This window comes from Oryza sativa, chromosome 10, assembly GCF_034140825.1.
Source record: "Oryza sativa Japonica Group chromosome 10, ASM3414082v1".
In the NCBI taxonomy this organism is placed as follows: Eukaryota; Viridiplantae; Streptophyta; class Magnoliopsida; order Poales; family Poaceae; genus Oryza; species Oryza sativa.
In genome coordinates, this window is record NC_089044.1 from 10109018 (window position 1) to 10253196 (window position 144179).

The window sequence follows — 144179 nt, forward strand, 5'->3', positions numbered from 1 at the left end:
TGTATGCAGGTAATTTGAGGAGAAAACACATTCGTCATGCGACAAAATGCACCTCTGCACATTTAGGACATGTTTACATAAATTGGAGACCCCATAAGTCAATAAAAACCATTTAGAATTTGGCCAAAACATAGTGCAGGTTATTGGGGGCCCATTAAGCAACCTATCGGCCAAAGGACAGGCCGGGCGGACACTTTTTGGGTTCGGCCAAACCAACCAGTTTGGCCGAACCCATTCTGCGGCCGTTCACTGTTTGCTTCCACGTGAACTCAAGCTAGGGATGGTACAACTAGAGTTCATGGTCTCCCTGAAAATGACATGCATGCCTATTTTTCTTTGCTCATTACCTGTTGCTTGTGGTGATATATCCAATAGGGACCCCATGCTATCTAGGTAATTGATGAATAAGATATAGTCTGATGATAGAAATCCAGCTCTACATGTTGCACACTTGGGAATTTTATATAAAAAAAATATAACGATGCTAAACTCCTCATTGATATTTTTTATTCCCACTAGAGCCATAGGTTGATCATCCATGATTAGCTTGCTACATACGCTGCTTGTCATTACATTGAGCGTTGTCAAATTTTGTGACCCTAGTGAAATACTTTTCATACTTTCATGGTCAAGATCACACAAATTCCACATACACCCACCAATGCTTGACTTCTACACTAGAAGTTAGCATCTTTCATTTGTCATCGATTTCATCCATCTTCCACAAAATAAATACTCCATATCATTTATGCCTCTTCCTCCAAAGTTCTTTAAAAAAAAGATAAGAGGCATGGCTATGAAAAAAGAAAAAAGAAGTGCTCATACAAGTATGGAGCAAGATGATGAGAAAAAAAAAAGAAAGAAAAAGAAAAAAAAAGATAGCCATGTACTCTCCTAAATTTCAAAAGAGAAAATAAATGGAGGAGGAGGTATACAAAAGGAGTTACTTTTATTTTCCGTTTTCCACCCACAAATTCACCATACACATACACGTGCACATTCTTGATCCATAAAGTATATCTTGTATTTCCGTGGATCCATTATTTTACTTTGCAATATATGTGATGCAAGTAATGCTCTACTCTTTTCCATACCCTGAGCTTCACATAAGCCTTACTAGATGGTAGGAAAAGAAAAGGCACAATCATATGCCTTTGTGAGGAATCATACACCTTGAGTGATCGATAGAATCAATGGAGGAGCAAAGCAAAGCTATAATTTTGTGTTACATGAAAAACCCCAAGTTGTTCTTCACGAAAAGTTAGGGTGACTTGAGTCAAGATTGTTCCATTTCTTAATTGCTTAGGATTGCATGGTAGACACTACAAAGATCCACAAGTACAGGTATAGCTTTGAATAATTTGTTTGCATGATTATTAGTAAGGAAGTCATAACTCTATTGTAGAGTCCATAGCCTTCACTCGGGACGAGCAAAGGTTAAGTGTGGGGGTATTGTAGACGGTCCTTAAATCATAATATCTGACCGTCAATGCTTGCATATAGTGAAATAAAACATGGTATCCAACTTAGTGGTAGGTATTATTACTAATCATTTCCACTAGTGTTGGTGAAATATGTGTATGCAGGTAATTTGAGGGAAAACACATCCGTCATGCGACAAAATGCACCTCTCTACATTCAGGACATGTTTACATGAATTGGAGGCCCCATAAGTCAATAAAAACCATTTAGAATTGGGCCAAAACATAGTGCAGGTTATTGGGGGCCCATTAAGCAACCTATCGGCCAAAAGAGAGGCCGGGAGGACACTTTTTGGGTTCGGCCGAACCCGTTCTGCGGCCGTTCACCGTCTACTTCCACGTGGATGGCTTAGATTCCTCCCCTATGGTGGTTGCAGGGTGTTTTGGTCATTTCCCATGCCCCTAACCATCATTTGGAGCCTATATAAGGAGGTCTTCATCTCATTCCAACACACACAACTTAGAACGGAATTATAAGAGGCTCTATTGTATCTTTTGTACATTCGAATAAAGTAGAGAGTGAGGGGAAGCTCTGGAGGAGTGCCCGGAAGTTTGGCGCTCATCCGACTTCTCCCTCGACGAGTGTAGCTTCCTAAGAGGAATTCTGGAGGAGTACCGGAGCTGTCGGTACACTCTGCTCCGGGTTCGGAGAACTTCTTCTATAAAGTAAGCATTCGTGTTCTTTTCTTATGTTATTTAATTATTTAGTCTGAGTAAGATATATTTCCATCTTTGCGGGTTCATTGTTTAGTATTCATGCTAAGTGCTCTAGTACTAGGACTCTGGATAAAGAAGGAAGTTCCTGTACGAGTATTAGAGTAGTAATTAGTAACTTAGACGTGGTGTCTAGGTTAGAGATTACCTTTGTTTGTTGTGTATCCCACGTATTTGTCAGAGGTAGGCGACAGGTGGTGACAGCCCTAAATTCTGTCCCAGTAATCCTCCACGTTCGGATACATCATAGAGCTATAATCGGAACCACGCTTGCAGACCAGCAGGGGTTTGTGCCCGAAGCAATAGATAGGAAATTACCTTTGCTTAGCTTAGATAATTAAGAAATATAGAAAGTCCTCTCTAGCCTAGCCTACCTATCATCAGTTGTTGGCCTTGGATAGTCTTAGCCTTAGGTAGATTACATACGTTCCCTGCGTTCGATATCCTTTTGGGGTCACCCGAAGGTGAAGTGCTACAGCGGTATTCTGTGCGCTTGCGGATTTATCTGTGGTCGTAAGGAATACCAACAATAAGGAGCGTGATATAAGTGTTGAAGTTACTGTACACTGCTCCTTGATCGTCTTTTTATTTCCTGCAAAAGGTTAGTGGACAACAAATACTCGAAGCACTGTGAAGATTTGAAATGATTTTATTGTAGCCTCAAGATTAATTGTTCACATCCATGCTAAAAAGAAATCGGATTCAAAACATAAGAAGCGTGGATCCCACAAATTTGCCATCGTTTTATTTTATTTTTCGAGAGACAATCCTTTTATTCTGAAACATATTTTTTTCAATTTTTTTTTATTATTCACCAAATTTTCGTTTAAGCACAACTCATACAGGGCGGAGGTAAATTTTCATGAACATGCTAAAGGAGTAATTAGTAATATACGCACCGTGCACCTTGATAGGTGATATGTGTCTCCTTTGTATGTTAGCAATTGATTTGTTTCCGACCCTGATCTACCTCCATTGTGAATTGAACTTGAGGACTCACTCGTCAATTTGAAAACTTTCTTGCAGGGGTTAGTCCACAGAAGATATATATCCAATGTCTATGAACATATTAACTCTGAAATTCATTAGTCAAACTAAACTCCATGTCTAATTTGATTAAAGCAGACTATTTTAACCTAAGCACCATGCTTAATTTAAAAAGCCTATAGATGTCTTGCACGAACATCTAAAACAGAGCATATGCAAATAGACACAAGAAACATAACCATGTATGATCAAGTCTCATTCAAATGAAGATAAGTATGAGTAAAAGGAATGGTGAACCTTATTTTATCTTTCACATACCTGAGTGTACTTACCTCCAGCATGATGTATATTTTGAAATCTCTAGGCAGTGGCATGGTCACATATGATTGGCGATTTCTCCTCCATCTCCATGCAGATTGTACCGGAGGAAGGTATTTTGACCATGCCAACTCAGGCAAGCAATTTGGTCATGCACACACCTCGGGTGCAAGAACCTTGTGTCTTGAAGGCGTGATCCGTTGGCACAATACTGTAGAGACGTAGGATACATCTCTTTTTGGCAAATGTGCAAGTGCCAACTGAAATGGAGCAGCAAACACCTATAAAAGAAGAGGGCATCTCCTCTTGCTTGTATGCGCGTAGGTGCTGCGGGAGCGAAAGGTTGTGCACAGCTAGGAGTGGATATAGGCTGAGCCAAGGCGGCACATGAGCTTGAGAGAGGGACTAGGTGTAGCCAGGCAGCATGATTGCTACTAGTGAGGTGTATAGCCGACACGCACATAATGCGGTCTTTGATCCAAATGTAGCTCGCCAGCTCTCTTGCTCTTTTCTTCTCCTCCCATTTTTTCTTCTTTTCTTCGGTCTCTCTTTTCTCCTCTTCTTTTTTTTATTATTTATTTTCTTCCTTTTTTTCTAGCAAGCTAGGACTAACACCATCTTCAAACCAAGATGGCCTTGGTTGATGGAACTCGTCATGAAAAGCTCATCGACCTTTCCCCCCCTCCCCCCCACTTGGACTTTTGTGTCGCAAGACAACAAAAACCAAGTGTGTGATGTCAGATTCTCCTATAGAGTGTGTTCCAATACCAAGGATCACCAAAGTGTACAGTTGATGTAGCTACCGTGTTCTTAGGCATCGCATGACCCTCGTTCTTAATTTCAACCTAAAATGGTTAGCAACCAAGAATACCTGAAAGTGCATACTATCCTAAAAACTGGTTCTTGCTTTTATTGGAAAGAAAGCTTACCATGATAATCCGGGGTATCTCCCGGCAGTGCTTTGTTTATGGTCACAAGCTTGACCATGGGGACATTGCTCTGCAAGATTAGTGTCAAACAAATATGAGATTTGCAGTATTTATGATAAATATAAGCATCCACAACCACACTTCTGAACATGTTAGAAATGAGGACCGAGAGGTGGTTGTGGTCCTCACAGAGGGACGCGGCACTAATCGAACAGGACTCTGGGGATTCTTTAAGCGAGGATGAATCCTGGGGAATTTTGAAAGAGAAGCTTTCATGCTCATATGTGGAATGTTTTCTCTCGTCCTCCAGAGTCGATGTCGTAAGCTTGTCCGTGGCCTGAAGGTTCTCCTTCTCAAGAGATGCATCATGCAAGAACTGGGTTGTTTCTTGATGATAAATAAGAACAACGTTCTGAAGGCCAGAGGGACAAGGCTTAGGTTTCATCGAGGGTGATGAGGATCGTTCAGTTTCATGAAGATGGGCAATAGGTTCTGAAAAAATGAACGAAGATACAAACATCACCTCCTCGAACGGCTCATGCTTGGGATGAGCCTTGATTTTGCTGGAATAATTCAGGGTGTTTCCATAATCTTTATAAAGATCATCCCTGAATTGTAATGGAATTTCCGGAGGATGAATTTCTTCTTCTTCCGGCTGCAGCAACTGGAATGAGGATTCGGCAGTTGAGTCGGGTTCCGACTCCATGTGCAGAGGTTCCTCATGGATAATCTCGACCTCCGGGATGGCTTCGCTTTGGCCGAAAGAATCGTTCTCTAAGATCAAATCTAAGAGTTCTCTTCCTTCGGCAGTTGTCTTGTGTGCGAACGATTCTCCAGCAGAAATATCGAGATTTGCGGCAGACTCCTTGTCTAACGCGTACCGAAAATGTTGTAACAACACATGGTCGGGTAATGAGAAGTCTGGGCCAGACTGAGTTAACAGTGAGAACTTGGCCCAAGCTGCACCGAGAGATTCCTTCTCATTCTGTCGGAAAGAGATCAGGATGTCTAATCGAAGATTAATTAGACAGGTTAATGGAAAGAAAGCAAGGTAGAATTTGCACTTAAGCTCCTCCCATTCACCGTGGAATTTCTTGACAGACAGAGTGTACCATTGCTTCGCTTTATCTCTAAGAGAAAAAGGAAACAATTTCCACTTAACAGTTTCATGTGTCATGCCTACGATGGATAGGCCTGAACACACTAGCTCAAAGTCCCGATGATGGATGTATGGGTTTTCACTGATACTACCAGAGAAGGTTTGCTCTCGAATCATGGCTATAAAGCTAGGACCGATTTCGTAGCCATCGGAAAGGATTGGTTTTGAAGAACAGGATGGCTCACAAAGATCAGCCCGAGGAGCATAAAGGTTTTGAATTGTGGGTTGCTCCATCAAGGAAAGGAATAAAAGAAGAAGAAATAAAAATAAAGATACGAGGATGACATAGACTCGGATAAATTAGCAACCGTTCCCCGGCAACGGCGCCAGAAATGCTTGTTGGTATTTCTTACGACCACAGATAAATCCGCAAGCGCCCGGAATACCGCTATAGCACTTCACCTTCGGGTAACCCCTAAAGGATATCGAACTCAGGGAATGTGTGTAATCTACCTAAGGCTAAGGCTATCCAAGGACAACAAATGATGATAGGTAGGCTAGGCTAGAGAGGACTTTCTATGTGTTTTAATTATGCACGGTAAGCAAAGGTAAATTCCTATCTGTTGCTTCGGGCACCGACCCCTGCTGGTCTGCCAGCGTGGTTCCGGCTATAGCTCTATGATATATCCGAACGTGGAGGATTACTGGGACGGAATTCAGGGCTGTCACCACCTGCCGCCTACCTCTGACAAATCCGTGGGATACACAACAAACAAAGGTAATCTCTAACCTAGACACCACGTCTAAGTTATTAATTACTACTCTATTACTTGCGCGGGAACTTCCTTCTCTATCCGGAGTCCTAGTACTAGAGCACTTAGTATGAATACTAAACAATGAACTCGCAAAGATGGAAATATAACTTACTCAGACTAAATAATTAAATAACAAAAGAAAGGAACACGAATGCTTACTTAATAGAAGAAGTACTCCGAACCTGGAGGAGAGTGTACCGACAGCTACACTCGTCGAGGTAGAAGTCGGATAAGCGCCAAACTTCAGGGCACTCCTCCAGAGCTTCCCCTCACTCTCTACCTTATTCTAGTGTACAATAGATACAATAGAGCCTCTTGTAATTCAGCTCAAAGTTGTGTGTCCTAGAATGAGAGTGAGCTCCTCCTTTTATAGGCAGGTATGACGGTTACAGCCTATGCGAAATGTCCAAAATGCCCTGGAACTGCCATTGGGACGTGATCAGGAGCGTACACGTGGAAGATAGCGATGAACGGCCACAGAACAGGTTCGGTCGAACTGGTTGGTTCGGCCGAACCCAAAAAGTGTCCTCCCGGCCTCTCCTTCTGCTGGGAGGTTGCTTAGTGGGCCCCCGATAACCTGGGCTATGTTTTGACCCAATTCTAAATGATTTTTATTGACTTATTGGGCCTCTAATCCGTGTAAACGCATCCTGAATACGCGAAGGTGCATTTTGTCACATGACGGATGTGTTTTCTTCTCAAAATACCTGCATACACATATTTCACCAACACTAGTGGAAATGATTAGTAATAATCCCTACCACTAAGTTGGATACCATGTTTTAATTCACTATATGTAGGTATTGACGGTCAAATATTATGATTTAAGGACCGACAATAATCATCATGGTTCATAATCGATTAATTCAATAACATCCACTTCTTCATCTAAAGTTTCCTTTGGCTCAAGGAAAATCTTTAGGCGTTGACCATTTACCTTAAATATGTTACCTGATTCGTCGTGGAGTGTGGTTGTGTCACGCCCAGAAATTCCTGAGTAGAATTCCAAGCAGAATGTGCATTAAAATCCCCGTCCAGGACCGGCCGGGGTACACAAACGACAATGTTGACATTCAGATCCACGTCTTACAAACATCATAAAAGTCTTACATAAATGCAGCAGAAAAACGAAAGATAACTGGAGCTAAGCCTTGACTTGAACTGCAGCGGGAACACCACTCCACAGGCATCCTCGACGGCACGGACGAAGCCTACTCCTCGGAGAAACCACCATCTGACACATACTCGTACTCTGGGGTTGGGGAAAATAGAGCAAGACTGAGTACTACCCACTTTACTCAGCAAGTCATACCGGAATAGGGGTATGATGCAGGGATTTATCAAAGGAGAGCTAGAGTGGTTCATTTGCATAAAGCGAGCATTTATAAACAGAAGTTTAAAGAAGAAAACAGTCGTGATAATTAATCAATATTATTCATCCAGTGTCCAATGCTATACCACGTTGCGACAGGCCCAACCATCCACCTATACTATCCAATTTCATTAGACTAAACTAGGGTGAGACTAATCACGGTGAATCTGGTTGACCGCCCATAACCGCGGGCACGGCTATTCGAATAGTTTTACTCTGATCAGAGGTGTACAACTGTACCCACAAGACACAGCCCCACGACACGTTTCCGTGCGCCGACATGCCACCACGACATACCGGAAAGAGGCCGTGACAGGACCCTTCGCATAACCCCCTCTAACCAAGCACACCACACCTCAGGTTTCACCCCCACTCCTCGCAAGGCAGCGGGTAGTCCCCTCTCGTGCCTAGGTGAATCCGGAAGCGACAGAGGCCGTCGCAGGACCCGCCCCACTTCATCACGCCCACCCTTGCCTGGATGCATCGGCTAGAGGAAAGCTACACTACAAGCCCAGCCGTTGCCCACGCTGGCTTGTGGTAAGTACGATAAGTTCTTCCAGGGCATCCCGCGAACCGGTCCTTAACTGCCATGGGTGCGACCAGCAAAACCATGCACCCACAGCCCACCATGTGATTCATTTTAATTAACCAACTCCAAAGCGGTGGCACTAATCCAACAATACCATTAGAACCAACAGTCTAAACATTAATAGGATTTTCCCCATTGTGTACTAGTTGAACTAAGCATGGCTAAGCAATCCCTAGTCCAATCTGTAGTCATGTTATAACCCAAGCTAACAAAGGAACATGGTACAACAATAGCATGGCTATGACAATAGGTAAACATCCCATAGTAACATTATAAAACGATGCAGTATTTGAAGAAAAACAATAGAGCATTTGAAATATAGGATCAACATGTTCAAGTGACAAGCATGACATGCCTTGCTCTGTTGCTGGAGGAACCTCGGCGACTATTTCGAAGTACACCGGAGCGTCGGAAGAACCGGAATCTAAGCGACATACAAAGCAAACAATACAAACAGGCTATACGACTACTGAAACAGAGAACAAAACCATTTTTAATGGATTCTACACATTTTTCTTGATTTACTAAGACTTGAATGGGCTTAAACGGAGCACGGATGAATTAGTTATGAATTTTAGAAGATTCACTGTATTTATTACTATAACAAAAGTCCTTAAATCATTTATTGCGAAATAAATCCCAGGGCAGACGTCATCAAGGGGGGACGGCGCCGACAGGCGGGGCCCGCATGTCAGTGGCGCACAGGGGCCGGTCTACCGTGGACCGGGACCACGCGGGTGGTTCACCGCCGGTCCACGGGATCAACGGCCCGGATCGGCCCGGGGCCGATCGGACGGTGCGGCGGCGGCCTGGCTCGGCTCGGCTCGGCACAAAGCCGGCCGGCCGGCCATGGCAAGGTCGGCGGCGCGCGCGCGTGTTGCCGGCAACGGCAACCAGCGGCGGGAGGCGGCGGCGCAAAAGCGGCGGCGCACGACCGGGGCGGCGGCTCGACCCGGCGCGGCTAGGAGGGAGAGGGAGGGGAATAGAGGAGGAGGTATGCCTCACCGAGAGTGGCCGGCGCGGAGGAGAACGACGGCGAACGGTGACGGCGAGCCACTGGAGGACAACGGCGGCGGGCGGACGAGCTCCGGGAGGCCCTAAGAGAGGAAAAGAGAGAGATTAGGGGGAGGGAGATGGACCCCGGCGATCGGAAACCATGGCTGAAGGCGGCGGACATGGCGGCTCTCACCGTCGCACGGCGGGAATGATGCTCCGGCGGCGAACCTCGACGGAGGAGGGGTGGACGGGGTGGATCTCGGCCACTCGAACCCAACGGCGGCGACGGAGCGGTGCGGCGGCGAGCCTAGCGGTGGCTAGAGGCGGCCGGAGTGGCGGGAAAGGCAGCGGCGGGTGGATGCACGGTGCGGGAGCGATGGAGAGCTCGGGAGAGTTCGGCGAAATGGGGAAAAAGAGAGAGGGGGTGGCGGCGGAGCTTAAATAGGGAGAGAGGGGACCGGACGTGGCCGGGAGAGGCGGGAATCACCGGCCGACGTGGGTGAGTGGGAGAGGAGAGAGAGGCGGGATTCGAAAATCGAATCCCGGCCGTCTCGGGAGCGCGGGTGAGCGGGAGAGAGGGGGAAGTGGGCGCGGGAGACGCGGCGCACGACCGGGGCGGCCGACGTGGCCCGGAGGGGGCGGGACGTGGGCGCGGCGGCGGTTTCGGTGGTGGTGGCGACGTGGGGACGGGCGACCGGAGGAAGGGGATGACCCCGATAGGTGGGGCCCAACTGTCGGCGTCCCGGGGAGAGAGGGGAGGCGGGCGGCCGGCCCGCGCGGCTTAGCTGGGCCTCGGCCTTCGGCCGGCCCAGCGAGAGGAGGGGGAGAAAAAGGAGGAATGGGCCGGCGGCCCATTCAAAGGAAAAAAAGAAAAGAAAAGAAAGAAAAAGGAAAAAGAAGGAAAAAGGATTTTTCCTGGGATTAAAATTGCATGTGCTCAATTTTAATTGGTTAAAATTATATCGAGAGCTCTGAAAATTCCACTAAAAATCTTGTTAGCGTATTTCGGCATGTAAAACTCAAGAAAAATTCCACATGCCAATTCCGATTATTATTTGCATTAATTTATTAAGGTTTACTCTTGCTTGACACAGGTATTTTCTTGAGACCATTTAAAACTCCAATTTAGGCTTGGGAAAGAACTTCGGGGTGTGACAGGTTGCCCCGTGCGAAGAGGTGTCGATGACGTCGAACGGTCCTTCCCATTTGCTGCGCAGTTTTCCGTGGCCGAAGGGCTTAACTCTGGAGTTGAACAACTGTAATTTGTCTCCTGGTTTGAATTTCTTGATCTTTATTCTTTTGTCATGCCAGCGCTTCGTCCTTTCTTTATATATCTTTGCGTTGTGGTAAGCCTTTTCTCTCCACTCCTCAAGTTCAGCAATCTGCATTTTTCTCCATTCTCATGCTTCCTCAAAATCCATGTTCCAATTCCTGACGTCCTAGTATGCTCTGTGCTCAAGTTCTACGGGTAGTCGACATGGCTTCCCGTAGACTATCTGATATGGGGACATTCCAATGGGTGTCTTGTATGCTGTACGGTATGCCCTCAGTGCGTCCGGCAATCTATCCTTCCATCCTGTTCCCATTTTATTGACCGTCTTTTGCAGAATATTCTTGATTTATTTGTTTGATGTTTCTTCTTGTCCACTGGTCTGTGGATGGTAAGGAGTAGCCACATTGTGTTTGGCTCCCATTTCTCGTAGGAGGTCTCGGAAGGTTTTATCAATGAAATGAGAACCTCCGTCACTTATGACCATTCTGGGGGTACCAAATCTTGGGAAGATGATTTCTGTGAACATCTTCTTGGCATGCCTTGCATCCGCAGCGCTGCACGACATAGCCTCTACCCACTTGGAGACATAGTCGACTGCCACCAGAATGTACTCGCAGTTGCGAGACTTAGGGAAAGGTCCCATGAAGTCTATACCCTAAACATCGAATATCTCGACTTACAAATTGTATGTGAGGGGCATTGCATGGCGAGCAGTGATTCCTCCTTGCCTTTGGCAGCTTGTGCATCTTCTGACGAATTCTTTTAAGTCTTTGTACATCGTTGGTCCAGAAGAAGCCACTTTGCCAAATCTTGGCCTGGGTGCGGAATGCACCGTAATGGCCACCATAGGGTGAGGCATGGCATCGTTCTATGATCTTAAGTCCTTCTTCAGTTGGCACACATCTTCGTAGTAAGCCATCGGAGCAGACCCGATACAGGTATGGCTCATCCCATATGTGACGGCGGCTTTCATACTTCAGTTTTCATTGATTTCCCCTGGTGGTACGTACTTGGATACCATGTAGTTTACTATGTTGGCATACCACAGGTTGGAATCGCGAACCGTCATCAGCATGTCATCTCTTAAGAAATCATTGATCGGCTGTTCCTACATGTTAGTGATTTGCAGCTTGGACAAATGATCTGCTACGGAATTTTCTACTCCCTTTTCATCTTTAATTTCTAAGTCAAATTCTTGGAGCAGCAAAATCCATCTTAAGAGACGAGGTTTAGCATCTTTCTTAGTGAGCAGGTACTTCAAAGTAGCATGATCAGCATAAATTATCACCTTGGCTCCTCCTAAACTTGTCGATAGCAAAAACAACCACGAGCAGCCCTTTTTCAGTAGTTGCGTAATTCAACTGGGCTCCGGTTAGAGTTTTGCTAGCATAACAGCTTGCATGATGCTTTTTATCTTTGGTTTGGCCTAAGACCGCACCAACAGCAAAGTCACTTGCATCACACATGATCTCGAAGGGCAGAGTCCAATCAGGAAGTTGAATGATTGGAGCAGAGACGAGTGCCTTTTTGAGAATTTCAAAAGATTTTAGGCACGCATCATCAAACTCAAAGGGCGCATCCTTGGCTAACAATTGGTCAGAGGTCTGGCAATTGCAGAAAAGTTCTTAATGAACCTTCTATAAAAGCCGGCATGTCCCAAGAAGCTACGGATTCCTTTGATGTTCACGGGAGGAGGAAGTTGATCTATCACATCGATTTTAGCACGATCAACTTCGATTCCTCGTTTGGACACTCGATGCCCAAGAACTATCCCTTCACGGACCATGAAATGGCACTTTTCCCAGTTAAGCACCAGGTCCTTTTCTTGGCATCATTGTAAGACTTTGTTTAGATTCTGCAGACAATGACCGAAATTCTTTCCATAAACTGAGAAGTCATCCATGATATCTTCGATCATGTCTGTCACGCCCGGAAATTCACTAGTAATTTCCGAACTTATTTGTGCATAAAATCCTCGTCCAGGAATCAGCCGAGGTACACAAACTGACAATTTAATATACAGATTCATCAAATTAACTAAAACGATAAATACTTACTTATGAGGCACTTAGTCCTCATCATGAAGAAAACTGCAGCGGAAAATAAAATCTAGCGAAGCTCCGGCTCCACTCCCACAGGCAGCTCAACTGGGGTATAAGCCAAACGTCTTCTCCTTCTGGATCCTTTTTCTTCAACTGAGGTTGATTGATTATTGCAAGGTGAGCATATGACATACTCAGCAAGCCACACAGCAAATATGCAAGTGCACAAGGATACCAAAGGATGGCATAATATTGGCTCATTTGTAAAAGCAGCATTTAGCAAAACATTTAAGAGAAGTAAAACATTGGAGTAATTAATCAGAAATTTTAATCAACACTGAACAGCACACCCGTGCTGCCCAGGCCCAACCATTCTGAACAACCATACCCGGCTGAACAGATCTAATCTCCAAACCAGGAGCTAAGCTAATTATTACCAGGTATAACATCTATAATTATTATGAGAGGTGTGAGACTAATCACGAAAAACATTGCTCAACTCGCCCATAACCGCGGGCACGGCTATTCGAATAGTTTTACTCTGGCCAGAGGTGTACCACTGTACCCACAAGACACAGCCTCAACATCATGTCTACCATGCGTCGCGATACTGGAAAGTACCCGAATAGAGGCTGTGACAATACCCTTTGCATAACACAACTCACCACAGTGCACCATTCCTGGATCATAATCACCCCCTTATAAAACAAGGCATGGACTCCCCAGCGACCCCCGTGGGCTTATCTCCGCCACTTCTCAGTCTGGTGCTCCGCAATGAATCATGTTATACAAAAGGTAAAGCCGTTGCCCACGCTGGCTTGTGGTTGGCACGGTTAATGTTTCACAATAGTAGCTCGCGAACCAGTCCTTAATTGTCATGAGCACGACTCTCAAAACCATGTGCTCACAACCCACCATTATCAAGTTTTAGTTGGCAAGTAATTAATTAACCAATCACGATTAACCATCGTGAACTATCATTAAACCATCATTAAATAATAATGAATCATAAGTTATCCCAATAGTGTGCTAATGTTTCTAAGCATGGCTAAGCAATCACATCTAATATCTAGCTGAACCAATATATAAAGCTCAACTAGTCAAATTATAATAACCCAAGGTATCAAGGAATAAAGTAATCAAGATCAAAAGGGCCATAACAAAGAATAGGTTAATTCCACCCAATGACATTCGAAAATAAATGCACAGTTGAAATAAATAGAGAATTTAAATATAGGATCAACATGCTCAAAGGATTGTGTTTAGGATCTGTGTGACTTGCCTTGCAATAATCGGTCTTCAATTAATCTTCTTGAATACTTCCGGCGCACTCGCGAACCTTCGCAACGACGGAAACGACAAGCTAACACGCAAAACGAAGAAAAAGACTAATAAAAACAAAATAAACAATACATAAAAAGTAAACAAACATGTAGATCATAATTTTAGATGAATTATGAGACTTGAACGGCCTCATTCTGACTTCAAATGAATTTTACAAGATTAAATCTATTTAAAGCCCATTTAAAAAGAATTAAATAAATTTAATTCAATTTATGGACAATTTTAATATGTAGATCTTTATTTTACACAACTTTTGCAACTTGAACCACATTAAACTAAGTTCAAATGAATTAGTTATGAATTTTTAAAGATTAAATCGGATTAAAACACTTATATGGATTTTAATTGAATTATGACGCAATAATGAATTATTTTTGAAAAGGAAAAGAAGGATTATTGCGTCAGCGGCTAGGGTTTGCGGTGGACCGGGTGCACGGCAACGGTTCACGGGAACGAATGGCCGAGATCAACCCTATCCAAAACGGACGGCTGAGATCAAACGGTCCACGACCGGCTCACGGCGGACGACTCCGATGACGTCAGCGATGACGTCACCTCCGGCAGCGGCGGCTCGGCGGCTCGGACGGCTCGGACGGCGCACGCTCGCCGGCGAACGGCGGCTCTACGGCACAAACGGAAAGCACCGGGATGAAGCGGACGACACGGCGAACTCATCGGTGACCAAAACGGCGGCGGAAGAACAACGGACGACGACGGCGACGAGGAGGAAGCGGCGGCAACCTTCGGGTCGACGGCGACGGCGATGCTCCGGCGGTCTTCGGCGGTGGCGAAGCGGCGGACGAGGACGGCGACGACTTGGCGAGCACAACGGCGGTCTTCCCGAGCGACGGCGACGGCTAGAGCGACGGCGGCTCACGGCTGGAGCGACGGCGGCGCAAGGGTGCACGACGCTAGGGCTCTTCCGGCGACGAGAGGCGAAGGCGAGGGTGGCGGCGGGTAGAGGAGAGCTCGGGGGTCCTTTTAAAGGGGCTAGGAGGCGGCGGCGAAGGCCCACGGCTGCCGGCGACGAGAAGGAAAGGTTGGGGAAAAACGAATCCGAATCAAACTCGAATCCACCGGTTTCCAAAGAAAATTGACCGGAGTTTCTATAAGAGAAAAGGAAGAGGAGATCGAGAAGATTATTTCCCCTCAAAAGATTTCACCGGAGAAGGAAAGGATCGGCCGAATTTGGAAGGAGACGGCGGCGGCTTGCGCTAGGGTTTCGGGCGGCGGCGGCGGCGCGAGGAGGACGACGACCCAGACAAGTGGGACCCACCTGTCAGCGGCTGAGAGAGAGAGGAGAGCGGCGGCTCGGCGGACTGGGCCGACTTGGGCCGACTGGCCGGGGAGGAAGAAAAGGAAAGAGAGAGGTTTTGGGCCGGCTTTCGGCCCAAAGCCAAAAGAAGACTTTTAAAAACCTTTTTCAATTTAAATTATTCATGAAATGCAATTCCATTTATTAAAAATACTTCCTTAGCTCAAATAAATCCCAGAAAAATCTAGGAATTATAGAATTAAGCAAAGTATTTAACAAAATTTTATCTAGCCCAATTTTATGTTGAGATTTAGCAAATTAAAATTAGATCTTCTCTTCTAGGCTTTTAAAATCATTTCTAATAATTCCTTTTAAACAACAATTTATAATTTAAGGATTTTTAAACAAGAAAAGCTCTTAACAATTATAATTAGATCATTAATGATCAAATAATTACTGAACTGTTCTTTGTATCATTTAGGAATTGAGCTCTGAAAAATCCGAGAAAATTTCAGAGAGTTGAATTAACCATGGAGAATTTAATAAAAATTAAATCCATCCATGCTTTATATTTAGGAAATTTTATTTCCCACATTTAACTTCACTTGTAAATTAAAGAACACTTAATATAAATTATATTATTAATTTATTAAATAATTTATAAATCCTGAAACAAAAATCAGGATGTGACAAACTACCCCCCTTACAAAGAATCTCGTCCCGAGAATCGGAACGGCTAGAAAGAAAAAGGGAATAGGTAAACTGCAGTCTATCTTATTCCATAACTCCGATAATTATTCTAAGGCTTTAAAGAAAACTACTGCTTCTTTGAAACTGGTGGCTGAGTTGTAACACTTGAAGACGCAACTCTTGAAGACGCAACTGGCACTGCATTGGCTCCTGTGACGACAATATTGTTGACCTGACCTTGCGGCTGCTGATGCTTCGGCTTCGGACACTCTCTTGCAAAGTGGCCTGGCTTGTAACAGTTGAAACATACCTGCTGCTCCCTTCCACTACTGTTATTCTCTTGAGACTGATCCTGCTGAATTGGCACCGGCTGATTAGCTTGCTCGATATTAACTTCATTGCTTTCATTAGTCTCTGTTTTGATCTCACCACCGATATTCAACTGTTGCGACTGTCCTTGACCAGCAGAAAAAGGTTCACCAATTTGGAGTGGCTTGATACGCTGTCTCTGACTACTACCTTGTGCCTCCTGGAAAACAGTCATTTTCCTTTTACGGTTATCCATCCTGTTCTTCTTGTCTTCAAGTCGAATTGCTTTGTCAACCAACTGCTGAAAATCAGCATAGTCATGAGAGATCAACGTAACTGACAGTTCATCCTTTAAGCCTTCCAAGAACTTCTCCTGCCTTTCCTCGTCAGTACGCACATCTTCTGGAGCATAACGTGCCAGACGATTGAACTCATGAAGATACTCTGCCACGGTTTGATCCTTTTGCTTCAATGCCCTGAACTCACGCTTCTTCAAAGAGACAACTCCTGTAGGTATGTGTGTCTTCTTGAATGCTTCCGTGAAGTCCGCCCAAGTGATTGGTTGTCCTTCTGCTCTGTTCATTCGGAAATGATCCCACCATTCTGATGCAGGTCCTTGCAACTGATGTGAAGCGAAAACAACTTTCTCCTGATCCGTGCACTGGAGCAGTTCCAACTTCTTCCCAATAGCGTGCAACCAATCACCTGCTTCCACTGGGTTGGTAGTGCTAGAAAAGGTAGGTGGCCTCACACGAAGAAAATCAGCTAACTTGTTCTGCGGCGGTGGAGCATTGTTGTTCCCTTGGTTAAGCTGGTTCTGCATCTGCTGTATCATCATGTTCATTAACTGAGTCTGTTGAGCCAGAACTTGAGCAAGAGTTGGGTTATCTTCATTGTTATTGTTTCCACTTCCACTGGCGCGAGTGTTCACCATCTATTGCAGATTAGAGAAGATAGGAGGATAAGGGTTACACTAAAGACAAGACCTTAACCAGGTTAACACTGATCTGATGTGTGTAGACCATTATATTGTTTAAGTTGATTAAGCAAGCAACCTAGTATAATTACACACTCATCATTGAACCACTCCAATGACGGGAATGCAACCATACCTACACACAAAGCAAACAACAAACGTTCTACCCTACTAACTATTCTTCAAAGACACTTTGGCGGCATAGGTTCTAAGGTAGGATGCCAACTTCATTCCATCTTGACATCTGGGCACTTCAGATCGACCATCACCTTCTTATTCATCGATCCACTTGACTTAACCTCCATAAGTTGCCCACATCAACATCTTCTAGTTTCAACAACTAGTTTCAGAACTACTCAAGTTGAAAGAGAGAGGGGAGTAGACAATGAAACAATTTGCAAAGAATTCTAGATAAGGAAGAAAGGAGAAATTTTCACAAATCATGTTTTCGGAAAATTAGTCCTTAAGGTTTGACCATTTGGCTTATCCTACAGTCGAGATGGCTCTGATACCAACTTGTCACGCCCGGAAATTCACTAGTAATTTCCGAACTTATTTGTGCATAAAATCCTCGTCCAGGAATCAGCCGAGGTACACAAACTGACAATTTAATATACAGATTCATCAAATTAACTAAAACGATAAATACTTACTTATGAGGCACTTAGTCCTCATCATGAAGAAAACTGCAGCGGAAAATAAAATCTAGCGAAGCTCCGGCTCCACTCCCACAGGCAGCTCAACTGGGGTATAAGCCAAACGTCTTCTCCTTCTGGATCCTTTTTCTTCAACTGAGGTTGATTGATTATTGCAAGGTGAGCATATGACATACTCAGCAAGCCACACAGCAAATATGCAAGTGCACAAGGATACCAAAGGATGGCATAATATTGGCTCATTTGTAAAAGCAGCATTTAGCAAAACATTTAAGAGAAGTAAAACATTGGAGTAATTAATCAGAAATTTTAATCAACACTGAACAGCACACCCGTGCTGCCCAGGCCCAACCATTCTGAACAACCATACCCGGCTGAACAGATCTAATCTCCAAACCAGGAGCTAAGCTAATTATTACCAGGTATAACATCTATAATTATTATGAGAGGTGTGAGACTAATCACGAAAAACATTGCTCAACTCGCCCATAACCGCGGGCACGGCTATTCGAATAGTTTTACTCTGGCCAGAGGTGTACCACTGTACCCACAAGACACAGCCTCAACATCATGTCTACCATGCGTCGCGATACTGGAAAGTACCCGAATAGAGGCTGTGACAATACCCTTTGCATAACACAACTCACCACAGTGCACCATTCCTGGATCATAATCACCCCCTTATAAAACAAGGCATGGACTCCCCAGCGACCCCCGTGGGCTTATCTCCGCCACTTCTCAGTCTGGTGCTCCGCAATGAATCATGTTATACAAAAGGTAAAGCCGTTGCCCACGCTGGCTTGTGGTTGGCACGGTTAATGTTTCACAATAGTAGCTCGCGAACCGGTCCTTAATTGTCATGAGCACGACTCTCAAAACCATGTGCTCACAACCCACCATTATCAAGTTTTAGTTGGCAAGTAATTAATTAACCAATCACGATTAACCATCGTGAACTATCATTAAACCATCATTAAATAATAATGAATCATAAGTTATCCCAATAGTGTGCTAATGTTTCTAAGCATGGCTAAGCAATCACATCTAATATCTAGCTGAACCAATATATAAAGCTCAACTAGTCAAATTATAATAACCCAAGGTATCAAGGAATAAAGTAATCAAGATCAAAAGGGCCATAACAAAGAATAGGTTAATTCCACCCAATGACATTCGAAAATAAATGCACAGTTGAAATAAATAGAGAATTTAAATATAGGATCAACATGCTCAAAGGATTGTGTTTAGGATCTGTGTGACTTGCCTTGCAATAATCGGTATTCAATTAATCTTCTTGAATACTTCCGGCGCACTCGCGAACCTTCGCAACGACGGAAACGACAAGCTAACACACAAAACGAAGAAAAAGACTAATAAAAACCAAATAAACAATACATAAAAAGTAAACAAACATGTAGATCATAATTTTAGATGAATTATGAGTCTTGAACGGCCTCATTCTGACTTCAAATGAATTTTACAAGATTAAATCTATTTAAAGCCCATTTAAAAAGAATTAAATAAATTTAATTCAATTTATGGACAATTTTAATATGTAGATCTTTATTTTACACAACTTTTGCAACTTGAACCACATTAAACTGAGTTCAAATGAATTAGTTATGAATTTTTAAAGATTAAATCGGATTAAAACACTTATATGGATTTTAATTGAATTATGACGCAATAATGAATTATTTTTGAAAAGGAAAAGAAGGATTATTGCGTCAGCGGCTAGGGTTTGCGGTGGACCGGGTGCACGGCAACGGTTCACGGGAACAAACGGCCGAGATCAACCCTATCCAAAACGGACGGCTGAGATCAAACGGTCCACGACCGGCTCACGGCGGACGACTCCGATGACGTCAGCGATGACGTCACCTCCGGCAGCGGCGGCTCGGCGGCTCGGACGGCTCGGACGGCGCACGCTCGCTGGCGAACGGCGGCTCTACGGCACAAACGGAAAGCACCGGGATGAAGCGGACGACAAGGCGAACTCACCGGTGACCAAAACGGCGGCGGAAGAACAACGGACGACGACGGCGACGAGGAGGAAGCGGCGGCAACCTTCGGGTCGACGGCGACGGCGATGCTCCGGCGGTCTTCGGCGGTGGCGAAGCGGCGGACGAGGACGGCGACGACTTGGCGAGCACAACGGCGGTCTTCTCGAGCGACGGCGACGGCTAGAGCGACGGCGGCTCACGGCTGGAGCGACGGCGGCGCAAGGGTGCACGACGCTAGGGCTCTTCCGGCGACGAGAGGCGAAGGCGAGGGTGGCGGCGGGTAGAGGAGAGCTGTAACATCCCGGCCTAGGGCTTAATAGGATTAATAGAATACTCATATCAACAAGTTGCAACTTCTTTTCCGGAAGTCAATCTCCAAAGAACTCCAGGAGACATGTGTTGGTCTGTGAGGGCAGTCTATGACCTATGAAAGCTATCAGATGTAAGCGGGCCCGGCCTGGGGGAAGGCGGGACGTTACAAAATGGTATCAGAGCCGACTCTCGCGGTTTCACGGGCGCGTGTGTCGCAGTTGCGCAGGCATGGTGCGCATGTCTGGTGTAGACCGGGAGTGGTTACACAGCATGGCACATGCGCTGGCACTGGACACATGGACGTGGCCAAGAGAGGACGTTCCTGGCCTAGGGTAGATCGACGGGGGCGTCGATCTCTCTTAAGGGGGTGAGGGTGTAACATCCCGGCCTAGGGCTTAATAGGATTAATAGAATACTCATATCAACAAGTTGCAACTTCTTTTCCGGAAGTCAATCTCCAAAGAACTCCAGGGTTAAGCGTGCTTGGCCTGGAGCAATTTGGGATGGGTTACGGACATGTGAACGTAGTCTTACTCTGGTCCTCCGGATGGATGGGAATTTGATGATATCCGGAATATCCATCAAGGAAACAGAAGAAGGAATGATTTGCCAGCCGTTCCAACATTTCATCAATGAAGGGTAGCGGGAAATGATCCTTTTTTTAAGCCTCGTTGAGTTTCTTGTAATCGATACACATCCTTCATCCGGTTACGGTTCGTTGCGGAATTAGTTCATTTTGAGCATTTGCAACGACTGTCATTCCTCCCTTCTTTGCACAACCTAGACTGGGCTAACCCACTCACTGTATGGTACGGGATAGATAATCCTGGCATGCAGGAGTTTCAAGACCTCTTTCTTTACAACTTCTCGCATTGCATTATTGAGCCGTCGTTGAGGTTCCCTAGAGGGAGTACTCTCGGGGTCAATAGGAATACGATGAGTGCAAAGCGCGTGATTGATCCCCCTAAGGTCCTGAAATGAGTAGCCAAGAACAGAACGATGCTTTTCTAACACGGTGAGAAGACGTTGAGTCTCGTCTTCAGAGAGCTTGTCACTGATTATGACAGGAGCCTCTCTGTCATTGTGTAGGAAGGCATATCGTAGGCCTGGAGGTAGAGGTTTAAGCTCAAGCGGAGGTCGAGATGGTGGTTCCATGATTGGCAGGTCGAGAGTCTCGCCGGGATCCGCTTCCTCTTTGATGAAATCGGGGGGACCTCATCTTCCAGAAGGGCCTCGGGAGACTCATGAGGAGGAACTGCGGTAACCTCTTCCACTGACTCAATTTCTGGGAGAGGGTCGGTCAAGGTGATCCTTGCCCGCGAGAATGGAATTGAGAATTCATTCTCTCCTAGTATTATTTTGAGGCTACCAAATCGGGGTGTGTTGATGATAAGTTGCTCAATGGGCAGCCCGATTAGGATATCAAAGTCTTGGATTTCAAAGACGTGGAAATCTAAGATCGCCTCCCTGTTTTCAAAGCAGACAGGCACATCTTGCACAATCCCAAATCCTTCGATGATATTTCCGTTTGGATGCTTGAAGAATTTGTTTGTCGGGGTCACTGCCTTGTCGATTAAATAAGCGAATGCAAAAGACTCAGAGACGAGGTTGGCCCCGACAGTTGGACTCAGAGACGAGGTCGTTCCCTTCCAGGTGACAAGGAATGATTCAGGGAGCGGTATTTATCCGAATTACTTCGGATGAAAGCTCTGCCTCCCTTAGCCATTCATCGCTCATTATGGATGTCAACTCCCGGACAGTTTCTCGTAGGAACCCGAGTTCCATAGGATCGGGAGGTGACAAGGGAACGGGTGGTTTCCTCTTACTAAAATAGTTTATGGTATTGCCGTATTCTTCGTCAAAACCGTCCCTAAACAGAATTGCGGCACTATCCAGAGTCTGAATTTCTTCATTCTCGACGGACGGCTGCTCAGGAACCTTCTCATCAACCGAGCTAGCAAAAGTGGATGGTTCAGCAAGTGGCTCGATCGTTAGAGGTTCCTCTATCTTGGACACGGATGCCTCCGACTGGGGTTCATTGGACTGCGTCATGAAGGAAGTGTTTTCTAGAATGCGATCCAAAATCGTTTTTCCTTGTGACGGCATTTTGTGTATGAATGATCCTCCAGCGGTTATGTCCAAATAGAATGCAGACTCCTTATCCAAACTCGTATGGAAATGTGGGAGAAGCACATACTCGGGTAAGGACAGGGTTGGTCCGGACTGGACTAAATTAGTGAATCTGGACCAAGCTGCACCGATTGATTCGTTTTTGATCAATGCAGACTCCTTATTTCTACTCGAAGGGCAGTAATACGGGTAACTGGGAAGAAGGCAAGATAGAATCTGTCTCGCAGCTTTTCCCAGCTACCGTTTACACATCCAACGGTAGAGGTGTACCATTGCTTTGCTCTCTCTTGAAGAGAAAATGAGAACAATTTCCACCGCACAGTTTCTTGTCTCATGCCACGAGTCTTAAGGCATGAGCAGACTTGTTCAAAGTCTCACAGATGATGGTAGGGATTTTCTAGATCAAAGCCAAAAAAGGATTTTCCCTAACCATACTAATTAGTTCGGGACGAATTTCATAGCCAGTTGTATAAATGGGCTCCGATGAAGGAGGTGGCTCATAGAATTCGCCCCGAGGAGCAGACAGCTCAAAAAGAGGTTGCTCCATGGTCGAGAAGAGTTTGACAGGAATACTTCTCTGGGATAGCAGGGGTGAAGGTAGAATAACAAAAATGAAAAAGGATACGAGGATGAACTAGGTTCGGAAATGATCAACAACCGTTCCTCGGCAACGACGCCAGAAATGCTTGTTGGTATTTGATACAGTTACGGATAAAATCCGCAAGCGCACGGATATACCGATGTAGCACTTCCCCTACGGAGTATTCCAAGGGTATCGAATCCAAGGGAATGTGTGTGGTCAGATCTTCCTCCGGTTCATCCAAGGACACCAAGCAATTGATAGGCTAGGATAGAGATGATTCACTAGTGAGAAACAGTGTCTAGGGAAAGCTTAATTTTAATCCTAACGCAATACTTCAGGCAATGGCAACCCACTGTTCCCAGATGTCGCTCTACTACGTACCCGGACAGGGAGGACTTAAGTGATCTCGAGGGCTGTCACCACCTCTACACCCACCTCAAACGTAATGTGGGATACGCAGCAATTACTGGATAATAATTACCTAAACACCATGTCTAAGCAATTAATATCTACTTTAGTGTTGATAACTCACCAAAGCAATAACTATATTTTAGTTGATTATAGTGAACAATAATCCCGTATGCCATTTAGGAACTAACAAAGAGATAATTCTCACAAGATAAATTTAAATTACTCAAGAAAAATATTATATTAAATTCAGAGTAATAAACAGAATAAAAGAAATAGGAGAAGATTACCGACAACTCCGGAATTCATCCGACTCCTTCTACTCTACTCTCTTCCTATTCTAGTATACAATATAGTACAATAGAACCTCTTATAATTCAGCTCAAGCTTGGAAGTGTGTGTGAGAGTGAATGAAGTGAGGTCCTTTTATAGGGCAGTTATGACGGTTGTAAGAAGGGGAAATCTCCGAACTGCCCCGCAACCGTCATTGGGAGAACATCAGGAGCGTCCACGCCAAACCCCAGGATCAACGGTGATCAGGGGGTTTCGGCCGAACCTGGGCTGGGCCCTCCTGGCCTGGCCTTCGGTCGGTGAATTCCCTAGACCTTCTTCTATCCATTTCGCGGAGTTTTGGGTTGATCCACTGGTGTTTCAATGAAGTTCACAACCCCTCCTTGTATGGATACATAATTTTCCTCACTTTAGTCTGAATTTCCTCCCAACTTCAGGGTTTATCATCTGCATACAACTATACACCAACACTTGTGGAACATGTGAGATTAAGCACCTATCACTATGTTGAATGTTTTATTATCTAAACTTTATGCAGATGTTGGCGGTATAGAATCGGCATTTAACAGCCGCCAACACATGAGCAGAAGTTGGATGTATGGAAGTGATCGAATGGGCCCAAAATTTAGTACTAGCATTGCCAATTTCATAAATGCTGCATAGCAAGAGAAGAACAAAAGGAACAGTCAATACTTGACTTGTGACATGGACATTCCGGTCCAAAATTTTCTTTTCATTTCTTTCTTCCCCTCTAGGTTCACCAACTTTTTTTGGTATGTTTTTATTTTCACACGAACAAGATAGAATGAGAGATGAAAAACAGGGAGAAAAAGAGATAAAGAAAATGACTCAACGCCCATGTGGCATTCCACGTAAGCGCCACGTAGGATCCTGGAGGGTCGTGGTAATTTGGGACCAGAATAACACACTTTGCTAAGATCGGGGACCTAAAAATGTATTTGAGAATTCAGAGACCTGGATGACACATAAGAGCAAGTCTAGTGATCGGCAATATACTTCTCTCTTTTTTTTCCTTTAAGCATGGTGTATTTTGAATTGTTTTTCATGCACTAATAGTGCAAAAACACCAATAAATCCTGAAAAACACCAGGGAGAACTCCAAGATGGTTTTCAAATTTCCAAGACAATTATATTTCTAGAATTCAAAATTTTCAGGTACAATGTGGAGAAATAACTAGTACAATCTGAATGCATCGACTGCGCTTGAGTAGTACGGCTATCAAGTAGGAAGATGTTACTTGTTCACCTTGACAAATATGAGAATCTAAAGCTAGAGCACGCAGCCAGGTTGACAAATAGGCCTTATAGTGATAAAGTTGACATGTGCCATTAATTATAGGATAACACAGGTGCATCTTGGGTAGGTATTTCCATAAAGAAATTAACAATCTAGTAAATGGCACAACAGTATGGTAGTGGCATCCATATAAGTTGCATGTGTCCTTGAGTCGAATGGCCAAAGCCACCTGCATCAGTATCCAATTAATATGGAACTCGCCCAAAGACTCCAGTTACCTCATGTTTTCACGACAATCTACATGCTGCATTTGGGTAAAGCTACTACTGTCCAGCCCATCAGTAGTAGCACCGACCTCTATGCACTTCTATCCTTCAAATCTCTTGCCACTGAGGACCCATCGGGAGCCATGTCTTCTTGGAGCTCCAATGAGACCATGTTTGGTTTCTGCCATTGGAAGGGTGTAACATGCAGCAGCCATGCCCACCCCGGCCGCGTCACTGCCTTGCGCATGCGAGATCTTGGCCTTGTCGGTGCCATCTCTCCGCAGCTCAGCAACCTCACCTATCTCCAAGCCCTTGATCTGTCAAACAACAGGTTACAAGGTGAGATCCCCCATGACCTTGGCAGCTGCGTCGCACTGCGTGCCATCAACTTGAGTGTCAACTCCCTGTCTGGCCAGATCCCATGGTCCATCGGCAACCTGCCAAAGCTCGCTGTGCTGAACGTCCGTAACAACAAAATCTCAGGTAATGTCCCAGCTTCATTGGGCAACTTGACAGCACTGACTATGCTTAGCATCGCTGATAACTATGTCAATGGGCGAATTCCTCCTTGGATTGGCAATATGACTAATTTGACAGATTTAAACGTTGCTGGTAATGTCTTCCATGGATATGTCCCATCAAATATAGCTGGGCTAACAAACCTTTTAGCTTTGAGCTTGTTAGGAAATAAGCTACAAGGTGTGTTTCCCCCAGAGCTGTTTAATATTACATCCCTTGAAATTATGTACATCGGCCTGAACATGCTATCAGGCTTTTTGCCGATGGATATTGGCCCCAAGTTGCCTAACTTAGTTTTCTTGAGCACAATCTATAACCAATTTGAAGGCCCGATACCAGACTCTTTGTCAAATATTTCCAAACTAGAATATCTTCAACTCCATGGAAATAAATTTCAAGGACGAATACCACCGAACATCTGGAGCTCCGGCACAATCACAAGATTAAACCTAGGTAATAATATTCTTGAAGCTAAGACACCAAATGACAGGGATTTCCTCACATCCTTGACCAACTGTAGTGAACTAGTGACACTAGATCTTCAATTCAATAGGCTTTCTGGATTTATCCCGAATACACTTGTCAACCTCTCGCAAGAGCTCATATGGATTGGACTTGGAGGAAACCAAATATTTGGGACCATACCTGCAGGGATAGGGAGGTTTCGCAAATTAACTGTACTAGAGTTGGCAGGTAACATTTTCACATGCAACATACCTTTTGATATTGGTCAGCTATCTAGTCTCCACCGGCTGTTGTTGTATGGAAACAATTTGAGTGGGGAGATTCCACCATCGGTTGGCAACCTTACACAACTAAATGAGCTCCTTTTGTTCCAAAACAACCTAGACAACAAAATTCCAGAAACCCTTGGCAATCTAAGTTCACTAAATTCTATGGACCTTCCCTATAACATGTTGAGTGGGAAGATTCCTGAAGTACTCATGAGGATGCCATCACTAACTAAACAACTCAATCTCTCTAACAATTTGTTGGGTGGTCCCATTTCCCCACAGATTCAGGAGTTGGTCAATCTTGGTGCAATTGATCTCTTAGGCAATAAGCTATATATCCGGTCAAATTCCATACACCCTAGGTAGTTGTGTTGAGTTGCAATTCTTATTCTTGCAAGCGAATCTATTGCAAGGGAAAATTCCTTCTGAACTCAGTACACTTAGAGGACTAGAAGACTTGGATCTATCAAACAACAACTTATCAGGACCCATCCCTGATTTTCTTGGGAATTTCCAAGGTCTTAAGCATTTAAACCTTTCCTTGAACAACCTCTCTGGTCTTGTGCCAAATAAAGGAATATTCTGTAATCCCACTGCTGTATCACTCTCGAGTAATGATATGCTATGCGGAGGCCCTTTATACTTTGGATTTCAGAATGCCCATCATCTCTTGCTCATAATAGTCATTCAAAGCACCAAGTGCAGCTTATATTGATCATTTGTGTTGTTGGAGGATTTACCATATTTGCATGTCTAGTGACTTTCTATTTCATTAAGGACCAACGAACAATCCCAAAAGATATTGATCATGAAGAGCATATCACATCGCTTCTCATAAAGAAATATCCTAGGATATCATATGTTGAGTTATATGCTGCAACAGATTCCTTGTCCTCGGAAAACTTAATCGGCCGTGGAAGTTTCGGATATGTATATAAAGGGAATTTAACTTCTGGTGTGAATTCAGCTACGGTGGCCATGAAAGTACTTGATCTTCGCCAAAAGGGACAAACACAGGGCTTTTTTGCTGAGTGCGATGCCTTGAGGAGGATACAACATCGGAAACTTGTTAAGGTTGTCACGGTGTGTGACAGCTTAGACTATAATGGTAACGAATTTAAAGCAATTGTGCTAGAATTTATTTCCAACAGAAGCTTGGACACATGGTTGAAAACAGGCAATAAGGTTGGGACGCTAAGCTTGATACAGAGGTTAAACATTATCCTGGATGTTGCACAAGCTCTAGAATATCTTCACAATCACATTGAGCCACCAATTGTTCATTGTGACATCAAACCAAGCAATATCCTTCTCGATGAGGATATGGTTGCACATGTCAGTGACTTTGGATTAGCTAAGATAATGAGTGTTGATGCATCAAGGCAAAGTTTGGGCGAAAGCATTTCGAATGGAGTTAGAGGCTCAATTGGTTACCTTGCACCAGGTATGTAATACTTGTGTAAATAGTGATGGAAGAATATAAATAAATTTCTTTAGATGGGCACATTCAAATCTTACCATTTTTCTTTTTTTCTTACTTCACTTTTTATTAAGGGGGGAGGGGCAGCAATAGGCCTTGTAGTGCCTGGTTTAGTTATACGTACCCACCAAACATATATGTGGTATACAATTTAATTTAGGTCGAAATAATATGTTCAGTCTTACAAAAGTGAATTTATTATTTTAAGACGAATGTAGTATATATAGTAATTGATTATTAATTATTTGGCAAACTAATTAATCTGACTCTTACTCTTTCTCAGAGTATGGGATGGGAGCCGAGATATCAGCTAGAGGTGGTGTATACAGCTACGGAGTGTTGGTTCTCCAAATGCTGACCGGGAAAGAACCAACTGACGCAATATACGATGGGACTACAAGTCTTCCAAAATACGTCGAGATGACCTATCCGGACAAGCTATCTCCAATAGTCGACGCAGCTATTATTGCTAACAGTGGCGGCGGCCAAGAGACGATAAATATGTTCATTGTGCCAGTTGCAAAAATTGGTCTAGCATGCTGCAGAGATAACGCTAGCCAGCGAATGAACTTCGGTGAGATAGTGAAAGAACTGGTCCCGTTGAACAAGTTGTGTCAAGATTATTTCCTCACTCAGGGGGCAAGTAGTGGCAACACTAGTGACATCGGTATCACGCTGTAACCATACTAGAAAACAATCTTATTGTCAACATTCATTACCACTACATAGGGGTGGTAATGGGCGGTAGCCCACGGTAGGGATGAAAACGGTCGGAAACGGTCGGAAAAACCCTCTACCATTTCCATTTTCATTTTATTTTCTCGAAAATGGAATCGGAACGGTATACTCGGAAACGGTAACGATATCGGTTATATCGGTATCTCGGAAACGGAACCGTCGGAACGGGAATATACCGATATCGGACGGAAGTCGAAAATTCATGTCGGAAACAGCGAACTGTGGTATCATCCCGCATTTAACTATGTATGAAGATGACCTTATAATTTCACCCTTGCATCATTACGCTGCCACACAACACCGTTATATGATGATTAATAAGTTGACAATAAGATTGATAAATAATATAAATAAAGTTCAATGATACTTCAACATCAATGTGGCTAAAGCATACAATGTGGCTTACATGATAGGATTACAGCATAACTAATATTGTCCGACTTTTTTTAGGATATAGATTTGAAGTCTTCGAGAACACCAAGCTCACAAGCTGGCATGGCTTCAGCTGATCAGCTCCTTGTCAAACATCATTCATTATTTCATCATCAATTGACATAGCTATATCGTCGTCCTACAGTGGCACATTGCATAAGAACTTTTATGTTGACACTGTATAACTACTGTTGTAATTAAGTTTCATGCTAAACTAGACTTTTTGGTATTTCCAGGTCGATCACAGAGAGGAGTCAAGATGGTGGGGCCCGCCAGTGGATCCCACAGTCTTTCTTTTCCTCTCTTTCTTTTATTTTTTCTCTCTCTCTTATCCTTCCCTTCTCTCGGTTCCTTTTCCTGCTCTCTCGATTTCTTCTCTGTTTTCTCTCTCGTTCTCTTCTCTGCCTTTGGCTCCTTCACGCGCACCCGAGAGGAGAGAGGCGCCGGAGATGGCGGCCTGGCGCAGGGCGGCGGTGGGGGAAGGAGAGAGGAGAAAGGGGCGGCATCGGTGGGGAGGAGGAGGCTGGGGCGGTGCGGCGGCGCTCGGCGCTTGGCTCGGTAGCACGGAAGCCGGCGGTGGAGCATGGGGGAGGGAAGGTGGCCGGCTGCGACGGAGGCCGTCGGGGCGAAGGAGGTTGCGGCCGGCGTCGGCGACCTGGTGGCGGCGCCCAACATGGCGCGGCGGTGCCCCAGCGCCGATGAAGACGACGATGCGATCAGGCCTAGTTGGCTTCTTTATTCGGAATGGGCTGCTCCTTAATGCCTAATGGGCTCCTCCTCCTGCTAGCCAGGCCCAGCCGACTTCCTTCTTCGGAATTTTGTCGGAAATTTGACGGAAATTACCGATAAAAAACGGTTACCGACAAAACGGTCAGAAAAAACCCCATATCATTTCCGCTACCATTTCCGAAAGAGATTACCGTTTCCATTTCCGATACCGACAATTACCGATACCGATTGAAACGGTCGGTGCAAACCGGAAACGGTAGCCGGAATTCTCGGAAATTTCCGTACCGTTTTCACCCCTAGCCCACGGGCTCTTCCACAGACTCGGTCATTTTTCATTTTTAGTTCTAAGATGTATAGAAAATTGAGCCTGAATTTGCAGGCTAAAAGTTTAGGCCTATTACGTGGCAGGCTCTACATGAAGATATTTCCTTCATACATTTGGTCACAAAGTTTCCGTTACAGTACTCCACCAATCATTGGTATCTAAGCTCACACAAGGAGTGTATTGTATGCCTATATGTATGTAGCTGCTGTACTGGAATATTCCAGGGAGGAACAGAGTATGTACAGAATGGTTTTACGTATAGTACTTATCCACAATGATTATCTCATTAATTAATCGTGTTGTTCAGAGTGATATTCTGATTCCGTTTACTGAATTGCTATAAGAAACCAACATATATATGTACTTGCTTTATGCAAGCTAGTTTAAAGTGAAAATTCTTTCCACAACACCAAAACTTACAGATCCTGATATGCTATTAAAAACTATTTCTCTTTATATACCAATATGTGTGTATGTCTCACACCACTTGATTCTCTTCGGCGATACTCGTGGTTAGCAGTCATATCGTTGGTCAGCATTGTCAGCTGAATGAGCACGTTTCTATATGTGCCCTCAAGTTTTCAGCTAATCTTTTTCATTTCGCTAAGGTTTGCACGATATTTATTCTTTCAGTGGTAGGCGACGTACCCGTCGACAGCGAGGCGCCTGTGGTGACTTCGTCACAATCTCAAGATATGCCAGCTCAGTCTTCCGGAGGTATTCATAGGAGTAGGGTGTGCTTGTGTGCGTTTATAGGGGTGAGTATGCGCACGTTGTGAGCGCCGTACTGTGTTTCTAAAAAAAAAAGAAACCTTACATGTCAATTCAGTTATTTTTTTTTCAGGTCAATTCAGTGAGTTGTTTCCCCGAAAAAAAAAGGTTAGTTGTTCCTTAGCATGTGTTTAGTTTTGGGACTAGGTGGGATAGGATGAAACCATCCCTGATTTTAGGGTTGGAATGATTCCATTCACATGTTTGGTTTGTAGGATGGAACAATCCTAATTTTTTGTTTAGTTGAAGGGATAAAGAAGAGATGGGATGGACGCCGTTTGTAACCACCGTCAACGACCGTCGACTACGCCGCTTGCGTCCAAGCGTGGAACAACTGGAGTGGCTCCACCAGCAGCATGCGGAGGAGGAGCGGGACGTACTCGCTGCACCAGCGCCGCGAGCAGGCATAGCGGCAGCAGCAGGATGGCTGCCACCGCAGGAGTAGCCAACCCGCTGGCGTCGTCGCCGCGACTGGATCCAGAGATCCCATGCACCGAATCCGTCGCCGCTGAGTCCCCTGCCTCCGGATCCGCCGCCACCGCCCTCCCCTGTCATCACCGTCACCGAGCCACCCGCCACCGGAAATGCTAATGGGCAGGTGATCGCTCCCTCGTCCGTCCAGCGATCACCCGCCCGCTCCCTCTTCTATACTACTTCTCTCCTCCCTTCTCTTCATTCTACAGTAAACTACAAAATAATTTAAAAAAATAAAAAGTTAGAAAAATTTATGTATAGAAATACTATGTATAAAAAATTTGATTTCAAATTTAAATTTGAATCGGGTAGATAAACTTTTGACTTATAAACTTTGGGTCTATAAACTTTAGGTGTATAAAATTTAGATGTATAGAAAAACTATATATAGAAAATATTTGAATTCAAATTCAAATTTGAATCGGGTATATAAACTTTAGGTCTATAAACTTTATGTCTATAAATTTTAGGTGTATAAACTTTTGATATATAGAAATACTATATATGAAAAATATTTGAATTCAAATTCAAATTTGAATCGTATATAATTCAAATTGAAATTTGAATCGGATATATAAACTTTAGGTCTATAAACTTTAGGTGTATAAACTTTAGATGTATAGAAATACTATATATAAAAAACTATTTGAATTCAAATTCAAATTTGAATTGGATATATAAACTTTTGACTTATAAACTTTTGGTCTCTAAACTTTACATGTGTAAACTTAATGTGTATAAGCTTTACGTGTATAAATTTACTAAAATAGAAAAGTAATAAGGTGCCAAAAAAGGAAACCAGTGGAGGGAGGAAGGGGGGAGGGGGGTAGCGAATCTGATCGCTACCCCGGTACCCCCATTGGCAGGGCGATCGATCGCCCATTAGGGCTGCCCACCCGCCGCTGCCGTCGCCGAGTACCCCCCCCCCCCGGCCACAGCTGCTCTCGTTGAGCGGCGGGATGGCGCCGAGCATCGCGAGCATCTCCCTCGCGGCGGCGACCAGTGTTGAGGCAGATGGCGAGTAGTGGAGGTGGCAGCGAGAGCAGACGAGCGCTGGCAGTCGCGGAGGTGGCGGCGGGCGCGGACGATCAAGCTGACGCCGTGTGCTCCGTCCAAGTGGGACGAGCACGTCCTGCCGATTTTGCCGGATGGGTTTGTGCTAAATCTGAGAGGAATATTCCTCTCAAGGGACCAACCCATCCCACTCACCCCTAAACCAAACACCTTTAAAAGTGGGTTCGTCCCATCCCATCCTTGCAACCAAACACATGCTTAGTAAACAATTATTTTTTCTCAAATTGATTTTACTGCCCCTAGTTCATTGCCCAAAACGAAGTCTCACGCTGAAGAGTAGTAACTTTCAGTTACTAGTAGCACTGGTGGAGAAACCCTTTGTAGTCCCGGTTCGTAACCCCCCTTTAGTCCCGGTTTCCAAACCGGGAGTACCAATCCGGGACTAAAGATCGCTATCTTTAGTCCCGGGTTAAATAACCGGGAGTAAAGATCGATCTTTAGTCCCGGTTGGTAACACCAACCGGGACTAAAGATGGCTCAGCCACGTGGCCGGCTGAGCCATCTTTAGTCCCGGTTGGTAACACCAACCGGGACTAAAGATCGAGCTGACCTTTTTTTTTTTTTGCATGGCCCTGCTGCTGCATGGTTTATATATATATATATATATATATATATATAAACCATGCATATATATGTTTCAATACATATATATGCATACATATATATATGTATATATATATATTATATTATATTATATGTATATACATGCATAATATATATGTATTTATACATATATATGTTATGCAAATGCATATATGTATATGGATATATATATGACCAAAATATATTTACATTATAGAAAATGTGTACACATGCATATAGAAACATATGTAGTCATGTATTAATTACAATCCATTATATGTCCTAGCTAGCTACGATTTCGACGTAGTAGTAGTCGCTGATAGCTCAGAAGCTAAGGACCGGTGAATTGTGTTTCCGTCGTAGTAGAATTCACCCTTGGGATCAAGGATTTCTTCGTTGATGAATCCCATGAGTTGTTCTTGAACCGCTGCGATAAATTCCTTGTGTGTGGTCAGGTTATCCCTCATGCGAATAAACTATATGAATGTATGAAATTGATTAGTACTTAAACAAGAAATCGTTACGTAATGAAATTTTGAATTTATTTGTACGTACATCGAGCTCTCTTGTGGTGATGATTTGGTCTGCAAGGCAGTGGCAATACTCACACACGTAGTAGCCGCACAAGTTAGTTCCCTGCTTTTGCTTTGCGCACTACAAATAAATGACAAATTAACGGCGTGAGATCTAATTAATATACAGTTGTATGTATTAATTTGAATCGGAGAAATATAAATGTAGAGCATGTGTACTCACAGGAAATTTGAACTTTCGCCTAAGTCTTTCTCTCCATTTGCCACGGACCAAATGACGGAACCGATACCAAGCCCTACATGGAGTTTAAAGCTATGATTCGTAGTAGCAATTAACATAACAAGATTTTCTTAATTAACAGAGGAACTTATGACGGTACCTGTCTATAAGTTCGAAAACCTTGTCAAACGTAGACTCTTTTTTATCTATTGAGTCATATACGTTGACGGTGCAGGCCGACAGGTCGAAGAGTAAAAGCACCCAGTGGAATCTGCAATGTGCGTGGGATGCATTACATATGAAACACTTAGCAAGTTCGTACGGGAATGAAATTTGGTATGTAGGAAGACAGTAAAATTGAACTAACTCTGTGTTGTACGGCAACAGTATGAACGTCTTGTAATGCTGCGCCTTCAGGAGATGGACAAGATTGTCCTCTGTTTCTTGTGGATATTGGTCGAGCATTGCGACGTTTACTCTCCGAGGGTCGATGAATCCAGTATCGAAAACCCTCCGCCGTCGGGCCCTTTGAATCTCCATTCTACAACGATAAAAGGGAGTATTTTATTTTATATAGTCTACTTATATACAAGGACCTAATTAATTAAAGGAGACGTATAGTAAGAAATCTAACTGAACGATATACTTACAAAATCCAGCAACTCATAATAGAGACGTCGAGGGCGTCCAGCTGGTATAGTTCGTAAATTCCCCTGAAATTGATCCAGAGAATGTCATCTCCTTGCAAGAAGTCCGTGTCCCTGATCCTCGCTCCGATCATCTCTCTACCGGTGGCGCTCATCTCCATGTACAGCTGATGGAACTTGTACATTTGTGTGGGTAGGGACTGCAGCAGCTCAGGCTTGACAAGCGGTTTACCGAGTTCGTACATGTATTTCACTTCCGCCTTTTCGATTGGTGCGACTCCTAGCAATTGATCCGTAGTTAGACCGGTGTCAGTAATAAATTGTTCTATCGTCATTTCTTTACCGGTCACCAACGGCTCGATCTCCTGGTTTGGTTGCTCTCCAAGCTGAGGGACTGGTTTGGACTTTCCAGAAGATGCTTACTTCAGCGTTCGCTCATAGTCCGATAGCTTGATGGCCTCCTTGACAGATGCAGACATACCCCTGAAGAAGTTCCTGACACTGGGGTCTATAGGAATCTTCTTTTCTGGACTTCGAGGCTTGAATTGTCTCTTGACTTCTGATGCAACGTAAGCGTCAAGCTCCTCTTGCGTGCAATCGTACCCCGGGTCCTTGTTCTTGGCGGCGTCAACTTTCGCCTTCTTCGTTGCCCTTGTGTGGGCAGGCGATGGAGCTGGGGGGCCCTTGACTTTGAAGGTGCCGGAAGAGGAGCTTGCGGAGGAGTAGGTGTAGGAGCCTGAGGAGGAGTCGGTGCAGGATCCTGAGGAGGAGTCGGTGCTGGAGCCTGAGGTGGAGACGGTGCTGGCGGAGCATGAGGAGGAGACGGTGCAGGATCCTGAGGAGGAGATGGCGGAGCCGGAGGAGATGGTGCACGAGACGCCGCTTGTCGCCCAGGGAGGATGATGTACCGCCTGCGCCATAGAATAATGGCATGGCTTGTGTCTCGTAGATGCGTCTCACCGTCTCCTCCAGGGTAATCCAGCTCGAGGTCCTCGTACGCGCCTTCGACCAACTCAACTTCGACCTTCGAGTATCCTGCTGGAATCGGCCTGCAGTGGTAAGTACCTGAAGGGTCCGTTGGGATGGCCATGCCCGACGCCACCTTCATGTTGTGAGAGATTATTTATTAGTAATTGTCACGCCCGGAATTTCTATCCAAAATTCCAAACGCTTACATGTGTGTTAAGCCCTCGTCCAGGAATCAACCGAGGCACACAATGACAAATTAATAATAGAGTACAAATCAATAACTATTTAATATTCGCAAATAAAAATTATTACAGAGGTAGATAGTTCCTCTCAAAGAATAACATTTTACGCAGCGGAAAAAAAAAACTATAACAAACTACGGAACAGCTATGGCGACTCCACTCCACAGGCATCTTAACCAAGAACAAGCCTAATCCTCCAGATCATCACCTTCACTGAGATACTCGTCTTCTGATGAATGAATATTGCAAGAATGAGCATATGACATACTCAACAAGTCACACAGCAAATATGCAAGTGCACAGGATAACAAAGGATGGCACAATATAGCTCATTTGCAGAAACAGCATTTAATAAATATTTAAGAGAATAGTAAAAACAGTTGAATAATTAATCAATATTAAATAACACCATACAACACACCCATGTTGCATAGGCCCAACCATATTTGAACAACCAACCCCAGTTGAACAAATTAAACCTCCAAACCAGGAATTATCCATTCCAAACCAGGAGCCAAATTAATTATCACATTGTTAACATTGATGAGTAGTATGAGACTAATCACGAAAAACATTGCTCAACTCACCCATAACCGCGGGTACGGCTATTCGAATAGTTTAAACTCTGATCAGAGGTGTACCACTGTACCCACAAGACACAACCCCACATCATGTCACCATGTGCCTCAATACCACCACGGTACCTCGGAAAGGAGTTGTGACAATACCCCTTGCACAACATAACCCATTACAGCGCACCTTTCCTGGATCATAATCACCCCCTTATAAACAAGGCATGGACTCCCCAGCGACCCCCGTGGACTTCTCGCCACTTCTCAGTTTGGCGCACTATAATGAATCACGTTATACAAAAGATAAAGCCGTTGCCCACGCTGGCTTGTGGCTGGCACGATAAATGTTTCACAACAGTAGCTCGCGAACCGGTCCTTAATTGTCATGAGCACAACCATCAAAACCATATGCTCACAACCCACCTTAACCAGGTTTTAATTATCAATTAATTATCATCACACGATCAACCATCGTGAGCTACCATTTAATATAACCATCATTAATAATAATAATAACATAGTTTATAATTAATCCCTTTAATTAGCTAATGTTTCTAAGCGTGGCTAAGCAAACTTACATATGGCATTTAGCCGAACCAATCCAATATATAAGGTTCATGCTAATCAAATTATACCCCATAGGAAAATAAAGTCATCTTCGGCCAATAATTATTTGGGAAAGGTTCACCACCCGATGACATTCGAAAATAATGCATAAGTTGAAATAAAATAATAGCTTTAAACGGGTTCAACATGCTCAAAGGGTTGTTTGGGATCTGTGTGACTTGCCTTGGGCTTCCGCAAACGCTTCGGAACCTTCCTCAAAGGAAACGCTCTCCTCCGGAACGTCGGAAACTAAAGCAATTAAACAAAAATCAACAAAACAGTATAAAATCAAGCATAAACAGTACATGTGGATATTTTTAACATGTAGATCTTGATTTTAGAAGAATTTAGCAACTTGAACCACCTGAAACGGATCTACGGTTATTTAGTTATGATTTTCCGAAGTTTTAATCTATTAGAAAAAAAGGAAAAAGAGGATATGATGACGTCAGCATGACGTCATCCATGGCCGGCCGATTAGGGTTGCAAGCTCGCCGGAGCTAGGGACCTTGGCCGGGCAATTGGAGAACACCTACGCGTAGAGGACGATGAGGCGAACCCAACGGTACTCACCACAACGTCTACCGATGACCGACGACGGCCGGCGACGAAGAGGACGGCGGAGGCGGTTCGGCTTGACGGCGACGGCGAACTCCGGCCGTCGGCGGCGAAGGGGGACGGGCGGCCGAGGTTCTCCTCACCATGGCGCACCTAACGGCGGCGGCGGCAAGCGGCGGCGACGACGGGAGCGGCGGCGCGGCGCGGCTGAAGGCGGCCGGCGACGGCGGCGAACTAAACGCGTGCGGCGGCGGCGCTACGGAGCACGGGAGAGGACGGGAGATGGGGCAAACGAAAGAGGGCGACGAGGTGGTCCTTTATATAGCATTGGATTGAAGAGATCGAACTCCTCCCGCAAGAAATCGATTCGAGAAAATCAAAACTCGGTTTCGGAGATAAACTCGAAAACGAATTTGATTCGAACAAGATACTCAACGATTTGCTCCAAAACTTGGGGGAAAAGATAGAGGAGAACGAGAGGATCAAAACCCCTCAAAAACCCGGAGGAATCGGGGTCGGATTGGAGCGGATTTGAGAGGAGAAGAAGGCGCGGTGGGGCTCGGGCTCGGACTCGGCCTGAGGCCGGCCGGAGGTAGAAGACACCTCCGACAGGTGGGGTCCACCTGTCGGCGGCTGGGGAGGGGAGGGCGGCTCGGCGTCGGCTGGGCCGGCTTGGGACGGTTCGGCCGCGCGCGGGAAAGAAGAGAGTTGGGCCGAATTCGGCCCAACGGCTTAGAGAGGGCTTTTTGAACTTTTTTGAATAAAATAATTTGTGAAATGTTGTTTCAATTACTAAAAATACTTCCCTTGCTCAAATAATTCCCAGAAAAATCTAGAAAATAGAGGAACAAGCATAGTATTTAATAAAATTTTATCTAGCTTATTTTTATGTTGAAAATTTTCCTAGAAAATTAGGGTTTAGCTTGTAGTCTTTTAATATAATTTCTAAAAATGATTTAAAATATGCATTTTTAATTTAGTCGATTTTTAGGGCGTGACAGTAATCAACATATATAAGCAGCAACTAGCGGAATGGCTAAATCTTACCTTTATTGATAAGTTCTTCAAAGGAATATGCAGCTCACATGGTGTCCGCTGAGTGATGTCATCAACGGGACAGGTCGATTCGTCCTGTGTTTGCATGGCGTCCATGCTCTGTGATCCTACCTGCCCCGTTGAGGCGCAGCTGCTACGGTTTCCTGACGGGCTCACCATTGCAGGAGGAATGGTCGGCTGGGGATCATGGGACCGATGTGCGGCCATGCGTTCATCAACCTTCCTTGCCACCTCCTCTTGCATGTTGAGTTCGTAGCTCGATACCCGGAACTCTAGGTCTGCAATCTTCGCCTCGGTATCTCTCTTGCTCCTCATCCGACTCCTGTACGTGTGGATGTCCTCCTTGAAACCAATCTTCCAAGGAATCACCCCTTTCCCTCGTGTTCGTCCTGGATGCTCTGGAGTCTGCAGGGCGAGTGTCAGCTCGTCTCTATCTCTGTCTGGTCGGAACGTGCCCTGAGAGGAGGCTTCCACTGCATCTGTTAGTCGTCGCGCAGCCTCTCGTATCTGATCGCCGAAGACCAGTGAGCCATCAGCTGGGTTGAGCGTTCCACCGTGAGCATAGTACCAGAACTTCGATCGTTCCGGCCAATTGGCTGTTGCCGGTTCGATACCCCTCTCAATCAAGCTAGCCTCCATCTCCTCCCACTTCGGCATCGCGACGCTATAGCCTCCTGACCCCAAGTGGTGATGGTACTTCTTCTTGGCGGCATTTTCTTTGTTTCTTTCCATCATCGCCTGCCCTTGTTCACCTGTCTTATATGCAACGAACTCGTCCCAGTGATCCCTTAGCTTTGGGAATGTGTCGAAGTCCGGTGTCTGCCCCTTCAGTATATACTTCTGGTACAGATCTCCCTTGAAGCTCTGAAACTGTTCTGCCATTTTCTTCAGAGTCCACCTTTTCACTTTGTCCTCTGTACCCGCAGGAAGGGTGAATGTCTCGAGCATTGTGGTCCACAGCATCTCTTTCTCCGAATCTGGGACAAAGCTCTCATGATCTCCGCGTGCCCTTGTTCTTCGCCAGTACACCGTACTGACAGGCACGTTATCCCGCACAACCCAACCGCTGTGACGTACATAGTTCTTGGCGGCTTCGGCCGGGGCACTAGGACGTCCATCTTCTTCCACTTCCGTTATGATGTGCCGACCCTCAAGCTTCTTCGCTGCACCTCGTTGCCCACGTGCCCTCTTCTGTCCAACGGAGGGTTGACTACCACTAGCCTCCTCCTCCTGGTTCCCCTCCACATCCCTTTCCACGTGCCCCTGCTGGTTCCCCTCCGCATCCCTCTCCACGTTCCCTTCCTCGTTCAAGTACTGGTTTGGATCCTCGTTCCCCTCTTCTTCATTCCAGTACTGGCTGCTTCCCTCCGCGATTGTATCGTACAATATCTGTTCCTCATCGCGGTCAGCCATCTGTTGATACAAGAAACATCTGCTAAGTCACGAGACATTTATGTTTTAACAATCTAAGTCATGTATGCTAAGTGTAAATGTCGTACATTAGAACCCTACACAACCTTACGTGCTAAGTCTAATTACAAATTGTGATATAAGCTAAGTCTAGGTGACGTATATTATACAACCCTAGCTAGTAAATAATTATATACTAAGTCTAATTACAAATAAAATAATCTTATATTAAAACTCAAATAATATGACATGCTAAGACTAAAATAGTCATGTATGCTAAGTGTTTCGTGCGTATATGCTAAGTCTAATTAAGACTACAATAGTCAATTGCTATTTGTCGCACCACTTCCGTAGTCAATAATTACATACTAAGTCTAATTACAAATAAAGTAATCTTATATTAAAACTCAAATAATATTACATACTAAGACTAAAATAGTCATGTATGCTAAGTGTTTCGTGCGTATATGCTAAGTCTAATTAAGACTACAATAGTCAATTGCTACTTGTCGCACCACTTCCGTAGTCAATAATTACATACTAAGTCTAATTACAAATAAAGTAATCTTATATTAAAACTCAAATAATATTACATGCTAAGACTAAAATAGTCATGTATGCTAAGTGTTTCGTGCGTATATGCTAAGTCTAATTAAGACTACAATAGTCAATTGCTAGGAGTAGCACCAATTCCGTAGTCAATAATGTCATACTAAGTCTAATTTGCAATAAAATAATCTTATATTAAAACTCAAATAATATTAGAACACTACACAATCTTATATGATAAGTCTAATTACAGGTCTAATAATCTTAATTAATTGCATTACAAATATAACAATCATTTATATTATTACGTCACTTGCCTGCTCCAATTCCTTCTAGGGCTAGCTCTTCCACTCAGGCTTGACGGACGACTCCGACAACACGTCTTTTCTGCAAGATACAAAAAGATGTATTAGAATAAATGCGAAGTAACATATATATATATATATATATATATATATATATATATATATATATATATATATATATATATATATATATATATATTGCATTTCACGTTAACGTTCGTCCTCGTTCGTTCGCTTGTTCTCATTCACGTTCGTTCCCTCGTTCTCGCTGGTCTTCGTTGGATCGTTCTCGTTCTCGCTCTCGTTCGTTCGATCGTTCTCGTTCTCGTTCACGTTCTCGCGGCAACGTACGTTGACGTGTTCGTTCTCGCTCTCGTTCGTTCGATCATTCTCGTTCTCGTTCGTTAACGGCGGTGTGGCGGCATCGGGGCGGCGGTTGGCGCGGCGGCGTGGCGGCGGCGGCGGCGGCGTGGCGACGGCGGCGACGGCGTGGCGTTGCGGGGCCGTGGCGGCGGCGGCGTGGCGTGGCGGCGGCGGCATTGCGCGCGCGGCGGCGAAGGCGGCGGCGGCGTGGCGACGGCGGCGGCGGCGTGGCGTTGACATGCGGCGGCGGCGTTGCACGGCGGCGAAGGCGGCGGCGTGGCGTGCCGGCGGCGGCATTGCGCGCGCGCCGGCGAAGTGGCGGCGTGGCGTGCCGGCGGCGGCATTGCGCGCGCGCCGGCGAAGGCGGCGGCGTGGCGTGCCGGCGGCGGCTTGGCGCGGCGTCGGCGTGGCGCGTCGTCGTCGTGGCGCGGCGTCTCGTGGCGGGCGGCACGACGGAGAGAGATCGAGATCGGAGAGATCGAGATGAAGGGAGATCTGGCGGCAGCGGCTCTCACCCCAGAGATGCGGCGGCAGCGGAGGAGGCGGAGGCGGCGGCGAGGATGACGAGCTCGAGACGACGGCGAGATACGGCGGCGTCGGCGCGGGGATTTGCCCTAGGCAGTGGCGGCGAAGGAGAGAGGCCGAGAGAGATCGATCGGCCGAAAACGTCTAAGTGTTGGTGAAGAAGACGAGGGCGCACCGGGAATATATATACCCCCGGATCTTTACTCCCGGTTGTTCTCAACAACCGGGACTAAAGATATCTTTAGTCCCGGTTGTTGAGAACAACCGGGAGTAAAGAAAAGATCTTTACTCCCGGTTGTTGAGAACAACCGGGACTAAAGATGATCTTTAGTCCCGGTTGGTATTACCAACCGGGAGTAAATATCTTTTCCCGCTATTTCGAAATTCTTTTTAAACCCGGTTAGGGTTAAGAACCGGGACTAAAGATTATAGCACTGCATATGATTTTCGCTTACATATGTGTTTATAAAATAGAAGTTAATGCATTAACATTATTTAAAGTACAAAGATTAATGACAATTACTTCGAAAAATTATTTTTGTCTGTAATAAATTAAGTGGATAAATCGTAATAAGCAAATATATGACTTATAATTAATAAAAATTCCAATATATATATATACTTAGCATATATATGAATGATATTATTATATTGGTAAACCCTAAACCCTAAACCCTAAACCCTAATTGTAATCATCATTATATTGGTAAAAACTCTAATTAAGATATGTATGTACATACTGCATGATTTAAAATTAATAAAAATTGTAATCATCATATATACTTAGCGTAGGAATTATATTAAATTAAATGCTAAAAACTCTAATTAACATATGTAAATGCCACATGCATGATTTAAACCTTTTAAAAATTCGAATAGTCATATATAAGTAGCATATGAAAGATAGTAAATTAAATTGTGAAAAACTCTAATATATGAATGATAGTTTTAAAAATATATTAAATTTAAAACTTTTAAAAATTCTCCAGTCAATTATAATTAGCATATGAATGATAGTAAATTAAATGTTAAAAACTCTAATTAACATATGAAATTGCCACTTGCGTGATTTAAAACTTTTAAAAATCCTCTAGTCAATTATAATTAGCATATGAATGCTAGTAAATTAAATGTTAAAAACTCTAATTAACATACATATGAAATTGCCACCTGTGTGATTTAAAACTTTTAAAAATTGTAAGTATCACATATAACTAGCATATACATGATTTAAACTTGTTGAAACCTCTAATAATCGTGCGTAATTAACATATGCCATACATCAATTGATTTATATGGATAATCAATACATCCAAAATAGTTTACATCGTGTACACAATAATTACGGCATTACATCGGCGGTGACGGTTGACCGCACGTACTTTCTCCTCACTATTGTTCCCTCCTTGTGATCGCTGCGTGAGTAAGGGGTGTCTTCATTTGATAGGAGGATGCTAGGGTCAATCGTCACCGTGAAAGGGGGTTGCCCATCCAACTGATCGTAATCCTCGTCAGTCTTGTCCTCAATTCCGACGATTTTTCTTTTGCCTGGGAGAACCACTTGACGCTTAGGCTCATCAGGCCCTCTGCCCTTCTTTCCTTTGCTAGACATGTCCTTCACGAAAAAGACTTGCGTTACATCATTGGCAAGGACAAAAGGTTCGTCCGAGTATCCAACCTTGTTAAGGTCAACAGTTGTCATCCCACTGTCATCAATCATTACGCCTCCACCAGTCAACCTAACCCATTGGCACCGGAACAGAGGAACCTTGAGAGGACCATAGTCAAGTTCCCATATGTCCTCGATGGCACCGTAATACGTGGCAGTTGTTCCATCGTGTCCCATGGCATCGACACAAACAGCGCTGTTTTGGTTCGTGCTCTTCATGTCTTGGGCTCTCGTGTAGAATGTGTACCCATTGATCTCATATCCCTGGAATGTCGCGGTCGACCCAGACGGTCCCCTCGCCAGGAAGGCAAGTTGTTGGTTGATCGACTCGTTACCCATGAGATGTTGTCGTAGCCACGCGGGGAAAGTATCAATGTGATGCCGTGTAATCCATGCATCGGACTTACCGATGTTCCTGGCGCGAACTAGAGCCAAGTGCTCCTTGATGTAAGGAGCTACCAATGAAGAGTGTTGCAGAACAGTGAAATGGGCTTTACGGAATAAATTGTTGTCTACCATCATTATTGCTTTCCTTCCGAGAGTTCCCTTTCCCCGTAGTCTCCCTTCATGGCGTGATTCAGGTACCCCGATTGGGCGAAGGTCTTCGATAAATTCTACGCAAAATTCGATGACCTCCTCTGTTCCATAACCCTTGGCGATGCTTGCCTCTGGACGAGCACGGTTACGAACATACTTCTTCAGAACGCCCATGTACCTCTCGAAAGGAAACATGTTGTGTAGGTACATAGGCCCGAGAATACGGATCTCTTTCACAAGGTGACAAAGCAGATGTGTCATTATATTGAAAAATGAAGGTGGAAATATCAACTCAAAACTGACGAGACATTGCACCACTTCATTCTGAAGGGCTTCTAATCTATCCGGATCGATGACCTTCTGCGAAATTGCGTTCATGAATGCACATAGCTTTGTTATTGTTGCCTGGACATTGTCTGGAAGGATACCCCTTATTACAACTGGTAGCAGTTGTGTCATCAACACGTGACAGTCATGAGACTTTAGGTTTGTGAACTTCTTCTCCTTCATGCTTATTATTCGCTTGATATTCGTGGAGTATCCAGACGGTACCTTTATGCTCTCCAAGCATTCAAACATACTTTCCTTCTCTGCCTTGCTAAGAGTGTAGCTGGCTGGACTCAAGTAATGGCTTCCTTTCTCCTTTGGTTCCGGGTGAAGGTCGCCGCGTTGTTCCATATGCTTCAGATCATTACGTGCTTCCAGTGTATCTTTCGACTTTCCGTATACACCTAGGAAGCCAAGAAGGTTTACGCAAAGGTTCTTAGTGAGGTGCATCACGTCGATTGCGTGGCGTACGTCCAAGAATTCCCAATATGGTAACTCCCAAAATATAGAGTTCTTTTTCCACATCACCGCGTGACCATCTTCGCTCTCTATATGCTGGCTTCCAAGCCCCATTCCGAACACTACTTTAAGATCTTTAACCATAGCAAACACTGTTTTCCCGCTGCGATGTTTAGGTTTCGTACGGTGGTCGGCCTTATGTTCGAAGTGCTTGCCTTTCTTCCGTACCGGGTGGTTTGCTGCAAGGAATCGACGATGACCCATGTATACAACCTTCCTACAGTGCTTAAGATACGTACTTTCTGTTTCATCCATACAGTGAGTGCAAGCCTTGTACCCCTTGTTGGACTGTCCGGATAGGTTGCTAAGTGCAGGCCAATCGTTGATGGTTACGAACAGCAGCGCTCGTAGGTTAAACTCCTCCTGTTTGTCCTCGTCCCACACGGGGACACCTTCCTTCTTCCACAACTGTTTAAGATCTTCGACCAGTGGTCTTAGGTACACGTCGATGTCGTTACCAGGTTGCTTGGGGCCTTGAATAATAATCGGCATCATTATGTACTTCCCCTTCATGCATAGCCAGGGGGGGAGGTTGTAGATACACATCGTAACGAGCCAAGTGCTATGGCCGCTGCTGATCTCTCCAAAAGGATTCATGCCATCCGTACTCAAACCAAACCGTATGTTTCGTGCGTCCTTTCCAAATTCTTTAAATTTTCTGTCGATGTTTTGCCACTGCGAACCATCGGCGGGGTGTCTCAGCATCCCGTCCTGTTGACGCTCTTCAGCGTGCCATCGCAACATTCTAGCATTCCCCTTGTTCCTGAACAAACGCCTTAGCCGTGGTATTATAGGGAAATACCACATCACCTTAGCAGGAATTCTCATCTTTGTTAGCTGCCCGTCAACTTCTCCTGGATCGTCCCGTCTAATCTTGTATCGTAGTACTTTGCAAACAGGGCATGCTTCTAGGTTCTCATACTCCTCACCGCGATATAGGATACAATCGTTCGGACATGCGTGAATCTTATGAACTTCCAGTCCTAACGGGCAGACTATCTTCTTAGCCTCGTACGTTGTCTCGGGCAATTTGTTTCCCCCCGGAAGAATTTTCTTGACGAGTTTCAATAAATCGCCAAATGCCTTGTCACTAACCCCATTTTTTGCCTTCCATTGCAACAACTCCAGAGTGGTATCCAACTTTTTGTGCCTCTGCTCGCAACCTGGGTACAACGAAGTTCTGTGGTCCTCCAACATCTTGTCCAATTTATGGGCCTCCTTTTCACTTTCGCAGTCCTCCCTGGCATCCTGCAACATCTGACCAAGATCATCCGCAACGTCGTTACCATCAGCAGCTATTTCTTCCTCGCCCGTTTGATTTCCTTCAAATCCAACATACTGAGCAAAGTCCGGAATATTGTCGTCTTCCACTTCATCTTCTTCCATTTCAACACCTTGCTCTCCGTGGGATGTCCAACAATTATAGCTTGGCATGAACCCCGACTCAAACAAGTGGAAATGAATAGTCCTGGATGCAGAATACTCCTTCTGATTCTTACACTTATTGCATGGACAACAAATAAAACCCCTTTGCCTGTTAGCTTCGGCCACTCTCAAAAAATAGTGCACGCCGTCAATAAACTCTTTGGACCGCCGGTCAGCGTACATCCATTGCCGATCCATCTACATGAGTCAAAAAAACCGTACACAAATAATTATTCTTACAATAATGACAGTCATACAATAATTATAAGATATCTTTATTCATACAAAAATCATAAAATATTACACCAAATAATTCTTAAAAACTATTTGTAAAGTTTTAAACTAATTTTAATGTGTTTTACTTCTTTTAATTTTCATTTTAGTTTGTTTTCTATTATTTAAGATTAACTTTCACTAGAGTTTTCCTTCTCAACTATTTTATAAAACCTTGTTTAGCAAAATTTCTATATATTCTTTCTTCCCCACACACATTTTCTCTCTCATCAACTTACAACTAAATTTTGGAGACAAAAAAAGTGTGCAAAACATAGGTGCAAATGTAGTATGACAAAAAAAAACATTGCAGGTGTTATGAACGACGTATAGAAATATGAAGTAAACGAAAAACAATCACAGCGGAGACACACGATTTAACGTGGAAAACCCCTTCAATGCGAAAGGGAAAAACCACGGGCACCAGCCAGCAACAATCTCACTATCTCAAGAGTTTTGGGTTACACGCCTATGGCGGCTTACAAGAGAATCAAGTCTCCACGAAACCCTAGCAAGGGCATATATACCGTACCGTACCGCAGGGGGGCTCCGCCCCCCCGCACCCCCCCGTGTGTGCACTGGGGCGCGGCCGGGCCTCCGCTCCGCTTCGTCAGAAGCCCGGCCAATATCTTGAAGTGAATTTGGAACAACTCCAACAAGAGGATGAAGTTGCAAACCTTTTAGGCACCTCCGATTTGTATGTAATCACCAAAATAAATTCAATAGAAATTTTGGCATGACCTCCCCTTTTTTTTGAAGAAATTTTGAAGCTTACTCGGGCAGCTGGAGGAGGAAGAAGACATATATATAGGGGTGGGACTTTAGTCCCGGTTGGTAGCACCAACCGGGGCTAAAGATCACCGGGGGGGCCTGACATGACCTGACAGCATTCGAACCGGGACTAAAGATGATCTTTAGTCCCGGTTGGTAACACAAACCGGGACTAAAGATCAAATACGCCCGTTACCCTTTTGAACCGGGACTAAAGATCATCTTTAGCCCCGGTTTTTATTGCATCCGGGACTATTGTGGAAATCGGCCGACCGACGAAAGATGGTTTCTCCACCAGTGTAGGGTGTCCATGCGTTGCCACGGATGTGATCTCTATTTAAGAATGGAAAGTAAAATTATCAGTGTGCATGCTGTATGCTACTCCGTATGTTGAGAAAGATTAATCGACGCCCACTACAAATTGGGCACCTGGATTTTTTGACATTCTGAGCTCTACTTTTATGAACCATTTCAGATCAATGTATCATATCATTTAATGTTTACACTAGCATTACTATAGTATTATATATGTGATTGTAAAATTGCATGTGATTTGTAACCGAAGTAATTCTGATCGGATGAGGTGTTGTATAGTTTCACTCAATTCTTTCACAGCAAGGAGGGATGCACAAGAGCTAGAATCAGTTGGTTGTAGAGCTAAATAGTTTTTAACTAGAAAATCTGCGCGCCTGTTGGCGTACCGATAAATTTATAGCATGTATATTTTATTTAGGGCTTGTTTGGAATATAGAAAATTTATATACGTCTTGTCGAGGTATATTTATCACTCTAGCAAACTTCATATCAAATAAAGAGACGCGGCCAATTACCTTGTTATATGGTCATTTACTACATTCTAATAGTTTTAAAAAGTAATGTTAACTTTGATTTGATTACTGGATAGATGTGGCATTGATGAAAGGTGCAGATAGGGGAACATAATCTAGAAATTGAAATGTGAGAATGACCAGTTATTTGAAACTGATGAAATAATATATTTTTACACGAGTTAGTTTAACACTCATAAAACATCTTTCCAAAGACATATTACTGGAATTTAATTTTGTGTTTGTCCCAGAATAATGGAATTAAATTTTATGTTTGCTCCGGAAGAATGAGAAAAACCAAAGTAGGGCTGTAATCAGTGATTGCCAATAATTAGACATTTGATTAGAGATACTATTAGAAAAAAAAAAGTAAAGTTATGTTTCCTTAAAAGTGTGGCAATTTTATTAACCAAAAAATGGTGCATACAGTATCAATACTAAAATGCACATTCGAAGAAAATTATTTTTTTAGAAACACAATACAAACATAGACACCCACAATGCATGTAAACTTATGCCTATGAACTCTACCTCTATAAGCATCTTTAAAATACTGGATCGGCATATCATGATATTGACAAAGTCACCACGGCCCACAGGTGCATCGCTGTTGATGGATACGTTTTCTAGCACTCGTCAATTGGGCTGGTTCCACGATAAGAAACCTAACCAGTTGAGTTACACTCACTTTACACATTTGAAGAAATATTTGTTCTTAGTATTGCAATTTTTCATCTAATATTTCAACTTATTTCTGTTATTTAGTTTTTTATTATTTATTTTGTAGAAATATATTTCTGCTTGGTCCTCTATGCCCCATTGGCCTGAGAACGCAACAATGCAAATGTTGTAGCAACGACGCCGGACGACCAGGACCAGGGCAGGTATGTGCGATTGGGCTGTACACGCCAATGCAATTTTTTTTTTTCATTTCACGGTGAAACTTCCATCCTAGTTTCGGGTCTGCATGGACACGTGTCAGATTCTTGGCTTGGGCATTGCCAAACTTACAAAGCTCCACGTGGTCCAATAGTAAGGTAGAGTTTGGTCCCTGTAATCAGTTTTAAAGATGTGACCCAAGTGAAGTAAAAAAAAACAGAACAATTTACAACAAAGGTATTGATATGTTCATCTTTTTTAGCTATTTGATTCATGGTCTATAAGTAGACATTAGACAAGTAATTTGTGACCAATAATAAGCATGTTATAAAGTAGGGTCAATTGGATCCATGCCACTATAAATTTACCTATTTTGAGATACGCCATTACTATTCGCGAAATTGAAACTATACCACTGCAATTTAACAGGGGTTTGAGATGTGCCACTACTTAACGTTTCATTGCCATTCCCAAAATTTTCTGACTAAAATGCCCTCGTTTTCTTCCTTAATCCTTTCATTCATTCCCCTCTCACTCTCTCTTCTCACCATGCATCAGCAGTTGCCACGATGAGGTCGTGCCGGGGAGCTTGGTGGAGGGAGCGGATCAGGAGCTTCGCCTCAGCTGCGATAAGCTCGGTGGAGGGAGCGGATCAGGAGCTTCGACTCAGCTGCTGCTTGCTCCGCTCAAGCTCCAACACAGTGGTTTGGTGGTGCGCGAAGCGCCAGCCGTCGGACCGCTCGACGATGGCGAAATCCTTGGCATTTGAATTGAAAAGGTAAGTCGTGGCATATCTCAAATCCTTGGCATATCTCTTCTCAGCATCTGTTGGTCTCGTCTTGTTGTTCCTTGAGGCTGTTCCTTGGCCTCGCGCTCTCTGCCCTCTGCTTCAGCTTCTTCCGTTGACATGAGGGCTAGAACGAGATGACTCTCAGAGATACACTCACGAAACTCTCCAACTCCAAGTCCAAGAGCTTGACGAACTTGTCAATGAACCCAACACAGCAAGGGCCGAGTTCTTGCGGCACCCGAGTGCAGCAACATGGGGTCTCCCGAGTATTCCTCGGGTGAAGGGTGACCCTCCTGCCTAGACCGGCGAGGCAATCGGTGGAGTTGGTAGTCACGTTCTTGAGGTACAAGGGAGCGGCCTAGCTGGGAGCCAGTACTCTGATGGACGGTAGCATTGATGTGGTTGGCTTGAGGATGCCGGCTTTGGTGGTGAAGAAATGAATGTACCTGAAGCGGAATTCCGTTGAGGGAGGGAAGCCCATCGCCTCGATGTAGCCAATTACGCTTGAAGTTTTCCGAGCGAGGCAGCCAGTCTGGTAGGTGATGAAGGTCTGGGAGCCAAAGGAGATTGAACCTCCCACAAGGAATTTGGCGGCGTGGCCAGCGATAATGACTCCTGGAAACACCATCTCCTCCTTTAAAACGATGGCGATCGAGAGCACCCCTACCTAGCGCGCCAACTGCCAATTCTCTAGATCGGCAATAATACTTATAGGGTGCATAAGATCAATGAGAGATTAAGAAACAGATGTTTATACTGATTCAGACCATCGGCAGAGGTAATACCCTAGTCTAGTTGCATATGTAGATTGATCTATGTATGAGCAGCACAAAATGTGAATAGCACATAGCGTGTATGAAGAAATCGATCCCATTATTAGCGTTTTCGACCTCGCTTATGTAGACCTAGGGGCGGTCGGCTAAGATTGGTAGGTTATCCCTTATAACTCGGATACCTGCCACCAATTTACATGAGATAAGATTTATAGCCTTATCTTTAATCCCTTTCTTTGATTACATTATGCCGTACTGGCTTTAGGCCACCGCGGCCCATTTTGTAAAGAAAAATGTACGAATTGCCCCCCCCCCCCGAACTATCGCGGTCGACCGAATTACCCCCTAAACCCGAAAACCAAACATCGTTCACCCTGAACTTTCAATACCGGACAAATTACCCCCTCGACCCAACCCAGAGTGGTTTTGTTCTACGTGGCAGTCCAGTCAGCATTTTATTTATAAAAACATATGGGACCCACCTGTCATACTCCTCTCTTACTCTTCCCCTCTCTCTCTTCTCTCTCACTCTCACTCTCGCTCTCTCTCTCACTCTTCCTCTCTCTCTTTCTCGCTGGTAATGGTAGGCGGGCGTACCCAGCATTTTGTAAATCACGGCCCAAAGGCTGAACCTTTGGGTACCCAGGTACCATGTTCCCCACAAGTTTTTTCATGGACAACCGTTGGGCCATTCTCTATTAAGGAGGCAGGTTTATGTGAAGAAGGGGAGAATAATTTGACCATATATGCTATTGATACAACCTTTGCTCATATCATAGGTCAACAGCAAGACATCAAGATCAAACTGTCCATGTTTTAGAATCCGATTCAGCCGATTTCAAAGGATCGTCGGGTATGAATACGAACTTAATTTTAGGTCCATGAGTACTTGATGGAAATATCTTAGAATTCTCTTTCCAACAGATCTGGTGTTGGCACCCGGGGATTGAATTCCGGAATACCTAGAGCGTACACTATACTGTTTCCATGATCAATGGCTAGTACACGCATCCACAACATTGTTATCACATCCATACAACATACTTGACATATAAATAGATAAAGTGGTTCTTATAATTTAACGGTGCAAAGGTCTTACATAGTTGTTAGGCTGACCGACCAAATAAAAGAGTATATACGCAGGAAAAATATAAAGATACATAAGTTCTTCAGTATGCCCATCTACCAAACCACACAGGCAACCAACTAGGAATCACCCTAGAAAGAACCATCCTCGAAAACTCCGGTACCCGGTGCAAGGTAATCGTCACTAGGCACCTCACATCTTGCATCCAAGTCTAAAGACAACAACAAGAGGTGGGTCAATACACGAGGTATTGGCAAGTCCTACCCAAACCTTGGGAAACCTAGGACTATTGCAAGCTTAAATCAAAGATGGCTATATTTGTGGCTCATTTTCAGCATAAAGAGAACTTTGATTCGCAATAGTAAATAATAATAGATTGAAACGGAATTTTTAAATCAGTGAGTAAACCATAATAATAGTAGCATAAATATCATCTAGTATCATCCTTGTGTCGTCCATGGCAGCAAGCAAGCATTTTATCCTTAGCCCACACTGGGCAAAAACATGATCGTTACCCACCATACCCATTTCACAAACCATGCATTTTAGTATCACCAACACTATACTTGTATCCTTTCACCAAGTCGCTCATGACCGTGAGTATGGCTAATCGATTAGTTTTAGACTCTGCAGAGTTTGTACAACTTTACCCACATGATGTGATAGAAGCCAAAAGGCTACACTCTAGTTGTTTTGATACCCGTCGGTACCCTACACTCTACACATTGAATGTGGACTAGAGGTCACAACGAAGCCGTTACATTGCTTAAAGTCTAGCCTTGCATGAGCACGGAGAGTGTTTCTCCACATTGGTCATGAACCAATGCCGCTAGGAAAGGTGGACCCCATCCTAATCCTAACGCCGTGAGGCGAACACATCCGTTCCCTCAACGAGGCACTGTCCGTTATATTAGATATGCTCAGACACCCATGCCATATGGAAAACACAACCGTTCCCATAGAGGGTCACATGGGTAGCTCCTATGAACCATCACTTAGACTAGTCTATCGGTGATATGGGCCCGGGGGCGTGCACAGTAGAGGGAAAGAGCCATTCCACCTTGCCACGTGGCCACGTGGCCTGCCTTCCCCCCCCCCCTCGGGGGAGGTTGGGCGGTTACAAAGTGGCCAGGGGGCCTCGGGGTGTCCCGTCTCACCCCTCGGGGTTTTTGACCGCGTTGCCCCAAGGCCCCTATCCGGCTGCCGCGTGGCGGCCGGGTGGGCGGAGCAAGAGGAGCTGCCGAGCGCCTTAAATGAACGGTGCCCCAACCATCCCTCGCCGTATTTAATATGGCGTGGGCAGACGTGAGGCGCCGCCCGATTGACATGCGTCAATCGGTCTTGACCAGTCTGTGACCGATCACAGGCGGATGGGACGGCTAGCAGCGCACCCATGTCTCGCCCTGTGTCAGGCGGAGTGGGGGCAGGTAAGCCTTGTCCCGTCGGCACGTCGCCGAGCATGCGCCCTTGTATGCAGTCCACCAAAGTCACCAAGGAATTAAGAGGGAATGACAGGCGGTGTCCCCCGTGTCAGGCGGAGGACGGTACTGGGACCCACCTGAGGACAAGCAACCACCTTGCTTCCGGTTGAAGGCATGGATGTTGACGTGACCAGGGGTGTGTGGGCCCCCCTCCAATGATGAGTTATTTAAAGTCGGTGCATGTGGTATCCCCTTCAACTATAAAAGGAGAACCTTGCCCACCGAAGGGACGGACGTAACTTGAGAAGCTTGAGCCTAGGGTTAGAACTCCCTTGTAACCGCGCGAGCTTAATCCCACACACAGGAGTAGGGTGTTACGCCTCCTGACGGCTCGAACCTATATGATCCCTTTTCTCCCATTCTCTTGCGAACGATCTCGTTAGCTAGATCCGAAGCGGAGATATGCTCTTGATCATCGCGGCTTATCCCCCGGCCGAACTCACAAAGGGGGGTCTCACGACCTCCCGCTAGAGAGGATCACTCCTCGACATAGTCCATACTACAATGGCCTCCCAATGCAAGGCTAACACAATAAACAACTTAATAAGCCATGGTTGCCCCATGACCGAAACATGTGGTTGCAAGGTAATCTTAGTTGGTGACACATAGTTTAGTCCTTAATCGACTCAGGCGTACACTCCCCGTATTGGTGTGCAACTACCACCATATGCACACCACTTGCCGCCCAAGCCTAAAATCATCATTTTTTTTCAGTTTTCAATTTTCACAAAAAATAACAGAGGCAACCCCTCCATACAATTTTTTTTCAATTATCCCATTTATAAAGAGTGAATATCATGTCATAAGTAACTATCGGGAATTTTCTAAGTATGGGTACGCAATAGCTATATTAGTAGCTTGAATATATCCACGGTGGTGCTTGGATAGCACCACATAAATACCCATCTTAGTGCTTCAATAGTAAGGATAATCAATATATCAAGGTAGGTAATGCAGCAAATAGATCATTTCTAGCAGAACCCCATTTTCATTATAAAACAACGCATGCAATTTATAAAATAATAAAGCATTTGCAAAAATATAGGATTCAACATGGTCGAACGAGGAATTGAATAGGACTTGCATTGCTCAGGGAACACTGAAACAACTCTTGGTCCTGCACACTCTTGTCAACGGCAACAAACGATTCGTCCTCTATTTAAATTTAAACGTACATTCAAATGAACATCCAATACAACTCCAAGATAAAATATGATGCATGATGCATGAGCATGTTCAGTGCGTAGGGGGTGATTTAATATGAATTTAGGAGAATGAAACGCCTAAATCTGATGTCGTACGTGCAAGTTATCGCGTTTCTAATATTCAAAATACGAAAGTTACTATTCAAATTTAAATTAGTGAAATTTTACACAACAGTGGTGTCAAGTTTAAGTGGACAGTATTAAAGAGTAAATTATTATGAATCTAACAAAATTTGTTTCACCTCAATCGGAGTTAAAATGAATTTTATGTGATTTTATAAAGTTTCAGCATTTTTCAGTGTATAAATAATTAACAGAAAACCTTTTCTCAGATTTAGTACTTCTTTACTTCTTTATCTTTATCTTTACTACTTAAAAAATTAAAAAATTGATAGTAGTGGTCTTGATTCCTGACACAACAGACGCATCAGGCAGACACGTCTCATCCTAGCCATACAATCATGAGATCCAACGGCTCAGATCGCTTCGCGTATCTCCCTCATCGCGCTTCTCCTCCTCCGGCCTTCGCATCTAACCTCTTCCGAAACTGATGCCCTCTCACGCCCATTTTTTTTATAAATTGGTCCTTGTAGAAAACTTATTTCGAAACTACTCCCTACCAAAAACTATATCCAGAAATAGGCCGTCGGCTCAGCGCCAAAATTGTTGTAATTAGCATCAGTCTAATTAGCGTGTACAAGGAGTCAGTGCCAAATGCATTGGCGCTGAGGCCCTGCTACGTCGCACCTCGACTGCCACGCTGGCATGATGTCAGGGCCAGTCACATTGGCGCTGACAGGAACAACCCAAGCGTGGCGCTTAGCCAACGGCCTATTTCTGGATATAGTTTTTGGCAGGGACTACTTTCGAAATAATTTTTCTATAAGGATCAATTTGTCAAAAAAAACGGCTCTCACGCGCTCCTCTCAACGCCACACCGCCCATCCGCTGCTGTCCCCCGTCACTCCAAGCCGCTGCGGCCCCGTCCAAGCCATGGAATTGATGGCCTCCCTCAACGCCGACCCTTCCCCCGTCGCTCCAAGCCGCCCGCTCCTCTCCTCAATGACGCAACAGGCAACAGCTCCTCTTGACGGCGACGCCCAAATCCCATCGCCTCCAATCCCGTCTACAGATGGCCCACAGTTTGCCTCCTCCTTCCCTCCCAAGCCGTCTCCCGGTCCTTCACCTGCCCGTCCGGCCACCCCTCTGAACATGCGATTTTTCTGATCCTGTACAGCTCCATGGGCTGAGGGACTGCAGGAAGTTTGCGGTCGGCAGGGCTCTGGTCGCCTCGTCGGCGTTGCCCTCAAATACTCCAAGGTACCACACAGTATTTCTATTTCCAATCGCAACCTATGTAATTGTGTTCTGAGCGTGTATGCGACCTATGTAATCAACCTGTTGTGTTCTGAGCGTGTATGCGACCTATGTAATCAACCTGTTGTGTTCTGAGCGTGTATGCCTGATTTGGTTGCCTGCAGGTGTTGTCCTGGCCACTGACTTCGAAGCAATCTGTGCTCCGGTTGGAGGTGGCGGAGCACTGGTACCGGCTCTACAAGACGGACAATCAAGGGGTACCACAATCCGGCTCCACCTCGACGCCATTCTGGCAACCACGAAAACCTCACGCTCCAATCTATGCCCTCCGCCTGTGCTCGCTGCATCTCGTGCCACCGTCTCGGCCTCTCGATCGTCATGGCCTGAATTATTCTAATTCTTCGTTACAAGTTTTTTTTTTTAATGATCTTGGCTACCATTTTGGTGCTGAGACTAATATGACTCCCATCAAACAATGCAGTTGAGAGTGAGTTCTTACCTGCATTATATAGTACATTGTATTTAAACCATAGTACATGGGGACAGTGGTGCGTTCAGTGCTAACACTCAAATCAATTTATGGATTGTGGTAAGCTGGTAGTTGTTTGATTTGTCACTAAAATTGCACGACGACAACACTTTGTGTTAGCTGGGCAACTAAATCAGTCAGACTCCGGTGAGTTTCAGAGGCTCCAGGAGGTGGAAAGACATCTTGGGTGATGCATGGATGCAAGGAAAACTGGAGACTGGAAGATTAAACTAATGGAAACTAATGGAACAGATGCAACCATTGCCAATGGAGCAGACTCCTCTCAGTTAGTAATATCTCCTTCCAGCTTATATCTGTATTGTCTGTAGGTATTCTTGTTTTCTGCCCAGTGTTAAATTCCAATCAAAGAAAATGGGAATGAATTTTTATTTAAGCTTCTTTCCTAGAGGTCCGGACCAATTCTCTGGCTCAGCAAACCGAGTCTAATTCGACTATTACAAGTTTGTCGAAAACTGGATAATGCATCGCTATCTTCAGTGACAAGTGTCAAATACACTATCAGGCATGGTAGGGCAGTAGTCGCTGATTCATATGTATATGTGAGTATGTTCCTGTTGTCTAAGCCGAGGTCAACATAGCCTTTGGAAAGCGGTATGATGCAATGTATGATAAGATCGATGGCATAAAGAATAATTAAATGCAAGTTTTTTTAGAAGAGATGATTCTTTCTTATTATTAAAAAGATACTTCGATTATATGACATTTGATCAGCACAAGTTCTAAAGTGCATCATCATACAAGTATTTCTTTTCCATTTTACAATTTCCGTCAGTTAACCTCCATTGCATTAGCTCTGTGATTTTTTATCATGCCTAAAATATACTCAAGACGTTTGAAATATATATACTTTTTGTGTCAATTGCAAATAATGCAATTAAATCTACTGTTATTCCAATGGCAATTAAAAAATGAATTAATCTTGTCTAGGTTAGTGTAGGTCACATTTTAGGAGCAAAATGATCTTTTTTAAAAGGCTAATTGAGTTCAATTGACAAACAAAAAGGAAAAGGAGAGAAAAATGATAGCATTATATAGATATTGCTTTTGCCAATGGCAAATTATAAAATATTGAGTGTTTGCTCAATCATAAAATTTCTACAAAAGTTATGTAGTGTTCCCGTTGCAACGCACAGGCCCTCATCTAGATGCTTATAAAAGAAACTAAAGTGCACTATCTGGAATACGTTTTCCTACAGTGAAGGCATATTTATGCTCTGTGTATCCATTTTAAACCGTGGGGTCCATCTGCTGTGCGAGGTACTTCTCTAAACTTTCAGCCAAGCACTAAGGTTTGCATAAATTACATATAAGTCCTAGGCCCACCTGTCAGTGTCTAGCTGTTTTGCAGAAAGAGCCCTATAGTTTACCCTAATTACAGGACAAGGTCCTTCAACCTACAGGCAGCTCGATAGGCAGAGAGGTGCGGCGGCTCGGGAAGTGCTCGCCGGCGACGAGCGGCGACGGGGATGGCTTGGCTTGTTATAGTACTGGCCCCGAAATCACATCGGAAACCAAACACAGAAGAAACGTTATAGGAGATCCAAACACGATGACGACACCAAGGCACGATATTTGATAACGGAGTTCAGTCGTAGCCTACATCTCTACGGCACTGATTACGGGCGCTCCTCCCCGATACAGCATATACAGCATATCAGAGTTACAACGACTCACGGCCGGTCGACGCCGGCAGCCGCTCCCTCTCGCTATGTTAAGTCGCCATGCAGTTACAACAGGCACGCCCCTCTATTTATGAGAGATCCTAGGATAAAGTCTGACTCTTACTCTAGTCCTATACCTATACAACTCTAAGTCCTAAACTGTAACCAACTACGTACACATATTCGACACAAACTCTAACAAACTCCATCTTGGTGAATATGCCACGCCAACCTGAATCTGTTACCTGCTCGACATCCGTGTACCAGGACTTGAGTTGGTTCTTCCCACCACTCACGCCAAGCTGCCCCGATAAGCCTCCACCAGTCTCACCGTAACAAGAGACTCTGCTATCCCTGTAACTTCCTCCTCTTGACTCCACCTGTAACAGTGCTCCACCTTCTCGCATATCACCACAGTCGTCTTGCCAAGCGAATTGAATTCTTCCTAGCTGTCACATCATAGACTACCCGAAGACCATGTTCAATTTCATCTACCGTATTAAATTTGACTTGATCTAATCCATGGCCAGATAACCGATGTCATCACCAAATAGACAAACCAAACTCACCAGACATGAAGAGAACCCTTTCTTCCTTGTCGTCTTATGAACCGAGCTAATAAATCCAACATCCACGCTTTCTCGCATCCGTAGACTGCATTCCTGATAATCTGAGAAAATTCACTGTTGCCTTGAATCACCCGAAGAAATTACCACCATAGCGTTTACTCTTCTCCTTCAATGACGTAGATTCCATATATCCCCATCATGCAATCCCGCAGATCCTGAATATATCCTGTACTGATGTTGACAGAAAACACGTGGCCTGGGAGACAACTGCCAAACAGCCCGTTAATGCCCTCAACGATTTTCACCCGCTGTTGCCCAGGACCTTCACCTATACAATGGCTTGACAAGTCAAACTCCCACCGTGCTGTCTTTCTGTCGAGCCATCGCTTTGACTTAACATACCCATCTTGCTGCAGGAGCTTCTCTATACATAGCATGGTTCTATAAACCAAGTCCCTATGCACCATCATATGACATGCAGCCTACTCAGTACTCATGTTAGGCCACCAGTGACCCAAACCAAACAAGCACATTAAGGTCAATGACTAGTCAACAACCCTGGTACTTGAACCAACCGGACCAACGAACCGAACCCACCTTTTTTTCAGAAAAAAGAAAAGAACCGCTCGGTTTCAATCCTTGGTCAAAGAAAACCAGTCAACAAGAAGTCTGGAGATCAGATCGATCCCCTTCCTTCCTCACTCCTTTCTGCTCGCCTTCCTCAGCCCAACAGTGCCGCTGCCCAGCGCCTATCGCGCCCTTGCCGCGCCGTTGTTTCCTGCCGACCGCGAGCACCAGAGCCCGCGCCGCCTCACCGTCTGCTCCGCGCCGCCACTGAAGACGCTGCTGCCACGCCGGTCGCCTTGACGCCGCCGCCCGCCTCCCTGCGGGACCTCGCCGGTGAGGACTGCTGCCGCCGCCACCATGGGCTTCTCGCCGGTGAGGATGCCGACGCCCACGGGAAGCTGCCCTTCCCCGACACAAGAACCTGCTGCCCCTGACGCTGGTGTCCGCCGCCTCCTTCTAGAGCCGGCCCGCGTCGAGCTCCTCCACGACCTGTACTGCTGCTCACCGAAGCCGTACACCACCGCCCGAGTTCGTCGCCAACAAACCACGCTGCCCACGAAATTGATTTCGCCCTTGCCTTGTGATTTGCTCGATTACGTGTTGCAATCCCATGGAGTCCCTTTGCTGTATTTTCGGGAGATTAATCATCCGATTTTGAGTCCAAATCGAATCCTCTTCGTCCCCTGCCGTGTCCGACTGTGGCCCTCATTAGGGGAGCTTGTCCCAGGTACAGCTTTTCCCAAAAGCTGCTTCTGCTAGAAGCTCCCCCAAACAGTCCACGGCTTCTGAGAATTTGTAGTTATAGCTTCTGAAAAATGAACTAAGAAGCCAGAAGCTTGGAGAAGCTGGGTTTCAGAGCTTTTCCAGATTCTCAGAAGCTGGCTACCAAACCGCTGCTTCTCAGAATATAAAGCTCCCCCAAACAGGCCCTGTGTCTTTGCTCTCCTGGAATCCTCGCTAAACGCGCTACCGTGAGCGAACCGGACTCAACGTGTCCGTTTCCATCTCAAACGCTGCGATCTTGTCCAGATTTGAGTCTCGTGCGATAATAGCTCTAACTCTAACAGAGATCTGCCACGGCCCGACGCTACCCTAGTCACCACCGGCTCGGCTTTGACGCAAAATGCGCACACCACTGTGAGATGTGACCTCCTGAGCGTCCGCATATCTCCAGCGACATCCAAGTTAACCAGGTCCCTCCACGCTTGGGCCGGCACAGTAAGCCGGTCTCATCGTGATTGCCTTGGCTTAGCCATCTACCACGTATACGCCGCCGCCGAAGCAATCCTGTCGCACCACACTTTGTCGAAGACACCTCTCAAACCAGCCTATAGGATCCACCCGCTCCGACTTTAGATTGAACGCCCATCAATCTAGTCGCGAGCCGAAGCCGACAAGTTGCATGCCGTCTTCCCAGCCACCGAACGACCCGAGCGCTACGTCTAGCCATCTCCCTATCGAACGTAGCTCATAGAAAGGCCCGGGCCACCCTGCCCAGAGTGTTCGATCCACCGACCGAGAACGCCGATCGCCTCCAGCTTCAATCAACCCGAGCATGGGGCCCCACGTCTCCCTGTTGAGAGTAGCTCACTGGAAAGTCCGGGCCACCCGCCTGAAGTGTCCGACCCACCGATTGGATCGCCAATCGCTTCCGCCGCCATCAACCCGAGCACCATGTCTATCATCTCCCTATTGAAAGCAGCCGTCGAACGGTTTAGACCGCTGCCTGAAGTGTTCGATCCACCGATCAAATTATGTTGATCGCCGCCATGCTCCACCTTGCGCACATGTCCTTCCCTGGACATAAACCGCGAGCGGCGTGGTGTGAAGCACCTCCATCGCGCCTCTACCATGGATCTCCCGCAGGCTCTGATACCACTTGTTATAAAACTAGCCCCGAAATCACATCAGAAACCAAACACGGAAGAAACGCCATAGGAAATCCAAACACGATGACGACACCGAGGCACGATATTTGATAACGGAGTTCAGCCGTAGCCTACAACTTCAGGGCACTGATTACGGGCGCTCCTCCCCGATCCAGCATATACAGCGTATCAGAGTTACAACGACTCACGGCCGGTCGACGATGGCAGCCGCTCCCTCTCGCTATGCTAAGTCGCCATGCAGTTACAACAGGCACGCCCCTCTATTTATGAGAGATCCTAGGATAGAGTCCGACTCTTATTCTAGTCCTATACCTAGTACAACTCCAAGTCCTAAACTGTAACCGACTACGTACACATATTCGACACAAACTCTAACACGGCAGAAGGCCAGGGAAGCTAGAGGTGGTCCTTTCGCACACCCTAGAGGTGGCGGCGCGGCCGGGGAAGGCTGGAGGCGGCGAGCGCCATGGCTGTTGTTGGCGGTAGGTTCGGGACGGCGACGGCTAGCATGCTACGGCGAACGAGGGATCGATTAGGTGATAGGGGAGCACTTAGGGAATATGAGGAGGCTTACCCCATGCTCGGTTGGAGTGGAGGCGGTGTGACGACGAGCTCCCGATGCGGCCGGCGGCAGCAATGGTGGTGGTGGCTCTTCGGTCGATTTCCTCTGAAGCTTGTCAATGAAATGGTTTTAAGGGGCCCCTAGGAGGCAGCGGGTTAGCGGTTTTGCAGACGGAGGCAGCGGCGTCGGCTTTGCGCAGGGAGGAGGCAGAGGAGGAAGGCTGCGGCTATCGGGCTTGGTCAGTATTGGGCAAAGGGCGGCGGTGTTGGGTTGGCCATGGCCCACAGCGGCTGCGGTGGTCGGCGCCTGGGCGCGGCAGGGCACCGGGCAGGGAAGTAGCAGCCTTGCCTCAGCTTTGCCAGCGGGAATCGCGGGCAGAGTTTGCTTGGTCGGCTTGGAAACGATGACCTCGATCTCACACGCTAGGTGCTCGATGAATTGCCTAAGGCCTCTCACAGTGCAGTGACATGGACCGGTGCTATACTGCGCCAGCGCCGATTTGTGCTTGCGTGGAGCAAGGTCGCGCGCCCTAGAAGAGCCCCTCGGCCCCAAGTAAAGACGCGAGGAACTTTCTCGCAGTGAGTCCACGCGCAGCAAGCTCCGTGCACTGTAGAGCGCGTGACCCAGAGGCATCGTATCCTCGCGCCGAATCCCATCGCGAAATCCCCGATTCGCCCTCAAAAATCCTCTCCCGATTCACCACCGATTCATCCGCTCCACCGATATCCCAAGATTTCCCTAATCAAATCCACGCATGTGAATCAAGAACCGGAACAAATCAAGGTGGGGAAACAAATCAAGAACCCAAAGAAATCAAGGAGGTGCAAACAAATCAAGAATCTAAAGAACAAAAACGAACAAAAAAAAACAAGAACGGTGTCGCGCAAGCCGCCACCGCCAGGGACGCCTCCCACCGATGCCGCGCAAGCCGCCGCCGCCGGGGACGCCTCCCGCAGCCGCCACGCCAGCCGCCTCCGTCGGGGACGCGTCCCGCCGCCACGGCGGCAGACCCACCGCCGCCGCGCAAGCCGCCGCCGCCGCCGGGGACGACTCCCAGCACCGCTTCCCATCGGCGTCGCGGAGAGGGAGGAGAAGGAGGCGAGGCAGCGCGAGTAGTACTCGAGGAGGCGCGCGAGGGCTGTTCGGGAAAGGAGGACGAATCGGTCCGCACGAGTAGTACTCAATGTGACGATTCCTTTCCGTGGGGCCCACCGGCTGTAGGCTTGGTACCCTGACTATGGGTGCTTGCACTGTGGGAAGGGTGTCCTTGGACCAAGTTTTGAGCCTAAGGCTATGGGTCCCATAGCTTGCACTGTAAATGCCCTAAAAGGAATAGAAGGAGAGAAGGGAGAAAGACAGAGTAGGGGTATGGGGATGGTGGCTGGCAGGTGGGGCCAGTGGTCCTTAGGCCCACTGATCAGAGAGATAACGGGAGAAGGGATGAGGTGAGGGGATTTTTTTCTGGGAATTTCCAAGAAGGTTGAGAGTTTGATTAATTTTTGGATATGCTACTCTGCTCAAAAGCTTGTGCAAAAATTTCTGGAGGTTAGTCTGGTCAAGACCTCCACTTGGTGAATTTTTTGGGATTTTTCTCAAGTGCAGTTTCTTTTTGAAAATTCAAACAAGTTCACAGTTTTTATTTTAATTTGAATCAAATTTTGGATGCTTTCATCTTTTTAATTGAGATGCAAAACTTGTGAGATTTGTGAAAGGTTATTTCAAATGTCTACCACTTATTTTAATTAGTGTCTTTTTGTTTTTATTTATTGCATGCAAATGAGTTATGAGATGCACGGAAAATCCAATAACACCAAAATTAACTTCAAAAGACAAGGACAAGATCAAAATCAAAATGTTGCTAAGTTTTTCTTCATTTTCTTTTTTTTTTTAGCTTCAAAGAATTCCGAGTATGTTACATCCGGTCTCATTTCAAACTTCACTGTGAATTGCTACAATTAAAGAAACAAGATGTTGTGTCATCTATAATGGGCCTTTTGACACATAAATTATCTGGGACCCCTACCCAAGTAGGGCCCAAGGGGGTGCACCCCATTCTGGTGGAGCACGATCCTAGGAACCCCTTAATAGTCCGCCCACCTCCTTAGATAGTTTGGTTGCCCTTCAACGTTCTCGGCATTTGTTTAATTATAGTTTAGGCATTACTACTTTATCTTGTAGCTGCGTGTGTCGGTTAGACCGTCTAGTGACTCGTCTTCAGAACCTTACCTTATCATGAGCTTTAATTCCTATTTGCAATTCAAATTGCTTTTAACTTGCTCTTGCTTGTTTATTTGATTTTCTTTCCGGAATAAGGTTATATGTCAACAACCCATGAAGAGATGTATAGATCGCTAAGGCACAACACAACAACGTCTCGTACGGTTGTAGTCTAATTGACAACTTCTCTCTCAAGCCGTAGTTATCTTAACTCACTAAAAGATTGGGCCATCCTCGAGTTGTGAGCGTATCACTGTACAATCTTTAGATACAATGTGGACCAAACGTTTGTATTCATATATTGCTTTATATACGGAAGCTATATTAATTTCTAAGGTTAATAAATATTTGGTAAACTACAGTAGTTTTTAGCACATGAAGCAAGTGTGCACACGCTATCCCTACACATTTATCTCTAGAGTTAGACTCTTTTTGGACAGCGGGAGTATATATGATCAGTTGAACTCAAATAAGAAATAAGTGTTCAACAGTTTGCCTCATATCGTAACGGAACAATTGGTCAGCAAAGAAGCTTAAAGAAAATATAACAGTTATATATTGCTATTTGAGAACGAAAAGTTTGTTTTGTAGCGAGACTTGTATTATTTAATCGATTTATTGTGAATGTTCTCGAATGATGTCAGTAACAATATATACTTTCTAAGTAATACAATACAGTGACACGTAATGCTCACCAACAAGCAAGCAATGACTTCTTAATTTATACATGTGTATCTAGATTCACCTTTAGAATTAAATTTTTTTTAGGACAGAGCAGGTATATATAATCAGTTGAACTCAAATAAGAAATAATTGTTCAGCAGTTTGCCGCATATAAGTCACGGACCAATAGGTCAGCAAAGAAGCATGATGGATAAATAACAGTTTTATATTGCTATTGGACCCCTACAAGTTTGTTTTGTAGTGAGACTTGTATTATTTAATCAATTTATTTTATATATTCTCGAGTGATGTCAGCAACAATATACTTTCTCTGTAATACAAGACAGTGACACGTGATGCTCAGCAACAACAAATGATTTCTTAATTTACGCTGTTCTTATTGACGCTATTACGGTGATACTATATAAAATTAAAAACAGTGAGAGCACATATTGTTATTATGTTATTGGTGCAAAAATGATGTGTTATTGTGTTGAAGAAGCTAATGATAGATGTTCTTGTAGTTGTGTCACCATGTTAGTAGGACCGCAAGTCCATCAGTCTGATTGTGTCCACAACCCTGATAAGATCGTTTACCCTTACACTTCATCAATTTAAAGACTACTTTACAATTATACCATAAAAGAACACTTCGTCAATTTAAAGACTACTTTACAATTATACCATAAAAGAACATCACAAACAATTATTTATAACAAAATATTAATAATGACAAAATTTTCATAGTATTACAATTAAGAATGTACCCTCATATAACATGGCTGATGATGCTACCTTTATATATCTATTCTTTCTATAAAGCTAATGCCCACTAAACAACTAAAACTCAACATGCAAGCATAGTATTTATTAGCATATGCCATATCAACCCATTAAACACACAAAGCTCAACATGCAAGCATATAGTAATTATATCTATAATTTATTTCATTCTAAAACTAAACATACACACATGATACATCATCATTCTCAAATCATATTCATAATATTTCAATCCAAATCATTTCATCATGATACATCATCATTCTCAAATCATATTCATAATATTTCAATCCAAATCATTTCATCATTTCTCTAATATCTAACATATATTCCGCAGCAAAGCGCGGTGCATCATCTAGTATATTAAAAACTTAAATATGTGATGTCCAACCTACCACACTACATAAACATTGACCATCCATGTATTTATGTTTCTTATTGACCTCCTTCTTAAATCAACGCCATGCAGCAACAGACACTGCCATACAAAACAACCAATGTCTGTACAATGACACAAGGGATGCGTGAAAGCCAAAGCATCTATAACGACAACTCATTGGGTCGAGATCGATCGGGCCTCTCTAATTAATATCATCACAGACAAATGCATAGAAGATGCATATGTAATTTCTTGGTTGAAAATCGAGTATAAAAAAAAACTGCACGTATATGAACGAGAAAATAACACAGACGTGGTTCTATAAAGAAACATCCCTGATATCTATCTATAGCGCGGGGCATTCGTGTGTCTCTCATTACTTCCCACTCATAGACATGTCTCACAATATGTGTTTTACATGTTCTCATATATATGCGTTTTATATATTTTTTTAGGATTCGCCTATAACCATATACAATTAATGGCATGGATCTCGCGTATCTGTGATAGTCTATACGCGATATATATATATATATATATATATATATATATATATATATATATATATATATATATATATATATATATATATATATATATATATATATATATATATATATATATATATATATATATATATATATATATATATATATATATATATATATATATATATATATATATATATATATATCCAACAATGCAATCTATAAATAGCTCCATCCAAAGAAAGCCAACCCAACAGTTTATTGAGCACACACAGTTCACGTACATAAGTACGTAAATAATGGAGAGTGCAGGGCTGCTACGACTCCCTGTGGCAGAACTGGCCACGCCTTACGCTGCACTTGTTACGGCCGGCATGGCTGTGTTAGCAACTGCCTGCTGGTTGGTCTTTGTGAAACGGAACACCAGTCGCCCATCGGGAGGAGGCTGCCGCCGGGGTCGAGGGGCTTCCCTATCATCGGCGAGACGCTCGAATTCCTCACCGAGAGCCCCGCCAATCAGCTCCCCGCCTTCTTCAAGCGCCGTCTTGACAGGTAATTAATAATCCAGGAAGGCATGTAGTACTATATATATAACATAACTCAGTTTGTTTTGTCTCTTTAATCAAAATTATACTAATAACATGATCGGAAATATTCCGCTGTAACACGGTGTCACTACGGTGGTTTACATCACCACTGACGGACATATATACCATCACTTGCGATGTGTTTGGTTCTTGCTAGAAATAAGTGATCAATGATAACGCCACCTCATGCTTGACGGATGAATTGGTGAAAAACCCCAGTGCGTATAGCAGCCGGCAGCGTAAACATCACCCACCAGAAGTGAGGTTGACCAACTTGATATGGTGGCGTTTGATATAATACTATACTCTCTCCGTAATTATAAAGAAAATCGCTTAGAACAATATTTAAGTCAAACCTTGAGAATATAAATCATAAATAACTCTTAAGTTGTTGAGCGTGAAAATGTAAAAATTATATGAATATATTTTTCTTAAAAAATACTTTCATAAAAGTATACATATCACTTTTCAATAATTTTTTTATAGAAATAAGAAGTTAAAGTTGTGTTTTGGAGACCGTGTGTCGCTATTCAAAACGACTTTCTTTACGAGTACAGAAGGAGTATTAGAATAAATAATGCTACTGAAATTATAGCATACATCATGGTTCAATATTTTGGAAAGAAAAAACATTTGAGAATGGACTAATAAAATTAGGAAATATTGGAAAGTTCGAACGGACGTAATTGAAAAATAAATATTTTTTCTTCCGAAAGAACAGACTGAATGGCACAAGTACCAAAAACATAATCCAAATTCCCTAAGCGAAGTGGGTGTAGATCAACTGGTTAGATTCCTTGTGATGAAACCAACTCATCTGGGTTTAAGTTCTAGACTTGACACGGGTGCTCGCAATTACAAGTAATTACCCTTTTAGTAGTAGGTGATGTATCCGTCAACATCGAGACGCCCGTAGTAACTTCGTTAATCTTAAGATATATCGGCCCAACCTTTTGAATGTGCTTATAAAGATAGAATATGCGTGTGTGCGTTCATAGGAATGAGTGCATACACATTGTGAGTGTTTGCGTTTCTAATTTGTTTTTAAAAAAATTTAAAGGGCTAATTGGATCCATACCATTACAAATATACCATATCTATTATTATATACTAAAAGTCCATTAAACTTCCTATAAACGCTCTCGAGTCGCCAAGTGGCATCCTATAAACGCTCTCGAGTCGCCAAGTGTCACTCTAATAAATAAGATAAATCCGACCATTGATTTTCATTTAAATTGGTGGACCCATTATTTTAGATCGTTAGATTGTTTTTAATAAAAACCACATCTGGACCACCCGTTTAAAAACAAACGAACGTACATAATGTATATACGTACTTCCCTCCTGTTCCTTCCTCTATATGTTATTTTTTGTTTTCATGCTGTATAATTAAAACCAAAATATATATACTATATACTAAATATCTATTAATCTTCCTATAAACGCTCCTACAACGCCACGTGGCGCTCCAACAAACACTCCTAGATTACCACGTGGCATTTTATAATCTCACCATCGATTTTCATTTAAATTAGTGGACCTGTTATTTTAGGCCATTAAATTATATCTATTTGCTTCCTCCTAATATTCCATGCATGTGTGAAACCGCAAAAACATATGTACATATGTACGATGGCAGGGACTAAACCTTTAACTGTTCATTTGAAAAAACGTTCGTACGTACCATAAAAAATATCTAAAAAAATACTATTCATATGAAAACAAATACGTACATATATATGCGAATGTGCCATTAATAAATTTTCTATATATGCTTTCAAGCCACCAACTGGAACCCTATCAACGCTCTTGAGTCACCAAGTAGTAGCACTATAATAAATAAAATAAATCCGACCATCGATTTTCATTTAAATCGGGTGAACCATTGTTTTAGAACGTTAAATCTATTTTATTAAAACACACATTCGGAACCAAAGTAAAAAAACAAAATTAATAGTTTTGGCATGATATACGAACTAATAAGCGCTCCTACGCCGTCATGTGGCGCTTCTACAAACACTCATAGGTTGCCACGTGGCATTTTATAATCTCACTGTCAATTTTCATTTAAATTGGTGGATCTGTCATTTTATGCCATTAGATTAGATCTATTTGCTTCCCCTTAATATCCCGTGCATATGTGATTTTTAGTATATAAAAGTCCATTAAACTTACTACAAACGCTCCCAAGCCGTCAGGTGGCGCTCTAATAAATTAGAGAAAATCCTAGAAATTCTAAGAAAAAAGCAAAACATATATCGCTTCATTTTCACTTAAATTGGTGGATCCAATATTATACACCGTTAGATAAAATTGATGTTAAACAAATCAAATACTATGGGGTCCTACCTCTCCTCCTCCTCCCGCGCATGTGTAGGGATACCTACAATGTACGTACGCTTCCTTCTCTTCTTCTCATAATTTTACAAACAAAGAATCTATCATCATACAACTCACAGGTAACTAAATCAGCTCTACAATTTTTGAAAATAAAATTTACACCATTATATGTTACACATTAAATTAATAATGTAAGATAATTTCCACTTAAACCGGTGTACTTTGTACTATTATTTTCAAATAATGTATTATTTTAAAATAAAGTTTACACAATTCTATTGTGTACCTATATAATAAATAATTTAAGATCTATATTAACTAATTTATACATGCACTTAAATTGATGGACCCATTATTTAAATCATCAGATCTATTTTTTATTACATTGGACTATTATTCTCAAATAATGCACTGTTTCAAAATAAAGTTTACACCATTATATCCATTAAATTGATAATTTAAAATCTATATTAACTAATTTACACTTACACTAGAACCGGTGGACCCATTATTTAAATCATCGGATCTATAGTTTGCTAATAAATAAAACATGCAACGTTCTCTTTTTGACCCGCTGCACAATGCACGTTTGCACCTTTGCCTTTTATATGTGTGACAAAGCGGCGTGTCTGAGGCATCTAAGGTGATCACGACCGCCGCAGTGCTACGGCTTTGCCACATATCAAATCATATATGGAGATGGTTAATTTTGTTAATAACATGAAAAGAAAATGAAAGGTGTGATGCAGCGAGACAAGAATTAAGCACCGTGGGTTGTGTTTTTTCCAACACTTAGCTCTGTTTAAGCTGAAACCGAGAGTTGATTACATAATAATTATAATGCATTTTATTATCTCGTATTTGGATTTTGTACTATTTGTTCGTACAGGTGAAAGAAATCATTTTATAAATGTGAGCACAATATTAACGAATACTAATAGAAATCTTACTAAGACTAGGGTGTTATAAGGGAGTTTAAGACCCTTTTTTTCCTGATTCCATATATAGTTTGGATTTTCGTTTGCACGCTTTCCAAGTTCCTAAATGGTGTCTTTTTAAAAAAAACATTTTAACTTTTTATAAGTCAATTCATTCGTTTATACCCATCAATTTCAGTTGTCCTAAACCCTTAGTAGTACAATTTTTTTTCATGCAAGTCATGGTGATTAGTAAATTGGGGATCAACGCATAATCAAAGTCGTAAGGTGGTGTTTGAATATAGGGACTTAACTTTAGTCCCTATATTTAGACACTAATTTAGAGTATTAAATATAAACTATTTACAAAACTAATTACATAAATGAAAGCTAATTCGCGAGACAAATTTTTTAAGCCTAATTAATCCATAATTAGAGAATGTTTACTGTAGCATCACATAGGCTAATTATGGATTAATTAGGCTCAATAGATTCATCTCGCGAATTAGTCCAAGATTATGGGTGGGTTTTATTAATAGTCTACATTTAATATTTATAATTAGTGTCCAAACATCCGATGTTATAGGGACTTAAAAGTTTTAGTCCCATCTAAACATGGTCTAAGATGAATATGTAAAAGCTACTATTAACAACTGTAAATAGGTGTCAAAATTAATTGCTATTAATTAGACATCTAATGGCTTGCTAGCCACATAATTAATTTCTATCTACATGTATATAAACATGAATGAAGCTGGAACAAATATTATCATATGCCCCATACATATATATTATGTGGTTAATATTCTAATTACATGTGTTACGTCCTTTAAAATTTCTTAAAATGCTCTCAAGCTACCACGTGGTGCTCTAATAAATTAGAGCAAATATTAGAAATTCTAAGAAAAAATAAAATATCAATTACTTAATTTTCACTTAAATCGATACGTCCAATATTATGAACCGTTAGATTAAATAAATCTTAGAACAAACTAAATACTACGGGGCTTCATCCCTCCTCGCGCGACATAGGTACGCACCTACGTACGTTTCCCCTGCCTTTTTTTTTCATTTTTTCCTTTCTTCTTTTTTTCTACATGCATACGCTTCCCTCCCTCTCTTACTATCATGCACCTTCATAAGACAATTTAATCACAAGAATTTTGAGTATCTTGCTCTCACTTTTTACATTTGTGACCATACAACACGGTTTGTATATAGATGGACTGTATAATAATTAACTAACAATAGTTTCTTATTTACTCGAGGAAAAAAGCATGATTCAAAAGTCGTAAGTACTTAATCCATCTCCTACTCAAAAGTTTGTGAATGATTTTTAAGATCCTTTAAAAAAAATAGAACCCTTAAATTATGTTAAAATAACATTATCCGAAGTTTAGTTTGCGCTTAATCTATGAGATAAAATTTTTAAACAAACAATAATCTTACCTTTCAATAAAATAACATAAGTGCCCGCGCATGCGAGCGGGCCACCTTCCTAGTTGAAATAAATACCATTACAATTGACAAAACCTGCTATGTGCCACTATAATTTTGAAAAATTCGAAAATGCCACTCTGTCACGGAAACGGACGCCAAGCTAAGCTGCTGCCTCGTAGATCTCCTCGGTTGCTTTCAGGTCCCGCTTGGCCGACCCCTCCGTCGGCCCGCCGCCATCGGCTTCTTTTCCCGGCGCCACAGCAGATTGGATCGGTCTCTGCAAAATCCAGAAGAAGCTCTGCTGGTCAGACAGAGCAACTAAACCTGAGTAGTAGGGACATGTTCTTGTCAGGAAGTCAGGTCTCGCCTGAAGATCAAGAAACGAAGAAAAATCCCAAATCAGCACCGGTTCTCTGATCAGAGTGGTAGGAACTAGCATGATTCGATTCCGCCATTGCTACCTACACCAAGAACACCCTCCCGCAGCATGATTCATCCTCCTCTACGGCTCTACTCCCACCTCCCAAACGAAGAAGCAAATGTGACAGGGAACACCAGGAGCAGGAAGCAGAGAGAGCATGGATAGGGGAGACATAAACTGGAAACCGCAGGTTGCGAACTTGCGACCGATCTGGCGGGCACTCCGCCCCTCCATGCCACGAGGTGCCTTGCAAGTTGGACCTGACGACCTCAAGCGTGATGGCACCGAGAAGGCAAGGTGGCTCCGGGAAGCGAGGACGGAGGTGGAGAAGAAGGGCTGGGCCGCCGTCTCCCGGAATTTGGTGGAAATCATGAACAAACAAAACATATTTTTACTCAATTATATACCTGCAATATGTGATATAATGTACAATATTTTGAAATATATCATATACTAATATAATAATAAAAGAGTGAAGAAAGTAATGCTGACCTCATGTTCTACTAAAAAATCATCATCCATCTAGTATTATTTATTGAAATAAAATCATCAATTATATCTTTATAATTAATCTTTGTTAGGGTTGTCTATTGGATCACCTAGGTTTAGATCTAGTCGGGTGGTTCTATTTGCGATGGATGATTGAACAACAATAGAGAATAAGGGAAAGGGTTTAGGGATGTGACCGGTTAACGCGTTGGATGAAGAGGAAGTCCCAGCCATCGTCGTTGTCGTCGCTCTGCTTGACGTGGGCGGCGGCGGCGATGGCGGTCGTGACGGCGACGGTGCTGCGCGGCAGTGGTGGTCGTAGGGGATCCCGGCGAGGTCGTGGCGCGGCGGTGGAGTCTTCCCGTCACTGGCTGCGCCCCCTCGATCGGTTAGGGTTTATGGGGTGGAGTGGCGGCGGCGGCGACGAACCTCGTTCCTTGTGTAGTTGTCCCGTCCCGTCCTCCACCCCTCTTTATATGGCACAGTGTGACGGGGGCCCACCAGCCATTGGGCTGGGCGCCCCCGATCAGGGCGCGGGTCAAGGCCCCCTTGAGCCGTTGGGCTCAAGGGGAGGGAGATCCATCTAACATTCTCCCCCTTGATCTCACTATTTCCTTTAGCTTTTTCTATTCCATCACAGATTTACATATAGAGCATGTTTCATCGTCACGGTTAATTACCGATGGATTCGACAGCCACTATACACATCTCTATTCAGAAACAGATACTTTAACTTTTGGGCCCTATAGTCCAGGATTCATAAGGCTTCCCTTAAAACCCATGCATGCTACATGTTCCTTGAACATGTTGGGAGGTAGGCCTTTCATGAGCGGATCCGCGAGCATCCTTTCTGTTCTTATGTGCTCGAGACTGATTGTTTGATCCCGGACTTTGTCTTTCACAACATAGTACTTTATGTCAATGTGTTTGGCAGCACCACTTGACTAATTGTTGTGAGAGTACATTACTGTGGGTTCTTTATCGCAGTATAACTTTAGTGGTTTCTCAATACTATCAACCACCTTTAAAACCGGGTATGAACTTCATTAGCCAGTTCACCTGCCCCGTAGCCTCATGGCATGCTATAAACTCGGCATACATGGTAGACCCTGCAGTGGTAGTCTGTTTTGAGCTTTTCCATGAAATAGCTCCTACTGCCAGGGTAAACATGTATCCCAATGTTAACTTTGTATTATCTTTTGCAAAGTCAGAATCCGAATACCCCACTATCTGGAGCGATTCTGCTTTTCTGTAAGACATCATGAGGCCTTTTGTTCCTTGCAATCACGCAAGACTTTCTATACCAATTTCCAGTGCTCTAGGCCTGGATTACTTTTGAAATCTGCCAAATAACCCGGTAACAAATGCCAAGTCAGGTCGTGTGCACACTTGCGCGTACTGTAGGCTTCCTACAGCTGACGCATATGGCTTTGTTTTCATTTTATTGAGCTCATACTGAATTTCTGGGACATTGCGATGCCCCATACTTTTCGCCTTTGACTATAGGAGCAGGTGTAGCACAGCATCTGTACATATTGAATTTCTTCAACACCTTTTCTATATATATGCCTTTTGAGAAAATCCCAATGCATACTTTTGTTCTATTTCGGTGAATCTCTATGCCCAAAACATATGAAGCCTCACCGAGGTCTTTCATGTCAAAGTTTGAGGACAAGAATTTCTCTATTTCCTGCAGTAGATTGACATCACTACTAGCCAGTAGAACGTCATCTACATACAGAATTAGGAAAATGAGTCTCCCATTCTTAACTTTGAATCAATACAGTTGTCCTCTACATTCTTTTGAAAACCCAAATTTCTTTATTGTTCCATCAAACTTCAAGTAGCATTGTCTCGAAGCTTTGCTTTAACCCATAAATGGATCTCTTTATACGGCATCCCATATTTTCGTTTCCTTTCATGACAAAACCTTTCGGTTGCGCCATGTATACTTTTTCCTCCAAATCTCCATTTAGAAATGCCGTTTTTACATCCATCTGATGTAATTCCAAATCATAATGTGCCACTAGTGCCATTATAATCCTGAAGGAAACTTTACAAGAGACTGGAGAAAAAGTCTCATTGTAATCAATCCCTTCTCGTTGCGTGAAGCCTTTTGCCACGAGTCGCACTTTAAACTTTTCTATATTCCCTCTGGAGTCATATTTGGTTTTGTAGACCCATTTACAGCCTACTGTTTTGGCTCCTTTAGGAATTTCTTCTAAATCCCAGACATCATTTAATTTCATTGATTTCATTTCATCTTCCATGGCTTCTCATGGCCTCTTCATATGAGATGGGATCATCCTCCATATGCGACTCTTTCAGGCCTTCTAGGGGCCTCCTATTCTGGCACATTATCTGTTTGAGGCTGTTGCAGCTCCTCCTCTGATGTGGCAATAATTTCTGTTGAATCCTGTAGAACAGGTTCCTCACTTTCATTCATTGTTGCCACAGGAGAGATAACAACAGGTGTTGGTACCGCAACGGCATACATTGCTGGCACAACATTAGCAGGTAGAGAGAAGAAAGGTTCCTGAGTCGACGGAGCGGGTACAGACACCTGCCTCTCCTCAAGATCAATTTCTCGAATTACCGAGCTCCCCCTAATCATTTCGTCTTCCAAGAAGACGGCGTGTCTCGTTTCTACAAACTTTGTATAACTGTTTGGACAGTAGAAACGATGACCCTTTGATCTTTCAGAATAGCCAATAAAATGGCAGCTTACTGTTTTGGGTTAAATACTTTATCCTTTGCAGGACTCCCCCACACACGGAGGATCCATAGCTCATACGGTGTTTTGGGCACCGATGCATTCTATACATTGTATGCATCGTTCTAAAACTGAGAACTCCAATGGAGGAAGAACTACATTCTTAACAGTCTCTCAATTCTCCCCCTCGAAATATGGCCTAAACAACAGTGCCATAATTTCGATGAGACATCAGGAGTTCGCTTTCTTTTCTTTTGTCAACGAGGACACAACATTCACATTCTCAGAAAGAGATAACAAATAAAACTGATCTTGCAACACAAGACCAATACATTCATTATTATACCATAGTTCACATTTGCCATTTCAAATCTATCAGAATCCAATTTGGATACACTTATTATCAAGTTTCTTTGCAAAGAATGGACATAAAAACATCTGGAAGTAAAAGTGTGAAGCCATTCGCGAGTTCTAGGCGAAGATCTCCAACAGCTTCAACTTTTGCTTCAACTCCATTGGCAACTCTAATGGATCTTTCACTTCTTTGCGTAGTCCTCATTGAACGGAATCCCTTTAAACAATTACACACATGAATAGTTGCTCCAGAATAAATCCACCATGTGGATCTAGAATAACCAATCATAATGAGATTCTTTACAAATGTAATAATGTTCTCACCTTTCTTTGCCATGATCACTGTCAGGAAGACAGGATGATCTTTCTTGGAATGTCTTGTCTTCTTGCAATGTAGACACTGATCTTGTCTCAACTGTAAACTGTTGTTTCTGAGGCAGATGCTGAGGCTGTTTTTCTTTTGAGGAGGGTGACCTGTGGCTCTTTTCCTTGTTATCTTTGACAAGGTTAATGGAGTCACCATTGGTCTCTTTGTGTCTTTCCTCCTCTTGCACACAATTAGAGATGAGCTCTTCAATATTCCAATTCTCTGTACTTATTTTGTAGTTGACAACAAGGTTGTCAAAGTTCTTTGGCAATGAGGACAAAACCAGATGGACCAGAAAGTCATCTGAGATGCCCAAATCTTTTTGCTTCAATTTGGAAGCCATGTTGCTCATCCTAAGAATGTGGTCTTTTACACCACCTCCATGGTACCTCTCTGTAACAAGCTGCTTTATCAGCTGTGTCGCATAAAACTTTGAAGAACCACTAAACTGGCTCTTTATACTTTCGAGGTACTTAGAGACAGTGTCATACTCTGGGATTGAGCCCAATATGGTTGGCTCAATCGTGTTCTTTACCGCAGCCAAACAATTCTTGTTGGCTAAGGACCATTTCGTATGCTCAATGTCATACGACATGATGAGGGAAGCATTGTCCCTCTCTCTCTTTTGCCATTCAGCATCTGACTCTTTTTCACCTCTGAAAATTTCAGCAGGTTCTATAGGACATGGGGTAGTCAACACCCAGTCCACCTCTCCCAAGATAAAAGCAAGGTCGAGTTCTCTTTTCCATTCTTCGTAGTTATCTCCTTTCAGGGTCGGAATATCTTTAATGTAACCCATCAAGGAGTAGCCACCTGAGATAATCATGTATTGTGAGAACAAAATTAACATTAAAATTATTATGTATTAAGTCTACATCACCGTTGGGCAGAAAATAGACATAACACATAAAGCCATAACTATAACATTGCAATTATCAACGTTGGTCAGAAAAATTACAACATCATAGCACATAATTAATGCTCCTAAAATTAAAATCTCCCGTTGGTTCGAAATTTAATTTTAGAAACACTAATTTTCATCAATTTCATCTATTTGCAGCGGAAGATCTATATACAATTCATATAAACAATAACAAAACTCTATTGTTTACTCTCTGTAAAAATTCTCCCGTTGGTTCAAATTTAAACAGAGGTAAAACATGTAAAAACAATTCAAAACTCTATTGTAATTTGCATGAAAATATACAAAATACATGTTCAGAAGCATTTCTCACATTTATCTATTCTCTAAACAATTTTCACGTTAGTTCAAATTGCTTAGAAATAAACACAATCATTAAACATATTGAAAATGCTTCCTTCGGAGGGACCTAAAGTGAACTTTTCCGGCCTTTGCCGGTTGGCCCATGGCCACCTTGCGCGCGGGCGAGCGCCCCCTCCCCTCACCCAGGCCGCAACCTGGGCCTGGGCCGGGAAAGCCGCCGCCGCGCGCTCCCCACTTGGGCCGCTTTCGGCCCGGCCGCCGTCGGCCGTCCGATCGCTAGGGTTTCGATCGGACGGTCGCGCGGGCGGATCGGGCAAACAAAACCGCCCCCGACCGCCGGCGCCGAAACCCTAGCTCCTCTTCTCTTCTTTCTCTTGCGGTTGCACGGAGCGGCGTCGCCGTCGCCGAAACCCTAGCACAGCGCCGGCGGCGGCACGGCGACACGGCGGCGCCGTCGCACTCCCCATCGCCGGTGCGCGCACTCACTCGAGGGTGAGTGCGCTGCCGTCGAGCGGTTGTGCCGCGGCGCCCCCTCCTTCTTTCTCTTGCGGGCGTGCGCCGTGCCGAGCGGCGTCGCCGACACCGGCAGCCTTCGCGCCGCGGCGCCATGGCCGACGCCCTCACGCTGCCACGCCCTCTATTCTTTTCTCTTCTCCCCCCCACCGTCTCACCCCTCCACGCGAGTGAAGAGTGAGAGACCGGCGACGACGGAGATGGTGGCGCCGCCGCGGGCCCCCTCGCCGGCGCGCGCGTGCACCCGCGGGTGCGCGCGCGGCTGTCGAGTGGCTCCTCGGCGGTGCCTCTTTGCCCCTCTCCCTCTCCGTGGCCGGCGTCAACGACGGCCGGCGACGAGGTAAGATTAGGGTTAGGGTTTCGATCTTTTCGATCCGTTGGATCGTTTGCTTTTCTTTGCTTTGGATTTCTTTCTTCTCTGTGGATGTCTATCCCCGAACCAAACTAAACGCTAGGACAGCTCTGATACCATTGTTAGGGTTGTCTATTGGATCACCTAGGTTTAGATCTAGTCGGGTGGTTCTATTTGCGATGGATGATTGAACAACAATAGAGAATAAGGGAAAGGGTTTAGGGATGTGACCGGTTGACGCGTTGGATGAAGAGGAAGTCCCAGCCATCGTCGTTGTCGTCGCTCTGCTTGACGTGGGCGGCGGCGGCGATGGCGGTCGTGACGGCGACGGTGCTGCGCGGCAGTGGTGGTCGTAGGGGATCCTGGCGAGGTCGTGGCGCGGCGGTGGAGTCTTCCCGTCACTGGCTGCGCCCCCTCGATCGGTTAGGGTTTATGGGGTGGAGTGGCGGCGGCGGCGACGAACCTCGTTCCTTGTGTAGTTGTCCCGTCCCGTCCTCCACCCCTCTTTATATGGCACAGTGTGACGGGGGCCCACCAGCCATTGGGCTGGGCGCCCCCGATCAGGGCACGGGTCAAGGCCCCCTTGAGCCGTTGGGCTCAAGGGGAGGGAGATCCATCTAACAATCTTGTCTAAGATATCATTTTTCAAGTGCTATTGTTGCAAGCAGCAAGCTATATCGCTGCCTCCCACGTCGCTTGCGTGGAATTGGGATCGACGTCTCGGTCTCGGCGGTCACGCGGCATGGAATTAGGATTGTCGCACAGTAGCAGCAGGATCAAATTATGTGATCACACAACCCGGCAGTGCCACACCTTGGCTTGGTCTTGTTGGTCGATCTATCTATTAGGCTTGCATTGCTATAGCTAAGCAATTAGAAGTGGGCCGTCATGTTTATATGGGCCCCAAAAAAGAGAGGCCATGTTCGATCGCCTATTTTGCACATGGACATTAACGGGCCTAAAGAGGGGGCTCATTGCCGTATTGGAGGAGTTCAAGGTGACAGACCCAGGCCGCCTACCACTTCTCCCTTTCTCTTCCCGGTCGATCTCATTACGAGTCTACTGCCGCATTGGAGGATTTCAACGCGATGGACCCAGGCCGCCTACCACTTCTTCCTTTCTCTTCCCGGTCGATCTCATTACGAGTCTCCCCTCCCCTTCGCCTACCACTTCTCCCTTTCTCTTCCCGGTCGATCTCATTACGAGTCTATTGCCGCATTGGAGGATTTCAACGCGACGGACCCAGGCCGCCTACCACTTCTTCCTTTCTCTTCCCGATCGATCTCATTACGAGTCTCCCCTCCCCTTCCCGACGGCTCTGTAATAGCCCTTCCTCTAGAACCGCGTAGCCCAGCCCAAACGACGAGCGGGCCCACTTACTCACACCACCCCACTTACACTTTCGTCCTCGCTTCGTGTAAAAGGGTTAACCCGGGAGTGATGTGGTTGGAGGGAAGAGGCCTTATAAGTCGGTTCCACTCGTGCTAAACTAGTAAGGTGGTACTAAACATACGCACACAGCTCACATGGGCCACACAGGCCTAATCCTTATTGGGTCGGGATGTCACAGGCTCCCACCGCGAGTCCACTTGTGTCCATGAGGAGCACGTCGACGACCTTCTCTGGGCACGCCTTCGCCGCTCACTTCAAGCAGGCAGCTAGAGAGGGAAGTAGAACGTCGATGAACGGAGGATGACAGAAATAGTTACGGTGTGGCATGGTTCGAATTTTCTAAACTTTTAGTAGCATATGCAGCAGATGTTGTAAATAGTAATGATATTTTTTCAATACGGCATGAATCTAATTAACCCTTCTATCATCGGATTTACCAAGCACTTCATATCTAATTAAGTTACTGATGTTGTTCTTTTGAGTACTCTCGTTTGCAACTTGTAATCATATCATTGATGAGCTCAAATGAAAATTTTGTGAAGTTAACCTCGTTGAAATATACGACTTCCATAAATATTTATGTGTTCATCCAAAGTCATGTAGAAATATTAAGACTTCGCTTATCCAAAGTCCAAATTTATAGTAGATATTTATTAACAAGGTTCAGCCGAAGCGTACAACCCCATGACACTGATTACAGATGCTCCTCCCCGAACTAGCATAATTACAGTGTATCAAAGTTGCAACAACCATAGACTGGACGCTGCCGACAACCTTTCCCTCTTGCATGTGCTATGTTGCCATGCAGTTACAACAGGTGTTTCTCTCTTTTTAAGAGATCTTAAAATAGAGTCCGACTCTACAACTGTCTTAATACCCGGTACAACTTCAAGTCTGAAATTGTAACCGACTTTGTACAAATATTCGACATAAACTTTAACAAACTTCACCTTACTGAAAATGCCATGCCAATCTGAATTTAGTACTTGTGCGTACCGCCGTGTTCCTGAACTTTGAGTTACTTTCCTTTCACTACTCACGCCGAGCCACCCGATGAGCCTACGCTAGGCTCACCTCCTTCAGGATCGTGTACAGCGACACTAACATATCCATCTTCCATGTAGCTTATAGCTTGTGCAAACATTATCATCCTCTCACCGATCATTACAGCTTTCCCGTCTTTCATGATATTCATTGTCTTCCTATTATAATCCACTTGATACAGTCTCATGTAAGCTCCTAGGGAAAATCAGACTCATCCATACTCCTAGCATGTGGCTCATTGCCCAAGTTAACAAGACCACACTCACCAGATTTGTATCAAGAGAACCACTCATGCTTTGATGTCACGTGATAGGAACTAGCCAAGTCCAATATCTATGCTTGACCAGACTTCTCGTTAGACACCGTGAGATCTCATGACTACTACTATCTAAGTCATCACCATGAGCTTGTAAACATGCAGTTGCACTTTTCCTTTTCTTTGGTAATGGAAAATTCCTCCTTATATGCCCAAAATCATGACAATTATAGCAACGTACCCGCTTCTCCTTGCCTTTCGATGTCTCCACCTCATTGTCATGCTTTGCCTTGACCAGCAAACTTTCAGCATGAGAAGCCTATGTTGCCTTGTTTTTATTTTATCCTATCAAATCCCATGCAAACAATGATGAAATTATCTCGTCAGTCTTGATAGTATGCTCACCATACGTCACGCTAGTCACATGCTCCAAAGACGGTGGAAGTGAGCTCAGAACTATTATGGCCTTATCTTGATCATCCAATTTCACATCTAATCCTTAGATCCATGACCAACCGATTGAAGATGTCCACATGTTTTCTAAGGTCTGACTCCTCTTGAATCTGTAAACCATACAATTGTTGTTTGAGATACAACTGACTAGTCACCGACTTAGACATATATAGCCTTGTCAACTTGTCCAACATTTTATTTGGTAAATTTTCCTCCATGATGTGGTACATGACCAAATCCAAGCAATCATATCGTCGCAGCTGCATGTGTCTTGATTACATCGCAGTTGTCATCATCCGTCTTGGCCGGCTTCATCTCATCAAGAGCATTGGATATCCCCAGTTAAGCCAACATATCCTTCACCTCTGTCTGCCAGAGAAAAGATTTATGGTGCTATCGAATTTCACCGAATCAAACATAGGAGCTATCACGGTAGAAATGGATGATAACAAAAACAGCTGCCACCCTAATTAAATTGATCTGCCTTGGTGTTTAGCCCACCAACTAACCAGCTGGAACAAAACCGGTTTATTTTTCCCAAAAAAAAAACAACTTGGTTTCTTCTGGTCAAAGCCACAACTTGGTTTCTTCTGGTCAAATCCCATTCAACAGGAAATCAAGGGTTGGCCGATTCCCTTTCTCCTTCCACGCATACTCCTTCTCAGTTTCGAGCAAACCATCATGAACAGAAGTCCCCAGCTCTCCTCCACAGACTCCGAGCAAGGGTTGTCTTGCCATCGAGCATGCGCTTTGGTTCCCAACACTGCTGCTTGTTGGTATTTCTTAACGACATTACTAGAGATATAATTCCAAGCAATGGCGCAGAAATACTCCTGGTATATTATGGTTACAGAGTTTATATAAGCTTACGAATATACCATTGTAACATTTCACCCGAGAGTATTTCAAAGGTATCGTATTTGTTTAATCTTGTGGGAAGATTATAGTAGAGAGTACCGTACTAATAATTTATATGTTACTTGTAATAATCATAGTGTAAGCAGGGGTTAATATAATCCATAGGGTAGCATGACACACAAGCATAAGACTACTCATTCTCATATTAAACTATCTAAGCTAAATGGAAAGAAAATAGAAAAGAATCTATTCCTATACTTCTAGTATACATATTATACATACATCCTAGTTATAAGATTAATTAGCTAATACCCTCTTTCCGATGCCCTCCTGGTACTTCGAGAAGTCACCCCTGACTGTCGAGTTCCTTACGACAGCTCGTCATGACTATACAACCGGGGCTAAATATGGAGGAGTACCCTCCCCAGGAAATTAACTTAGGACTATATACACGCGCGGAGGAATACCCGTACTGAGCTGTCACCATCAGCGGCCCACCTCTCTTCCATAGCATATAACCCCAAATAATGATACCCAGTAATCTAGACACCATGCCTAAACTACCAGTTACTATTCTAATATCATCGTCATGACATAGAGTAATTGTATAAGCAAACATTATACCCGTACCTATGCATCTCCCAGATAAGCTAGCAGTATAATCAATATAACTTAAATATGAAGTAAAGTTGGCATTCATATACTCGGAAAATATTTCAATACCAGAATTATATAAAGAAGAATATTCTAAAAAAAGTACAAGTCTTACAAAAGAAGAAAGGAGAGCTACTAGAGCCATACCCGAACTCTTCCGAAGACTTCCGGACTCCGATTTCTATTCTATTCCTATTCCGCTAGCTTGAGAATAGTAAACTAAGCTTGAGAGAATATGAGAGAACTTTGCTTGAAGTGTATGGAGAAAGTGAGAAGACGAGCTCCTTAAATAGGCTGCCAATGACGGTTGTGGTAGTTGGAATGGTCGGCATTGCCCTCCTAACGTCATTGGGGAGTGATCCACGCCGTCCATCCAAACCCTGCATCGAACGGAGCCACGGTGGGATCGGCCGAACCATGGGCTTGGCCAGCCTAGCCCAAATTCGACAGGTGGCCTCCTCTATTGCTCCTCTCCGCAGACTTGTGAATTTTGGCCTAATTTGTCGTGTCAATTCTGAGTTCTTGGCCCATTCATGCATAAGTCTAATTCTCGACATCGTCCGATTGATTGATCATCTGGTTTGATGTCGATTCTCCTCCATTTTATGTTTATTCTCTGCAAGAGGTCAGTAATCCCAATACTAGTGGAATATTATTATTCTAACACAAATATGCATTGCAAGCATAACTAGTTCTCCTTTATTTTGGTAGTATTGACGGTCGAAACCGATCGCTAACGACCGTCAACACTGCTCATCTTGGAGCGCCGCGACGCACGAGAATTGACCTTCCACAACATCGTCTCCTGGGACCCTCCTGTAAGGGCCGCCACCACTGCCAGGAGGCCCGTCCACACACATCCTCCCCATGCCCCACCCCTGCCTACATCGGTCCCATTGGTGGGGAGCCGCCACCGAGCTTCCTCCACTTGCACCACCACTCGCCGAAGCAGTGTAGACTCAACCTGATCTACTCGACGCTGCAAATCACGTCCACCCGTCAAGAAACATATTTGATTGCTCCCGAGTGTGTGTCATTTCTCTTCTAGAATCCTCACAAATTTGTGTCAGTTTCCATCACAAACGGCATGATCTTGTCCAGATTTGACTCTCATGCGAGAATGGCTCGAACAAAGCCTAGCCATGGCTCGGCACAACCCTAGTCACCACCGGCTCAGCCTCGATGCAGAACGTGCACACCTCCATGAGATGAGACCTCATGAGTGTCAATGTATCTCCAGCGACATCCATAGTTCATCCAGGTCCTTGCACGATTGGCCTGACTCAATATAACGGCCTCACCGTCATTGCCCTAATTTAGCTGTCTGCTGCATATATGCCGCCACCGGCGCAGTCCTGTCATACCACACTTTGTCGAAGAAACCTCTCAATTCTCAAACCATCATATAGGGTCCACCCGCTACAACTTCCTATTGAATGCCATCAATCTAGTCGTGAGTGAGTGCCGACAAATCGCCATGCCATCTTCCTAGCCATGGAATGACCCGAGCGCTATATCTAGTCGACTCCTTGTCAAAACGCAGCTTACTGAAAGACCCGTGCCACCCTGCCTGGAGTGTTCAACTCCACTGATCGGGTACACTGATCGCCTCTAGCATCAATCAACCCCAGGGTCAAGCCTCATTGACTCCTTGATGAAAGTGCCTCACCAAAAAGTTTGAACCATCCACCCGAAGTGTCTGACTCCATCAATTGCCAATCGCTTCTGCCACCATCAATCGAAGCACCATGTCTGGTCATCTCCCTATTGAAAGTAGCCATCGAATGGCTTAAACCACCGCCTAAAGTGTTCAATCCATCGATCAAATTATGTTTATCGTCGTCATGCTCCACCTTGCACACATGTCTATCCCTGGACCCTAAACCCTAAACCTCCACCTTGCGCACCTCATCGCGCTTCCATCCATAGACCTCTCACAGGTTCACTTGTAGCCTACATCTCCAGAGCACTTGTTAGAAGCGTTTCTCCCCAATCCAGCATAATTATAGTGAGTTACAAAGACATAAAAGGATTTGTAGACTTGTTTTTGACATGTCTTTATCCTCCTAATCTTCTTAAAAATGTAATCATACTAGCACTAGTACTTCTCATAATGAATTTTAATGCTTGTTTTGGGGAAAGATGATTAGTATGTGTGAATTTTAATGATAATAGCAATATGTGTGATTTACAAGGGTAGGAATGTAATTCGTTAGACAGCAGCAAGTAAACAGAAATAGAGGGGATAATACAAAATGCATATTAACATTCATTTGCGCCTATTTCAGGTATGGTCCAATTTTCAAAACAAACATGATTATGGAAGACCTGATTGTTTCCCTAGATCCGGAGGTGAGCAATTTCGTGTTACAACAAGAGGAGAAGCTTTTCCAGATATGGTGCCCGGGTTCATTCATGCGTATCACCGGCGCCGAGAGTATAATCACGACACATGCGTTGTTACACAGGCATATCAGGAACTTGGTCCTCCGAATTTTCGGCCCTGGAAATCTCAGGCAAGAAATCATCCAGGAAATGCACAAAACAGCAGAGGCCAGCCTGTCATCATGGCTTAATCACCCAAGCATCGAACTCAAGGAAGCAATCTCAAGTGTATGTTCAATCTTTTAATCCTAAAATACTACACTTCCATGTTTGAAAATATGGTTGTCTGATTTACCTTCCTCAACTATCATAAAAGTGTAAATTACTCCATCAATTTTAGTATCAGGCAATTTTAATTTTAAGCTGGACAAATTACACCCTATCAAATACATGGTGGTTTTCATCCTAGGTGTCATCCAACATAGCAACAAATTAGTGGGCCCCACATGTAGTACCCATCTTCTTCTTTCTTCATACTCCATACCCTCCCTCTCCTCTCTTTCTCTCTTGCACCTGGGATCGTTTCGGAGGGTCCTCGAGGCATGTACTGGGTGGCGCCACGGAAGGGGCTTGTGGCAGCGTAGATCTGCAGCTCCAAGGGGCATTCCCTGTGGTTGTGTCCTTGGATCCGAGAAGAGGACCATGGTGGCGGCGGCCATTTGATCGACTCCCTCCCCAAATTCCTGCATCCACCTGTTGGTCGTTGTCGCTTGGGCTGTGGCCGTTGTAGATTCGTCGGGCTTCTCCTCCAACCGCCAACCTACAGGTATATCTGCCTACCATCTCCATTGTGGCCGAGGCCGTCCAACACTTCCCCAACCCCCACATGGGTCCCCCACGATGCCCCTGCTAGGCTGCTGGACACTTCGACCCGCACACGGCATCGATAGGCCTCCTTTCTTACCGCACTGATCAGTGGCCCTCGTCTAGGATGCTAGTTTATCCCCACAGGTGGCACCTGCCGCCTCCCAGGAAGACCTTAGTGCCTCCGGTCCATCACCACCGTCTGACCAACTGGTCAGATCTGCAGGCCTCCTCTGAGCTGACAACAAGAAAGAGGGGATGAAAGTTGAGAGGGGAAGTGGGGAAGAAGATGAACACAACGACATGTTTTTTATGAATTTGCTAATTGGGTTGCCAAGTGTGCCACGTGGGAGCAAACACACCTGGCATAGGCCCAAGGGGTGCTCCTCTACATAATTTATCATTAGTTTTGGTTGGAAAGTCTCATCAATGCCGGTTCTCCAACCGGCAATATGATTGGGGCACTGATGAGGGGGGCTCATCAGTGCGGGTGAGGAACCGGTATTGATGTGTTCCCCAAGCCAAAAAAAAAAAGAAGAGGCTAGCTCGACGAATCAGCTCGATGAGCCGATGCTTGGGGCTGCCCCTAATATTCACATCCATGCCACCAAATCCCTTCCACATTTACCACTAAATCCCCTTCCGCATTTATAGATTAGGAACAAGAACTCCACATCCACAGGTCAAAGATGAGAACAACCATATCAGAAACCAATAACATGGCTATTTTACATTAATTCAATTATTCATCAACATCATCAACAATCGCACAACCACATCACAGATAAAAAACCTTCTGCCATATTAGACATTCAACAGAATAGCAATAGAAACAAAACGCACTCACTGCCGACGCCATCCTCGATCTCCCTCGCACCCGTCATCACCCTCGAATGGCACATGCCATCCGGCCATCAAGGACCAGGGGAGCCCGCCGCTTCTCGTCAGAGGATGAGGTTGTTGCTGCCGCCGCCGCTTGTCGTGGAACCACTGCCGTCACTACTCGCTGGAGGCTGAGGCCATCACCGCCGCCACAGTTTCGCCGTGGATCTGGTGGCCCCTGTCCTCAAAGCGGCTGGATCCAGCGACCCCAGCCTCTGGGTAGCCGGATCCGGTGGCCTAGATATGAGGAGAAATGGCACAACAACGTTGGTGGCGCATAATAGCGGAGAGCTCTAAGAAGAAGGGGTGGGGCGAGGGGAGGCCGCTGGTGGTGCATCGTCATAGCGGCAGTCGTCAGTATGGAGAGGCGGAGAGTGAGAGGGTGAGAGTGAAGGCGAAGGAGAAATGGAGAGCGAGAGGGCAGATGGATTGGTATTTTTATTGTTATTAGATGATAAAACATGAACAATACATTATGCGTGACTAATTTTTTTAATTTTTTTATAAAATTTTTAAATAAGATGGATGGTCAAACGTTAGACAAAAAACCCACAACTATATTTAAAATGGGACGGAGGGAGTACTAAAACTGAAAATATAACTATACTACATCATCTAAAATTATAAAATACAAGCATGCCAGATCATCATTCCTTATATCATTTCCACAAAATTTCAATAAAAAAATATCCCTATTTATGTAACATTTAACATATATTCATTTATATATCCCTACGCTTTGTATGTACTTTTGTATTCATTGTTTTTTATTACAGCTCGCTCGGATGCTCGGCTTGGCTCCCTGTGTCTCAACCGGTTTACCAGAATAATCACTACTGGTAACCTCGTATCAGTACCAAGTTATATAAAAGACCAAGATTAATGTGCACTGAATACATCAGTGATGGTTAATAACCAGCAATAATCAGTGCCGGGTATTTTTCACCCATGGTGCTTAAGGGTTGAGGGGGTGGGAAAATCCCTATCAGTGCGGGTTTCAGCAAAACAGTACTGATAGGGCGGCACAGACGACATTTTTGTGGTTGTGGTATTTCGGTCGGTTTGAAAAGTTGGAGGGTGTTTGTTGTCCGATATTAGAGTAGGGTAAATTGAACTTTTGTGATAGTTGAGGAGGTAAAAAGGACCTAACCCTTGATAATATGATGTTGTTTGTTTTATTTTGATTAAAATTTTAAAATTTAATTATCAACAACTCTCAAAACATATATAATTTAACTATAATACAACTCATAATATATATTTTCTTTATAACTAGTTTTAAAATATTATAATTTCATAAGATATTATCGTTATATTCTAAAAGAAAACTAGATTACACCGCGCGCTTTGTTGCAGGATATATAAATGAATATATGTTAAATGTTATATAAATAGGGATATTTTTTATTGAAATTTTGTGGAAATGATATAAGGAATGATGATCTGGCATGCTTGTATTTTATAATTTTAGATGATGTAGTATAGTTATATTTTCAGTTTTAGTACTCCCTCCATCCCATTTTAAACGTAGTTGTGGGTTTTTTTCCAACGTTTGATCATCTATCTTATTTGAAAATTTTATGCAAAAATTAAAAAAATAAGCCACACATAAAGTATTGTTCATGTTTTATCGTCTAATAACAATAAAAATATTAATCATAAAATATTTTAAATAAGACAGACGGTCAAATGTTGGACGCAGAAAACTACGACTACAATTAAAATGCGACGGAGGAAGTATATACGAATATAATTGGCATAATTGCATGATTGCATGTTATTGGCTTTTGATGTTTAGTGGGTTGATGCAGCATGCTTGCATATTAACTAATACTCTATAAGTTCTATTACCTAAAAAACTAATACTTGCGATGACTGCATGTTGAGTGGGTTGATGTAGCGTGCCTGCATGTCAACTAATAATTGCTATACTTGTATGTTGAGCTTAGATTTTTAGTGGGTTGTAACTTTACATAAGACAATTGAATCTTCGTATCACTACAATTTGTTGCAGATGATATTCAGCGTTACAGCCAAGAAGTTAATCAGCTATGATTCTTCCACCTCCGACGGAAAGATGTGGAAACACTACGATGCTTTCGCTCAGGGCCTTATAACACTTCCACTATGCATTCCTGGCACTGCGTTCTACAAATGTATGCAGGTAAATGCATATAAATTTGATGCACCTTGAGGTAGTAGATGTATAGTATGTATACTCTAATTAAAAGACAGCAATTGTGATGGTGGTCTCACTACATATCCATTGTTATGTGGCCCGGGCCAACATCACCACCTATACCTGCTATGCTATTATGTGGGGGCCACGTACAGTGAATAACTTTAAACAGACGGGCATTTATTTGTATTAACTGGTAAAAGGTCTAAACTGATCTTTGTCCATTAACTGGTAAAAGGTCTACACTTATCTGGTTTAGTTCTTAAGAAAATTTTAGGTCAGCATTAACCAGGCTATGAAAGTCATGAAAAATCCACAAGGAAAATCAGTATCAAATTTAAATTATGATCATGGTTAGCAATTATTTTGTACATGACTTGAGCTAAACAACAAAATTTAATTGATGCGAGTATAGTCTCGTACATCGGGAATGACACAGTAATTTTAAAAGATGAAGTTCTCTTTTAGAACTCCGTTGACACGCAAGGGTGTTTAGCTAGATTTGATAAAAAGTTCAGTTAAATCCTAACCAAAAAGGAAACAAGAATATAGACCTGCATAATTAGTGCTAATAGATCTGCTTGCATTCATATATAATTGAATGAATTTAACCTCCAATGTAATTCTCTGCTCTATTCTAGCTTTAATTTGACAAGAACAAATGGATATGCATGTTGAATTTCCGTGGGGGCCTAAAATTCTTATGACCTAGCTAGCAATACGTAGCCTAAAACATGATCACATAATTCTCAATCTAAATGTGGAATTTGGCGTATTGACTGGAATCATAATATGAAATCTTCCTTTGCCACTTAGCAGTAGTTGTTCGCCAAAATCTTATTATTTAGGTGCCTCCTGCAATAGACTACAATGTTAAAAATATAGTCATAATTCGACATATTTTAATTCAGAAAATCATAATATTAAACATGACAAAAGAATAAAAGGATGATCTATGTAATACTACTAAACATGAACATACTAATAGCACTTAAAAAAACAGTAATAACATAATTTAGTAATATGTAACATCAAAATTGGACACAGAAACTCATGGCTGCACTTAAAATCGGACGGAGGGAGTATTAATCTCTTAACATTAATTATGAGTCTTTGGAATTACAAGGATTAAATTAGACCTAGCCCATTTAATTCTAACAATACCCACCAAATTTCAAGGCCTCCAAGATATGTTTTCAGTTCCGTTTCTGTTTGTTATACTAGTGTTTCGGTGAAGGCTATTATGTTCAACTTCCATCTAGAAATGGAGCTACACGGGACCACAATTGAACAATGGACTATGCCTTAAATTATTAGTCTTGTGGAGTCAGGATTTACTCAATTCCTTAACATATACTAGGTTGCCGTCAAAATACCCTTTGTTTAAAGCGTATAAGTCATATTCCATGCCTTTCCATGAGTATCTAGAGATAACCCAAATCTCATATACCATGATTAGTAGTTAGACTCATATAGGTGTGTTCCTTCTAAGATATTCTATAGGCCGACAACTCTACTTTAGAAAGCCACTCGGATCACATTAAAGTGTGCATCAACTTGTCATACAAACAATGAGAGAAGTACATCAAAGAAATGAGCATTTTTAAAGGTCTCTCATCATAGTCATCCAATAGCTTGTTTCGCCGTTCTAATTCACGGGATCTCCGATCACACGGGACTGGTTATCACTATTGTGTAACTCAAGTAGGCCTCAGGCCCATCTCACTCGATGCACTATCTATCACAATATGCGATAGTCTCTTAGTGAACTGATCTACCAAATTTAGTAGTATGGACATAGTGCAATGCTATCACTCCGGAGTTTTTTAGCTTTTTAGTAGATTTCAGTCTTCTCTTTATATGTCTATATGGCTTCATGTTTCCTTCGAACCAATCACCTCCATGGAATAACGTTATGATCAGGAATGTGCTGATATGGAGGCCAATTTTCCAGCCCATTTTGACGACTTGGGGCCAATTTTGATGATTTGCCTCGTGACATTGTGACTTGGCAAGTGCTAATGTGGAGGCCCATCATGCGGCCTATTCCAATGATCTGCCGCCTTTTCTTGCAACATGATTTCAGACAACCAATCGTGATCAATGTAGCCTCCTGCATTCTCATCGACTTCCACCATTGACCAGGATAGGGATGTCGAAACTAGATTTCGGCAATAATAAAAGGGGGTGGCTATCAAGCTGGAAAATTGTATGGGTTTGGAGACAAAAGATTTATACAGGTTCAGGCCTTCTTATTCAAGAAGTAATACCCTACTCCTGTCCGGGGATGAATCCGCCGAGTGTCTTCTTAATTGTATGATTTGGAGAAAATCAACATGTGCCCCTAGAGGCACCCGGACCCCCCTTATATATGGGAAGGAGTCCGTGTTACAAAAGATAATCTATATCCCTAACGGAATATGCAGATACAGATAAAATACAGTCGTAACCGACTAAGTCTCAAGGTATTTCCTTGATGTACAAGTTGAGAAACAAACCCGAGACACAAATAAGATATTCTATCTATATTTGGTATCCTGTATTCAGTCCAAATACCATCGCCGTGTAGATATGGGATATCCATAATCTCCACAGTAGCCCCCGAGACCTTTGCAGTCAACCATCATAGCCTTCTCAAAGATAATAATCCGAGTGCTTCAAACCTTTCATGCCAAGATCTGCCGAGTAGCGAAGACAAAGACTGTAAAGGGCGAAAAGATAAAGAATATGGTGCATCGAATAGATGCACCTAATTAGGTGTAGCCCCCAACTATGTGATTAGTTAACAAACTAAACATATAGTTGAGAACAAAATAACAGCACAATCGTGCATCGTATGACAAAAGCATACGCGGCGCCTAAAGAGGCATTCTAGCCGACTGCTTTTTAGCCATAATAAAAGGAATCCGAGTGGTTAGCACCCTAAAAGGTTCACGAATGAACACACTTGACAGGCATCCGAATAGAAAACTCTAAAGATTACCCACCAAATATTATAAAAATTATGGTAATGAATAAGTCTAATAGCCTAGGCTATGACTATTTACCATAATGAAAACAGGCATATAACATACCAAGGAAATGACTATGGTAAAAACAAGTCATTCTAAGTTAACCCAGACAGCTTTTGTAGCCTAAAAAAGCTTACAAAAACAGCATAACACCTTTCTGTCGGGCACCTTTTAATTTGCATTGCAATAATTCCAAAGAATTATATGACCGCGTAAAAAGGATTTTATCAGCATTGGGCAACACTATTGTGCGCATAAATTGCCAAAGCAAAAAATGCCTAAGTCCCTAAGGAGCACAATGGGCCACGCTGTCAAAAGTACTGGGCTGAGGTACTGTTCAGGCCTAAGCCCATTTGCACCTCCGATACCCTTAACAAGAAATCCCAAGATCCAAGCGACGCTTCGTCTTCCCCGCCGGAACTCTCGCCATTTTCTCCACTCCCTGCTACAGTACAGAGCTGCGCCGGCAAACTAGGGTTCACCATTCCACTCGAATCTACCTTCGAAAAGTTCATCAAAATCCTTCCCGTGATCCACCGCCTCAATCCCTCACTTCTCCCAAGCCATCCCTCGAATCAAATCAGCGCATTCGGGTAAAATCAATGGCGGAAGAGAAGGAAAGCTTTGAAGGCCAATGGGCGCCATCCGACGTGACGGAGGAGAACCTGAAGGAGATGGTGGCGCACGGCGTTCTCCCCGCCAAGGAGATCATCGGGTGGCGGCCAGCGTGCGGTGAGGCTTTTCCGACCCCCGATACACACGAGGTTGTGGTCTTCTCCCATTTCTTCTATGGCGGCTTCGCTCTTCCGACCTCAAAATTTTTCCGCGGGATATTAAGCTTCTATGGAATCAGCTTGCATCACCTAAACCTAAATTCCATAGTCCACATCGCCAATTTCGTCCATGTTTGTGAAGCCTTCTTGGGGATTAAGCCCCACTTCACTCTGTTTCGCCGAATCTTCTTTCTCAAGCCCCAACCGAACAAGAGTAAGCCATGTGTAGTCGGAGGGGCCGGATTTCAGCTGAGGGGGACTCTGAGCCAAAAGTACTTCTCTATGCCCTTCAAGACCTCAAACAAAGGGTGGCACGCAAACTGGTTTTATATTCAGAATCCTGAGCCTGCTCTTCCTGAGTACTCTTGTCTTCCTCCAGTGTACCAAGATACCTGGAACTCTCTTCCGATTGGGGATGAAGCAGCCCAAGCCTTGGCATTGATGGATCGCATGCTAAAACTCAAAGAACAAGGTTTACAAGGAGAGCAGATTACTCGGCACTTCATCAAATGCCGATTGGCACCAATTAAAGAAAGATCCCGTACGGCAAGCATGATCCTAATCGTGAAGAACCAGATTCTCTGGATTTTAAAATCATGAAGGAGAGAATGTATAAAATCTTCTCAAATGCTATTGTCGTCAACTACTCACATCAGCTGCCAGTTGTGCCATATAACGCATTCAATCCACCTCCGCAGGTATGTATCTGAAACCTTCAACCCATGACCAAAACATAATCTTGTCTTCATGTTGAGTTAACTAACCGTGGAGGCATCTCATTCAGGAATATGCATTGATGAAGTCTGACCCCCCAATCACTCAGCGCCGATCTCCTCGCCAGCACACCGTTCAGGGAGGTGGAGGGCCAACAATCAGATCAGACCCGCAACCTCAAACTTCCAATCCGACTGGGCAGACAGGTTCTCGCAAGAGAAAGCTGGTGCTTAGCGACGACGAAGGCGACGATGGCAACAAATATGGGAACAAAGGCTTGCCCAATAAACTCCCAAAGCATACCACACCCAGGAAAAAACTGGCTAGCCGTCCAATGCCAAAGATTAGAACATCTTCCAGGTATAAACCTTTTGGTACCATTTCATTTCGGCATGCTTCTCTCATGAAAATAATACTGAATATTGAAAGAACACTTTGCAGGAAACCATCCGACATAGATCCAGCTGGAAAAGATCCTGATCCGGCCGTGACAGAGCCAAGTTCATCCAAGGATTCTGAGCCGACTGCCGAAAGCCAGCCGGCTGGCGCCCATACTTCAGGTGACAAGGCCTATCCGAGTGACCAGCCTCCGACTGGAAACCAGTCGGCAGCAACTGAAACTACAACGACCCAAGAGCCCCCGGCTGGAAACCAGTCGGATGTAGGTCCAGATCAAGAAATTCCCGAAGTTGAAGCACGGACGATAACTTCTCAAGGACCAGAGGCTGGTAACGACTCGATGATTGGGTCTCCAAATAAAGAACAAGGATCACCTCACGCTCAGCTAGGAACATCCTCAGGTAACTCATCTCCTCAAGTGATGCCGATTTGAATAACTCCAGCTTATTCGTCTAATGTCTTGGAAATACATCAGAACCACCAGGCGACGACGAAGAAGAAATTCTCCGCATAAAGGCGGCTGATGACTCTCGTCCTCCTATCTTACTCAAATGGTGGGACGAGAACTCACAAGCTGCTGGCATCGTCATAAATCGTCAAAAAGAAGATGAGGAAGTGTGCCAGCTGAAGAAGGCACTTGGAGAAGCCACTCGCATTGTGAATGTAAATCTTCCGGGTGACTGCCTTTGATGACTTTGTTTTCTCTTTAGCAGAACTAAACCATGAACCATCATGCAGAGAATCCATCTTCGCAATGAGGCCAAGACCGCAACTTTAGAAAAGCTGGTTCCTCATTTGGGAACTCTTGAAGCAGTTAGGGACCAGCTACACGAGGCCAAGGAGCTTGCCAAAAAGACAGAGAAGGAATTGAGGGACCAAATTGCTCAGCTCCAGGATTCAAACTTCGAGCTGAGAGGTTCATCAAAAGGTAATCTTCTAGATCTGTCCCATTAATTTACGCTGTCATAACTGTATCCTCAACCATTTGGATTTCAAACAGCGCAAGCCACCAGGATGGCTCAAATGGAGAAACAAATTGAAGCCCTGAAAAGAGACAAGGTAGAACTGGCTGCGCAAAGGGACTCGGCCTTGAAGGAGATTGAAGGTACTGCCAGCTAACAATCTGAACTTCTCTCTTTTAAATGCAGCAGATTCTTATCATAAATGTGTTTTGTAGATTGCAAAATCAAATCTCAAGCTCAATTTGACGTCCTGGTTGGCAAGATCAAGAGGCTTGAAGGAGCAAGAGATGAAGTCGCTAGTGTCGCTACACCACTCGTCCAAGCTATGTTCCTCAATAACAGTGGTCCGAGTGCACTCGACGCAACCGAAATCTTCGACAAGCTGAGAGTTGCTCCGGATGTATATTTCAAGAATATCAAGAAAGCTGGAAGTATGGGAGCTAGCATGGCATTGGCGATGACCAAATCCTTGTACCCAAGGATTGAAATTGACGCCATTGATGGCTTTGCAGACGGGACAAGCGAAGAAGCTGCTCTTGATCTTATCAGCAATGCTCAAAACGCGGCTGACAAAATTGCAAGTGACGTTGTAGATCAATTCCGCAATACCGACCTACAGCCGAGTAGTAACAACTCTGATGATGAAAAAACTGATTCTGACTGAGTATGAATGTAACAAATGGAGGCTCAACTTGTACAATACTGGTGTATTTATGCTGTGTTTGATAATTCTAGCCAAGTCTTTGATTTCTTAAAAGCTTTTATCAAGCTCTGTTGAGCCTAAAACCCAAAGAAGCTATTAAAAACTTTCAGTCCTCGCAGACTAAGTAGAAAAATCAAGCAAGGCAATGATAGACCAAGTAAGCAAATTGAATTGATAAAAAATCACACTCCATTATTATGATGATAGCCCCCGACTGACAACTTCAAGAAGAAAACTTGATGTTGACAGTCAAGATAGGGAAGTACAATGATAAGCCTAAGCGTAGAAACGACGAAGATGTTCGATGTTCCAAGAATTGTCGATGAGTGTACCGTCTTCGCGCTTGAGTCGATAGGAACCTGGCCGGGTGACTTCAGAGATGATAAATGGCCCTTCCCATAGAGGAGATAACTTGTGCCGATCTCGTGTAGTTTGAATTTTCCTTAAAACTAGGTCGCCGACTAGAAAGGCACGGGATCGAACATTGCGATTATGATAACGTCGCAACCCTTGTAAGTATCGAGCCGACTGAATCAAAGCTGCTTCGCGGACTTCTTCCAATCGGTGCAAATCATCCACTCGGTCCTCTTCGTAGCGTTCTTCGCGGAAATTACGAAAGCGCAAAGACTCGAATTCGACTTCACTCGGCAACATTGCTTCTGCCCCATAGACAAGGAAAAAAGGTGACTGGCCTGTGGCCCGACTGGGTGTAGTACGCAAAGACCAAAGTACTGATGGCAGCTGTTCCACCCATTTGCCGGCATAAGGTTTTAGCCGGTCAAAAACACGCGCTTTAATCCCTTGAAGTATCATGCCATTGGCTCGCTCCACCTGTCCATTGCTCATGGGATGCGCCACTGATGCATAGCAAATCTTAATTCCAAAGTCTTCACAAAAGTCTTTAAAAACTCCGCCAGTGAATTGTCTGCCATTATCAGTGATGATCCGATTGGGCACTCCAAATCTATGCACAATGTTGATGAAGAAGTCTCGAGCGTTATCTGCTGTGATTGTGACAACCGGTTTAGCCTCAATCCACTTGGAGAATTTGTCAATGGCCACAAAGAGGTGCGTGTAACCGCCGAATGCCTTTTTAAACGGGCCAACCATGTCAAGCCCCCAAACCGCAAACGGCCAAGACAGTGGGATGGTCTGCAACTCTTGGGCTGGTAGATGAATTTGTCTGGCGAAAAATTGGCAACCTTCACACGTGCGCACAATCTTGTCGGCATCGGACACTGCAGTAGGCCAAAAGAAACCCTGCCGGTAAGCTTTGCCGACAATGGTGCGTGCGGCAGCATGGTTTCCGCATATCCCAGAATGTATGTCTTTCAGCAATTGTCTCCCTTCCTCTAAAGATACGCAGCGTTGCAGGATCCCTGAAGGGCTTTTCTTGTACAACTCAGCTTCATGCATAACATAAAGTCTGCTTCGTCTTGAAATCCGCTCGGCTTCATCTTTGTCTTGGGGGAGTTCTTGAGAAGTCAAAAATCGTATGAGGGGCTCTCGCCAGTCGGCTTCAACCATAGCTACGTCATGAGTGCCCGCAACTTGAGTAGTATCTTTGTGAGGTACTGTCGGCGCATAAAGGTGTTCGACGAAGACATCGGAGGGCGCCACCTCGCGCTTGGATCCAAAGTTGGCAAGTCTGTCGGCGGCTTTATTATTGTGCCGAAGAACGTGACTGAGCTCGAGTCCATCGAACTTGTCTTCCAATTTGCGTACCTCTTGTCGATATGCCATCATGTTGTCGTCAAGGCAGGACCACTCTTTCATAACTTGGTTGACGACCAGCTGTGAATCGCCTCGAACTATTAGACGCTTTATCCCTAGGGAAATTGCAATCCGCAGTCCATGAAGGAGCGCCTCATACTCGGCGACGTTGTGGGACGCCGAAAAATGTATCCAAAGCACATAGCTTAATCTTTCTCCAGTTGGGGAAATTAAAACCACTCCTGCTCCAGTGCCCGAAAGTCGCTTCGATCCGTCGAAATGCATGGTCCAGTGCTCCACCTTCTCCGCAGGGGTATCCTCCTGGCACTCGGTCCATTCGGCGACAAAATCAGCTAACGCTTGGGACTTGATTGAAATTCGGGGCTTGAATGATATGTCCAAAGACATCAACTCCAAAGCCCACTTAGCAATTCGTCCGTTTGCTTCGCGGTTGTGCAGTATATCACCGAGTGGAAATGATGTGACCACCGTTACCAAGTGACCTTGAAAGTAGTGAGATAGCTTCCTGGTAGTAATTAGAATACCATATAACAGCTTCTGAACCTGAGGGTACCTCGTTTTGGAGTCGGCTAGGACCTCGCTGACAAAGTAAATCGGTCGCTGGACTTTCTGGACATGGCCATCTTCCTCGCGCTCAACGACCAAGACTGTGCTCACAACCTGGGAGGTGGCTGATACATACAGCAACAACGGCTCCTGCGGGTGTGGTGAGGCTAAGACTGGTGGCTCGGTGAGGAGTTTCTTGAAATCTTCGAAGGCCTTCTGTGCTTCGGGTCCCCAATGGAAATCATCTGTTTTCTTCAGTAGCTTAAAGAAGGGCATCCCCCGCTCGCCAAGTCTTGAAACAAATCGGCTGAGCGCCGCCATGCATCCAGTCAGCTTCTGAACATCTTTCTGGGTACTTGGCGGTTTCATGTTGAGGATAGCAGTAACTTTCTCCGGGTTGGCTTGGATGCCCCTATGAGACACCATAAAACCAAGCAGCTTCCCTGACGGTACTCCGAAGGTGCACTTTTCAGGGTTTAATTTCATCCTGAAAGCGCGGATGCTTGCGAAGGTTTCTTCTAGATCCGAGATCAAATCATCCTTTTGCTTGGTCTTGACGACTACATCATCCACATAGGCTTCAACGTTGCGGCCGATCTGCGTTGAGAAGCATCTCTGGATCATACGTTGATAAGTTGCTCCTGCGTTTTTTAGTCCGAACGGCATGGTGACGTAGCAATATGCTCCAAAGGGCGTGATGAATGAAGTCTTCAAGCAGTCGGATTCCTTCAGTCGGATCTGATGATACCCCGAGTAGCAATCCAAAAAACTGAGAAGCTCACAGCCGGCGGTCGAGTCGACTACCTGGTCAATGCGAGGCAACCCAAAAGGATCTTTAGGGCAACATTTGTTGAGGTCCGTATAATCAACACACATGCGCCATTGCCCCGTTTTCTTCCGAACTAGAACCGGGTTTGCCAGCCAGTCGGGATGAAGGACTTCTTTAATGAAGCCTGCCGCTAACAGCTTGGTTAATTCCTCCTTGATCGCATCTTTCCTGTCTTGTGCGAATCGGCGGAGTCGTTGTTTGATAGGCTTGGCATCTTCTTTGACATGTAAGGAGTGCTCAATCACCTCTCTAGGAATACCGGGCATATCAGATGGTTTCCACGCAAAGATATCTTTATTGTTCTGAAGAAAGGTGATGAGCGCGCTTTCCTATTTACAATCTAACTCGGCGCCTATTACAGCAGTTTTAGTAGAATCAGAAGGATCTAGGGGAATCTTTTTAGTCTTGGCTTCGCTTTCTCCACTTTTTGAAATCTTGGTAGCGGGCACTTCTCCTTCGCTCGCCGTGGCTGCAGCCAGTCGGATATCCTCTCGGGCAGACGCCATCTCGCGGGTTTGGGCCATGTCGCAACTCTCCTTGTCGCATGTGACGGCTTGCTTGATGTCGCTCCGTAGGGATAGGACTCCTCGGGGACCAGGCAGCTTCATCATCATGTAAGTGTAGTGCGGGACGGCCATAAACTTGGCTAACGCCGGGCGTCCGAGTATGGCATGGTATGCTGTCTCGAAATCGGCGACTTCAAAGCTGATATTCTCTGTGCGGAAGTTTTCCCGAGTGCCAAAAGTGACCGGGAGGGTGATCTGGCCGAGTGGAGTTGCGGACAATCCTGGAATTACTCCGTGAAAAGGCGCATTGCTTGGTTTTAGCTCGGAGCGAGGAATCTGCATATCATCCAAGGTCTTGGCGAAGAGGATATTGAGTGCACTGCCACCGTCGATGAGGGTTCTGCGAAGCTTGACATTACGGACCACTGGGTCTAGTACCAGGGGGTACCGCCCCGGGTGGACCACTCGGTCAGGATGATCCGAGCGGTCAAACTTGATTGCAATCTCTGACCATCGAAGATATTGGGGCGTGTCGGGCTGAACAGCATTGATCTCCCGTTCGGTCAACTTCTGCTTCCTTTTGGACTCATAAGCCAGGGGGCCGCCGAAGATATGGTTGAGCTCCTTGCGGTGGTCTTGAAATCCTGCCGGGGTGTCACCGTCGTCCTTCTTCCTCGACGTGCTTTGTTCTTCGTCGGAGTTCTTCCGTGTAGTCTTGGTGTATTGCTCCGCGAACTGCTTGTAGACGAAACAATCTTTGGCCACATGGTTGGAGTTAGGATGGTGTGGGCATTGGGAGTTCATGATCTTGTCGAACGTGTTGACGCGCGAACGCTGTCGAGAAGAGTGAGTGGCGGTTGCAACAAGTTCCTCAGGCTTACGCTTGCGGTCCTTATGATTGTTACTTCCACCTCCTCCCGTAGCCGGCGTACCCTTGTTTGGCTTCCAACTGGGACCCGACTGCTTTGATGCGGTGACGGCGTCTTCAGCTTTGGCGTACTCGTTGGCTTTTTCAAACATAAGCTTGACTGTCCTGGGAGGCTTACGCCCGAACTTGCCGACCAATTCTTCGTGGCGAATCCCTTTGGTGAATGCGGCGATGATAACGTCGTCGGTGATGTCGGAGATCTTGTTACGTTGTTCAGAAAATCGCCGGATGTAATCTCGAAGGGATTCTCCGGACTTCTGAATAACGTTGTAGAGGTCGTATTGTGTGCCGGGACGCTCGAAGGTGCCTTGGAAGTTGGCGATGAAGTGGTCGCGTAATTCGGCCCAAGATTCAATTGTACCACGGGGCAACCCATGGAGCCAAGATCGGGCGGAATCCGCTAAAGCCACTGGTAAATAGTTCGCCATGGCCTTGCTGTCTCCTCCTGCTGCGCGGATTGCGAGACCGTAGACGGTAAGCCACGATTCTGGGTTAGTGGTACCGTCGTACTTCTCTATTCCAGTCGGCTTGAAGCCGGCTGGCCAATCCACTCGACGCAGGTCGTCGGTGAAGGCTGCTACTCCGTCAAGGTCGTCGTCGTGGCGGTCCGGTGAATGATGATGGCCTCGAGCTGCTCGGCACTGTATGATTGTGTCGCGAAGATCGACGGGGCGGCGACGAGGTGGTGAGCGAGGCCGTTCCACTCGGCGCTCCCTATGATGATCGGGAGGTGAGTGAACGGACCGCTCGTCGTGACCCCTGCTCCTGCGATTGGATCCTGCGCCGGTGATGCTGAGGCTTGGATGACGGTAGTCATGAGATCGGAAGTGGGGGACTCGGCTGCCAGTCGGCGTGTGGACGCTTTCGGAGTTAACTGGGACCGAAGCCGCAATCATGGTCTTCGTCTGGTTCAAGATGTTGATGACGTGATCAGATTGATTGAGCTCGTTTTCCTTGAGGAGGGTGTCGAGGAGGGTGATCGCGGCAACCACATTCTGTTGAGGGGTGCGGAAAACCGGTGTCCCTTCAACATCTTGTTGGCCGATGAGATCACGCGCTCGGCGCCCTGCTTCCAAAGCTCGCTGCCGTCGATCCTCAGCCTCCTTCGCGGTCCGCTCACGCTCCTGCTGCTCACGCCGTAGCCGTTCTTGTTCTTGTGCTTGACGCTCCTCCTCCAGTCGGCGACGCTCAGTCTCGCGACGTGCTTCGGTCTCCCGGGCTTGGCGTTGCTCCTCCGTCTCGTTATCGGCCATGAAGACGCCGAAGTAGAGAGGGGTGTAGTTGTCATCTAGGCTCCCGTCGAAGTCGTCGAGATCCGGGTCGTTGTAGCGAGAGCTAAACTCGTCGTACTCCACGATGTCGGTGGGGCGCGAGTCGACGGTGGGAGAGCTGTAGTAGCCATCCAGCTGATCCGTCGAAACCATGCCGAGTGGTTGGAGGATGACGCCGACTTCCCTGAAGCTAGGCGAAATCGGTGTTGAAGCCGACTTCCGCCTAGGCCTACGGGATGGAGACGCTGTCGTGATGGAGACGGCCGCCAAATCGTCGGGGAGCTTCATCAGGATCGGTGGGTAAGCCCCATCATCTTGACCTGGTGACGTTGGAGAAGATGCGATCTCACCCGAGTGGTTTGAAGCCAACTCGATTGAGATGGTCTTGAAGTAACTTTCAGCTGCGTTTGGGAGTCCAAACGGGACTGAGATCCGGTTCTCTCCCGACTGGTCTGACTCCGAGTCAAGGAGAGAGATCTTGCCGAAGTTGTTGGTGACGAAGTCGAGGCTGCCGAACCGAAACGTCTGCCCGGGTGGGAAGACGAGGTCGTCGATGCCGGAGACGGAACCCATTGCACTGATCAGCGAAAAGCTTGACGCAACCCCTACCTGGCGCGCCAACTGTCGAAACTAGATTTCGGCAATAATAAAAGGGGTGGCTATCAAGCTGGAAAAGTGTATGGGTTTGGAGACAAAAGATTTATACAGGTTCAGGCCTTCTTATTCAAGAAGTAATACCCTACTCCTGTCCGGGGATGAATCCGCCGAGTGTCTTCTTAATTGTATGATTTGGAGAAAATCAACATGTGCCCCTAGAGGCACCCGGACCCCCCTTATATATGGGAAGGAGTCCGTGTTACAAAAGATAATCTATATCCCTAACGGAATATGCAGATACAGATAAAATACAGTCGTAACCGACTAAGTCTCAAGGTATTTCCTTGATGTACAAGTTGAGAAACAAACCCGAGACACAAATAAGATATTCTATCTATATTTGGTATCCTGTATTCAGTCCAAATACCATCGCCGTGTAGATATGGGATATCCATAATGTGGAGGCCCATCATGCGGCCTATTCCAATGATCTGCCGCCTTTTCTTGCAACATGATTTCAGACAACCAATCGTGATCAATGTAGCCTCCTGCATTCTCATCGACTTCCACCATTGACCAGGATAGGGAGATAGACAGTTTGTTGATACGTGTTGACATAACATGGCTACACCACAATATAGGATGCGGTCACCAGTCCGAGTATTGCATGTGGACTGTCCAAAATCAAGATATACGGGTCTGTTTGACACAGCTTCAACTCCAGCTCCATCTTTTCTAGAGCTAAAGCCCCGTCAAACAATTTCAGCTCCACCAAAAATGTGAGTGGAGCTGGGTGGAGCTCTCTCACAAAATAAACTAGAGAGGTGGAGCTGGGTTTGGGCAGCTCCACAACTGCACTCCAGACCCAACTCCGATCTTGGAGTTAAATTTAGGAGTTGGAGCTCTACCAAACGTACGCACACTGATTTGGAAAACAATCGTTCAACAATGCACACAATACATGTTTGCACAGGATAAACTATCTCCTTTACATTTTCTCACACTTATATTATGACCTCCTGGCAACTATTGTTAGTACCATGACGAAAATACTTCATTACTGTATGCCAACCTGACTCTTTATGATGAATTATGCCTCGTTTAGGATGAACCTTTTAATGCAAACTGATACTTACAAACGGGACCAATTTACTGTGGTTCTATAATTACCCTGCCTACCAAGTTCTATGATGAAATACTTTGTCATAGTGTGATAGCTGCATCTTATAATGAAAAAAATCCCTAATGTTTGTGATTGACATATTTTTCACCGTGAAAGATTTTTATGATGAATACCTCCAGGCGTCATTATAATCTGTCATGGATGTACTTTACAATGTTTTTTTAAAATAATTAGTTATGTAGTTTGATACAAAGAAATTAACCTATATATATAACAAGTTTGTGATTCAGTAGTCAGCAACATTGTATTACTACTTTTTTATTATAACTAACCGTCATCATGTAAATTAAAATAAATAAAAATGGCCCCGTTCATCATGGACTGGATTTATCATGCAGGGGCGAAAGAATGTCATGAAGATGTTGAAAGAAATACTCAATGAGAGGAAGAAGATAGAAGGACGCCATGAAAGCATTGACTTCCTTGATGTCCTGATAGAGGAAGTTAAGGAGGATAATCCTTCAATGACCGAGAATACAGCATTGAACTTGCTCTTTTCGCTTCTGTTTGGCAGCTTCGACACCACATCATCCGGAATAACTGGGATGCTCAAATTTTTGACAGATAATCCTGAGGCCTTGCGAGAACTGACAGTAAGTGCTAGTACAAGTCATATGAATTCCTTTCACAAATTCATACAAGTAATACAATAATAGGAATGTTTAAATTTCTTCACTACTACATGCTTAGGATTGCGCCCTCATATATGTGACAACTAATACATAAAACCTATTTAATTAGAACAGCAACGTACATAAGAACTATACTAGCAATGTAAAGTTTGATTTTTTTTTTATATGAATGCATACTTCCCCGTAAAAGTTACTGTGGAAATGCTATATATTTCCAAATAATCCAGGATACATTTTGCTGTAAATGATATCTGGTCTTTTTAGGAGGAGCACAATAACATACGGAGAAGAAGGGCCGATCTGAACTCCGAAATCACATGGGAGGAATACAAGTCTATGAAATTTACATCTCACGTATATTCCTTCAATTTCTTTAACTTTCTACATATAAAAAATTAACAATTTACACATGTATATGTATATGGTTAATGTCAAATCCTCTCACAATATATACGCTCACTCATCTACTTAATTATTTGTAGGTTATACACGAAGCTTTGAGGCTTGCTAGCATTACTCCGATGATGTTTAGAGAAGCCATAGAGGATGTTCATATAAAAGGTAAAAACACGCTACAACAAAAATCTCATGTAGTTGCATTCTTGTAGAGGTAATTTTTAAAATGGCTTTAAAATCAAGAGTTATAAAGTGTAGAGACAGTGTTAGAGGCACGTTAAATATTGCCTAAAAACTTTTAATCTAGAGACACTTTTAGCACAATTTGTTAAATTTACCTTGTAGAGGCACTTTTACCGCACTTTAAAATTTGCTTGATATATAAAGGCATTTTTTTAAGACATTTCAATCTCCATTGGGGCACTTACTGGAATTTTAATCTCAGCTAATTAACTCAATAAAAGAAACACGAAGCACATATGTACAAGTAATAACATGAGGTTGATATGGTTAAAACATTCAAGTAGAAAATGAAATATTCAAGAGGTCTAGAGTTCAAGGATGGACAATTGCAAGGGAAGTTATATTTTTTTTTAAATTTTTACATTGGTTTACTATGGTTGTGGCAGAGTTAATGCCTTCCGAAAATGCCTATACTCTCTTATAGACAAAAAAAAAATGCCTCTGTAAAAGTGTCCAAGAGCATACAAACATTTTGTAAAGTGCCTCTTCATTTATATAGAGATAATTCACTAGAACATCTTTATAGTATTAGAGAAATGTCTCTACAAGGTATTTTTGTTGTAGCCGTTGCTTTTCACATGTAGTACAACGCGATGTAAAAGATGTATATATCCTGTCTGTTCCACATTATATTATAAGAAGTTTGACAGGTTTATTGAAAAACATAACACATTGGATTTATTTATTAAATAAAGCACTGAAAATATATTTATAATATATTTGTTTTGTCTTGGAAATGCTGCCACATTTTTTTATGAAGTTGGTTAACTTGAAGAAATTTGACTTAGCTAGGAAAAAATCCGAATATCATATTATAATATGGACATATAGGGAATAGTAGAAAATTTGTAAAAGAATATTTTACAATGTTTCTTCTTAAATATATTTGTATAATTTGTGCAGGTTTTGCTATTCCAAAAGAATCAAAAATTATGATTTGTCCTTCTACTGTTCACCTAAACCCCGTGGTCTATGAGGACCCAATACATTCAATCCCTTGAGATGGAAGGTTTGTGAACATATTTTGCACATAAGCTTCACGTGCACATACCATACATATGACTAATAAATATTACCAAAAAAATATAGAAAATATGTACATATACTTTCAGTTGTATTACACCTATGTGTAAAGTCATAATCTTAAATTCGTTGTATTTTAGCCCTAACAAAAAGTTAAAAGCTATAACAGTTTTAAGGGTATATATCTGTTAGAATTTTGTCTTTTTATTTATTGCCCCCTGTGTATGATAAATTTCAAAGATGGGACACATTATTAATTTAATACTACTAAAAATAACATGTACAATTTTTTCATTTTTTTATAAAATATGTTAGTGGTGTAAGGTGTGTGCACACCTAGCCTTGTGTATAGGGTACGTTTCTTCTAGGTCCTACTAAAAGCCACTATTGAGCAATTCTGAAGTGCGAGAGCTATGTAGAATTGTGTCTCCAAAGTTCTGATTTGTTGCATCCATGTTGCTCTGTACAGGATATTGCTGAACCTGCTGGTGGTGCCTCCAAGGATTTCATGCCCTTTGGAGGGGGACTGCGTTTGTGTGTTGGTGCACATTTTGCCAAGCTGCAGATGGCAGTCTTCGTCCACTGCTTAAATCTGCACTCCCATTTGTTTCTATCTAGGCCTGGTTTAGTTCCCAACTTTTTCTTTAAACTTCTAACTTTTCTATCACATCAAAACTTTTCTACACATAAACTTCCAACTTTTCCGTCACATCATTCCAATTTCAACCAAATTTCTAATTTTGGTGTGAACTAAACACACCCTACTTAAGTGTATTGAAGCCTACTGTTGCAAAGGTATACCTAGTTCAGAATCCATCTAGGAGCTTCGAGATTATTTTCATCTGTATTAAAACATGTATACACTGATTTCTCACACATTTTGTTCTGCATGTAATGAGTATACTTAAGAAGATAAGTTATTCTCTATATATACATGGATGCTGAAGTACCCTGCAAAAAAAAAAATGACCTTCTGTCTACACTTGTCAGTTGGAAAGCGATCAAAGGAGGAAGAATGGTGCTTTCTCCCGGCCTACGATTTCTCGAAGGTTTTCATATCCAACTTTTCCCAAAGGACTGATGTACTTGGTTCAGTTACTTTTAGCCCCTACAAAATAAATAATGTTCATGAGCATATATGTTTCAGATGCATAAAGTGAATGCTCGATGCTTTGATGTAATTTCTTCACTTTGCTATATATGTTGTGTGTGCCGCCCAAATAATATAAACAAATGTATAATTTGTATATGTTTTAGTGCTCGAAACTAAAGACAATTTTAGTCCTCGTATATTAAAGTACGGTGCAAATGCATAATATATGTAAAATGAGTTTGATTCATCAGAAGCGTATACTCCCTCCATCCACAAAGAAAGTTATTATAGTTTGTTTCACATATATTAAGTTTTTGAAGAAAATACAATTGGAGCAGGTCATCCATGTCAGACAGAAACCGTCATCTGTGTTGGCGAGATGCTCCGTCATGAACTAATGGTTAGTGATGTGAAAAGTCATCTTTGTTGGGCCGGTTGCCATCACCGATGACTTTTATCTTTGTCAGGAAAATATTAAACCCCGTCACCAATAGGTTTGATCCAACAGAGGAGTCAAACTAGACCCTATCACCGATGAATCATCCGTGACCGGCCCCTAATATAAACCAACAAAGATGACTAGCTCACCTTTGTCGGTATGTTTTGGAGACCGTCACAAATGACTTATCAGTGGCAGCCTCTATGTTAGACCCGACGTCTTTGATACGCATCGGCATCGGTGATTTTTTCTTACCCATCACCGATGAGTAATTTACACAAAAAAAAATATTATTTACAGCCTCAGGCCTTTGCTAGCCATGCCCGCTGCAAAATAACAGAAACATACATACATACATACATACATACATACATACATACATACATACATATATATATATATACATACATATATATATATATATATATATATATATATATATATATATATATATATATATACACACACACACACACATACGTTCTCATTCCTAGAGACCCCATTCACACATCCATCCATATTCACAATCACCAAATCACCGATATGCATCTTCAAGAGTTAAGCAATAAAACCTGCAAAACCGAGTTATATTTGGAAACAAAGTGTGTAATTAGCATATTGCAAATGTATACATTTACATCAGAGATTTTATTGCATATAATATATACATAAATATTGCATAGTCACATTTTTTTTGCAAGCACTGAAAAATGTTCAACGAATTTTGGACGAGCTACTTTAATCTAAAGCTTCCTTTTGGAGATACGATTTCCACAAGTATGAAGGCAGCTAGTTCCTCTCTAATTTCTTCGAAGTTATGTGGCGGAATGTTGGTAATTTTTTTTACTGCAAGTGAGGCGCCAAGTTAGTATATATACGTACACAATTTAACTACTAGCATTTTTTTAAAAGAAACACATCAGGGGAGGCCCCCGCTGTTAAAGAACTTTATTAATGAAAGGAAGAAAGAGAAAAATTACAACAAACTAATCCAATTTAAGATTACATCCTTATCTCTATCACTTATTCTAAACAACAAAAGGAGGAGGTCACCCTTTAAGAGTTGTCTCCAGAAAGACAGGAAGGAGTTTTTTTTTTCAAAAATGAAGCCTTTCCTCTGCTTCTAGATATTCCATGCACCATACAAAAAATTTTCCATAAAGCATTGTCCCTGATAGAGAGATTTTGCCTGAATCATCATACTATCCATGCTCAGTGAAGTATCCCAAGAAAAACCAAGAGCATTCCAACAACTCTGTGCAAAAGAGCATTGAAAGAAGAGATGAAACAGATCCTCCATAGAGTTAACTGAACAAAGCACACAACTTAAGTCACAATCAGGTGGAGCACAATATCTATGGTCCAACATTTACTTTGTATTCAATCTGTTCATCAGTAACAACCACCCCAAGACTTTAACTTTTGAAGTTGCTTTACTCTTCCATAACCAAAGAAAATGTGATGGTGGCTGTAAAGCTCTAAAATTGAGAGCATAAAATTTCTAAGAGGAATACTTCAGAATTCCCCAAATAGCCCAGATATCATTCTCTTGAGACAGGGTCACATCATTCAAAGTTGACAAAGAGTTCAGCTCTTGAAAAGCTTAATGAGAAAGGGGTAAATGAAAATTATCCTCTATGTTTGCAGAGAGAGTTATATACAGACACCTTTATATCGCATAACTTCAAGATCTAGCAAAGTCACCTTTTTTTAATAAGAAACAGAAGGAGAGGCTCCAACTGCACTATATCTATATTAAATCATATTCATATAAATAGAGAATATTTACAGATAATTACAAAGCAGAGGAAAAATACAAAGAAAAGGCTATACAAAGTTGTTAATCCATGATTACCACTTGGGTTTGTCAATTTCTTTCGCCCTGTGCATATACAGAACAAAATCCCTCTTGAAATCATCCTTCCACTTTCCAAAATCCCTCTTCAAGATGAGATTGTTTCTTCTACTCCAAATGGTCCAACATCCCAACGCTAGAACTTCAATGAAAAAAGGTTGTCCAAAAAGGTTGTTGGCTGTGGTTATCATATTTATGAACACCATTCTCACATTCCACTGTATTCCAATGTACTGCCAGTATTGTTGTGCAAAAGTGCACGAATAGAAGAGATGAAGCATGTCTTAGAAGAGATGAAGCATGTCTTCAGATACTACTTAATTACACATAACACATCTGGTTCCTCCTTATGTGTTGAAATTTTTTCTTTGAAGCGTATCTTTTGTATTGAGTCTATCCATCGGCAGTAGCTAGAGAAATACTTTTAACTTCATTGTGCATTTGCTTTTCCATATCATGGAGATTGGGATATCCACTTGAAAGTGCTCAAAAAACATTTCATATAACCTATTTGACTGGTATTGTTCTGAATTCCAGTGATATATCCATTTGTCATGTTCACTGGTTGTACCTATGGTGAGTAACACATTCTGAAGGGCTTTCAATTGTTGCATAGCTTGAACAGATAAGGGTGTGTGGAAGTACTATTCAAATTCAGTAAGGGACAAAAAGGCTTGGACAGAAATATCTTCTAACCTTGTATTGGAGAAAACTATTGGATATTCTAATTCCAAGAGATTGTCATTCCAATTATCTTTCCACAACATAGTAGAGTCCCCTATGCCAATTGTCACTTTAGTGAATGCTCTGAACAAGGGAATTAGCTTGAAAATATCTCTCCACCGGAATGAACCTTTTTTTCTCTGTGTGCATGTGGAGGGAGATCAGAGTGCTAATAATATTTGTTCCAAATTAAATGTACCAAAGGAAGGTCCTTCTTGTTAAAAAAAACTTAAGTGTTTGAGAAGCAAGGAATGTTTTGGAATTACAAATTGATAACTCCAAGCCCCCCACCCTTTGTTTGGTTTACAAACTAGGTCCCAGGCAATTACAGATTGATGACTCCAAGCCCCCCCCCCCCTCTTGCACAATTAATGTGTTGTGTGACCTTTTTCGGTAGTTTAAGAGCAGACATGTAATATGTGGGTAGAGAAGATAACACAAAGTTGACCATTGTTAACCTTTGTCCATGATTTAGGAAAGTTGTGATGGAGAGCAATCTTCTTTCAACTCATTCAATCAAAGGGGCAAAAATTAATGATTTTAGGTTCAGTGGTTCCCATTGGCAAACCTAAGTAGGTAAAAGGCATAGTTCCCACCATGCAACCAAATGTACCAACCAGAACTTGTATCATTTTCTACATTAGTACTAATGGGAATCATGCAAGATTTGTGATAATTAATTTTCAACCCAGTGCACAGGGTATAGGTGTTCATCAGAGTTCTGTGGCAAAATAACTCTCTCTAATCAGCCTTCATGATAAGAAGGGTGTCATCTACATATTGAATAATTGGAAACTTCCCTCTGTCTTGAGGGATTGGAAATGATAATAGCCCCATCTCATAAGGCCTGTTGATAATAGATTGGAGAAGATCCGCTGCTAGAACAAAAGAAGTGGTGATAAAGGATCACCTTGCCGAACGCCTCTCTTGCATTTGAAATCTTTACCTAGAACTCCATTTAACAACACAAAAGTGGTTGCAGATGACAGGACATTTTTAGTCTAGGCGATCCAAGCTTGATCAAAACCATTGGCCTGAAGAATCTGAAGGATTGCCTCATGTTCTACTAGATCAAAAGCTTTTTAAAAGTCAACTTTTAGAATGGCTAATTCATTTTTGCTTAGGTGGCACTGATGAACATATTCAAAGCTCCAAACAAGACAGTCTTGTATAGTTCTGTTTCTGATGAAGCGATTTTCATGGATGAGCTCATGTATAATTGATTGAATTCTATTGGCCATGATCTTGGTGAAGAATTGAGAAGCAATCTCATAGAAGTCATTACAGATGATGGGCCAACATTTAGTAAGAAACATCCCATTAAAACCATGCGGCCCAGGGCCTCTATCTGTGGGCATATTTTTTATGATATTGTCCATTTCCTCTTTTGATGGCATTGAACTTTGAAAATGTAAGATATCTACTGGTTGAAATAGGTTTGCTAGAGTGAGAACCATGTCTGAGTGACCATCAATCCCCATTCTATTTTTATAAGTTGTGTATAAAGCATGAGCCTTTTCCTCATGGGAGGACACCCCTCTTTCTGTCTTTTATCCTCAAGTTTTAAATGTGAGATTTTATTCCTTCTGTGACTGTCTGGAGTAGAGGCCTGAAAAAATTTGGTGTTCTCATCTCCAAATTTGCCCATCTAATCGTACAAACTTTTTTCCAGAATTCATTTTTGTATTTGAACAGGCTTAGAATGTGCTCCTTTAAAATCAGTCTGAAGTTCCATTCCTACAAGGCAAGAGGTCTTTGCTCTACCAATTTGTCGAGTAGCAACAGGATCTCATTGCAGTTAGAAAGCAGAGAGTGTAGGTTAGATAATCTTTTGCTCAGAAAGTCACCAGGTATGGTTAGACAGTGGCTAGGGCTCTCCCCTTTTCAGCTTCTGTTAATTCTCGGGTGGACATTCCTAATCCCCAGCCTAGAGCCAGGAAACACAAGTCCTTAGTTGTCACGCCCGGAAATTCACTAGTAATTTCCGAACTTATTTGTGCATAAAATCCTCGTCCAGGAATCAGCCGAGGTACACAAACTGACAATTTAATATACAAATCCATCATAATAATAACGTTACATACTTACAAAAGAAAAGAAAAACAGCAGCGGAATTAACGGTCTAGCGATGGCTTCAGCTCCACTCCCACAGGCAGCTCAACTGGGGTATAAGCCAAACGTCTTCTCCTTCTGGATCCTTTATCTTCAACTGAGGTGTGATGATTATTGCAAGAATGAGCATATGACATACTCAACAAGCCACACAGCAAATATGCAAGTGCACAAGGATTCCAAAGGATGGCATAATATAGGCTCATTTGCAAAAGCAGCATTTAGCAAAGATTTAAGATAAGTAAAACAGTAGAGTAATTAATCATCAATTTTAATCAACACTGAACAGCACACCCATGCTGCTCAGGCCCAACCAAACCTGAACAACCAACCCCGGTCGTACAGATCAAACCTCCAAACCAGGAATTAAGCAAATTATTACCAGGTATAACATCCATAATTATTGTGAGAGGTGTGAGACTAATCACGAAAAACATTGCTCAACCCGCCCATAACCGCGGGCACGGCTATTCGAATAGTTTTACTCTGGCCAGAGGTGTACCACTGTACCCACAAGACACGATTCCACACATGTTGCCATGCCCCGAAATACCACCACGGCATTGCAAAGGGGGAAATCGTGACAATACTCTTTGCACAACACAACTCAAAACAGTGCACCGTTCCCGGATCATAGTCACCCCCTTATAAACAAGGCATGGACTCCCCAGCGACCCCCACGGACTTCTCGCCGCTTCACAGTCTGGCACACTATAATGAACCCTGCTATACAAAAGGTAAAGCCGTTGCCCATGCTGGCTTGTGGTTGGCACGGTAAATGTTTCACAACAGTAGCTCGCGAACCGGTCCTTAATTGTCATGAGCACAACCATCAAAACCATATGCTCACAACCCACCTTAACTAGATTTTAATTATCAATTAATTAACATCACACGATTAACCATCGTGAGCGACCATTAAATATAACCATAATAATAATATAATATAATATAGTTTATAATTAACCCCTTTAGTTAGCTAATGTTTCTAAGCATAGCTAAGCAAACTTACATATAGCATTTAGCTGAACCAATCCAATATATAAGGTTCATGCTAATCAAATTATAACCCATAGGAAAATAAGATCATCTTCGGCCATTAATTAACGGGGAAAGGTTCACCACCCGATGACATTCAAAAATAATGCATAGTTGAAATAAAATAATAGCTTTAAACGGGTTCAACATGCTCAAAGGGTTGTTTGGGATCTGTGTGACTTGCCTTGGGCTTCCGCAAACGCTTCAGAACCTTCCTCAACGGAAACGCTCTCCTCCGGAACGTCGGAAACTAAAGCAATTAAACAAAAATTAACAAAACAGTACAAAAACAAGCATAAACAGTACATGTGGATATTTTTAACATGTAGATCTTGATTTTAGAAAAATTTAGCAACTTGAACCACCTGAAACGGATCTACGGTTATTTAGTTATGATTTTCAGAAGATTTAATCTATTAGAAAAACGGGAAAAAGAAAAACCGATGATGTCATGATGACGTCATCAAAGGCGGCCGGCTCGGATGGCGACCTCGCCGGAGCTAGGGTGGTCGGCCGGGATTTTGGAGGACATCTACACGTAGAGGACGACGAGACGAACCCAACGATACTCACCCTCGTGCCAAACGACGACCGACGACGGCCGGCGACGAGGAGACGACGGCGGCGGCTCGGGTTGGCCGGTGGGGACGGGCTACGGCGGCCGGCGGCGAAGGAGAGGTGGCGGCCGAGCTTCTCCACCTCTTGGCGAAACCAATGGCGGCGACGGCAAGCGACGGCGACGGCGGAGGCGGCGTGGCGGCGCAACCGGAGTTCGGCCGGCGGCGGCGGCGGATGGTTTCACGCGGCGACGGCTCTACGGGTCACGGGAGAGGACGGGAGAGGGGGCAAACGAAAGGGGAGGACTAGGGGGTCCTATTTAAAGCCTTGGATTGAAGAGATCGGACTCCTCCCGCAAGAAATCGACTCGGAAAATCAAAAACTCGGTTTTAGAGATAAACTCGAAAACGAGTTCGATTCGGGCAAGATACTCAACCATTTGCTCCGATTCTTGAGGGGAAAGATAGAGGAGAACGAGGGGATCAAGACCCCTTAAAAATCCGGAAGAAAAGAGGCCGGATTGGGGTGGGATTGGGGCGGCAAGGCGGCGCGGCGGCCGAGTCGGCCCAAGCCGGCCTAGCTCGCCTCCAGCCGCCCCTCCCCTCCCCAGCCACCGACAGGTGGACCCCACCTGTCGGGGTCACCTTCGAGCTCGTCCGTCGTCGTCGCGCCGTCGTCCTACAACGGTATTCCATATGTTTACGGATTATCTACGATCATAAGCTGCTCTATGCCATGGTCATGACATCCCGAAAGGTGTGCCATTTCTTTCAGGTCGCAGGACACATCCTAAATGGGTCACCAAGCTTGGGCAATTTGATGTCCACTTCATACCACGAACAACCATCAAGTCTCAAGTACTCTCCGATTTCGTTGCCAACTGGACTGTTGCCGAGGACGGCAAAGTTGGGCATACGAACAACGAGCGATCAACAATGGCCTTCAATGGAGCATTCAGCATCCAAGGAGCAGGCGTTGGATTTATCCTTACATCTCTAAAAGGAGATCAGTTTTGACATGCAATATAACTTGATTTTCGGGCCACAAACAACACTACCGAGTACGAAGGACTACTTGTCGGGTTAAGAGTAGTCGTATCACTTGGCAGCAAACGACTCATTCTGAAAGGGGATTCAGAATTAGTTGGCAACCATGTGCATAAGGACTACATATGTTTCAACCCCGAGTCATCCAAATACCTTGTAGAAGTCAGAAAGTTGGAGCAAAGGTTTGACGGTTTCGAAGTGCGCCATGTCCATCGCAAGCACAATGTTGATGCCAACAACCTTGCCCGACGCACTTCCAGACAAGAACCGGTGGAACTGGTCACGTTCTTTGAAGGATTAATCAAACCTTCCGTCAAGGGTACTCCAAAACACAACACTGACAACATCACCGATGTAGGCTCGGGCCTCGGGGGCTACAGTGCAAGTCAAACAGTATCGTGGCGGACATTGAAATTGCGCAAGATTGGTGTTCACCACTTACAGATTTTCTCAGCACCGATAAATTGCCGGACGACGACATAGAAGCGGAGAAGCTGTCCGCCCTAGTGTGTTTTTTTTCTCAAGGTAGAGTGTATGATTTTTTTTCTATACTTCGAGTATACATGCTGCATCAAATCGAACCAAAACCACACTTTAATCGGTTTGTTGCGAAAAGTGTTAAATGTGCACAAAAATAAAGTTTAGAGATGTTTTAATTTATTCAAAAACTAGATTGTTTATCTTGAATTAATATAGTTTTTTCCTGAATTTATACAATTAGGTTTGAACCCTTTAAAATTCAAACAAATTTCAGCCTGAGCTCTTTCCCTTAAATTTCTGGGAGCAAAATATTTTGAATTTTGAAATGCAATCTTGTAAAATGGAAAACTACTACTTATCTCTTCCCACACGGAATCGATTCAGAGTAGAAGGGTTTTAGTAATTTATGATAAACTATCCAAACTTGGCCTTAATCCTCACTTTCTCAGTACAAATATCTGGGACCTTAGAGCATCCCATGAGCTCATCCAAATTTCATCCTCCATATTCCCATTTGGATGGTCGTCTAAAAAATATTCTCTTCTGTACTTCTTTTCACTCCAATAAATCATCTATTTTATATCGTCCATATTATATCATCCTATATTTTATTATATTTTTGCTGGAAGGTGCTTGTCATTTGGCATTCCTTTCACCTATTTAGTGAATGCGCTATTTTTTGCGTAGCCGATGGCGTATCCACCCGAGGTTATTTTTTTACTTCCGTCCGCTATTTCTTAGATGGAGGATCAGATGGAGCATCGGCTAGAGATGCTATTGGGTCCTTGATGCGTACTCCCTCTATCCCAAAATAAATCATTTTCTGAAATTCAAACTTTGTCCCAAAAATAAATTATCTTCTACTTTCTTATCTGCTCTTGGTTCGCAAATAAAAAAATTTATTTCATCAATGCCTTTTACCCACCTACTTACTGATACTAATTTGCTTCTTGGTGGGATAATGGGAATATGGAGGAAGGCTTCTCAGATGCAGAGTCAACCCGGTATAAACAGGGGAAGAAATTTGTGACATTTGGTCAGCATGGGCATCAGATTGGGATAATATTTTTTATTCTCAGATGTTTCTCGAGGTTGTCAGCACAGCAGCGACTTCTTTACGCTACCAGGTATCCATGTGTTGGTTGCATTGCAGAGATGTCAAAGAAAAATGGATGCACAGCAACGATCTTTCTATGCTATCAGTATATTATAGGAAGTAGTTTGCAACGTGGCGTTGCATATAGAGGGTACTAGCAGCAATTGCTGACCACTGACTAGTCATCGATGAGATGAAAATTCCATTGCAAAAGTTAAACTAGAAGTAACTGATCGTTCAAGACTGCATGGCCTCCACCACAACAAAATCTCCACGTCCTTTTTTAGTTCTCTTTGCCCATCACATCCATGGCGATCACACGTTTGCTCCTCCAGCTGCTTGCTCTTCCCTCCACTGTCATCTTCCTCTTTCTCGCCCCGGCTTCCCGCTCCATCGACGCCGGTGATGACCTCCACGCTCTCCTATCATTCAGATCCCACATAGCAAAGGATCATTCGGATGCACTGTCTTCCTGGAGTGTTGTCAGCAATGGCACCTCTGATGGCACCAATGGCTTCTGCTCATGGAGAGGCGTGACGTGCTCCAGTGGTGCGCGCCATCGTCGTGTCGTCTCTTTGCGCGTGCAGGGTCTTGGCCTCGTTGGCACCATCTCACCTCTTGTTGGCAACCTCACCGGACTCCGAGAGCTCGATCTGTCAGACAACAAGCTTGAAGGTGAGATCCCTCCTAGCCTTGCAAGATGCTTGGCACTGCAGAGGCTCAACTTGAGTGTCAATTTCTTGTCTGGTGTGATCCCTCCATCCATTGGTCAGCTGTCAAAGCTTGAGGTTCTGAATATTCGCCATAACAATATCTCGGGTTATGTACCATCTACATTTGCAAATCTTACTGCCCTCACCATGTTCAGTATTGCTGATAACTATGTTCATGGACAAATCCCATCATGGCTGGGCAATTTGACCGCGCTAGAAAGTTTTAACATTGCGGGTAATATGATGAGGGGCAGTGTTCCTGAGGCTATATCTCAGCTTACAAACCTTGAAGCTTTGACTATATCTGGAAACGGATTAGAAGGTGAGATTCCTGCATCATTGTTTAATTTGTCCTCCCTTAAGGTGTTTAATCTTGGGTCCAACATCATATCAGGTTCTCTGCCTACAGATATTGGCCTTACACTTCCCAATCTAAGGTATTTTATTGCCTTCTACAATAGACTTGAAGGACAAATTCCAGCCTCCTTTTCAAACATCTCTGTCCTTGAAAAATTCATCCTCCACAGAAATAGATTCCGAGGCCGAATTCCACCAAATAGTGGTATCAATGGCCAATTAACAGTATTTGAAGTGGGTAACAATGAGCTTCAAGCTACAGAGCCGAGGGATTGGGAATTTTTAACATCCTTGGCTAACTGCAGCAATCTAATCTACATCAATCTTCAACTGAATAACCTGTCAGGCATTTTGCCAAATACAATTGCTAATCTCTCACTAGAGCTCCAGAGCATTAGATTGGGAGGAAATCAAATTTCTGGGATTTTACCTAAAGGAATAGGGAGGTATGCCAAACTCACAAGCCTTGAGTTTGCAGATAACCTTTTCAATGGCACTATACCTTCAGATATTGGAAAGCTCACTAATCTCCATGAGTTGCTTCTGTTTTCAAATGGATTCCAGGGAGAGATTCCATCATCCATAGGCAACATGACACAACTAAATCAGCTTCTTCTGTCTGGTAACTATCTTGAGGGTAGAATTCCAGCAACTATTGGCAACCTAAGCAAGTTAACTTCTATGGACCTTTCAAGTAATCTTTTGAGTGGGCAAATCCCAGAAGAGATTATCAGAATTTCTTCCCTGACTGAAGCACTTAATCTCTCGAACAATGCATTAAGTGGCCCCATTTCTCCGTATATTGGGAACTTGGTCAATGTTGGCATAATTGATCTCTCATCAAATAAATTGTCTGGTCAGATCCCAAGCACCCTTGGTAATTGCCTTGCATTGCAATTTTTATACTTGCAAGCAAATCTCCTCCACGGACTAATCCCAAAAGAGCTCAATAAACTTAGGGGCTTAGAAGTGTTGGATCTCTCTAACAACAAATTTTCAGGACCCATCCCTGAATTCCTTGAGAGCTTCCAGCTTCTGAAGAATCTGAACCTTTCATTCAATAACCTATCTGGTATGGTGCCAGATAAGGGGATATTCTCTAATGCAAGTGCTGTATCACTTGTAAGTAATGATATGCTATGTGGAGGCCCTATGTTCTTTCATTTCCCGCCATGCCCATTTCAATCTTCCGATAAGCCTGCGCATCGTTCGGTGGTGCATATCTTGATCTTTCTGATTGTGGGAGCATTCGTCTTTGTTATTGTTTGCATTGCTACATGCTACTGCATCAAGAGGCTAAGGGAAAAGTCATCCAAAGTTAATCAAGATCAAGGTAGCAAATTTATCGATGAGATGTATCAGAGGATATCGTATAATGAGTTAAATGTCGCAACGGGTTCATTCTCTGCGGAAAATTTGATCGGCCGTGGAAGCTTTGGTAGTGTATATAGAGGAAACTTAACTTGTGGTTCAAATGTAATCACTGTAGCAGTGAAGGTTCTTGATCTCCATCAGACCAGAGCAGCCAGGAGCTTCATGTCCGAGTGCAATGCCCTAAAACGGATTCGACATCGGAACCTAGTCAGGATTATCACTGTTTGTGATAGCTTGGACAACAATGGTGATGAATTTAAGGCACTTGTATTAGAGTTTATCTCCAATGGAAACCTTGACACATGGCTACATCCAAGCACAGAAAATACTTCCTACATACCTGGGAAGCTAAGCTTGATGCAAAGATTAAACATTGCTCTTGATGTTGCAGAGGCACTGGAGTATCTTCACCATCACATTAGTCCTTCCATTGCTCACTGCGATATTAAACCAAGTAATGTTCTTCTTGATAAGGATATGACTGCACATATTGGTGACTTCAGTTTAGCAAGAATAATGAGTGCAGAAGCAGAAGGCCAATGCTTGGGTGAGAGTAGCTCAGTTGGAATTAAAGGCACTATTGGGTACTTAGCACCAGGTATGTAACTACAGGATGTAATTCGAATTCTACTGTCTTAATTTCTGTTCCTGCTCCGTTTTGTTTGCACCAGTTATTTTAGGTATTTTTACCTCTACAGTTCTGAACTGGTAAACTCAGTTCATAGATAGTTATCTTTCGTTTAGTCTGAAAGTGCACCAATAATTGATTTGTAGCATTCGGTCCATTACAAAACTGATTTAATCCTCTCCCTTTTTTTTTTTTTTGGTCTGAAGAATATGGCATGGGGACAGAAATTTCTAGAGAAGGTGACATATACAGCTACGGTGTTCTACTGCTGGAAATGCTTACTGGTAGAAGACCAACTGACACAATGTTTCATGATGATATGAGTCTTCCAAAGTATGTTGAGATGGCCTATCCTGATAATTTGTTGGAAATTATGGACAACGCAATACCACAGGACGGAAATTCTCAAGATATTGTAGATTGGTTTATTGCTCCTATTTCAAGAATTGGTTTAGCGTGTTGCAGGGACTCTGCAAGTCAGAGAATGAGAATGAATGAGGTAGTGAAAGAATTGAGTGGCATAAAGGAGGTATGCGAATCTAAATTCGAGGAATTTTATCTTTGTTCAGTGTAAGTGGCGGTAATACAAGACTTGGTACGTTATTTGTATAAGTGAATGGTAGACGATATTTTAAATCAATCGTATGAAATGTTTGAACATTAACTATTTAATGTTTAAAGTCAGAAATGTGTGGTATGATTAACACGGCATCACTGTACATTACATGGCAGCAAGAAAGGAAAGACGCATTGAGCATGCATGCATCCAACAGCAAAGGTTTCCATGGGGTGTAGAAGAGATTATAGATCGATTACCTTTCTCATTCAAATATAAGAATTTCTTACAATATCTCATCCAACCAGAAGTACATGAGCATTTTTGCCGGTGTCACATACCGTTAGCAAGCTGTCACGTAGGACTGTAGGAGTAGATAATTGTTCTGAACATAGCCTTTTAGTATTGGAAGTTAAGCTCCAGCCTCCAGATCAGGCGATCAGTAGTTCAGTACAATCTCGCGAAATCGTCATTAGCTAGATGAAGAATGTCACGCTATTTCTTACTTTGAAGTTAGAAGAAATTTCTGATGCGTATGCAACGTGAAGCAAATGAAATGGCGATTCCTTTGCATGGAAAAAGTACACCGACCGCCCCTTCCCCCGCCGCCGCGTCGCCGCTCCGCCCCCGACCGCCCGCGCGCCGCGCCTCCACCGGCCGGCCGCGCACCGCCCCTTCCCCCGCCGCCGCTTCGCCGCGTGGCTGGTCGCCGGCAGCCGGTCACCGACGCGCCGTGTCGCCTGTCGCAATCGGAGAGAACGGAGAGAGATGAGGATGGGAGAGAAGAGAGGAAAAGAGAGAGAAGACTGATGTGGCAATGCTGACATGTGGAGCCCACGTGGGTCCCACGCTGACTCAGCCGTCACGTAAGATAAAACTAGGGCCAAAACCACTGGAGGATTAAAGTGAACGGTTTTGTTAGTTGAGGGACGTCCGGCATGTGGTTTTGCGGTTAGGGGACGATTTTGTAACTCGATGACAAGTTGAGGGACCTTCGGTGTACTTTTTCCCCTTTGCATTGATCTGTACTTCGTGCCGTACCAAGGCCCATCGTGCTTCTTGACAAAACGGGCTGTCCCAAGGCCCATCGAGCTATCTTGTCAGAGACTCGGAGTGAGGGGTGCGGGCCGAGCACGGCGGAATGGCACATTTGGGCTGTTCGTGCCGGGCCGGCCTAGACACAGCCCAGTCCAAGCCGCTCAGAGGCCTTGGGCGAGGCCGTTGCTGCGTACTCGCTTCCCTCAATTTATCGTTGAAATTCATCCTGAACCGCCCTCAACTCCTAAAAATCAATGAAGATAAGATTTTAAAATGGTTTGAACGGTAGTTTCAACTGACATGACATCTACGTGACATTTTAAACTTTAAAAAAAATATGGGAACAATGTGTCAACAAGTATTTGGTTAACAATAAAAAGATACAGCATGTCACGCTCTGAAGTTCCCCTCCTTGCTTTAAAATTTGTTAAATAAATCGTCCGAAGAAATTAGTTTAATTTAACCTAGAGCTAATTCCTTAATTAATAAATGCAAATAATAATCGGAATCGACATGTGGAATTTTTCTTAGATTCTACATGTCAAAATATGCTAACAGGATTTTTTAGTGGAATTTTCAGAGCCTTAGAAATAATTTTAACCAAATATTTGGATCCCTGGAAAATTCCCCTTTTCCTTTTCTCTCTTTTTCTTCCTTTTTCCTTTGTTGGGCCGTCGGCCCAACTCTCCTCCCGCGCGCGCGCCCCCCCCCCTCCTTCTTGGGCCGGCCCGTGGCCATGGCCCAGTCCGAGCCGCCTTCCTCCCCTCTCAAGGTCACCGACAGGTGGGGCCCACCTGTCAGCCCCTTCTTCCACCCCCAGCCGCCCACGCGGCCGCGCCAAGCAGGCAACCGCCGACCACGCCGTGGCCTTCCCGCCTCTCCGTGCCCCACTCCGCCCGTGCTCCGCACCCACAGCGCCGCCCACCTTCCCCACGCCTCCCGCAAGCCCGCACGCCCGCAAATGGCGGGGGATTTGAAATCCCCAACCCCACTCTCTCTTCTCCTCCACCTTCCCCATTTCGCCGGCGCAATAGGGCCCCCTCCCGGCCACGACTCGCCTCCCTCACTCCTATTTAAGCACCGCCGCACCTCCCTCTCTCTTTTTCCTTTCGTCGCCGCACTCTCTTGAGCCCTCTATCACCGCCGCGCCGCTCTCCCCTAGCGCCGCCGTCGCCGCCACTCTCCGGCCGCCTGCCGCCACTGCTAGTGTCGTCGCCACGCCGCGCAACCACCGCCACTAGCTTCGCCGTTGCGAGGGCTACCCCGTCCAACACTCGGTTGACACAAATCGTCGCCGTAGCTCCGTTCTCCTCGCGCTCCGGTGAGCACCACCATTGCCGCCATCTTCGGCTGGCAAATCCGCTCGCCGTGGACCACCCTTCTCCCTCTAATCCCTCCCATTTTGTTCCCTAGGTGGTCCCGGAGCTCGTCCGCCCGTCGCCATCGTTCTCCCGTCGCTCGTCGTCGCCGTTCACCGTCGCTCCTCCCCCGCGCCGGCCGAGCCCCTCGGTGAGGATCGGTCTCCCTCCCTTCCTCTCCCTCTCTCTCTCTTTGTCGCGCCGCCGCGTCGCCGCATACCGCCACTCCTCGCCGCTCACCGTCTTGCGCCGCCGCGAGCCGCCGGTGTCCGTGCCGTGCCGCCGCACGCCATGCCCGGGCCGGCTTGAGCCACCCGTGCACTGCCCAGCCGCGAGCCGCTACAGCCGTCTGATCTACCGCTCGGTAGATCGGGGCCGTTCGGCTGCCGCCCGCGTGGCCGTCCACGTGGCCGCCACGTCGGCACCACGTGTGCGCCACGTGGTGCTCCTCTCCGCGGTCCCGTGGACTCGGTCCACAGTAGACCGGCGCCCTTGAGTCTATGACAAGTGGGGCCCATCTGTCGGCGCCAACCCCCCTTGATGATGTCAGCAGGGACCTTTATTGCGCAATAAAATCCATTAAGGCATTTTCTTTTATAGTAAAAACACATTTAATCTTCTAAAATTCATATCTAATTCATCCGAGCTCTGTTTAAGTCCATTCAAGTCTCAGTAAATTCATAAAAATGCATAGAATCCATTAAAAATAGTTTTGTTCTCTGTTTCAGTAGACTTACAGCATGTTTTGCTTGTGTGCTTTGTTTGTCGCGTAGATTTTGGCCGTTTCGTCGATCCGCGGTTTCTCGAAGACGTTGCTGTGGTCTCATTAGTGCGAGAGCAAGGCAAGTCATGCATTACGATTGATCATATTGTACCCAATTTACAAATGTCCCACATTTCTATTAAATGTTGCATTGTTTTACAATATCATGTGGGATGGGTCCTACTACTCAGCCATATCTTGTTTACCTTATGCCATTGATAACTTGGGTATTAAAATGATTAGATGTTGGTTTAGGGAATGCTTAGCCATGCTTAGTTCAGCTAGTACACAGAGGGGGAATTACCTTAAGGCATAGACTTTGATTACTGGCATAGCTTTGGAATAGAGCCACCGTAATGGTGTTAGTTAATTAAAATACACTACATGGTGGGCTGTGGGTGCATAGTTTTGCTAGTTGTGCCCATGGCGATTAAGGACCGATTCGCGGGAAACCCTGGAAGAATTTATCGTGCTTACCACAAGCCAGTGTGGGCAACGGCTGGGCTTGTAGTGTAGCTTTCCTCTAGCCGACGTACCCAGGTGAGGGTAGGCGTGATGGAGTTGGGTCGGCCGGGGTGTTCGGTTGATCGGCTTCCGGATTCACTGCGGCACGAGAGGGGGGCTGCCCGTTGCCTGCTGGGGACGGGGGTGAACCCTGAGGTGTGGTGCGATCGGTTAGAGGGGGTTATGCGAAGGGTCCTGTCACGGCCTCTTTCCGGTATGTCGTGGTGGCATGTCGGCGCACGGAAATGTGTTGTGGGGCTGTGTCTTGTGGGTACAGTTGTACACCTCTGATCAGAGTAAAACTATTCGAATAGCCGTACCCGCGGTTATGGGCGGTCGACCAGATTCACCGTGATTAGTCTCACCCCTAGTTAGCTAATGGAACTGGTTAGTTCAGGTGGTGGTTTGGGCCTGTCTCAACGTGGTGAAGCGTTGAGCAGTGATTGGTTAATATGGATTAATTACTACCGCTGTTTTACTGCTTTCAACTATTGCTTTTAAATGCTAGCTTTATGCAAAAGAACCTTTAGCCTCCCTTGGATATATCCTGCATCATACCTCCTCTTCTGGCATGATTTGCTGAATACAGTGGGTAGTACTCAGTCTTGCTCTCTTTTCCCCCACACCAGAGTTCCCCTCCGGCCGGATCTGGCAGAGGGGAGGGCGCGGCCGCCTCCGCCTCCGCCTCCGACGCAACCTCCGCCTCCCCATGGCCCCGCTCCCCGCCACCGCCCGCTGACGCCGCCCCCACTCGCCACTGCCTCCCCTCCGGCCAGATCTGGCGGAGGGGAGGGCGCGCCACAGGGCCGTTGCCTCCGTTGCTCCGCCGGGCCGGCGAAAGAGATAGAGTGGCGACTGGCGAGAGAACGAGAAAGATCGAGAGGAGACGAGAAAGAACAAGAGAGAGCAGACAGAACGAGAGCCGAGCGAGCCTTATCTCCTCGCGCGACTCAGCAGCGGACTTATCTCCTCCCCGCGTCGTGGTGGGGCCCACCGCCTTGGCTCCCACTGGCTCGGCTCAATTCGTAGGTGCTGGTTTTTATTAAAAACCGACACATATAGAATAGGTGCCGGTTTTTATTTAGAACCGACACCTATAACTGCTTAAAGGTGCCGGTTTTTTGCAATTTCAACCCGTGGAGGTGGGAAAAGGCTTATAGGTGCCGGTTTTAGCACTTCTGGCACCTATAGTGGTGACACCTATTTGATATTTTGTAGTAGTGTTATAGGAATAGCGAGAAACACGATGAGCATGACATGCCATTCGTGTGAATTATAACCGGATATCAAATAAACTTTCATGGAGACAAATCACCTGATGTTCTATATCTTCCATCAATGGTTCAAAAAATACATCAATATCAATACCAGGCTACCGGGGGCCTTGTATTAGGACACATAGTAGAACGTACTTTCACTTATAACAAAGCAGGTATGAAGATGTATATGGTCAGAAGAACTGGCAAAGTGCTATGTGAGCTGCTCATGTCTCTTTAAGGGTTCACTCCATCAATACTCAGTGCAAATCTAATATTTCGTGGGTTTTTAGCAAATTATAGGTTCAGTGCACCTATGTTTTTCCAATGACGAGCATCCATTGGGTGTCGGAGCATCCTATCTTTCTTGTGCCCTTCTTAATACCAACTCATTAGTTCTGCATCTCGGGTGTTTGAGTACAAACGCTTAATGTGATCTTTCATAGAAAGGTACCACATCACCAGCTAGGGGGTTTTTCCTTGTTTTCCTCGAATGAGTCAGCCTCTTCTTTTATTAAAAAAAATCAACATCTAGGGTAGTGTTGTTAGTTGATTTCTACCGGCTAGCACTGCATAATGGGCATTTATCCAACGAAGTGTACTCTTTCATGTATAGGATGTAGTGATTCACACACGCATGAATCTTTTCTAGACCAAGAGAAAAGGGATAGATGAATTTTTTCGCTTGACATGTGTTGGAAGGTAATGAGTTAGGCTTTGGTAGCATCATTTTCAATGTAGTAAGTTATTGAAACTACTATCAGACCAACCATATATGGCCTTCAACCTTATAAGTTCAAGCACTGATCATAATGTTGAGAACTCCCTGTCACAACTCTTTGGCTCATCGTACACAAGATCCTTCGTTGCCTTCTGTAAAGCTTCAAAATTGTCTAAACCCCTAGCTGACCCCATTAGCACCTCAGGTTCTACACAATGTAGCATTTCCTCTAACTCAATGATATTATCACCACAACTATCACCATCAGCATCCTCCATGTGTGATTGACATCCAGCCGATCTTCTTTGTCATCAGGATCCACTTGTCGCTCGCCATGATGGATCCATTTCATGTAGCCCTTCAAAAATCCATGTATCAATTATATTTCATGGCCATTTTCTGTCCATATCTCTAAAAATATTGTGTTTACAATTATATTAAAAAAACTAAATTTTCTGAAAAAATTACATATTTATAAACAAACTTAACTTTGCTTACTATGGGAATGAAAAATATAAATAATTAGGGGATGGTGATCTATAAATATAACATAGATATAGTTTTTCTACTATGTGGTGAGTGGGGAAAATACATATTCTCTCTCTCTCTCCTATCTAGATCTAGGTGATTGGGAAGTGGGCAATATTATACATATAATTTTAATAATGAAAGCATCACATTTAACCACAAGGGAATGATAGAACAACATGGCATCAAGGTGTATACATAGATCCATCACAATCATAGCATAGAAAAGCATAAAAGAAAAAAAATTGCACATGGTGCTTTCACTATTTTTCATGCATAGATCCATCACAATTAATACCTACAAAAATAAAAGAAAATCATAAGAGAGGAAATGTATGGATCTAACCACTGAAGAAAAATCCACCGAAAATTTTGAGTTCAAAACCTCCCCCTATATTTTGCTTGTTATTGGAGAGACCAACTTTGTGTGAATTATATAGAGCAGACAGCATAAGGTGCCGTCTACGAAAATATAACTTCACAGGTGTAGCTTTAAGACATCCGCCTAGGATAATACAATATTTGTTCAGGTGGACGGCTTAAGCTGCCTACGAAGATACACCTTATACCGTCCGCCTGAGAAGATGTATCTTAATAGGTGGACAGCCATTTCGCCCCCCACCCCCCCCCCCCCCATCCCTCAAATTGCATGTGGATGTATGGTGCAAAAGAAAAAAAAACTCACCTACAAAGTAAAAAGCATATCGTCTACTAAAATCATTTTTCTAGCATTGTTTGATACCTATTAATTTATCCTGGATTTTCTACCAATTAACTTGTTTTAAGTCAAGTAACTTATCGGCCGGCTAGCCCCGTGAGTGTCTGTTTTTGGTGCAGAAACCAAATGCTTTGGTTCTCTAAAGATAATTGTCAAAGGCAGCATTGGTAGCATGTGACGTGATACCTAGACAGGAAACCTCTCTTCATCCATCCCCCTCTCTCTCATCTATTAATTTTAACAGGGGACAAAACCTTGATTATTAAACTAACTACGTACAACACGTAGTTGCAGTGAATGATAGATAGATTATATAGAGAGAGAGGAAAGTGGGGGAGGGAGAGTCAATGTCACATTCTTTGACCGCTCATGTGATCGATCATGCACCAGAGAGAGAGAAGAGATCAGGGAGAGAGCCTTGCATCTTTTGAGGCCGGTGGGCAGAAAAGAATCAACTATGGCAGGCATAGTGGCAAATGGCAATGAGAGAGAGAGAGAGAGTACTTTTATATATTTTTTTACATCCCTGCGTTACAAAATCCGGTCGCCGGTACAGTCGTCGTATGTACGAGTAAATATAAATACTACGCGCATTTTAAATATGAAATTAGTAATTTTAATTTATTTTATAACAATCTAGATAGTAGTAAGAAATGTATATATTAGTTATTAACATCAAATAAAACTAGAGATAAATTTAGTAGACCGTATAGGATATTATAGATGAAATATTAGATTGTTGGTGAAGATTTGTATCGCAAAAAGTGAAAAGTGGAAAAGAATTGATGACAAATCAGGTTTTTGTTTGTACTAATTCGGAGACAAACTAAATGAACCTCACCTCATGCTTTGTTGTAGAATATGTGAATAAAATGTTATGTATTATAAGAGTAATAGATACATATGTTCAAATATTGTGAAAATGGTATGAGAGATGATGATTGGATATGCTTATAATATATAGATTTGTAGGGTTTAATAAAATGTAGATGATGTTACAAATATTTGTATGAGTTTTGATAAATAATGTTACTTGTGGATAATGATGTTGTATGTTTATATATCAAGTTTTAGGTTTGATTGGTTGTAACTATAAATGCTAAAAGAATTATGTTTGTGCGCCAAATTAGTTTACACGAGGCGTTCGAGTCTCCCGGCTGGCGGTGTTGTGGGCTTGTGGCAGTCTCCGGATGATGATCAGTGATGGCCATAGCGTTTTCGTGGGGCTCGATGGTTGTGGGTAATTCGTGGCACGACCGGTTTATGCGGCAACGTCCTAGTAGGAGTGCTTAAATGTCTTTATAGTAAGACTGCTACTTCCTTTGTCCTAAAATATATAGTAATTTTTAGTTGGATGGGACATATATATCCTAGTATTACGAATTTAGACAGTACTAACAAATGTCGTATCCAACCAAAAATTATTATATTTTGGAAAGGAGGGAGTACTACAATTTATACAAATTTGTAATTTTGTGATATTTAATTTGTAACGTAGATGACGACTTAAAAAATCCTCGCATCTTCTAACATGTCATCACCAGTGATGTCTTAAAAGGACCAGTTAGTATTATTTATATCTGTAATGGCTGTGCATATCAATCGTTGTATCTGCTTGTGGTTGTGCCCATATGACGTGGTTACACGGTTGAAGAAACGAGTGTGAGTTCTAAAAAAAAAGAAACGAGTGTGTATCTTTCAATATTTTTGGAAAATATGAAAATTACACTTTCTTTTACTAATGTTATGTTTGGCTAAGGAGCACATCTTTTTCCTTATTCCTAATAAACTGAAAAGTGACTTTCAAATATATTTTAGTTATACTAGAAAAAAATACTGGTGTTTTACAACAGGTGAAGATAACTTTCAAGATCGATAAAAACTCTATCAATTTAAATGACAAACCGGAACAAGACAAACAAAATAATAGCAAAAAAAAGTTAGAAATCATATATAGCATTGATCCCGGTTGTGCTTGCTTCATGTCTCATCACACGAAGAATCTCTTATCTACACCTTTCCATAGCCTCACAAATTGATCGGGTGACTATTTCATAAGTTGGCGCATGCGCATTTGGTTATACCTCATCGATCAAAGATTGAAATTTTAATTATTCAATTAGTAAAAAAATATTTTATATGAAAAACATTTGCAAAATAATAAACTTGTCACATAAACATCTTAAACAATGAGAAAAATATTTATCAAGAAAGAAATTTGAAAGATAAAAAAAGGAAATAGGGAAAAAGGAGGAAATATATGAGATTGGAAGGAGAGAGAGATTATCATAAATATTGGATAAAAAAAGGAAAAAAAATAAGAGAGAAAAAAAATACATCGATCAGGGTAAGTTTGCAGGATGGCGTGGGGCGGTTGGATTGTGCTAGAAGGGAGAGGGGTTGGGCTGGGATAGGTTGTATAATAGTTATATTAAACTCACGTCAAATTGGATACAAACGATATATAACCAACTAAAAATCAACTCAAAACACGCATGATGCACCAAAATTCCGGTGAAAACATTTTAAATTTTTATAATAGTAGAAATATTTGGTATGTTTAAAACTTCGAATTATATGAAAGGTGAACATACATACATATATCAAGTATACCCATTGAATACACTACTCTAGCCTCACTAAATTATCAATGAAAAGTTAGGGGGTGTTTAGATCTAGGGGTGTAAAGTTTTGGCGTGTCACATCGGGTGTTCAACTAATTACAAAATCCGTTAGTAAACCGCGAGACGAATTTATTAAGCCTAATTAATTCGTCATTAGCAAATGTTTACTGTAATACCACATTGTCAAATCATGCAGCAATTAGGCTTAAAAAATTCGTCTCATAAATTAGTCACAATATGTGCAATTAGTTATTTTTAGCCTATATTTAATACTTCGTGCAAGTCTTTAAACGTTCGATATAATAGGGTGTACAAGTTTTACGTGGGAACTAAACATGGCCTTACTAACCATTGACGTCACGATTCTACAAGGACCCGGTAGGTGCCTGTGTAGTTTCAAAAGAAAAAAAATACTCACAAACTTAAAAAAAAAATAAACTGGGATATTTTAGGCCTCTTTTAAAGCGTGTTTTTTTTCTTTTTAACAACGAAATTGCTTCTACCCTCGATGTATCTGACATGTAATTGTTTTTGTCAACAATTAACACGAAATTTCTGCATTTCAGACCCTTGAAGTGGTATGAATGCCATTTTAGTTATTTCGGGTGACATTTACCCAGAACCCACAAATTATAAAATACCCGATCGATTGAAGTGTAAAAAGTTCCAAGATTGAAGTGTAAAAAACAAAAACAAATCCCTCGAGCCAAAGTTGTCACAATTCACTTTTGCCTCGTCTCCACCTAGCCCCTATATATTCCTCCCAATAATAAATCCAACGACAGACTGTACGGCTATACTAGTATTCTACTCGCAAGTCGCAAGCCTCATTCAACATCTCTCTCTCTCTCTCTCTCTCTCTGAACGATGGTTGGTGTGCTTGCTGCTGCTGAGCACTGATGCAGCCTTTTCTTATGGGCATTTAATACCTGAGTTATTACTGCAAGGGAGGGAGGGATCAAATGCAGGCAGTTCAATAGAAAAAGAAAAAAAAAGAAACAACCTGAGCACCAGAGTTCTTGGCTGCTCCAAGTTCGCATTGTGATCCACGGAGCCGGAGAAGGGGGCAAAACAAAACCTTATGGTTTCTTGATTCATTTCTGCTTTGGTGATTGATTCTTGGTTCCGTTTCTTGGGCCCCGATTTGGGAGGGGTTCTTGGCGATGAGGAGGCATGGGTGGCAGCTACCTTACCACCCTCTTCAGGTCCAGTTCTTGTTTATTTCTTTTGGTGTTTTCGTTTGGTATCTTTTTCTGGTGTATACTTGTTTTTGTTGCTGATTGGTATGTGCATATGCAGGTGGTGGCGATAGCGGTTTTTCTGGCACTGGGTTTTGCGTTCTATGTGTTCTTTGTGCCATTTGTGGGGAGGAGTGAGCTCCAGTATGTGCTCATGGGTCTCTACACTCCACTGGTGAGTAGCTGAAACAACTTTGCCCTCTTTAATGTGTTTCTAACCTGTTGTGTTAATTCTTCATGGCAGATAGATCTGCATCTCCTTTCAGTTTGGGGTGACTTCTTTTGCACTACTCCCTTCTGTGTTTTGGTCGGTATAATATGTGGAGAATGTTTAGGAGAAATACTACATTATGTAAGGTCCATGACATAGAGACAGGGATAAACTGCAGAGTAGTTTGTGCTTCGGAGTAGTTTAGGCTAATATAGGTCAGTTTTTTATAAATCAAGACTGACGACATGCCATGGTGAAAATCTTTGATGCCACTAATATGCCTATGCTTCTGCCAAAGCTATTTTAGAAGACAGAGTAATTACCTTTTTTTCTTCTCTGAAGCATTCAATCCTTACGATGTGATGAGGACCAAGGATTCGAATCCTTTATATGATGTAATCGGATGGGTAGAACTAATAGAGAGAAGACATTCAACACTGGAAGGATTGGATAAATCCACTGAATCGTAACAGGGGTAAATAGCTTAATTAAAAATTACGATACAGTCCATTTGCCTTGCTCTTGATATATAAAAATTCCATGAAATCATCAACGATGTAGCTTTCACTTTGATCAAATGACTATGCATCAAAACATAAATTTTATATCTTCAACCAACATGATTTTCATTGCAATTCGTAACTGTATACTTAAGAGTAACTGCACATTGATATAACAGCACATCGATGTGCTCTTGTATTGTCAACAAAATGATGAATGACAGATAAGTTTTTCTTGCAGATTACTTGTGTTGTCACATTATACATATGGTGTGCAGCAACTAATCCTGGTGATCCAGGCATTTTTAAAGCAAAGAAACATCCAAAATTAGGCAAGGATGGAAAGCAAATACAAGAAATTTCAGAGCACGAATCATGCCAGGGAGGAAAGTCGTTCAGCGATGGCTGTAGCATTGTTAATAACAGTGAGAGATTAAGCAATATGTTTGAAGGGAATGATTCATCTTCTCGGCCTGGGTTACATGGAGTTCTTTGCTTGATATGCAACCCATTCTTCTGCTTATGGAAAAGATTCTTTCACTCAGATGACCAATCTTCGGAACAGCACATGAGCGAAGAAGGCATGTTCTTTTGCAGCTTATGTGAAGTAGAGGTATGTTACAAGCTGATGTCTGCTTATGCTGAACTTTACATCTACTTTTTGAAAAAACTGGAGAATCTCTTTAAACTATAACCCATTGAGTTAAAAATGAGGATTAAAATTCTCCTCTTAAAATACTCAGTTATGCAGTGACCTGCCATGTAATTTTAGATATGAGACCATTGTCTAGTATGTTAAGTTGTTAACATCAGAAACACAGGAGCTATAATTTACAAACACTTGCAATCTGGCTTATTATACATATATTCAGGGAAAACACATTTTCTTCTTAATAAAATCTAAAAGTGCTGTAATACTGCAGAAAAAATTATGTGAATATGTTCAAAAATCACATGCCTCAACAAAAGGATGATACCTTCTAATGCATCAAAATGTTCTTATCTGGACAGTTTTACTTTATCTGTTTAAAAATGTATGACTACTGTGTAGGTGTTGCAGCATAGTAAGCATTGTAGAGTTTGCGACAAGTGTGTTGATGGTTTTGATCACCACTGCAGGGTAATTTTCTCTCTTTTTCTCTTAATGTTTTTTTTTGGAAATTATGTTTTTCTTTAAGAAATATTATTCTTAGCATACCTTCTGCTTTGATTTGTCCACAGTGGCTCAATAATTGCATAGGAAAAAGAAACTACAAAAGATTCTTCATTCTAATGGCTTCAGCTGTTCTCTTGGTAAGTAAAAACCTCCACTACAACCTTTGATGAGCATCTAAAATTTAAGAATTATTCAATTTACAGTATCCTAAAAAGAAACTCTGTTATTTTTGTATTATTCCTCGTGCCTTTAAATTTATCACTCAAGAATCAATAAATAAAAACTGCAATCCTGTAGGCTTTACATCTAGAAAGTGCTGCTATTCCATATCCACTTTTTCTGGTTGACCATTGACAGCTCTCCATGATTGTGCACATTCAGCTTATAATGCAGTGGTTAGTGGGCATTCTTGTGCTGATACTCTGTTTACTGAAGCGAGGGGAGTTCTCCGGACAGATCATCTCAAAGTTAGGAAGTAGCTTCTCAACAGCTGCTTTTGTAATTGTTGTGGTTAGTTCTCTGGAATTTGCAGCTATTTGAGAAAAAAAAATTCTCATATAATGTTTTAAATAGCTTTTGTTTCCTGAGTTGCAGTATCAAAATACTCAGAATTTATGAAAAAGACCATAAGTATTAAGACTTGAACAGTATGAACCCTGTAAATGTGCATTTTATTTTGGTGTGAGAACCTAACGGATACATTTTGGTCAACACTGTTTTGATTGGATGTTTCGAACTAGAACTTAAACTCTCGGTAAAAAATTAAAAGGATAATTGGTTATGTGAGATGATGGAAAAGATGTTGTCTAATGTCATATTAACCGTGTGCTATATAATGGACAGTCTGGCATAGTTGCTGGTTTGGAAATTTGAATTTTGCTTTACTAGTTTACAACATTAAAGTGTGAATGGGAAGCTATATTTAGCGTAGAATTACTGTTGCTTATAAAGCACTATTGAGAATCCATCCTATTTCTTTCTAACACAAATTACTTTTGCAGATGACATGTACTTTACTAGCAATGCTTGCAACAATACCCCTTGCCCAACTTTTCTGCTTCCATGTTCTGCTTATTAAGAAAGTAAGCAATAGCTTTACCTGCAGATGATATGTACCAAGATCAGTTTTAACACAGCATAGATAGAAGTGTTATTAATGATTGTTGCCCTGTTTTCTTAACATACTAATTCATATTGGTTGCAACGACACTCAATTTTCCTCTTTTCGCTCTTATCTGAAAAGATCATAACTGTAACAAATTAAAGTGACACTCATTTTTCTGTCTACTCTGCAGTGTGCAATAGTTTTAATAAACTTAAGTGAGTTTCTTCCTCCTGTTAAGTAATAACAGTTCACTATTTTGACAAGTCTGTTCAGATATCAGTCAGACTCATAGTTACACATTGGCCCCTACAGACTGACATCAAATTGTAAAATGTGAATTGTTAAAAACATCAAGGCAAGTACAGAGATTCTTAGGAACGACAAACACATAATTTAATGTGGAAAACCCTTGCTGGAAGAAGGAAACACTGGCGCAAAACTTTTGATGATCGCTAACTACAGTGCAGGGAATTTGCAAAGAGTCGTTTACTTATTCTAGAGCTAAGTAGATGACAAATGCAGGAATATGGCCTGTACAGCAAAGCAATCCTTCACTGTCAATAGAACTCTTATGAAATTAAGATAATATTTATACTAAACCTTGATACAACAAGTTATATGTTGGAAAGGAAGGACAATAGCTCTCTCTTTCTTGAAGTTAATTCTTGGAAATAATATTATATAACGTGTTGAACATGCTTAGTCTTATGTTATTACCGAATTATGTTTATAGTCTTTTTCTGGAAGAGATAATATGCTTAGCTTTTCAAGCTATCTCTTATGGTAAAGTTGATTTACGTATTCTACTTTCTATCCACGTGTATGCAGGGCATAAGTACGTATGATTATATTGTAGCTTTGAGAGAACAAGAAGAGCAGCAAGAGGTTACTGAGCATCAAAGCCCGCAGATGTCTATTATTAGCTCTGTGACAGGGTTTAGCACAACTAGCTCATTTGCTCCTCTTCAACGTGGGTCATGGTGTACTCCGCCACGTTTATTCCTTGAAGATCAGGTATACAGAATATCAGATCATGCACATTTTCTGATTGTTGTGGGAAAAAGAAGAAAGTTTGTGTTTGAGATATTTGTCAGCTACTACTTAAAAAAAATGGATGTCTGAAATTTAGTTGTAGAATAGTTAGAAATAGCTCACTTCTAGAGTTTGGTTTGTATTATCTTTTAGAACTTTTCTTGTGTAGCTACTGTTCTACACTTGATTGTACTCATTTGTAGTGGCTAGCATGCTCTGAAGTCTGAATTCAGGTGTCAGGATGACCATGTTTCATAGATTTTTTTTTCTGGGTTATTTTTGGCACTTATTGTTATGCTGTTTCTGCAGCATGTCATTCCCCCAGAAATGCCACAGAACTCCTCAAGCAAGAAGGCAAAGCATGCTGATGTAACCAAACGAAAACCATCAGGACCTGTGAAAATCAGTCCCTGGACACTAGCTCGCCTTAACGCGGAGGAAGTTTCGAAGGCAGCTGCAGAGGCGAAAAAGAAGTCCAAAGTTCTTCAGCCAATCGCGAGACATGAAGATCCTAAACATGACAAGAGGCGACCCGACAAGAGAGGGCAGTTTCTACCTGAACTTTCCGTCGATCACACTACGAGGACATCTGATAGCTGCACCGACAGCAACTGCAGCGACATGGACATGGAAACATGTGGCAGTTTAGCCCCATTGCAACATGAAGCGAGGAGCGTTTTCCAACCAAGCATCGCATCGTCGATCAGAAACCTCACCTCATCACCTCAGAGCAGCCTGGACTCACCTGATCTTCACCCATTCCGTGTTTCAATGTCAGGAGCAGACGAACTCCGCAGTTTCATGTCACTCGCAGCATCAGAATCCACTGCTCCAAAAAGCATTGCACTTTCAAGGTCGACGAGTGGTGGGTACGAGGCCTCGGGAGGCGAGGAAAGTGATCGCATCCCGTCAAAGATCGTGCACCGGTCGTCCAATTGGGCCAATGCCATCCTCAATTCCGGTAGGCGAGAAATGGCAGCCGATCTGAACTTGCCAACATCTGAAAGATTTCTTACAAACACCAGGTTTAGCTAGCTAGTCATTTGCTGTGCTGCTAGTTGTGAATGGGCTGTAGGATTTACTGACCTGTTACTGGTTAGAAGTAGTAGTGTTGTTGCAATTGTGACCAATATCTGTTCCAGCCAAGACAATTGCCTCATATTGGGTTTAGCTGCTGTACTGCTCTAATTTGCTCTCTTGCACTCAGTTTTGTACTCTCCGTGCTCAACCTGCATGGTTGACCATGGGATACATTTGACGGATGGCATTCTTTCAACAGTTTGTTTTGCTAGAGCCCCTTTTTCATATGCAAAATTTAGACACCCATATGCTATAGATCTTTTACCCGTATCTAAGTTGAATTTTATAAGCTTTTCATTTTCATAAATTAAGCCGGGAGAGGAGAAAACTCAGGTAATCACAACGAGGAAACTACAAGCCTGATAGAACAGAATATTAATCTCATCGTTTGGTATTGTACATTTGTACTGATTTGAATTATATCCGTTATTAATTCACTTTAATAACTGTTTCCCATTATTTGAACTAATCAATCGTTAATTCACTTTAACAACTGTTGTGAATTTCATTCTCCGTTCCTATGAATGCAAACAAGCTAGTCATAAAAGGTTAGTCCAGTGGATTAAAGACATTTTGAATGTCAGGAAAAAAGGTTTCATAGACATCTTGAGCAGATGGGTTAGCTAGTTCATGGATCACAGTAGTTCACAATAGTCATTTCAGCAAGTTCCGGTTCCAGCAATTTCTGGCACAAAAATGTGTGCCCATAGCAAGATTTTCTATATCAGAGGCCATTTGCTGGAACTATATTACAGAAGCACAACGAGCATGCAGTTTCTGCTTCAACAAGGCGGTTCTAAACATGAATTTTCCTAGAATCTGGCTTACTAAAGAGAGTATTGTGTCATTAAAAGCCAAGGGGAGGCAAAATCAATTTACAAAAAAAAAAAGACCCTGATTCATGTGCATTTGTAAAGATTTGGTGATTGAAAAGGTAGAGAAGGGCAGAAATGTGGAAGGCGCGTTACAAAACCAATTGAGGTTGCCATGTAAACCTCGAATTGCTGTGTCACTACTTGGGGTAAGACCTACACTGGAACTCTTTTTCCTCGATAGCTTCCAAGGTACTGCAAATAAAATATTTTTTTCAGTTAGCACATGCAGTAATCAGTGTCCATATAGAGAATATTTTTCTGTTGGGAAAATCTGTACCGATGCAACAAATGGCTGCTGAAATATCCAACCAATGAAAGGAATCTTTTGCAAGAAAACCACAAGAGTTGGCCAGAATCCACTGCAATTTCAGTGTCACATACAAGACAAATGTTAAACCTGACAATTGTCAAGCATGCACTGTGCAGAAATCTTTTCAAATATAAGACATTCTTTATTATCTCAGCATTAAATAGTGGAAAAGAAGGATTGGTCAATGGACAAGCAATGAGAAACAAACCTGAAAAGTACAATAAAACCATATGCCTCTAATAGCATGCCAAAAAAGGGCCATCCAATTAGAACAAGCAAAAGGCCAGCACCAAATGAGATAGTACCCTGCCAGTTACAGTTAGTTGATTAAATAACATATAGTCCATGGGCAAAAGCTCTGATAAGCTACAGTAAATTTACAAACCTTATAGTTCTTGGGCTTAGTGAAGAATTGCAGAGTCGATTTCAATCCAATAGTCAAACCTAAGCCTGACAGGAAGAGAATCTGAAATGTTCCACATGCATACACATTTCATTGGCTTAGATCTTCAAAAAATTCAGCAAAAGTTTCAAGCAAGCTTACATTGCCCATTGCAAGTAGCCCCTTGTCAAAGAAGAAAATGATCCCCAGAAATGAGAAGAATACTCCAAAGCCTGTCAGCCCTATCCCAATCTCTGCAAGATGAGATTCACAAATTACCAATTGAAGTGGGTATGGGTATAACGATGATGTGGCATAGCAAGAAAGCATAAAAGAAAATCCAACCAATGGAATAATACCTTGTGGGGATGGGAAATGTGATCCCATCCAGGATAAACAGTGCTCTATGCCCTGAAGAGCATAGTTCCAAGCATGAGATGAAAAAAATTGAAAAAATGTAGCAGGGTGCATAATGCATTTGTTATCGCAAAAATAGAAAAATGCTCCAGAATAGCTACAGGGGGATGAGCAACGAAGTGCCAATTGCCAATGGCATGAGGTAGGCAATCAATTAAATTCAACTCAAGATCGTGCCAGGAAAGTATAGATTTTCAGGGAAAAAAAATACTGACGAAAATATTTGACAGAAAAAATGTATTCCTTCATGAAAAATTGATTGCCACAAGTAATACATTGTAACATACTAGCATCCTAGCTTCCAAAATCTGCTCTATGCCTAACTCTATTGGAGTGGTATATGATGCATAATTGCATATAACACACTGCTTAAACGTTGAGAAAATTCCTAGTGTACTCCTAAAACTTTGCCCAATCCCTTCCATGCCCCTGAATTTTTCTCATTTCCTTGTATACCCCCGAATTTTAGTTTGGATCCCTTCCATACCCTTTCTGTTAGTTGACAGTTAGTTAACCGTTAAATTCTTATGAAAAAGTCCATTTTGCCCTATGGTATGAAAAACATATATATTAATGGAGTATTAGAAAATTGTTGTATGAGACTTTTATATTTATGAGTTTCTAATGCAAGATATTATTTATGACAGTTTATTTTTAGATATGACATAAAAATTAATATTTATTTTTTAATAATTAAACATTGTATGTGTAGCTTATTTTGTAGATAGTATTGTACAACATATTTGTTGTATAAGACAAATCTATTTATACATAAATATTTTTTAATAAATAATAAATTAATATTAATTTTTTGTTTCATATCTATAAATAAATTTTATGATTAATAATATCTCGCATAACAAACTCATTGAGATAATAGTCTCATATAGCAAATTTCTACCCTTGAACAATATACTCCATAATTTTATATGTTTGTTCATACCAAAGGGCAAAATGGACTACTTGATAGGAATTTAACGATCAACTCACGGTCAACTAACAAAAAGGGTATGGAAGGGATCCAAACTAAAATTTAGAGGTATACAAGGGAATGAGCAAAATTTTGGGGCATGGACAGGATTAGAGAAAGTTTCAGGGGTACACAGGGAATTTTCTCTTAAAGTTTCTTCCCCATTCTGCTTAATCTTGTAGTGGTGCCACATTTGGACACTGGCTACAACCTCTATGAGATTAATCCCATTACACTACCCAAGGTCCTTACAAGCCACGACTAATACAGAACAATATAGAACAAGGTTCTGTATCTAATGATTGCAAGTATGCAACTCTTCAACTAGATCATGTCAACTAAGGCTGCGGTCGATGTAGCATCTGGATGGAGCTTTTCCCTTGTTTTCCGTTAGCACGTTTCCCAAATTGTCTGTTAAATGTTGTGTTTCGTGCAAAAAGTTTCTAAGTACAAGTTTCTTTTAAAAACCAAATAAATCCATTTTCAAGTTCGTAATAGTTAATATAATGGCTCGTCTCATTTTGCGTGCCAGTGACAATCTTTATCCAATAGCACATTCGAACAGGTCCTAAATATAACTACAGCTCACATATACTTTTTTATTGTTCATAATAGTACAGACATTTGTTGTGCACAGCTCTGGCTACACAGCAAGCAAGAGCGGTGACAAGCAGCATGATCAAGTTACCAACAGTAGTGTTTGACTGCATTAGTAGAAAATCTAGCAGGAAAACACAAACACAGCAAGTGTGAGCATGCAAGGTTTTGTCACAACCGTGCAAAGGCTAGGAATGGGCCTGGTAGGGCATTGAAAGACTAGGAATCTCAACCGTCGAAAGAAAATTACTGGCTGTGATGAAGGAACGGCAAAAGTGTGCCTTTATACTTAGATAGCCACAACAGCAAAGGATTTGCTTCTCTGCTGCGGTATAACGTATTCCTAAATTCTAACATAACAAGAAGCAGAGTAACAACTTAAATGGCAAGCAGAGCATATTGTACAGTATGCAAGAGAAGGTTGTCAATTCTGGGATCGTCAAAAGCCAAATAAACACAAAGCATATGCAAGAAAGGACAACTTTTACAAAATTACTGTGAACTTCAAAAGTTCAAACATCTTTAAACATGGTCAAGGTTACTACCATAATTAGAGAAATATAATTTCTGCAACCATTGAAAGGTTCAACCTCAATGAAAGGAAAATGATGCATAGAACAATATATTGCTATTTTAGTGTTCAATGGAAATTTCAGATGATGGAAACAGGGATAGATGATGTTCATACTTTGAAGGTCATTCATCTCAAAGGAAACCATCTTGCTGACAAGGACAACTTCTGTTAGGAAGATATGAAAAGCCTGAAATACAGAACATCACCTGCATTAGATGCAAACCAGCAAACCAAATCTAATAGTTCAAACAAAAATCGGAAGAGCAATAAACCATTACAAATGCATTAGAAATACCGGACTACCGGTTAGCATTGTTTTAGTGTTTTAGAAGAAAAAAAAGTCCAGTTCAACTCAATATTCATTAATAACATGTAAAAGGGCAGAAGTTAATGTAAAACCCTCCGGTTTCTGATGCACCTATTGCATTAGAACTCAATGCAGCCTAGTGAGGAACTTTGATATCAACAAGCAACACCAAAAAAAGAAAAACTCTAAGAACTGGAAATTATATAGGGACGCAAACTCTGTACAATTTTGTAATTCTAAATCAGATTGAAGGTAATTAAACATGCGGTACAAAAATATGTGCTAATGTTGTATAACTCATGCTGCCATGCTCTCACAACAATCTCTCTTAAATTGGCATACTGGTGCTTCTAATCAGCACATACTGGTGTTTCTAATTAGCAAATGCCAGCTAAGAATATCAAACACAATACCGACACATCACACATACCTACTCGTGCGTGCATTCTAACAGGATTACAGGCGAGCTGATTTACAGTGTCCAAGGTTGTAGGATTCTACAGAGTTCGTTTCACCAACAACACACCAGAGCACTAATCCAAAACCTAACTGGAAAAGGACGCTCCAATCATATCCAAAAAAAAAAAAAAACGCTCTTGCCCCCCATTGCACAAACTTACCTCAATCAGAATCCAGCAGCGACTATATCGAGTGGTCTACACATCTCAGTGTGGATTCAAAAGCATATAAATCCCAAAAGTTCTTGCACACAAGAAAAGAAACTCACCCCCAAGATTCGCGGAGCCGCAACCCCTAGTGTGAAATGGAGACCCCGCCACACGCAGACACGGGCAGCACACACGAACAGGGAGAGAAGAGGCAGGTGGAGTACCTAGTCAGATTCGGAGGCCTCGCCGTCGTCCGCCGCGGCGGCGAGGGATCCGATCCTTGTTGGCCCTTGACTGTATATCTCTGGGTTTGCTCTCTTCGGCTTAAACGGGCGCCGATCTGGTGAGTCCACTTTTACACAAAGGTCCTTGAAAGGCTAGAGACTTGAGAGTGCCCTTTTTTTTCTTGCAACGAAAAGATTTGAGTAAATTAGAGATTTTGGGTGTGAGATATTGAGGTACGTAAATTAGAGATGAGACATTAACTTATAATTAATTAAGTTGTAATTATTTTAAATTTAAAAAATAGATTAATATGTTTTAAAGTAATCGTTTATAGATTTTTTTTAAAAAAAGTGCCATTTGCTGTTTAGTAAGCGTGCGCGTGGAAAACGAATAACTTTTCTCTTTATTGTGTTTGTTTCTTGAAACAAACGCAACCTAAAACTTTGTTTGCTTAGATTATTGAACAGATTATTACTATGAAACATTATGAGGCAAATTAAATATTTAATAAATAAACTTTACAAATAGATTAAAGCAAGTGGTATAAGTAGCAGTAAAATAATATTTTTGAGAAAATATATTTTTAAAAAACATGAAGCAAATAGTCCATTTCAATAATCTGATGGTATTATTAAATAGAACTGGCATCAAATTTATTGTAAAAAATAAAGATAAGTGAGAGTATCACAAATTATGAATTTGGTAAGGAAGTTATCACAAACATATCCCTAGCTCCTTTGAAACACAAGTTTAAAAATTGGAGGAATAGAAAAACATAGGATTTTTCTATAAAAATAAATACACATAAAATACATGAACTATTGTTTGAGTAGACTGAAGGAAAAAAAAAAAGAAGGAATCAGGTGAGAGATAGTCTAATGAAATTAGTTGGAGTTTCGGTTAACTTTCCTCCAAAATCCAGTCCATTCCATAGGATTCAATCCTTTATTTAGAAGTCTTCGTAGAAAATTTTTCTCCAAATCAAAGAGGTTTGCATTAGTTTGTGAAATATGTAGGCTTGTAATATACCGCTGTTTGGCACAGCTCTAAATCCAGGATTTCTTGGAGCTAGGTATCTCTAGCTTAATAAATCCACAAATCTAGATATGTGATAATATTGATAATATTTAAATGAATCATTTTGTTCTTACTTAAGAAAAAAAATCAAAATCTTTAATTTAACTTATAAAGTCTAAATCTAGTGTAAATATGAGATCAGGAGTTATGCCAAACGGGACCTACATTTAGTGTTAAATATGTAGTTTTTGTAATATATTTGTTTTAAATGTCTGGTTTTATTATAATTCTATTAAAATATATGTATATTTTCTTAAAATATCTTATAAATTCATACTCTTGAGCAAATACTTTTTTAAAACATAGTGGCATATTTTAATAATATATTTGAGGTTCAAATACTTTTTAAAACATTTTCAATACTGTTGATTTTTCCAATTTTTCTCGCTGCCAACTTGGGTGACATGATAATGAGATAGCAAACTTCATAATACAAATATAGTAGAAAAAATTATTCTTCACATAAAACTTCAAATGCCACTTTTATCTTGGGTTTTATAAATTTGTCAAGAAAGGACAGCTTCTTAAAATATTTACAAACATTTTTTTCTTACGTGGCATGGCACATAGGCGTGTCGGCATGGCATCCTTTGTGAGGCTCATCCGTCAGGTCATGTTCCTCCTCTAGCCAAGTGAAGGGAGGGAGGGAAGCCGGTGGGTGCTCAATGGAGGGTGCAAAAGGAGGCCCTTTCCTGACAATAGATCCAACCAAATAGCCGATGGGAAGAGTTGGGTGAGGGAGAGAGGGCAACCTCAAGCGGAGTGGCCACTGTCAGCATGACCTCAAGCATCTTTTGTCGATGGACATCCATCTCCACAAGCTGTTGCCACTACATCTACTATCAATCGACCAATTCCAATCTCATCGTTACAGGATCTATGGGTTCTTCCTTATCGCTGATCTGCTCTGACTGACCCCATCATCGCTGTTGGCTGGTGTTGAAACTAGGAGAGAGAGAAAGAGGAGAGGGCTCTTCCTAGTCATCGACCAATCTTCTCTCGGATGTCTCTTATTTGCCATTGACTGGTGGTGGTGCAGCAAGGATGAAGAGTCATAAGACGCTCCGCCTCCATCTTTCGACATCCCCACCTCCCAAGTCACCTTAGGTCAAGGTGTACGTGCCACTGTCGCCAATGACAACCAACCATCCGTGTGTACAGCCCTACGTATACTCGCCTTTGAACTCAGCTCGAGGAAGAAGGCGTCTTGATGGGTAGCCACGCTCTTGTGGGCTTTGTGGCATTAGTCAAGTCAACTAGTCACATGACAAAAGGATCTACTCATGTGTAGTGTAGCCCATCATTTTATCCGTATGACCGTTTCTCTCCAAAACGTGTGTAAAAGACTCCTTGCAGCCGACGCAGCGCATCAAACTGCTTTACTACTCTGCTCCCCGACACCAACACATGGCCACGAGCTCCCCCGCGCCGGCTCGGCCTCGCCGCCACCTCCCTTCTCCTTCGCCGTCTGGCCTCCCACGCGCCGCACGCGCGACGCCGTGGTGCGCCGCCTCGTCGCCGTCCTCTCCGGCGACACCACCACCGCCCTCCGCAAGCGCTACCGCTACGGCGCCGTCCCCGCCGCCGACGCCGAGCGCGCCGCGCGCGCCGTCGAGGCCCAGGCCTTCGACGCCGCCTCCGCCTCGTCATCCTCCTCGTCCTCCGTGGAGGACGGCATCGAGACGCTGCAGCTCTACTCCAGGGAGGTGAGCAACCGCCTCCTCGCGTTCGTCAGGTCCCGCTCCTCCGCCGCAGGCGCGCCCCCGGCCTCCGCGGCGGCCGGAGAGGTGGCCTGAGCTGCTCGCTCGGCCGCCGCTCCGTCCATAGATGTGTTTGATTGATGCATTTTTGTTGATGTTGTTTGGGATTATCTCAGAGGCTTATTCTCTGGTGTGTAGTAATTTGCTGGATTTCTACCTGATGTTCCACTTGAGTTGTGCAAGTAAATGCTTCCAATTTGTGATTCTGTAGAAGGTAAAATTGGTTCCAATTTGTCTGCAATTTGGTGATGACTCAGGGACCTTGTAGGAACAAATTGTTACTATTATTGGGATTTGTTAAGAAAAATACATACATCTGAGCTTGGCAACAGAGTAATTTCTTGTTGGCATGAGCTCTTGTGTGTGTGAAGATTGATTATGTATGTCACCTACTAAGGATGCATTGAAGTTCATGTTTCTTATCACCTTTACAGTATCATCAAGGAACAAATGGCACAATAATTTTCCCTCTCTTTGTATCCATGTATAAATGTGGTTGGTTGCCAACCTGGCAGAGTTATATGCGTCTCTCCCTTGTTCACATGTTCTGTCTGTTTTACCAATTATGTGTTTTTCCGATTCCATCCTCCATGCTTTTTGGTATAATGGACAATGGATAATATTGTTTGGCGATTAGGTTTTACATGATAAAGAACTGCCAGTTAAATAGTAGCACACTCTTATGAAAAAATATGATTGATAGTGTAATGACTGGTTGGTGCCAGATGTTCATGTTGGTTGTTGTTATCGTCGTCAGTTGCATCGCATTTGCCGCATACAGTATGGTGCAATGTATTTTATTCTGTATCCAACCTGGCTCAGGTGTATGAGTATGACATATGTTGAAATCTATATGATTGATAAGTTAGTTTATTTAGTTATTAAGATTGGGACATCAGACCTAACGCAACAGCCTCACTTGTTGCAATCAAGAAAAAACGAAATAAGGTTTTATTTCTGAAACAACAAATTGGGGCTTTCCTTGACGGTACTGCCAGTTGTTGGGTTTATACTGATATAGAAGTTATCAGTACTCTTTGGGGGTTTTTGTCAAAATTCTTTTTGCATCTATGTTAGCAAGCATGTCCAACTGAGAAATTTTGGCCTATCTTAAGCTACAACATGAGAATTTCTTGAAAAAGAAAAGGTGGCAGGAGGGCGGAGGCGAGGAGGTTTTAGTGGGGCCAGTGTCATCATAGCGTTGGAGGCGAGATGCAAGGCGTGGATCCTGTAGAAATCCAGGACCTCATGGAAGAAGCTGGAGAAGGGTGGAATCAACCCCGCCATGGCGAAGGACAGGAGGTGCACGGACCGATCCGGGTACCGCGGCCTTGGCCGCGACTCCCCCGCCCTCACGACGGCGCCCTCCGGCATGAACTTGTGGA

The 144179-nt window shown here is 43.2% G+C and overlaps 6 protein-coding genes, 2 long non-coding RNA genes and 2 pseudogenes across 11 annotated transcripts; 6 read left to right on the forward strand and 4 right to left on the reverse strand.

The window, feature by feature from the left end:
* The first annotated feature begins 25125 nt into the window (after window positions 1-25125).
* Window positions 25126-28642, forward strand: LOC107276647 (probable LRR receptor-like serine/threonine-protein kinase At3g47570; annotated as a pseudogene).
* Window positions 28643-33146: 4504 nt separating this feature from the next.
* Window positions 33147-34823, reverse strand: LOC136353604 (uncharacterized). The gene is made up of 6 exons (XM_066304613.1): window positions 34358-34823; window positions 34075-34248; window positions 33868-33978; window positions 33711-33783; window positions 33510-33608; window positions 33147-33430 (listed from the first exon to the last, which is right to left on the reverse strand). The coding sequence occupies exons 1-6, from the start codon at window positions 34687-34689 to the stop codon at window positions 33245-33247; spliced, it is 975 nt and encodes a 324-aa protein (XP_066160710.1). The 5' UTR covers window positions 34690-34823; the 3' UTR covers window positions 33147-33244.
* Window positions 34824-35586: 763 nt separating this feature from the next.
* Window positions 35587-37912, reverse strand: LOC136353605 (uncharacterized). The gene is made up of 3 exons (XR_010736917.1): window positions 37317-37912; window positions 36927-36992; window positions 35587-35794 (listed from the first exon to the last, which is right to left on the reverse strand). It is a non-coding gene; the product is annotated as an uncharacterized lncRNA (long non-coding RNA).
* A 17333-nt stretch (window positions 37913-55245) lies between these two features.
* Window positions 55246-55953, forward strand: LOC112936689 (uncharacterized). The gene is made up of 2 exons (XR_003239096.2): window positions 55246-55392; window positions 55554-55953. It is a non-coding gene; the product is annotated as an uncharacterized lncRNA (long non-coding RNA).
* Window positions 55954-59093: 3140 nt separating this feature from the next.
* Window positions 59094-105988, forward strand: LOC9271480 (cytochrome P450 87A3-like; annotated as a pseudogene).
* On the reverse strand, window positions 75060-77911 carry LOC136353575 (uncharacterized). Its single transcript, XM_066304584.1, has 3 exons — window positions 77667-77911; window positions 75303-76158; window positions 75060-75195 (listed from the first exon to the last, which is right to left on the reverse strand). The coding sequence occupies exons 1-3, from the start codon at window positions 77701-77703 to the stop codon at window positions 75180-75182; spliced, it is 909 nt and encodes a 302-aa protein (XP_066160681.1). The 5' UTR covers window positions 77704-77911; the 3' UTR covers window positions 75060-75179.
* A 9517-nt stretch (window positions 105989-115505) lies between the features above and the next one.
* LOC4348346 (probable LRR receptor-like serine/threonine-protein kinase At3g47570) lies at window positions 115506-118944 on the forward strand. Its single transcript, XM_015757773.3, has 2 exons — window positions 115506-118274; window positions 118511-118944. The coding sequence occupies exons 1-2, from the start codon at window positions 115541-115543 to the stop codon at window positions 118876-118878; spliced, it is 3102 nt and encodes a 1033-aa protein (XP_015613259.1). The 5' UTR covers window positions 115506-115540; the 3' UTR covers window positions 118879-118944.
* Window positions 118945-129336: 10392 nt separating this feature from the next.
* LOC4348347 (probable protein S-acyltransferase 22) lies at window positions 129337-134903 on the forward strand. The gene is made up of 9 exons (XM_015757718.3): window positions 129337-129575; window positions 129670-129783; window positions 130561-130932; window positions 131371-131439; window positions 131541-131612; window positions 131857-131985; window positions 132477-132557; window positions 133409-133594; window positions 133922-134903. The coding sequence occupies exons 1-9, from the start codon at window positions 129534-129536 to the stop codon at window positions 134645-134647; spliced, it is 1791 nt and encodes a 596-aa protein (XP_015613204.1). The 5' UTR covers window positions 129337-129533; the 3' UTR covers window positions 134648-134903.
* A 422-nt stretch (window positions 134904-135325) lies between these two features.
* Window positions 135326-140083, reverse strand: LOC9271603 (vesicle transport protein GOT1). 4 transcript variants are annotated; one of them, XM_026020944.2, is made up of 8 exons: window positions 139957-140083; window positions 138932-139004; window positions 136619-136670; window positions 136422-136513; window positions 136263-136343; window positions 136086-136183; window positions 135845-135926; window positions 135326-135759 (listed from the first exon to the last, which is right to left on the reverse strand). In XM_026020944.2, the coding sequence occupies exons 2-8, from the start codon at window positions 138941-138943 to the stop codon at window positions 135721-135723; spliced, it is 456 nt and encodes a 151-aa protein (XP_025876729.1). In that variant the 5' UTR covers window positions 138944-139004; window positions 139957-140083; the 3' UTR covers window positions 135326-135720. The 4 variants fall into 4 exon arrangements, with proteins under 4 accessions (XP_025876729.1, XP_025876728.1, XP_015613382.1 ...); XM_026020943.2 differs by having other exon boundaries at window positions 139852-140083; XM_015757896.3 differs by lacking the exon at window positions 136619-136670.
* A 2248-nt stretch (window positions 140084-142331) lies between these two features.
* On the forward strand, window positions 142332-143219 carry LOC4348348 (MFP1 attachment factor 1). The gene has a single exon (XM_015758124.3). It carries the CDS (start codon window positions 142348-142350, stop codon window positions 142828-142830), a length of 483 nt encoding a protein of 160 aa, XP_015613610.3. The 5' UTR covers window positions 142332-142347; the 3' UTR covers window positions 142831-143219.
* Window positions 143220-144179: the final 960 nt, after the last annotated feature.

Bases quoted from the DNA above. Each gene is read 5' to 3' on its own strand.
- LOC136353604 (XM_066304613.1), bottom strand. From the start codon at position 34,689: ATGACGATAGAACAATTTATTACTGACACCGGTCTAACTACGGATCAA. The intron at 34,249-34,357 runs GTAAGTATATCG...TTATCGTTGTAG, and splicing joins ATTATGAGTTGCTGGATTTT to AATGGAGATTCAAAGGGCCC. The intron at 33,784-33,867 runs GTACCGTCATAA...AACTCCATGTAG, and splicing joins GTTTTCGAACTTATAGACAG to GGCTTGGTATCGGTTCCGTC.
- LOC136353575 (XM_066304584.1), bottom strand. From the start codon at position 77,703: ATGGCTGGGACTTCCTCTTCATCCAACGCGTCAACCG. The intron at 76,159-77,666 runs GTCACATCCCTA...TGATTATCTCAG, and splicing joins TTCATCCAACGCGTCAACCG to GTGGCTACTCCTTGATGGGT.
- LOC4348346 (XM_015757773.3), top strand. From the start codon at position 115,541: ATGGCGATCACACGTTTGCTCCTCCAGCTGCTTGCTCTTCCCTCCACT. The intron at 118,275-118,510 runs GTATGTAACTAC...TTTGGTCTGAAG, and splicing joins TATTGGGTACTTAGCACCAG to AATATGGCATGGGGACAGAA.
- LOC4348347 (XM_015757718.3), top strand. From the start codon at position 129,534: ATGAGGAGGCATGGGTGGCAGCTACCTTACCACCCTCTTCAG. The intron at 129,784-130,560 runs GTGAGTAGCTGA...TTTTTCTTGCAG, and splicing joins TGGGTCTCTACACTCCACTG to ATTACTTGTGTTGTCACATT. The intron at 130,933-131,370 runs GTATGTTACAAG...ACTACTGTGTAG, and splicing joins GCAGCTTATGTGAAGTAGAG to GTGTTGCAGCATAGTAAGCA.
- LOC9271603 (XM_026020944.2), bottom strand. The intron at 136,184-136,262 runs GTTTGTAAATTT...TGTAACTGGCAG, and splicing joins CTAAGCCCAAGAACTATAAG to GGTACTATCTCATTTGGTGC. The intron at 135,927-136,085 runs GTTTGTTTCTCA...CTGAAATTGCAG, and splicing joins GGTTTTATTGTACTTTTCAG to TGGATTCTGGCCAACTCTTG.
- LOC4348348 (XM_015758124.3), top strand. From the start codon at position 142,348: ATGACCGTTTCTCTCCAAAACGTGTGTAAAAGACTCCTTGCAGCCGAC.